Source organism: Bufo gargarizans, chromosome 8 (genome assembly GCF_014858855.1).
Source record: "Bufo gargarizans isolate SCDJY-AF-19 chromosome 8, ASM1485885v1, whole genome shotgun sequence".
NCBI classification, from domain to species: domain Eukaryota; kingdom Metazoa; phylum Chordata; class Amphibia; order Anura; family Bufonidae; genus Bufo; species Bufo gargarizans.
The window spans coordinates 78,593,714-78,737,892 of NC_058087.1; the positions used below are offsets into that span (position 1 = coordinate 78,593,714).

At 44.8% G+C, this 144,179-nt stretch overlaps 1 protein-coding gene across 2 annotated transcripts; it reads left to right on the forward strand.

Moving 5' to 3' along the window:
- The first annotated feature begins 107,131 nt into the window (after window positions 1-107,131).
- On the forward strand, window positions 107,132-111,287 carry CTLA4 (cytotoxic T-lymphocyte associated protein 4). 2 transcript variants are annotated; one of them, XM_044304419.1, is made up of 5 exons: window positions 107,132-107,367; window positions 107,844-108,194; window positions 108,973-109,100; window positions 109,484-109,585; window positions 111,248-111,287. In XM_044304419.1, exons 1-4 carry the CDS (start codon window positions 107,295-107,297, stop codon window positions 109,571-109,573), a joined length of 642 nt encoding a protein of 213 aa, XP_044160354.1. In that variant the 5' UTR covers window positions 107,132-107,294; the 3' UTR covers window positions 109,574-109,585; window positions 111,248-111,287. The 2 variants fall into 2 exon arrangements, with proteins under 2 accessions (XP_044160354.1, XP_044160353.1); XM_044304418.1 differs by lacking the exon at window positions 111,248-111,287 and having other exon boundaries at window positions 109,484-110,508.
- Window positions 111,288-144,179: the final 32,892 nt, after the last annotated feature.

Below are 144,179 nucleotides of genomic sequence, written 5' to 3' on the forward strand. Positions count from 1 at the left end.
TAATTAAAAACACAAAAAAAACTATTTGTGCATTAAAAAGGTCAAGGAGATCAACACCACTTAGACCTACAGAGGAATTAGTCAGCACAAGAAACACATAAGGGTATAATTGAGAGACTACCCCAAAAATGGCAAAAAACTTAGAGTCTCATTCAAGCCAAATGGTATCACCGTATTTAGCTCAAAAATTCATTTCACTTCTTTCTGAGCGAGAATCTTTTTCCAGTTACCTCCCCTCCCACCTATCAGGATCCTGTCAATCCCTCTTACCTTGAGGAGAGAGGCGTCACAATTGTGATGGATCTTGAAGTGTCGTTGGATTGTTTTTAGATTCTGGGGGTCCCCCTCATCCTTCGCCCCATAATCCTAAGGATGTGCTCTCTTGTTCGTCGTCTCAGTTGTCTCGAGGTCATCCCTACATACGATAAATTGCAGGGACAGGTGGCAACATAAATCACCCCTACTGTTGTACACGAGATTGTATGCGTAATCTCATAGTTCTTCCGCCCGGAGTGATGAGCAGTCTGAGGTGTTGAGCCTGGGTCTTAATTTTATCCCTAAAACCGGATTCAATCTCTTTACAGCGGTAAAGGATTTACAGATGTTTGCACAAAGCCTAATTTTTAAGAGGTTGTATCATAGGGGTGGCACGGAGGACACTATGTTCACAGTGGTGGAATTGGAAGCAATCCACACTTTAGAGGAATTGCAGAATGAACAAACGAATGATGCACCGGTGAGTAGACTACCAGCAGCATTGATACCAAAGTCTAAGAAATTTCCTCCCACATCGCTGTTTTCAAATATAGACATTTTTGTTAAGGTTGTGACAGACCTTCAACCACTTGATTGCTGTCCAGGGTGACCTGGGTGGGATTTTACAGAAAGCAGCCGATATGGGAATAATCAATCCTAAAGAACAGAAATGTCTCTTTATCATCGATCCAACCATATCGACATTTTATATGTTGCCGAAGATCCACAAGAATGCGAAAATTCCGCAAGGACGTCCGATAGTCTCAGGTAACAACAATATGTGTGAAGCCGTCAGCAAGTTGATTGACCATGTTCTTAGACCATTGGTTGAAAGTCTACCGTCCTACCTTAAGGACACAGGCGACCTGTTACAAAAAGTCGATGGATTGCAATTAGATGAAGACATGCTCTTGGTGACGTGTGACGTGGAAGCACTCTATACGTCTATTCGATGACGGCATCCTGGCTGCAGCACACTACCTGATGACCTCGAATATACGAAGTGAGTATGCTATGTTCATCCTCGTTTTGCTTAATTTCACGTTGCGACACAACTTTTTTACCTTTAAGGGGTCTTTCTACCTACAGCTCCAGGGAACCGCAATTGTGCGCCTCTCTCATGCGAATCTTTTCCTGGGGCTGTGGGAGAGAAATATCTTCTTAACAGACCCAATCAAACATGTTGAGAAGGTCCATATGTGGTGCCGCTATATCGACGAGGTGCTTAAGATCTGGCAGTAAAGCACTGAGGATTTGATAGATTTCATGGCACTCCTCAACGAGAATAACGTGAATATTCATCTCACGTACAAGATGGGGAGAACTAAGATGGACTTCTTGGATGTGGCTTTACATGTGGATAACGATGGTTTTATACACACAGACCTATTTCGAAAGCCCACCGCTGTGAACAGTTTCCTCCGTGCCGACTCCTATCACCCAAAAAAACTATTGGATGGCATACTGTCACCGCCACTTCTGTGAGAAGGTATGTTAGATGTTCTTCTCTACCTGCATGAAGTTCTTTGTTTTGGTTTCACTTTGTCATCTCCTTTCCTTCTCCCAGCTGTCACCTATTTACACTAATTGGCTCCCTTTATATTCCCTCCCCTACTGCCTCACTTTGCGGCTTATACTTCTTCTTGGATTGTGTTCACTACTGGATGCTGCTTCTGCTGATTACTCAGATAAGTCTGTTTCCTTTATTTGTGTTTCCTTGCTGGCTTGATTCTAGGTGACCCTGACTCCGTCCGTATTTAAGTGCAGGGAGCCGGTGGCCGTGTCCCCTCACTATTATATGGTTTTCAGGTGTCACATAGTATGAGGTACGTGGACATGCAATCGTCTACCATAAAGACCTTTGCATGGGCATAGCAGTCAGGGAGAGCTCTAGGGGTTTTATAGGGCTCACCCATATGCTCCTTAGTTTGGGATCAAGCCAGTCGGATGTTTATTTATAAGTACCAGCTTTCTGCAACACCATCCGTGACACATACTTATTGGACAGTTTTTGAGACTGAGAAGAATTTGTTCCCGGGACGATGATTTTGAGAAACGGGCGGATTATTTAACCAAGAGATTTAAAGATCGCGGATACAGTGATCGCTCAATAAGAAAAGCAATCGAGGCAAACAAAAGGATGGCGGTAAAACAGTGAGATTTATTACATCATCTAATTCTAGCCATGAGGAGTTTGTCTCTATACTTGAAAAACACTGGAATATACAACGGATGGATCATACCCTGCGGAGTTATTTATCACATCATCCCTCTCTCACTGTTAGACGTGAAAGGAACTTAACCGCCTCCCGACCGCCTAACACAGGGATGCGTCCTGCGGGAGGCCGGGTTATTCCTCCTTGACGCGTCGGCGCGTCATCTTGCAAGACGCGAGATTTCCTGTGAACGCACGCTTACAGGACCGCTCTTTTACAGGATCGCAAAGTAAACAAGTTGATCTACAGCCTACCAGCGGCGATCATTCACTGGCAGGCTGTAGATGCGATTTTTTTAACCCTAAAAAAGTATATTAGACGCTGCTTTGTTAACAGCGTCTAATATACCTGCTACCTGGTCCTCTGGTGGTCCCTTTTGCTTGGATCGACCACCAGAGGACACAGGCAGCTCTGTAAGTAGCACCAATCACCACACTACACTACACCCCCCGTCACTTATTAACCCCTTATTAACCCCTGATCACCCCATATAGACTCCCTGATCACACCCGATTTTTTTTTCTGATCACTGCAAGAACACCGTAAAATCGCTGCGGCGCTACTTTTGAGGGGCATGGCGAGTTCATAAAACATTTGTTTTTCTGGCACAAGTTAGTGGAAATTGTTTTTTTAGTTTTTTCTTGTCTCATAGTCTCATATTCCACTAACTTGTGACAAAAAATAAAATCTTGTATGAACTCACCATACCCCTCACGGAATCCAAATGCGTAAAAATGCCCTGTGAATTCCTAAAGGTACTCATTGGAATTTAGGCCCCTTTGCGCATCTTGGCTGCAAAAAAGTGTCACACATGTGGTATCGCCGTACCCAGAAGTAGGGCAATGTGGTTTAAAGTGTATTTTTACATATACCCATGCTGGGTGAGAGATATATATCAGTAAATTGACAACTTTGTATAAAAAAATGTAAAAAGTTGGAATTTACAGAGATATTTCTCACACACAGTATGGGTATATGTAAAAATACACCCCAAAACACATTGCCCTACTTCTCCTGAGTACGGCGATACCACATGTGTGACACTTTTTTGCAGCCTAGGTGCGCAAAGGGGCCCAAATTCCAATGAGTACTTTTAGGAGGGCATTTTTAGACATTTGGATTCCAGACTTCTTCTCACGCTTTAGGGCCCCTAAAATACCAGGGAAGTATAAATACCCCACACGTGACCCCATTTTGGAAACAAGACACCCCAAAGTATTCCGTGAGGGGCATGGCGAGTTCATGAAAATTTTTATTTTTTGTCACAAGTTAGTGGAATATGAGACTTTGCAAGAAAAAAAATATATAAACAAATAATTTTCCGCTAACTTGTGCCAAAAAAATATATATTCTAGGAACTTGCCATGCCCCTCACGGAATACCTTGGGGTGTCTTCTTTCCAAAATGGGGTCACTTGTGGGGTATTTATACTGCCCTGGCATTTTATAGGCCCTAAAGCGTGAGAAGAAGTCTGGAATCCAAATGTCTAAAAATGCCCTCCTAAAAGGTACTCATTGGAATTTGTCTTGGATATTTATCTCACACAGCATGGGTATATATAAAAATACACCCCAAAACACATTTCCCTACTTCTTCTGAGTACGGCGATACCACATGAGTGACACTTTTTTTGCAGAGTAGGTGCGCAAAGGGGCTCAAATTCCAATGAGTACTTTTAGGATTTCACATGGCATTCTTTACGCATTCGGATTCCAAACTACTTCTCACGCTTTAGGGCCCCTAAAATGAAAGGGCAGTATAAATACCCCACACGTGACCCCATTTTGGAAAGAAGACACCCCAAGGTATTCCGTGAGGGGTATGGTGAGTTCATGTCAAATTTTATTTTTTGTCACAAGTTAGTGGAATATGAGACTTTGTAAGAAAAAAATAAAAAATGAAAATTTTTTCGTTAACTTGTGCCAAAACATAAAAACTTCCATTAACTCACTATGCCCACCAGCGAATACCTTAGGGTGTCTACTTTCCGAAATGGGGTCATTTGTGAGGTGTTTCTACTGTCTGGGTCTGGGCATTGTAGAACCTCAGGAGACAGGTGCTCAGAAAGTCAACGTGCGTAAATTATTTTTTTTGCACCATAGTTTGTAAACGCTATAACTTTTACCCAAACTAATAAATATACACTTATTGCATTTTTTTTTTAAATCAAAGACATGTAGAACAATACATTTAGAGAAAAATGTATATAGAAATGTAGTTTTATTTGAAAAATGTTACAACAGAAGGTGAAAAATGTCATTTTTGGGCGAAAATTTCAGTCAATTTCAATTCATATCCAAAAAAGTTAAAATGTCAGCAGCAATAAAATACCACCAAATGAAAGCTCTATTAGTGAGAAGAAAAGGAGGTAAAATTATTTTGGGTGGTAAGTTGTATGACCGAGCAATTTACCGTGAAAGTAGTGCAGTGCAGAATTGTAAAAAGGACGCATCCCTGCGTTAGGCGGTCGGGAGAAGGTTAAAGGGGTTTAAGCTAGGGGGGCTGAAGTGGTTAAAAGATATGTTAGTTCACAGTCACTATGAAGGCAAGATCACTGAGAATTTATTTCGGTTTAAGAGCCCAAAATGGGGCTGTCGTCTTTGGGGAAAATGCGTTGCATGTCCCAATATTATGCCAACAAATACCTTCACAGACTGTACCTAGAACTATGAGATTACGCATACAATCTCGTGTACAACAGTAGGGGTGATTTATGTTGCCTCCTGTCCCTGCAATTTATCTTATGTAGGGATGACCTCGAGACAACTGAGGCGACGAACAATAGAACAGATCCTTGGGATTATGGCGGCGAAGGATGGGGAGGACCCCCAGAATCTAAAAACAATCCAACGACACTTCAAGATCCATCACAATTGTGACGCCTCTCTCCTCAAGGTAAGAGGGATTGACAGGATCCTGATAGGTGGGAGGGGAGGTAACTGGAAAAAGATTCTCGCTCAGAAAGAAGTGAAATGGATTTTTGAGCTAAATACGGTGATACCATTTGGCTTGAACCTGGCTCTAAGTTTTTCGCCATTTTTGGGGTAGTCTCTCAGTTATACCCTTATGTGTTTCTTGTGCTGACTAATTCCTCTGTAGGTCTAAGTGGTGTTGATCTCCTTGACCTTTTTAATGCACAAATTGTTTTTTTGTGTTTTTAATTAATGTATACCTTTCTGTGTTATTAGGTTATCTTGGGTTGCAATGTCTTCGATGGCTGCATCCGATAGTATATTAGTATACACGAAGTGATAAAATCCGGTGATGAATGAGATGAATTGTATATGATGGAGAGTAGGGATGAGCGAACTCGAACTGTATAGTTCGGGTTCGTACCGAATTTTGGGGTGTCCGTGACACGGACCCGAACCCGGACATTTTCGTAAAAGTCCGGGTTCGGGTTCGGTGTTCGTCGCTTTATTCGCGCTTTTGTGACGCTTTCTTGGCGCTTTTTGAAAGGCTGCAAAGCAGCCAATCAACAAGCGTCATACTACTTGCCCCAAGAGGCCATCACAGCCATGCCTACTATTGGCATGGCTGTGATTGGCCAGAGCACCATGTGACCCAGCCTCTATTTAAGCTGGAGTCACATAGCGCCGCCCGTCACTCTGCTCTGATTAGCGTAGGGAGAGGTTGCGGCTGCGACAGTAGGGCGAGATTAGGCAGATTAACTCCTCCAAAGGACTTGATTAACTGATCGATCTGCAGCTGTGGATCATTGAGCTGCTGATCCTCAATTGCTCACTGTTTTTAGGCTGCCCAGACCGTTTGTCAGTCACATTTTTCTGGGGTGATCGGCGGCCATTTTGTGTCTTGTGGTGCGCCAGCACAAGCTGCGACCAAGTGCATTTAACCCTCAATGGTGTGGTTGTTTTTTGGCTAAAGCCTACATCAGGGTGAAGCTGTCACACCAAGTGCATTTAACCAGCAATAGTCTGTTCATTTTTTGGCCATATACAAAATCAGGGGCAAGCTGCGCCTGTCACCAAGTGCATTTAACCCTCAATGGTGTGGTTGTTTTTTGGCTAAAGCCTACATCAGGGTGAAGCTGTCACACCAAGTGCATTTAACCAGCAATAGTCTGTTCATTTTTTGGCCATATACTAAATCAGGGGCAAGCTGCGCCTGTCACCAAGTGCATTTAACCCTCAATGGTGTGGTTGTTTTTTGGCTAAAGCCTACATCAGGGTGAAGCTGTCACACCAAGTGCATTTAACCAGCAATAGTCTGTTTATTTTTTGGCCATATCCCAGTCTAATTCTGTCACTAAATCCATACCGGTCACCCAGCGCCTAAATACTAGGCCTCAAATTTATATCCCGCTAAATCTGTCCTTAGTGCTGTAGCTGGGCGAGTTATTTAGTGTCCGTTCAAGCACATTTCTTGTTCTGGGTTGAAATACAATTTCCAATTTAGCAATTTCATAATTTAGTGGTTTCTGCTATATCAGAGCTATTTGAAATCTATCCCTAAAAGGGTATATAATATTCAAGGTGCACATTGGGTCATTCAGAATAACTTCACACACACCCGCTACTGTGTATTTCCAAGTCTAATTCTGGCACTAAACCCATATCTGTCACCCAGCGCCTAAATACTAGGCCTCAAATTTATATCCAGCTAAATCTGTCCCTAGTGCTGTAGCTGGGCGAGTTATTTAGTGTCCGTTCAAGCACATTTCTTGTTCTGGGTTGAAATACAATTCCCAATTTAGCAATTTCATAATTTAGTGGTTTCTGCTATATCAGAGCTATTTGAAATCTATCCCTAAAAGGGTATATAATATTCAAGGTGCACATTGGGTCATTCAGAATAACTTCACACACACCCGCTACTGTGTATTTCCAAGTCTAATTCTGGCACTAAACCCATACCTGTCACCCAGCGCCTAAATACTAGGCCTCAAATTTATATCCCGCTAAATCTGTCCTTAGTGCTGTAGCTGGGCGAGTTATTTAGTGTCCGTTCAAGCACATTTCTTGTTCTGGGTTGAAATACAATTCCCAATTTAGCAATTTCATAATTTAGTGGTTTCTGCTATATCAGAGCTATTTGAAATCTATCCCTAAAAGGGTATATAATATTCAAGGTGCACATTGGGTCATTCAGAATAACTTCACACACACCCGCTACTGTGTATTTCCAAGTCTAATTCTGGCACTAAACCCATACCTGTCACCCAGCGCCTAAATACTAGGCCTCAAATTTATATCCCGCTAAATCTGTCCTTAGTGCTGTAGCTGGGCGAGTTATTTAGTGTCCGTTCAAGCACATTTCTTGTTCTGGGTTGAAATACAATTCCCAATTTAGCAATTTCATAATTTAGTGGTTTCTGCTATATCAGAGCTATTTGAAATCTATCCCTAAAAGGGTATATAATATTCAAGGTGCACATAGGGTCATTCAGAATAACTTCACACACCCGCTACTGTGCATTTCCAAATCTAATTCTGTCACTAAACCCATACCTGTCACCCAGCGCCTAAATACTAGGCCTCAAATTTATATCCCGCTAAATCTCTCGTTACCGCTGTCCTGTTGTGGCTGGGAAAGTTATTTAGTGTCCGTCAAAGCACATTTTTTGTTCTGGGTTGAAATACAATTCCCAATTTAGCAATTTCATAATTTAGTCGTTTCTGCTATATCAGAGCTATTTGAAATCTATCCCTAAAAGGGTAGATCATATTGAAGGTGCACATAGGGTCATTCAGAATAACTTCACACACACGCTTCTGTGCATTTCCAAGTCTAATTCTGTCACTAAATCCATACCGGTCACCCAGCGCCTAAATACTAGGCCTCAAATTTATATCCCGCTGAATTTGAATACAATACATTGGGCCAAATAATATATTTGTTGTTGTGGTGAACCATAACAATGAGAAAAACATCTAGTAAGGGACGCGGACGTGGACATGGTCGTGGTGGTGTTAGTGGACCCTCTGGTGCTGGGAGAGGACGTGGCCGTTCTGCCACATCCACACGTCCTAGTGTACCAACTACCTCAGGTCCCAGTAGCCGCCAGAATTTACAGCGATATATGGTGGGGCCCAATGCCGTTCTAAGGATGGTAAGGCCTGAGCAGGTACAGGCATTAGTCAATTGGGTGGCCGACAGTGGATCCAGCACGTTCACATTATCTCCCACCCAGTCTTCTGCAGAAAGCGCACAGATGGCGCCTGAAAACCAACCCCATCAGTCTGTCACATCACCCCCATGCATACCAGGGAAACTGTCTCAGCCTCAAGTTATGCAGCAGTCTCTTATGCTGTTTGAAGACTCCGCTGGCAGGGTTTCCCAAGGGCATCCACCTAGCCCTTCCCCAGCGGTGAAAGACATAGAATGCACTGACGCACAACCACTTATGTTTCCTGATGATGAGGACATGGGAATACCACCTCAGCATGTCTCTGATGATGACGAAACACAGGTGCCAACTGCTGCGTCTTTCTGCAGTGTGCAGACTGAACAGGAGGTCAGGGATCAAGACTGGGTGGAAGACGATGCAGGGGACGATGAGGTCCTAGACCCCACATGGAATGAAGGTCGTGCCACTGACTTTCACAGTTCGGAGGAAGAGGCAGTGGTGAGACCGAGCCAACAGCGTAGCAAAAGAGGGAGCAGTGGGCAAAAGCAGAACACCCGCCGCCAAGAGACTCCGCCTGCTACTGACCGCCGCCATCTGGGACCGAGCACCCCAAAGGCAGCTTCAAGGAGTTCCCTGGCATGGCACTTCTTCAAACAATGTGCTGACGACAAGACCCGAGTGGTTTGCACGCTGTGCCATCAGAGCCTGAAGCGAGGCATTAACGTTCTGAACCTGAGCACAACCTGCATGACCAGGCACCTGCATGCAAAGCATGAACTGCAGTGGAGTAAACACCTTAAAACCAAGGAAGTCACTCAGGCTCCCCCTGCTACCTCTTCTGCTGCTGCCGCCTCGGCCTATTCTGCTGCTGCCGCCTCGGCCTCTTCCTCCGCCTCTGGAGGAACGTTGGCACCTGCCGCCCAGCAAACAGGGGATGTACCACCAACACCACCACCACCACCTCCGTCACCAAGCGTCTCAACCATGTCACACGCCAGCGTTCAGCTCTCCATCTCACAAACATTTGATAGAAAGCGTAAATTCCCACCTAGCCACCCTCGATCCCTGGCCCTGAATGCCAGCATTTCTAAACTACTGGCCTATGAAATGCTGTCATTTAGGCTGGTGGACACAGACAGCTTCAAACAGCTCATGTCGCTTGCTGTCCCACAGTATGTTGTTCCCAGCCGGCACTACTTCTCCAAGAGAGCCGTGCCTTCCCTGCACAACCAAGTATCCGATAAAATCAAGTGTGCACTGCGCAACGCCATCTGTGGCAAGGTCCACCTAACCACAGATACGTGGACCAGTAAGCACGGCCAGGGACGCTATATCTCCCTAACTGCACACTGGGTAAATGTAGTGGCAGCTGGGCCCCAGGCGGAGAGCTGTTTGGCGCACGTCCTTCCGCCGCCAAGGATCGCAGGGCAACATTCTTTGCCTCCTGTTGCCACCTCCTCCTTCTCGGCTTCCTCCTCCTCTTCTTCCACCTGCTCATCCAGTCAGCCACACACCTTCACCACCAACTTCAGCACAGCCCGGGGTAAACGTCAGCAGGCCATTCTGAAACTCATATGTTTGGGGGACAGGCCCCACACCGCACAGGAGTTGTGGCGGGGTATAGAACAACAGACCGACGAGTGGTTGCTGCCGGTGAGCCTCAAGCCCGGCCTGCTGGTGTGTGATAATGGGCGAAATCTCGTTGCAGCTCTGGGACTAGCCAATTTGACGCACATCCCTTGCTTGGCGCATGTGCTGAATTTGGTGGTGCAGAAGTTCATTCACAACTACCCCGACATGTCAGAGCTGCTGCATAAAGTGCGGGCCGTCTGTTCGCGCTTCCGGCGTTCACATCCTGCTGCTGCTCGCCTGTCTGCGCTACAGCGTAACTTCGGCCTTCCCGCTCACCGCCTCATATGCGACGTGCCCACCAGGTGGAACTCCACCTTGCACATGCTGGACAGACTGTGCGAGCAGCAGCAGGCCATAGTGGAGTTTCAGCTGCAGCACGCACGGGTCAGTCGCACTACAGAACAGCACCACTTCACCACCAATGACTGGGCCTCCATGCGAGACCTGTGTGCCCTGTTGCGCTGTTTCGAGTACTCCACCAACATGGCCAGTGGCGATGACACCGTTATCAGCGTTACAATACCACTTCTATGTCTCCTTGAGAAAACACTTAGGGCGATGATGGAAGAGGAGGTGGCCCAGGAGGAGGAGGAGGAGGAGGAAGAGGGGTCATTTTTAGCACTTTCAGGCCAGTCTCTTCGAAGTGACTCAGAGGGAGGTTTTTGGCAACAGCAGAGGCCAGGTACAAATGTGGCCAGCCAGGGCCCACTACTGGAGGACGAGGAGGACGAGGATGAGGAGGAGGTGGAGGAGGATGAGGATGAAGCATGGTCACAGCGGGGTGGCACCCAACGCAGCTCGGGTCCATCACTGGTGCGTGGCTGGGGGGAAAGGCAGGACGATGACGATACGCCTCCCACAGAGGACAGCTTGTCCTTACCCCTGGGCAGCCTGGCACACATGAGCGACTACATGCTGCAGTGCCTGCGCAACGACAGCAGAGTTGCCCACATTTTAACCTGTGCGGACTACTGGGTTGCCACCCTGCTGGATCCACGCTACAAAGACAATGTGCCCACCTTACTTCCTGCACTGGAGCGTGATAGGAAGATGCGCGAGTACAAGCGCACGTTGGTAGACGCGCTACTGAGAGCATTCCCAAATGTCACAGGGGAACAAGTGGAAGCCCAAGGCCAAGGCAGAGGAGGAGCAAGAGGTCGCCAAGGCAGCTGTGTCACGGCCAGCTCCTCTGAGGGCAGGGTTAGCATGGCAGAGATGTGGAAAACTTTTGTCAACACGCCACAGCTAACTGCACCACCACCTGATACGCAACGTGTTAGCAGGAGGCAACATTTCACTAACATGGTGGAACAGTACGTGTGCACACCCCTCCACGTACTGACTGATGGTTCGGCCCCATTCAACTTCTGGGTCTCTAAATTGTCCACGTGGCCAGAGCTAGCCTTTTATGCCTTGGAGGTGCTGGCCTGCCCGGCAGCCAGCGTTTTGTCTGAACGTGTATTCAGCACGGCAGGGGGCGTCATTACAGACAAACGCAGCCGCCTGTCTACAGCCAATGTGGACAAGCTGACGTTCATAAAAATGAACCAGGCATGGATCCCACAGGACCTGTCCGTCCCTTGTCCAGATTAGACATTAACTACCTCCCCATAACCATATATTATTGGACTCCAGGGCACTTCCTCATTCAATCCTATTTTTATTTTCATTTTACCATTATATTGCGAGGCTACCCAAAGTTGAATGAACCTCTCCTCTGCCTGTGTGCTAGGCCTAAATATATGCCAATGGACTGTTGCAGTGGTGGGTGACGTGAAGCCTCATTCTCTGCTATGACATGCAGACTAATTCTCTGCTGACCTGAAGACAGATTCTCTGTTACGGGACCTCCCTCCTCTGCCTGGGTGCTGGGCCTAAATATATGCCAATGGACTGTTGCAGTGGTGGCTGACGTGAAGCCTCATTCTCTGCTATGACATGCAGACTAATTCTCTGCTGACATGAAGACAGATTCTCTGTTACGGGACCTCTCTCCTCTGCCTGTGTGTGTGCTGGGCCTAAATATATGCCAATGGACTGTTGCAGTGGTGGCTGACGTGAAGCCTCATTCTCTGCTATGACATGCAGACTAATTCTCTGCTGACATGAAGCCAGATTGTCTGTTACGGGACCTCTCTCCTCTGCCTGTGTGTGTGCTGGGCCTAAATATATGCCAATGGACTGTTGCAGTGGTGGCTGACGTGAAGCCTCATTCTCTGCTATGACATGCAGACTAATTCTCTGCTGACATGAAGACAGATTCTCTGTTACGGGACCTCTCTCCTCTGCCTGTGTGTGTGCTGGGCCTAAATATATGCCAATGGACTGTTGCAGTGGTGGCTGACGTGAAGCCTCATTCTCTGCTATGACATGCAGACTAATTCTCTGCTGACATGAAGCCAGATTGTCTGTTACGGGACCTCTCTCCTCTGCCTGTGTGTGTGCTGGGCCTAAATATATGCCAATGGACTGTTGCAGTGGTGGCTGACGTGAAGCCTCATTCTCTGCTATGACATGCAGACTAATTCTCTGCTGACATGAAGACAGATTCTCTGTTACGGGACCTCCCTCCTCTGCCTGGGTGCTGGGCCTAAATATATGCCAATGGACTGTTGCAGTGGTGGCTGACGTGAAGCCTCATTCTCTGCTATGACATGCAGACTAATTCTCTGCTGACATGAAGACAGATTCTCTGTTACGGGACCTCCCTCCTCTGCCTGGGTGCTGGGCCTAAATATATGCCAATGGACTGTTGCAGTGGTGGGTGACGTGAAGCCTCATTCTCTGCTATGACATGCAGACTGATTCTCTGCTGACATGAAGCCAGATTGTCTGTTACGGGACCTCCCTCCTCTGCCTGGGTGCTGGGCCTAAATATATGCCAATGGACTGTTGCAGTGGTGGCTGACGTGAAGCCTCATTCTCTGCTATGACATGCAGACTGATTCTCTGCTGACATGAAGCCAGATTGTCTGTTACGGGACCTCTCTCCTCTGCCTGTGTGCTAGGCCTAAATATATGCCAATGGACTGTTGCAGTGGTGGCTGACGTGAAGCCTCATTCTCTGCTATGACATGCAGACTGATTCTCTGCTGACATGAAGCCAGATCGTCTGTTACGGGACCTCTCTGCTCTGCCTGTGTGCTAGGCCTAAATATATGCCAATGGACTGTTGCAGTGGTGGGTGACGTGAAGCCTCATTCTCTGCTATGACATGCAGACTGATTCTCTGCTGTCATGAAGCCAGATTGTCTGTTACGGGACCTCTCTGCTCTGCCTGTGTGCTAGGCCTAAATATATGCCAATGGACTGTTGCAGTGGTGGGTGACGTGAAGCCTCATTCTCTGCTATGACATGCAGACTGATTCTCTGCTGACATGAAGACAGATTCTCTGTTACGGGACCTCTCTCCTCTGCCTGTGTGTGTGCTGGGCCTAAATATATGCCAATGGACTGTTGCAGTGGTGGCTGACGTGAAGCCTCATTCTCTGCTATGACATGCAGACTAATTCTCTGCTGACATGAAGCCAGATTGTCTGTTACGGGACCTCTCTCCTCTGCCTGTGTGTGTGCTGGGCCTAAATATATGCCAATGGACTGTTGCAGTGGTGGCTGACGTGAAGCCTCATTCTCTGCTATGACATGCAGACTAATTCTCTGCTGACATGAAGACAGATTCTCTGTTACGGGACCTCTCTCCTCTGCCTGTGTGTGTGCTGGGCCTAAATATATGCCAATGGACTGTTGCAGTGGTGGCTGACGTGAAGCCTCATTCTCTGCTATGACATGCAGACTAATTCTCTGCTGACATGAAGACAGATTCTCTGTTACGGGACCTCCCTCCTCTGCCTGGGTGCTGGGCCTAAATATATGCCAATGGACTGTTGCAGTGGTGGCTGACGTGAAGCCTCATTCTCTGCTATGACATGCAGACTAATTCTCTGCTGACATGAAGACAGATTCTCTGTTACGGGACCTCTCTCCTCTGCCTGGGTGCCGGGGCCTAAATATCTGAGAATGGACTGTTCCAGTGGTGGGTGACGGGAAGCCAGATTCTCTGCTATGGAACCTCTCTCCAATTGATTTTGGTTAATTTTTATTTATTTAATTTTTATTTTAATTCATTTCCCTATCCACATTTGTTTGCAGGGGATTTACCTACATGTTGCTGCCTTTTGCAGCCCTCTAGCTCTTTCCTGGGCTGTTTTACAGCCTTTTTAGTGCCGAAAAGTTCGGGTCCCCATTGACTTCAATGGGGTTCGGGTTCGGGACGAAGTTCGGATCGGGTTCGGATCCCGAACCCGAACATTTCCGGGATGTTCGGCCGAACTTCTCGAACCCGAACATCCAGGTGTTCGCTCAACTCTAATGGAGAGTATCAACAAGGATATTGCTATTCACATCACTTTTCACCTCACTTTTTGATTCATTTATTTTTTCACTCTCACTTTTTAACTTTTTTATTTGTTGCATGACTGTCACTTTTTCATACACTTTTTTCATTTTTTATTTTCATTTTCACGTGACTAGAATGTATATATGCGTATTAATTTTTCAAATCCGTATTGTATAATTATATATGGTCTTATTACTTATTTCCCTATATTAGGGTTTTTTGCGTACATAGAATCTTGTTATTGATGTATCCATTATGGGCATGAATATTTATATAGTGTTTTATAATGATATATATACCACTTAAACCATTTGTGAGGAAAATATATATAGGTAGGGGTTTCTTTTAGTGTTTATATATATGATGAATGGGGAACCTTTGCTTAATCCTGTCAGTAGAGTGCCGCTTGCGTTCCGGTGTGGAACGGATCATGTGTTCACCCCGCTGGTCTCGCGGGATTTGCGGCCGGTATATGTCCCGACGTGGGAGGAGACTACGCTGTCTGGTTCTGTGCCAATGCGTTCCACGGTGGACCACATGCCGGATAGCCGGTTGGCCGGTGCGGTCCTCCGTGGAATAACCCGCTTCGGCCAGTCAGCACAGGATTAATATACAGTGACCTCCTTCTGCATTTGATATGTGTCTTCTACCCTTCACCTCTATGATATGTGTGATTAGTATGAATGGATGAGTGTCCGGACACTGACTGGACCGGAAGGGATTCGATGCGTTCCAGCGTGGAATGCATCGCACTTCCAGTTCCTGTTCCTGGATGTTTTGTTTGTAGCCCAGGTTCTCCCAATTTACCCAATTGGCAGACTATATAAGATCAGTGTAGACACACCATCATTATCCCTTGAGAAAGCGACCGCGAAACACGTTTTGGGATCCAGGACTGTCTTGGTCTGTATTTATCTTGACTGCATTTATGTTCCCTATGTCATTCTGTGAGCTGAGGCACTATGCACTTTATGTATATTACCTGTGAGCTGTGACCTAATATTCACAGCTTGGGAATTTCTATTGCAAGCTATACGTACTATAATGTGACAGACCTGTGGATATCTATCCTGTGTGATTTAATGCTGCTTATGTATATGGAATTCTATGTTCTATACAAGTGTATGTCTAATAAAAAAAATTGTATTTCTATTCTAGTTCGAGTCTAGTTTTGGGGTAATACTTGTAGTTAGTTTGGACAGCAATATACCGGGCTTTTATTCGCTTCGCAATTTGGGTGTATAGTGTAACTATGGCAGCAGTATGAGGAGACCACAGAGTGGTAAGGTGACATAGCTGGCAGATGGCAGTAGCAGCAGCAGCATTATCAGAAGGCCACAGAGTGGCAAGGTGACATAGAGTGGAGATGGCATCAGCAGCTGCATCAGGAGACCACAAAGTGACCCGGTAACAGAGTTGGGCGGTGGGTGGCAATACCAGTACCCGCTGACGAAGGTGGGTGAAATAAGGAGCACTTGGCATCAGATGTGTGGCATCTGGCGGTTTGTAGCATCAGAGTAGTAGCTGAGGCAGGTAGCCAGAAGAAACCGGTCTCTTTTATCAAAGTATTGGTGTGGCACCATGAATGATCTAGTCTGATGCATCAGGAATTGGAGGTTGGAAATCCTGGCTGATCCACTCCTGATTCATCTTGGCAAAGGTCAGTCTCTCCACATTTTGGGTGGATAGGAGAGTTCTACTTGGGGTAACTATGACCCTTGTCGCACTAAAAACCTGCTCTGATGCCACACTACTGGCAGGGCAGGACAACTTTTTCAGGGCAAACTCTGCTAGTTGCGGCCAAGAAATCCAGTTTGGCTACCTAGTAGTCCAGCGGATCTTCAATTTTGGGTGGCAGGGTGCTGTCCAAGTATGTCACCACCTGCTGGTTCAGGTCCTGCTCCAGGTCTACCTGCTGCTGCTGGTGAGTAGTTTCTTCACTATGAGGGTGAAGAAAGCTACTCAGCGAATGTAGACTCAGGCTGCTGCTCATGGAGCTGGTACTGCTCCTTCCACCCCACCCCTCCCCAGCAGCCATTGCAGTGGAACGTGAGCACAGAGGGCCCCCCGGTCAGACATGCGAGAGGATGGACGATGGCGCAGATAGGCAGTGGCCAACTGACTACATAGGATATCTCTATAGTAGTTAAGTTTATCCTTCCTCTCGGTGGGTGTAAAAATTCCCCATTCTGGAACGGTACCAAGGGTCCAACAAGGTGGAGAGACAGAAGTCATCCCTCTCCCAAATGGTGGCAATTCAACTGTCACTACGCAAGCAAGTGAGCATGCATCGTGCCATTTGTGCAAGTGACTTGTAGGGACTCCCTGCCTCCATCTCCACTGCATGCTGCCACAGTGTGTCCGGGTCCTTTGTCTCGCCTTCCTCATCACCCTATAGCTCCTCTGTCTGCTCCTGCTGCTCCTCTCCTGTCATTTGAGTAGACAGAACACAGATTTGGCTATACATTGCCTGTGCTCCAATGGCCTCCTCCCCATCCTCCTCCCCTTCCAGTTCAGCCCCCACGGGGCTCATGTGGCCAGAGATCTAGGCACCACGTCTCCTGTCTCCTGACCAGCCATAGTTACCAGCATTTGTTCCAGGACATAAAGCAGTGGAATGACATTGTTCATTCCGTAGTCCTGGTGACTGACAAATAACTTGGCCTCCTCAAAGGGCATGAACTGCCACTGGCTGACATCGAAGTTACACAGTGGATTACCCCTATTCGCTTGCATCATCAAGAAATCGTTGATGGCATTTCTCTGTTTGCATAGTCAGTCCAATATATGGAGGGTGGAATTCGAATGGGTGGAAACCTTGCATATCAGCCTATGTTGTGGGATGCCATTCTGCCGCTGCAGCTCAAGGAGGTTGTGCTTTGCAGTGTATGAGTGGCTGAAGAGCATGCAAAGTTTCCTGCCCATTTTTAGGATGTCTTGCAGATGGGTGGAAGACTTCAGGAACCGCTTGACAACCAGATTGAACATGTGTGCCATGCAGGGCGCATGGCTCAGCCTTCCTTGACGCAGTACCGACACCGCGTTCTTCCCGTTGTCGGTCAGCATGGTTCCGATTTTCAGTTGACGCGGAAAAAGCCACGATTCGATTTCTTGATGCATCACACGAAGCAGTTCCTCCCGTGTGTGACTCCGTTCGCCAAGTCAAACCAGGTGTAGAACACCATGACACCACCGAGCTGTGCACATGTGGTATGTTGGAGAGGCACTGTGACCTGTCCCTACAGTGGAGGCTGAGGACATGGTGGAGGATGAGCAGGCAGAGGCAGAGACATTTTCGCAGGACCAACGGCGTGACAAAGTGGAGGCGGAATCGGCGTGACCTGGCCAAGTTGCTTGTGTGGCTGTGCAGGAACCACATGCACCCAGTGGGCCGTAAAGGACATGTATTGTCCCTGACCTTAGTTACAGCTCCACACGTCGGCGCTGCCGTGCACTTTGGCAGACACCGACAGGCTCAAGGACTGGCCCATCTTCTGTTCTACATACATGTGCAGGGCTGGAACTACCATTTTGGCAAAGAAATGACGGCTTGGGACTCTTCACTTCGGCTGGGCACAAACAATCAGTTCTCTGAAAGGTGCAGAGTCCACCACTTGGAAAGGGGAAGACTGAAGCACCAGCAACTTGGACAGGATCACGTTCAGTTTTTGCGCCATTGGATGTATGTACGCATACTGCTGTCTCTTGGCAATCGCTTTGGTGATCGATTGCTGACAGAATGAATGACGAGGAGTAGAAGCAGGAGCATCTGGACCAGCAGAAGATGGGAATGACAGACAGCTTGCTTCGGCTGAGGTGGAGCCTTGACTGGCTGAAACCGGGTGCATGCCACCAAATGATGCAGCGGTAGCTGCGGCAGGCTAGACCACACATCGGAGCCACGTTTCTCCCATTCCAATGCATGGCGGCGCTGCATATGTTGACGCAGGGCTGTAGTGCCAACATTTGCACCCTGGCCACACTTCACCTTCTGCCCACATATTCTACATGTGGTCACGTTAACCTCCTGGCAGCTTAATAAATAACTGCCAAAACCAAGTATTGATTTTCTCCTAACAGTCCGCAATGACTGACTGCTACCGCCGCTGCCTCCGTGAGCCCCTGCGCCACTACTTCCCAGGCTGGTAAGCTGCTGTGAAGCAGGTGGTCTACCTTGGGTACGTTTGGCTCCCGACCTGCAATTGATGCCACCCTGCTGATTCCCAGCCATGCTACCACACATCTGGATCAGCCGCCGCCTCACAGGCATGCTGCCACCCTCTTCTCATGATAATGATGAATCCTCATCTGCACCCGGCTCCCAAGTGCTATCGGCTTCATCATCATCAAGTAGTGTCTGAACGTCACTGATGTCCTCCTTAATAGTCTCTGGGTCAGGAGCCTGGCCGCTCACAACACAAGCTCCTATGCCACTATCCTCATCACTACTTGCCTGCCTAGTGGAGGAAGCGGCGGATGTCTACTCCAGATCCTGGATGGGCGGTAGCTGCTGCCTGTCCTCTAGCAGCTTGTCCTCGCTGTATAGTGGAGCTGAGCCCACAGCATACAGTACTTCTGTGGCTGAGGGAACAGCAAAGGAGAGAGGAAGGTTGAGGACAGCTGAGGGGCATAGTGCCTACTCCCTGGTCATGCTAACTAAGGGTTGTGTCTGACGAACCCACCGAGTGTTGGCTGGGGGTGTCTAATGTCACTTGGGATGATGTGGATGACTGAGTTAACCAATCAAGAACCGCTGGGTTACTGGTCAAGACACTACTGCTAGATAACACCGGGAGCTCAGGCCTCTCGCTGCGACTCCTGCTGCCACGCCCCCTTACTCTGCTGTGACCTCTGCTTGAGCCCAAACCATTCAGGCCTCTGCCACTCCTCTGTGCATGACCTGGCACTTCTTTGCCTGACATACTTGTAGCTGAACTGCACAAATTAAATATATTTTTCTTTTTGTACTAAAATAGTCCACTAAACGCTTTCACCACAATTAATTGTAGAAATGCACTGAGAATATATTTTTTTAGTAGTACTGAAATACGCCCCTATACACTTTGACCATAAAAAAATTAAAGAGTGAAGTGCGTATATATATTTATGTAAGTACTGAAATGAATCCCTATTCGCTTTTACCTGAAATTACTGCAGAAGTGAAATGCGTAGATATTTTTAATGTTAGACTGAAATACGCCCCTATACACTTTCACCAGAAATAACTGCAACAGCGCAGAGCGGATATAATTTTCTTTTTTTACAGTAATACACCCCTATACGCATAACCTGTAGACTCTGTCATTGTGACACTTGGTGGTCACCTCTTGCTGCTTCCATCTCACCACTATGTCATAGGGCCAATCTGTGGACTTCTCATGCTGTTACCACCCTCCCCACTCTATGACGGGGTCGCCATTGTCCTTGTTTGGCCTTCTTGAAACTACTTTTTATTTGACCTTTCTTTTGATCGGTCAGAAGGAAGGAAAAATGAGACACACAATGGATCATGTCTGTGTATCAGCTGTAAGCCTGTATGGTCCCATCAGAATTGGCTTATGATTTGGTAGCCAAAAGCAGGAGAGGGTGCAAAACACAGAAGACATGCAAATATTACCTTCACATGTCATCTCTGTTTTAGATCCACTCCAGTTTTTTTGGGGGCTTTACCAATACTAATGGATTACTAAGCAAATGCTGACCGAGTAAAGGCGTATGCTCCCCAGACAGGATCGATTTTTTGTGGGTTATTGTTCTGACGGATCGAACAGATAATAATCAGTGACTTCAACAGAAACTTACTGCTGACACCCTCTCCACTCTTTCGGGTGGGCTCTACTTGCATAAGTGCTTAATAGAACAGGTTCTGTAGACATCTTTGTAGAATCAGCTGACAAGGGTGTAAAAGGAGTGCGCTTATTCTTGACGCTCACATGGACCTGAAATTCTTAATTAATACCTGAGTTATTTGGTCAGTTTCTACACCCATATAAAGGTTCTATGCAGCCCATAAATATAATTTTTTTATCGCGATTCATTGCAAATATATCCGGATCAAAGCAAAAATTTTGGGAAAACTGGCCGATCAGAATTTTTGAGAAATTCACTCAGCTCTAATCCTATGTAGTCAGTTGACCGCTGCCCATCTTCACGAAGGTCTGAAAGGGAGGGGGGGCCTCTGTGCGCACGCTCCACTACCATGACTGCTGGAGGGGGTGGGGGAGGCAGGAGCAGCACCAGCTCCTTCAGCAGCAACTTAAGTCTGGAGTCTCTTTTCTTCACCCGCCTACTGATGAAACCATCCACCAGCACCAGCAGCAAGACATGAAGCAGAACCTGAACCAGCAGGTGGTGGCATACTGGGATTGCACCCTGCCACCCCAGATCCATTATCCCCTGGACCACTGGGCAGCCAAACTTGATTTGTGGCCGCAACTGGCCAAGTTTGCCATGGACAAGCTTTCCATCCAGGCCAGTAGTGTGGCATTAGAGCAGGTGTTTAGTGCAGCGGGGGGTATAGTTACCCCAAAAAGAACTCACCTTTCCACCCAAAATGTTGAGAGAATAACCTTTGTAAAGATGAATTTGGCGTAGATCAGCCGGAATTTCCACACACCAGTGCCTAATGCATCAGACTAGATCATTCTTGGTACCACACCAAAACATTGTAAAAAAAGACCAGTTTCTTCTTCCCACCTGCTTTAGACACTATTCTGATGCTGCCACCCACCTGACGCCACACACCTGCTGCCTCTACTGCCATCTTCTCCTACTGCCAATATCTTGTGCTGTTACTGCCACTGCTGTTGCCCTCCACCTCCCCACTCTGTGGCTGGGCCACTATGTTTACTCCTCATGCGGTCGCCACCTTCTGCCGCCTTTCCCACTCTGTGACTGGGCCACTATGTTTACTCCTTGTGTGGTTGTCACCTTCCCCACTCTGTGACTTGGCCACTATGCTGACTCCTCATGCAGTTGCCACCCTCCCCAATCAGTGACTGGGCCACTATGTTGACTCCTGATGCGGTTGCTACCCTCCTCACTCTGTGACTAGGCCACTTTATTGACTCCACATGTGGTTGCCAATCTCCGCACTCTGTGACTAGGCCACTATGTTGACTCCTCATGCTGCCAGGCACCCTCTGTGATGGGGCCATTTGTGTCCCTGTTTGGACTTGTGGAAATCACAATTTATTTTACCCTTCTTCTGATCTGTCAGAAGGATGACAAAAATGAAAAACACAGCAGATCCTGTCTTTGGAGCATCCATAAGGCTTCTATCACACAGTCCTTATTTTGCATCTTGATTTGCTCATGATTTGGAAGCCAAAAGCAGGAGTAGGTATAAAACAAAGACAATATGTAAATATTCCAATTATGTGACATCTTTGTTTTGGATCCACTCCTTTTTTTTTGGCCTTAACGATACTGATCGATTAGTAACAAAATGCTGACCGCGTGAAGGCAGATGCTCAAAAGACAGGATCCATTTTTTGGCGGTTGTTAATAAACAGTGATGTCAACACAAACTTACTCTCATGGGTAAGGAAGGTAGAGAGGAAGTGCACCCCCTAAACTGCCACCCTCAACCCTGTCCCTGCCTACTTGCACCACCCACCCTAGGTGACAGGGCGCAACTGGGCGACGGTCCCTGACCTACGTAAGTGTAGAGCAGAGCGAACAGAGAAAGAGAGGAACAGACAGCCAAGGCAGAAGGCGGTACACAAGACTAAGGCAAACGGATAGACAGGGAGGTAGATAAGACAACAGTACCCAGTGATGGGAAAGGCAATGGCGGGTCAACTAGCCGAGGTCATCCCAGGAGGTCACATCAATACAAGGGATGAGGCAGGAGACGAAATCCGAGAACGAGCCAAGGTCAAATCTGAGAGATAGCGTAGGTACCAAGGAAGCGGGCAAAGCGAGGTCAGGAAACAAACAAGGTCAATACCAGAGGTCAAGTAGGAAGCAATAATAATAGTACACACAGCCCTAGAGACAAAAATCACAGGCAACCTGTAGCCAGCAGGCCGCCTGTATTTATAGTGGGGAGTGAGGGTCATGTGGTGCGGCCAGCGTCACATGACCGACAGACAGACAAGTCGAGCACCGAGTGATCAGCTCGGCACTCAAGGCAGACCTAGAGCATGGAGCCGCCCAGCTAGCAAACCCGCCCTGGGAACGAGGCCAAACACAGATCCTCGCTCCCGAAGCTAAGCAGCAGGTCTGCGGCACCCCGTTACACTTACTGCTAACGCCTTCTCCACTCTGTCATGGGGCACTACTTGTTTTGGCATGTAACAATATAGATTCTGTGGAAATCTATGCAGAATCAGCAGATGGTGTAAAAGGAGTGCACTCTTTCACTCTATATATAGTACAATCTTGGGCCACTAGACATAGAAACACAGAATATGTCTAGTGGCCCAATATACTGAATACTATGAATAGCCCCTGGCCCTATCTTATATGAAGGATGACCTTATGCCTATCCCATGCATGCTTAAACTCCTTCACTGTATTTGCAGCTACCACTTCTGCAGGAAGGCTATTCCATGCATCCACTACTCTCTCAGTAAAGTAATACTTCCTTATATTACTTTTAAACCTTTGCCCCTCTAATTTAAAACTATGTCCTCTTGTAGCAGTTTTTATTCTTTTAAATATTTTCTCCTTGTTGATTCCCTTTATGTATTAAAAAGTTTCTATCATATCCCCGCTGTCTCGTCTTTCTTCCAAGCTATACATGTTAAGGTCCTTTAATCCTTCCTGGTAAGTTTTATCCTGCAATCCATGTACTAGTTTAGTAGTAGTTTAAGTTTCAATTTCCTTCTGGAGATATGGTCTCCAGTACTGCGCACAATACTCCAAATGAGGTCTCACTAGTGCTCTGTAGAGCGGCATGAGCACCTCCCTCTTTCTACTGGTAATGCCTCTCCCTATACACCCAAGCATTCTGCTAGCATTTCCTGCTGCTCTATGACATTGTCTGCATACCTTTAAGTCTTCTGAAAAATTAGACGGTTAAATCCCTTATACCTGATACTAACATTGACCTGTAAGGCTGAGTTTATACTTCAGTTATTTGGTCAATTTTAGGCCCATAACTGACCAATAAGTGTGAACTGATTCTAAGAGTAACGCCTGTCAACTGCTTGTCACACTGATGCACAGTAACTGTTTCACTATCACAGCAGACTAGCTATGCATGTTTCTGCAATGCACAATGATGTACAGGCTCGCTGCAGCCAGCAAATAGATGATTTTGAACCAGCTTTGTCACAAATTAATTTGGATTGAATCAAAACATTTTTTTTTTATTCTGCAAAGTGTCCGAATCAAATTTTTGAAAATTGCCTTCTGGACAACTGTCAAGTCAGCAGTTTTCCCCATGATTTTGTAGCCTTCTGAACCAGACTGAGAGACCATTTAAGGAAACATTTGCAGGTGATTTGCAGTTCAACACCATGAGTCTACAATATTTAACTTTTTTACAATATTGTAATTTTTTGAGATACTGAGTTTTGGGTTTTCATTATCTGTAAGTCTTAACTATCAACATTAAAATAAATAAACACTTTAAATAGATCACTATATATGTAATGTGTAATGTAATGTGTAATGTATGAGTTTCACTTTTTGATTTGAATTACTGAAATAAATGACCTTTATGATGATATTCTAATTTATTGAGATGCATTTGATGTGCACTTCACTTCAATAATTCCATTTCTAATTTTCTCAAGTTTTTTTAGCACATGGTTTAAAAGAGAAAAAAAATTACAAAGAATCATTAACATACATTTAAATGAACCCAGTAGCAACCTTACCAGAATTTACTATTTAGAATTAATATTCTTTCTAAATATCAATAAAAGCAGGATATTTTTACTCCATTATGGTTACTATCACTTAAACTTGTTGTTATACCTTGACACTATATGCTAGAACATCATAACTAAAAACTGTAATTTCACAAAATCAATGTTTATTTTGAGAAGTTATTATTGAGAATATGATAGTCATACAGAAGAAGAGGGAGAGGAAGGGTGGAAAAGGAAGTGAAATGCTATATGTCGTCAGTACACTTTGATGCTTGTACCCAAACATCAATCCTAACCGCATCATTTCAATTATTGTTAAGCAGAAGGGGGATGTCCCAAATCCTAATCTATGTAAATGTATGATATGTGAAATTTTCCCATTACGTTCTGTTCTTAAAAATGAAAGAAAAAAATAATCTTTGCACACCCTGATATACCTAGTTATCTATAAACCAAGGCTTTCTACGGGAGTTTGTAATCTGATACGTGTAGGCTGAAGGGAAGAACAAAAGTCAGGTAGAAAACTAGACTACTATCCTTAGAAAGTAGAATGGCATAAAAAAAAATCTATGCAAAAATTCTATCTTCAATGTGAAATTGTAATGATTTTTATCTTCATTGGTCTTGATATATTTTATATCTAATCGAGGTGTGCTTAACCCCTTGCCTACCACCACTGTAATAGTATGGAACAGGTAAGAGTCTTCAGAGTCTTCTCCATACTATTATGTCGGACTACTTACGGAAGCGATGCCAGTCTGTCCATATGATCACATGACCACAAGTAGGACAATAGATGTTATATACAACTGCTGTGACATTCCACCAATGAAAATATGATCTGTGTTTTTAACCCCTTTTAAGTCATGGTCAAAGCTGATTATGGAATACAAAGGAAAACCCTGTAAAGCATCCCTCTTTGGTTATATTAAAGGTATGCCTGGTGATGTGGTCTACACCCAGGACAAGTTATGGGAAGGTTACCTTCCCCAGCAAAATGAAGTTCTTAAGAAAGTGTCATATTCATTGGCATCATCATTATATTTATAGGTTATTATTACCAGTTCATGATTCCTATTGATCCACTAATCTCTACAACCTCTGAATTGTGCTCTGTATTCTTTTTATTCATTTTTGAACCATCCATAGTTAGTATCATTTCCATGATGTCAGGATAAAAATATTAATAAATGTAGCATAGATCCATTATGGCACAATATCTTTCCACTATAGTACTTATGATCGCTTAGTCTATCGTGCTAGCATATGAGCTGTCCATCCTAGTAGTGCTCAAAAATGACCTCAATGGCCAACCTATATTCACGTGACAGTGAAAAAACGGCAGTTAAATACAGCAAAATGGTCCCCTTCAATTGTATGGGGCTGTCAGTCAGTGAAAACAGGCCAAATAGGACATGCCCTATTTTTGATGATCGCTATTCGAGGGCCATAAAAAAAAACTGTCATGTGAATAACTCTATAGACTACCATTGTTCTTAAAACTGTCAATTTTTTATGTCATGTGAATGTAGCCTAACATTATTTCTGTGTATTCACCTCTGTGGCCCCCGATTTTGGTGTTATAATTATGGTAACATATGCATAAGCACCTGGCTTCAATATAGATCCTTAGCGTTTTTCACAATTGGCAATATCTCCATGCTAACTGAGTAAATGCATTAATTTCAAATTCCCATCTAAGGTTTGTTCCTTTCCTTTTTCTATAGGTATGCACTATCATGGGGAGAAAAGAGTGCTTAATTCATTTTTGTGATATCAATTATCAATACATTGTCATGTCTAAGATTTATTTCTTAGCAGTAAAGTTTTTTTTTTATAAACCACAAAGTTTGACCTCTTGATTCATGGACCACTTACCCTTTTAAAATGGTTGCAAAATATTGTTAACATGTCAGTCCATGCCTGATGCTGCCCCGCTCTCTAAGGCAGGCATGCATGCTGTATTACTCATACTGCCCATCCTGGCTTGTGGCCTGGACCCACTGTACCTTCTCGTCCTCTTCAACAGCGTGGCCAGCCAACAGAGCCTCATTCACGTTTGGCAAGCTGCATCCTGCATGTTGCCCAGTCTGTTTCCTCCTTTAGAAGAGAACACAATTCCTGACTCTTATATAGCGTGTGCATCCAAAATTTTCTCCAACCTATCACTGGCTGTCCAAGAGTACTTAAGGCTGCTTCTCAAATGGGAGAGTGCCTTAGCTCTAGGTCCCTAGTTGTTTAGTTAGCCATTGAAGGTGTACCATTCTGTCTGTCTGCTGTGTACCAAACTTTTGTCTGTTTACCGACTCTGATACTCTGCTGCCTGCCATGATTGATTTTTAGAATATGCACAAACTCTGCCTGCTCAGACCTCAGATTAGTTTTTCAGAATCCGCATGATCTCTGGCTGCAGTGAGCTCGGCCTGTTTCCTGACTTTGAGTGTTTCCTGATCCTTTGGTGGTTTGCACCAGTGTCTCTGACCTCCCGTAGGTCAGCTGCCACCTACATCGGGACTATTCCAAGAGTTAGCGACCTAGTGAATCCCCTGCAGCAAAGACTAAATCCCTGTACAAGTGTTAAAGGGTGACAATGCTCTTAGGGATATCTCAAATACAAACTGGTTAGTTGGCACAGTGAGTCCACACTTATTGCCGATAAAAATTACTATGATTGTATGGAGGTTAAGAAATTTGTACACTTTCAATACAATTGTGTAAGTCTTAAATAAGTTGTGGTGTACATCTCTAGCTACGCTTTTGGAGCACTTCTGTAAGAATGATCTTCTTTGTAGGATGATTGCATCTTCACTTACAAACAGAAACTTTGAAGGATCCAGTGCCTTTAGACAAAATGTAACTTTTAGTACATAAAGGATAACATCTTCCATTCTCCAGGCCTGGAGGATGCCATAATAAAGTTTTTCACCTTCATGTATCAAAAGTTGCGTTTTATCTAAAGGCACTGAATCCTGCAAAGTTTCTGTTTTGAAAGTATTTCCCACCCTTGATTCAGGGAGTAATCCATGCTGCAACAATTACCACTAGTGATGGGCGAACATCGGCTGGGAGGGCTGGCGAACACGATCAAATGTTCACGAACCGCAAGTACGTGGCAGGCCCCATTAACTTTAATGGCAGGCGAACCTGAAAAACCTTTAGCTCATATTTGCAGCCACCAAATACTTAGAAGAAGTGTACAAATAGTTCCACAACATGGACAGTGACATACTAGAGTGGGATCAATTACAAAAATTCCACTTAAAAATATGTATCCTAACCCCTTAAGGACTCAGCCCTATTTCACCTTAAGGACTTGGCAATTTTTTGCAAATCTGACCAGTGTCACTTTAAGTGCTCATAACTTTAAAACACTTTGACTTATCCAGGCCATTCTGAGATTGTTTTTTCATCACATATTGTACTGCATGACAATGGTAAAATGAAGTAAAAAATAAAAAAGTTTTTTGCATAAAAAATACCTAATTTACCCAAAATTTGGAAAAATTTGCAAATTTCAAAGTTTCAGTTTCTCTACTTCTGTAATACATAGTAATACCCCAAAACTTGTGATGACTTTACATTCCCCATATGTCTACTTCCTGTTTGAATTATTTTGGGAATTATATTTTATTTTTTGGGGATGTTACAAGGCTTAGAAGTTTAGAAGCAAATCTTCTAAAACCACCCAAAAATGACCCCATTCTATAAACTACACCCCTCAAGGTATTCAAAACTGATTTTACAAACTTTGTTAACCCTTTAGGTGTTGCACAAGAGTTATTGGCAAATGGGGATGAAATTTGAGAATTTCATTTTTGTGCCTAATTTTCCATTTTAACCCATTTTTTCCCACTAACAAAGCAAACACAGCCAAACAAGACTGTATCTTTATTGCCCTGACTCTGCCGTTTACAGAAACACCCCATATGTGGCCGTAAACTACTGTACGGCCACACAGCGGGGAGTAGAGTGAAAGGTGCGCCGTATGGTTTTTGGAAGCCAGATTTAGCTGGACTGTTTTTTTGACACCATGTCCCATTTGAAGCCCCCTGATGCACCCCTAGAGTAGAAACTCCATAAAAGTGACCCCATTTAAGAAACTACACCCCTTAAGGTATTCAAAACAGATTTTACAAACTTTTTTTTATCCCTTTAGGTGTTGCACAAGATTTAATGGAAAATAGAGATACAATTTCAATTTTTTGGCAGATTTTCCATTTTAATATTTTTTTTCCAGTTACAAAGCAAGGGTTAACAGCCAAACAAAACTCATTATTTATGGCCCTCATTCTGTCGTTTACAGAAACACCCCATATGTGGTCGTAAACCACTGTACGGGCACATGGCAGGGCGCAGAAGGAAAGGAATGCCATACGGTTTTTGGAAGGCAGATTTTGCTGGACTGATTTTTTTGACACCATGTCCCATTTGAAGCCCCCCTGATGCACCCCTAGAGTAGAAACTCCAAAAAAGTGACCCATTTTAGAAACTACGGGATAGGGTGGCAGTTTTTTTGGTACTAGTTTAGGGTACATATGATTTTCGGTTGTTCTATATTACACTTTTAGTGCGGCAAGGTAACAAGAAATAGCTTTTTTGGCACGATTTTTTTGTTATTTACAACATTCATCTGACAGGTTAGATCATGTGGTAATTTTATAGAGCAGGTTGTCACGGACGCGGTGATACCTAATATGTATACCATTTTTTTTATTTGTGTAAGTTTTATACAATGACTTCATTTTTAAAACCAAAAAAATGTTTTAGTGTCTCCATAGTCTAAGAGCCATAGTTTTTTCAGTTTTTGGGGCGATTATCTTAATTAGGGTCTCATTTTTTGCGGGATGAGATGACGGTTTGATTGGCACTATTTTGGGGTGCATATGACTTTTTGATCGCTTGCTATTACACTTTTTGTGACGTAAGATGACAAAAAATGGCTTTTTTCACACCGTTTTTATTTTTATTTTTTTACGGTGGTCACCTGAGGGGTTAGGTCATGTGATATTTTTATAGAGCCAGTCGATACGGACGCGGCAATACCTAATATGCATACTTTATTTTTATTTATGTAAGTTTTACACAATGATTTCATTTTTGAAACAAAAAAAAGTTTTAGTGTTTCCATAGTCTAAGAGCCATAGTTTTTTCAGTTTTTTGGCGATTATCTTTGGACGGTTTGATTGGTACTGTTTTTGCATACATGCGACTTTTTTTTATCACTTTTATTACCTTTTTGGGGAAGTAAGGTGGGCAAAATTTCAATTTTCTCCTAGTTTTTATTTTTTTATTTTTATGGCGTTCACCGTGCGGAGAAAGTAACATGACTGTTTTATAGATCAGGTCGTTACGGACGCGTCGATACCTAATATGTGTAGTGTATTTTATTTTTGTAATTTTTATTCAGTGATAAATCTTTTTTTCTTAACTTTATTCACTTTTTTTTTACATTTTTTTGACCCAGACCCACTTGGTTCTTGAAGATCCAGTGGGTCTGATGTCTGTATAATACAGTACAGAACACTATATAGGGTGTATTTTACTTACACTGAACAGATCTATGCTTTTAGCATAGATCTGTTCAGCACCATGGACAGCAGGACGCCTGAGAAGGTGTCCTGTTGCCATGGGAACCTTCCCCGTCTGCCACAACTTCGCAGACGGGGAAGGGTGAGCAGGGGGCTGCAGGGAGCTGTCGGGGGGCTCTCTCCCTCTCCATCAGGGGGCTGCAAAGGCACAGCAGCCCCCCGATGGGAGAGGGATGGAGCGCCCTGACCAAAGACAGTTAACCTTTTCCATACCACGGTCCGTACGGACCGCGGTATGGAAAGGATTAAACGGCTGACATCTGCACAGATGTCAGCCGTTTATACCAGGGTGTCAGCAATGTGCTGACACCCTGGTATAACGACTAGAAGCCAACGCATTTTCAAGGTGAGGTGGGCGGGGGATCGTGATCCCGCCTGCCGCACCGCCCGCCTCCCACACCGCCCGCACTGCCTGCGTCACCCCCCAGCACCTCCCACTCACATAAATCATGCAGGGGTGCAGAGGGGTGTTCAAATTATAATTTTGGGCATTTTAAAGTTTCTGATCCCCGCGGCGATCGCCGATACGGGGGGTCACATGACCCCCCTGGCGTTGTGACAGGATGCCGGCTGAATGATTTCAGCCGGCATCCCGTTGCGATTAACCCCCACGGCGCCAGAATGCCTATTTAAAGTTAGGGCGTACCGGTACGCCCTGCGTCCTTAAGGGGTTAATCAGGGGACATTTTTATGCGTCTTAAATATAAATTCTCTGAAATGTGCCCTGTTGGAGAAAATTTTATTTTAGGCCACGGGAGTATGGGCCTTAAAAATTAGGCATTCATCTGACAAAAAAGAAATTCTGATTATGTGGCCGGAGGTAGATTACACGGTCAATGGATATCAATTTTACTGTAGGCCAAATAAAAAACTACAAATATAAAATTGGATTAAAAACATGGCGAATTACAACAACGAATGACCCCCTCTTGAAAAAAAAAACTAATGATAATAGTTAAAATTCGATAACACGTGGTCGTCACTGGTGTTGAATTAATCCGAGGCCGCAACACTTATTTATTCGGTGTACATAAAAGAACAAGTAAGTATGTGGCCCCAAAAATGATCCATTCATCGTACATAAAAGAACTAGTAAGTAAGTGGCTAAAGGTAGATTTCACGGTCATTGGCTATCAATTTTCCAGCAGGTCAGTGTACTACAGGCCCCAAAAATCATGCATTCAGCGTACATAAAACAGCAAGTAAGTATGTGGCTGGAGGTAGATTACACGGTCATTGGATATTAATTTTCCAGCAGACCAGTGTACTACAGGCCCCCAAAATTATGCATTCCGCTTACATATAAGATCAATTAAGTGGCTGAAGTTAGATTACACGGTCATTGGATATCAATTTTCCAGCAGGCCAGTGTACTACAGGCCCCAAAAATTATGCATTCAGCGTACATAAAAGAACAAGTAAGTAAGTGGCTGAAGATAGATTACACGGTCATTGGATATAAATTTTCCAGCAGGCCAGTGTAATACAGGCCCCAAAAACTATGCATTCAGCGTACATAAAAGATCAAGTAAGTGGCTAAAAGTAGATTACACGATCATTGGATGTCAATTTTCAAGCAGGCCAGTGTACTACAGGCCCCAACAATTATGCATTCAGCTTAGATAAAAGAACAAGTATGTGGCTGGATGTCTATTAGATGGTCAATGGACATCAATTTTACTGAAGGCCAGAACAAATATAGGTCAAATACATATCTTTAAAAGAACTAAAAATATAAAATTAGATTAAAAACATGGCTAACAAAATCCCCCCTCTTGAAAAATCCCCTAATGATAATAGTTGAAACACGTGGTCATCACAAGTGTTGAATTCCTCCGAGATCCATGCCTCATTCATTTTTAGAAATGTGAGGTAGTCCACACTGTCGTGAGCTAGGTGAGCGAGCTACCCGCGATCCCCCCTGCAGCGCTGAACGTCCTTTCGGACACTGGACTAGGGGCAAGCCAACAGTATCATGGCAAATTGTGCCAGCTCTGGCCACAGTTGAAGCCTGACCACCCAGTAGTTCAGGGGTTCCTCGCTTCTCAGATCGTCCACATCGGCCGTTAACCCGATGTAGTCGGACACCTGTCGGTCTAGGCGTTCCGCGAGGCTGGATCCAGAGGGCGGCTGTCGATTAGTTAGCTGCAAGAATGATCTCATATCAAAAGTGACCAACACATCTTCAAACCGCCCTCTTCTTGCATGCGCTGTTGGATTGGTACCCGCAACTGTTTCTCTGTGAGTGGAAATTCCTCTGCCGGAAAGCAGAATGCAGCATTTCTCAAAGCAAGGGCTGGAAGTGCTGCATTCTGACAGCCCTTTGTGATGGTGGTAACATGTCTGCCATTTTGTGTTTGTACCGGGGTCTAAGTACATTGCCACCCAGTACTAGTCCTTGCCCTTTATGATTTTTATATGGGGGGTCCCTCTTCAAACACTGAAGCATGAAGGCCCCCATTTGCACTAAACTGTAATGTAACGGGGTGCCGAAAGCGCACTCGGTCTCCCATCAGCCACAGACCCGCTGCTTAGATTTAGGAGCGAGGATCTGTGTTTGACCTCGTTCCCAGGGCGGCTTTGCTAGCTGGGAGGCTCCCTGCTCCTAGGTCTGCCTTGAGCGCCAAGCTGATCACTCGGTGCTCGACTGGTCGGTCATGTGACACTGGCCACTTCACATGATCCTCACTCCCCACTATAAATACAGGCAGCCTGCTGGCCTCAGGTTGCCTGTTAATTTAGGTTCCTGGCAGTAGTTGGATACCCGTGTACTTGCCTGATCCTGTTTCCGGACGATCCTTTGCCTGCTCCTCCTGTACTGCGCATCCTTCCTGGTATATTGACCTTGGCTTCCACCTGACTATTCTTTGCGGATTCCTTTGGTACTTCTCGACTCTCCCGGTACTTATGACCCCGGCTTCTCCTGACCATTCTTTGCTTATCCCTCTGTACTGCGTTGTCCTCTTGGTTTTGACCCGGTCCGTTCACTATCCGTTATTTGTCTTGTCTGTCCTTCCCGCACATATCCTAAGTTAGGGACTGCCATCCAATTGTCCCCTGTCATCAGGACTCATGAGGCAAGTAGGCAGGGCCAGGGGTGAGGGTGGAGCGCAGTGATCACTATCCTCCCCCCTGTGTGTGTGTGTACATGACTGTTACATGTAAGCGGTGAAGTGGCCTGGCTCCTGCTCATCATCCAGGATAATGTCGTCCTCGGTCTCCTCCCCCAGCCACAGACAACACCAGGGATCCCCGAAAAGTTTAAAGCATGCTCTTCTTGCTTCTTCTCCGCCCCTGCACATAATCCTCTTCAGACTCCTGCACATAATCCTTTTCTTCAGACTCATGTTGACTTGTCTCAAATGGAGTAGCCCCCCCTGTGAATTCATCCAGCATTGCGACTTCATCTTCCTGCTCCTTCTCCTCGACACCTTGATCAATGACACAACGCAAAGCACGCTTCAGAAAGAAGCATAAGGTCCGATGTCACTGATGGTGCCCTGGCTGCGACTGACCAGTTTGGTGATCTCATCAAATGGCCACAGAAGTCTGCATGCCGCAAATTTTCTAAAGGCCGACAAGTCCACCAATTTATATGGCAGTAGTTGGGGGGCTAGCAGTTCTGACAAGCCAGTGGTCAGCCATTGCGAAATAAGTTATCCGGCGTCATCATTTTTTTTCCCTCGAACATTTGGCCATGGAAGCCCCTTCTTAGTGCCCCCATAGTGTGCCTATATAATATGCCCCCATAGTGTTCTTCCTCCCCTCCAACACCATAGTGTCCCCATAATCTGCCAGTATAAGATGTCCCCATAGTGTTCCCTATGTGCTAGCAATGCCCCCAGTAGATGACCCCCATGTGCCAGCAATGCCCCCAGTAGATGCCCCCCACAGTGTTCACATGTGCCCGCAATGTCCCCAGTAGATGCCCCCATAATGTCCACATCTGCCAGCAATTTCCACAGTAGATGCCCCCATAGTGTCCCCAATGATGTGCCAGTAGATGCCCCCATAGTGTCCCCTTTGTGCCAGCCATGCCCCCAGTAGATTCCCCCATAGTGTCCCCCATGTGCCAGCAATGCCCCCAGTAGATGTCCCCATAGTGTCCACATGTACCAGCAATGTCCCCAGTAGATGCCCCCATAGTGTCCACATGTGCCATTAATGTCCCCAGTAGATACCCCCAGAGTGTTGCATGTGTGCAAACAATGCCCCCAGTTTCGCCACAGAAAAGCAAAAAAAAAACAAAAAAAACTCTTACCTCCACCCTGTCAGTGATGCGATGCAGACCTCTTCCAGCCTGTGTCCCGTGCTGTACGGCTCAGGCGGCACGATTATGTCATTGCGCCGCCTGGACCGGCCTCTGATAGGCTGCCTATCATAGGAACATAGCAGAATATCATAGGAACAGGGAAGGGAGACGCCTCTCCCTTGCCCTGCTGAAGTGTTCATCTGCATTGCCGTCCTGAGGATAGTGATACAGATGAATGTAGGGAGATGAGCGCTTCCACAATGCAAGCGCTCATCTCCCGCCGCACCGACACTGGATTCAGTGGGTTCTCCATTCCGGCTGTAATTTTAACAACCGGATCTGTAGAACCGGAGCGAACCGTCTAAATCCCATGCCTGGATCTTACCCTTTGCATTACAAAGGGTGAGATCTACACATAAAATCCATACAAACAAGTGACATGCATCCACACCACAGGTCAATTTATGCATGTAAAAAACGCATTGTGCATTTGAGATTTGAAATCTCATTCATTTTGCTTTCTAGCTGTCTTACATTTAAACCATTTTGTACATCTAAAACAGGAGTAGAAAATGGTGAATGAGATGGGCCTATCAGCACTTCTCCTTCCCCACAGATGTCATTCCCCCTTTTTTAGACCTTGCATGAGCGGGGCCTAAAGGGCCTTTGCTCCACAATCAGCGCCAGAAATACGGCTAATTTAGGCATATTTTTGTTTGATAAATGACCCCCATAATCTGTAAACACTGACTGGGATGGCAAAGTTTGTGAATCACAATATCTCTTCAATAATGTAGTTTTGTTAAAGGACATCTGTCAGGAGATTTGTACCTATCAAACTGGCTGACCTGTTGCATGTGCGCTTGGCAGCTGAAGGCATCTGTGTTGGTCCCATGTTCATATATGTCTGCATTATGAATGATGTTTTAACATATGCAAATGAACCTCTAGGAGCAACGTGGGTGTTGCCGTTACTCCTAGAGGATCTTCTCTCTCTGTAACTGCTACGCACTCTGTACTTTATTGACAAGGGCAGTGTGATCACACTGGCTGTCCCTGTCAATCAAAGTGCATAGGGCATGGAAGTTTCAGAGGTAGCGGAGCATCTAGGGGTAATGGCAACAACCCCATTGTTCCTTATTTGCATATATATTAAAACATTATTTTTTTCAGCAATGTGGGCACATATGAACATGGGACCAACACAGGTGCCTTTGGCTGCCAAGCACACATGCAGTGGGTCAGACATTTTCACAGATGCAAATCTGCTGACAGATGCCCTTTCAATGACAATTTAAAAAATAATTATATGGCCATTGTTCATAAGTAGTAGTGTTGATCGAGCACCGTAGTGCTCGGGGCTCGGACCAAATACATTGTGATATTCGGGTGCTCCACCGAGCACCCGAGTATAATGGAAGTCAATGGGAGAACACGAGCATTAAACCAGGTACCCCCTACTCTGAAGAGGGGAGGGTGCCTGGTTCATAAGAAAATGTCAGAAATTGTTGGTAACACCACCGAAATGGTTCTGGGGTGGATGTATGGATGCATCTTGGACTCGCTGGTCGCTGCTGGAAATTACGTTGTTCGAATAGTACGCCACTATTACATAATGATAATGATATGCACAAAACCAAAGGGAAAAAAATGATTTTAGAGGAACAATTGATAGAAAACATTCTTTCCTGAATATTTATTTGTATATAAAGTCCTGCCAGAAATTACAAGGAAGAGGCACTCTGATTCACCCTTAGTTACACATAAAGGAGGGCATCATACACACCCTTTAAAAATTAGGATTGATGGCCTGCTGGCGACCCTCAAAAACATTAGGAGCAAGGGCCTTCTGATCTGACCATCTAAAACATTATGGGCGGTGGCCCGATGCTGCTTTGGTGACCCTAGTTAACCTGGGGCCGATGGCACGTCCCCGTGACGGCGACGATGCATTCGGATGTCTGGCCTATCAACTTTCAATGTAATTGTCAGCTCAAAACCATTGTAAACTACGGGTAATGGGGAATCAGTGTTTGATTCCGGAGAGGGAGCCAAAGAAACGGATACTTCATCCAAGGAAAGCAAGCTGGTGGCGTGCAAATCACACACTCCTGACTAGTTTAGGTAGTGACGATAAATAACAATACAGGACTCTTAAGATGCCCTGTTATTGGAATGAGTAATAAAAAATGACAGGGAATGTCACTGCTGTATTTTGGATGAGGAAACGTTATACAGGAGAGGCCCTACTGCCGCTTTGTTGACTCTAGATTACTTCTGCCTGATCACACATCCCGGTGACATCCACAATCCATTTGGATATCTTCCCTATCAAATTTGATGTTCTTTATGCGCCTAACATGGTGACCACCAGTAACAGCGAATCATTGTTCGATTTCGGAGAGGGAGCTTGATAAATGGCTACGGCTACTACTTTAAAGCAAGGCAGCATGAGTTGCGGGCCTGCAGGTGAGCTGACCCAGTAAAAGATTTGAGTTGCGGGTCTGCAGGTGAGCTGACCCAGTAAAATATTTTAGGTGCGGGCCTGCTGGTGAGCTAAGGTGGAACCAACAAACCCAACTTTATTTTGATGGCTGCATTAATCTGCAGGTGACCGTCATACAGCACTACAGATTTGTTTCTATCTGCATATTTCTCAACAATCTGTGGCCTGTCTTTTATCCAGACTCTGTCATTGTGCCACTATGTGGCCTCCTCATGCTGCCATCTCCACACCATGTCACCTTGCCATTCATTTTTATCACCATGCTGCTGCTGATGCTGCTTAAAATGTCTTAAACTGATCACCAGGCCCACAATTTAATTAAGGTTTTGGAATCAATAAACCCAACTTGCTTTTGTGGGCTGCATCAGTGGTATAGCTAGAAATTACTGGGGCCCACAGCAAATTTTTGAATGGGGCTCCATCCCACGGTAATTTGTTAGCGATCCCTTCCTTTCATGCCGCCCCATTCCTGTGGCTAGTAAAGATCGCTCTCTCAGACCAGGGACGGCAGCTGTTCCATCCGTTTATACACTGTCTATACTGTCACTGTATATAATTTAATTGTGTAATACTGTTGATGGCGCCCTGACCAAATCCTTTAGTCCTCCTCCTCCTGGATGGGCCCCTTCTGGGTCAGGGCCCCAAATCTGCAGCTTCCCCTACTTCCCCATAACTACCCCCTGGTCTGCATTAATATGCAGGTGGCCGTCATACAGCTCCACAGATTTGTTTCCATCTGCATCTTTATAAACAATCTGTTGCCTTAGTCTTTTATCCAGACTCAGTCATTGTGCCACTATGTGGCCTCCTCATGCTACCATCTCCACAGTAGGTCACCTTGCCACAAATTTTTATCACCATGCTGCTACTGATGCTGCTTTCACCGATTATGACAATGTGAACTAACTATACAGACATGGAGAGCCGGGGATCTCACTGCACTTACTATTATCCCTGGGCGCCGCTCCGTTCTCCTGCTATGCCCTCCGGTATCTTCGGTCACAAAGTTATGGTAGGCGGAGTCTGCCCTTGTTCTGCTGTAGCCCTGGCCAATTGCAGCGCAGAGCTCACAGCCTGGGAGGTTATTTTCTCCCAGGCTGTGAGCTCTGCAATGCGATTGGCCAGCGCTACAGCAGAACAAGTGCAGACTCCGCCTACCATAACTTAGTGACTGAAATCTCCACCTACTATAACTTAGTGAGCAAAAATATTGGCGGGCATAGCAGGAGAACGGAGCGGCGCCCAGGGATAATAGTAAGTGCAGTGAGATCCCCGGGCGCCGCTCTTAATGTCTGTATAGTTAGTTCACATTGTCATAATCGGTGAAAGGTCCTCTTTAAAAGGCCTTAAACTGATCAAGTTCCAGCACTTACGATTTCTTGGTAGCTAAAATCTTCACCTTTATTCAGGCAGTAGAAAAAAGTGTACAGGACATCCACCCACTAGTGCAGCAACATTGACGTGTTTCGAACAGAGTTCTTAATCTTAACTGTGAACAGTGTCTTATTCTAATGATTAAATACTGATTTGGGAGCACCTGGTTCCACCCTCACATAGAGGGCGGGGGAATGGGAAAAAAGAGCTTAACTCTTTGCTCCCTAGGTAAATCAACTTAGAATAACCATTGGCACTGGTCACATTGTTCTATAATGCGGATGCACTTGGCATCCATATGAAGTCACTGATGTTAAATATATATAACGTGAAAATTTCTATAAACAAAACAGTGAACATACATATAAATATAAAAATAAAATATAATATGGTGAAATAAAATAAAATATACAATATACTTATACATATTAATATAAATTGTCATGTATGAGTATGTTTAATCGCATATGCTCATTTCAACATACATCCTATATCTCCATTGCCATTTAGAAATTAGCATATGCGATTAAAAAATACCCATACATGACAATTTATATTAATATGTATATGTATATTGTGTATTTTATTTCAGCATATGCTATTTTATTTTTATATTTATATGTATGTTCACTGTTTTGTTTATGGAAATGTTCACATTATATATATTTAACATCAGTGACTTCATATGGATGCCAAGTGCATCCGCATTGTAGAACAATGTGAACAGTGCCAGTGGTTATTCTAAGTTGATTTACCTAGGGAGCAAAGAGTTAAACTCTTTTTTCCCCATTCCCCTGCCCTCTATGTGAGGGTGGAACCAGGTGCTCCCAAACCAGTATTTAATCATTAGAATAAGACAATGTTCACAGTTAAGATTAAGAGCTCTGTTCGAAACGCGTCAATGTTGCTGCACTAGTGGGTGGATGTCCTGTACACTTTTTTCTACTGCCTGAAGATTTTAGCTACTAATAAATCGTGAGTGCTGGAACTTTATTTGATTTCATATCAAGGATATATAGGATCACCAGCCTGTTCCGTGCACGCGGGTGTTTTGGATGATTGGGTGAGCTGGACTTTCTTTGTGCATATTCACTTAAACTGATCACCAGGCCAACAATCTAATTAAGGTTTTACGCACAAAACCAAAGAAAAAAATAGATTTTATAGGAAAAATTGATTGAAAACATTCTTTCCTGTAAATTTATTTAGATGCCTTTGACTGCCAAGCGCACATTACATTTTCATAGGTACAAATCTGCTGACAGATGCCCTTTAAATGACAATTTCAAAAATAATTATGTGGCCATTCTTCATAAGTAGTAGTGTTGATCAAGCACCGTGGTGCTCAGGGGCTCAGGCCAAACACATCGTGATATTCGGGTGCTCGACTGAGCACCCAAATATAATGGAAGTCAATGGGAGAACCCGAGCATTAAACCAGGTACCCCCTTGCTCTGAAGAGGGAAGGGTGCCAGGTTCATAAGAAAATGTCAGAAATTGTTGGTAACACCACTGAAATGGTTCTGTAACAGCATGGGGAGGATGTATGGCTGCATCTTGGACTCGCTGGTCGCTGACAGGAACTATGTTGTCAAAATATTTGAGTTGCGGGCCTGCAGGTGAGCTGACCCTGTAAAATATTTAAATTGCGGGTCTGCAGGTGAGCTGACCCTGTAAAAGATTTGAGTTGCGGGCCTGCAGGTGAGCTGACCATGTAAAATATTTTAGGTTTGGGTCTACAGGTGAGCTTAGATTTGAGTTGTGGGCCTGCAGGTGAGCGGACCCTTTAAAAAATTATATGTGAGGGCCTGCTGGTGAACAGACTCTGTAAAAAATTTGATGTGAGGGCCTGCTGGTGAGCCGACCCTCAAAAAAATTAAATGTGAGGGCCTGCTGGTGAGCACCCCTCAATCGGTATTTTGTTAAAATAGGTATATAGAACCCCTTAATCGCTATTTTGTGGAAGCAGGTATATTAACCCCTTAACACCTTAAGAACTTATAACGTACCGATACGCCATGTTTGCCGAGTCCTTAACCCCTTAAGGACCGAGGACGTACCGGTACGCCCTATTTCCCGAGTCCTTAAGGACCGAGGACGTACCGGTACGTCCTGACTTAAAATCTGCATTCCGGCGCCGCGGGGGTTAATCGGAACGGGACGCCGGCTGAAATCATTCAGCCGGCATCCCGTAACAATGCAGGGGGGGGTCATTTGACCCCCCCGTGTCGGCGATCGCAGCAAACCGCAGGTCAATTCAGACCTGCGGTTTGCTGCGCTTTTTGCAGTTTCTGATCCCCGCGGTCCCTGACCGCGGGGATCAGAAACTTCAGAGTGCCTAAAATCAATATTGCGCCCCCCCCCCTGCACCCCAGCATGATTTGATGGCGGCGGGTGGTGCAGGGGGGGTGTCGCAGGCAGTGGGGGCGTTGCGGGAGGCGGGCGGTGCGGCAGGCGGGATCGCGATCCCCCGCCCGCCTCCCATTGCATAATCGTTGGCGTCTAGTGGGTTATACCAGGGTGCCAGCACATTGCTGGCACCCTGGTATAAACGGCTGACATCGGTGATGCGATGCCAGCCGTTTAACCCTTTCCATGCAGCGGTCCGTACGGACCGCTGTATGGAAAAGGTTAACAGCGCAAGGAGCTCCCTCCCTCTCCGATCGGGGGGCTGCTGTGCCTTTGCAGCCCCCGATGGGAGAGGGAGAGAGCCCCCAGAGAGCCCCCCGAAGCCCCGTCCTCACCCTTCCCCGTCTGCGAAGTTGTGACAGACGGGGAAGGTTCCCATGGCAACAGGATGCCTGCTCAGGCGTCCTGCTGTCCATGGTGCTGAACAGATCTGTGCTGAAAGCATAGATCTGTTCAGTGTAAGTAAAATACAGTGCAGAAAACTATATAGGTTCTGTACTGTATTTTACAGACATCAGACCCACTGGATCTTCAAGAACCAAGTGGGTCTGGGTCCAATTTTTTTTAAAAAAAGTGAAAAAAGTTAAGATAAAATAAAAAAACATTTATCACTGAATAAAAATAAAAATAAAAAAATACACTACACATATTAGGTATCGCCGCGTCCGTAACGACCTGATCTATAAAACGGTCATGTTACTTTCCCCGCACGGTGAACGCCATAAAAATAAAAAAATAAAAACTATGAGAAAATTGAAATTTTGCCCACCTTACTTCCCAAAAAAGGTAATAAAAGTGATCAAAAAAGTCGCATGTACGCCAAAATAGTACCAATAAAACCGTCATCTCATCCCGCAAAAAATGAGACCCTACTCGCCCAAAAACTGAAAAAACTATGGCTCTTAGACTATGGAAACACTAAAACATGATTTTTTTTGTTTCAAAAATAAAATAATTGTGTAAAACTTTTATAAATAAAAATAAAGTATACATATTAGGTATCGCCGCGTCCGTATCGACCGGCTCTATAAAATTAGCACATGACCTAACCCCTCAGGTGAGCACCGTAAAAAAAAAAGAAAAAAAAAGTGTAAAAAAAGCAATTTTTTGCCATCTTACGTCACAAAAAGTGTAATAGCAAGCGATCAAAAAGTCATATGCACCCCAAAATAGTGCCAATCAAACCGTCATCTCATCCCGCAAAAAATTAGACCCTACTCAAGATAATCGCCCAAAAACTGTACAAACTATGGCTCTTAGACTATGGAGACACTAAACAATTTTTTGGTTTTAAAAATGAAGTTATTGTATAAAACTTACATAAATAAAAAAAATTGTATACATATTATGTATCGCCGCGTCCGTGACAACCTGCTCTATAAAATTACCACATGATCTAACCTGTCAGATGAATGTTGTAAATAACAAAAAAAAAAAACGTGCCAAAAAAGCTATTTCTTGTTACCTTGCCGCACAAAAAGTGTAATATAGAGCAACCAAAAATCATATGTACCCTAAACTAGTACCAACAATACTGCCACCCTATTCCGTACTTTCTAAAATGGGGTCACTTTTTTGGAGTTTCTACTCTAGGGGTGCATCAGGGGGGCTTCAAATGGGACATGGTGTCAAAAAAACTGTCCAGCAAAATCTGCCTTCCAAAAACCGTATGGCATTCCTTTCCTTCTGTGCCCTGCCGTTTGCCCGTACAGCAGTTTACGACCACATATGGGGTGTTTCTGTAAACTACAGAATCAGGGCCATAAATAATGAGTTTTGTTTGGCTGTTAGCCCTTGCTTTGTAACTGGAAAAAAAATATTAAAATGGAAAATCTGCCAAAAAAGTGAAATTTTGAAATTGTATCTCTATTTTCCATTAAATCTTGTGCAACACCTAAAGGGTTGACAAAGTTTGTAAAATCAGTTTTGAATACCTTGAGGGGTGTAGTTTCTTAGATGGGGTCACTTTTTTGGAGTTTCTACTCTAGGGGTGCATCAGGGGGGCTTCAAATGGGACATGGTGTCAAAAAAACTGTCCAGCAAAATCTGCCTTCCAAAAACCGTATGGCATTCCTTTCCTTCTGCGCCCTACTGTGTGCCCGTACAGCAATTTACGACCACATATGGGGTGTTTCTGTAAACTACAGAATCAGGGCCATAGATAATGAGTTTTGTTTGGCTGTTAACCCTTGCTTTGTAACTGGAAAAAAAATATTAAAATGGAAAATCTGCCAAAAAAGTGAAATTTTGAAATTGTATCTCTATTTTCCATTAAATCTTGTGCAACACCTAAAGGGTTGACAAAGTTTGTAAAATCAGTTTTGAATACCTTGAGGGGTGTAGTTTCTTAGATGGGGTCACTTTTTTGGAGTTTCTACTCTAGGGGTGCATCAGGGGGGCTTCAAATGGGACATGGTGTCAAAAAAACTGTCCAGCAAAATCTGCCTTCCAAAAACCGTATGGCATTCCTTTCCTTCTGCGCCCTACTGTGTGCCCGTACAGCAATTTACGACCACATATGGGGTGTTTCTGTAAACTACAGAATCAGGGCCATAGATAATGAGTTTTGTTTGGCTGTTAACCCTTGCTTTGTAACTGGAAAAAAAATATTAAAATGGAAAATCTGCCAAAAAAGTGAAATTTTGAAATTGTATCTCTATTTTCCATTAAATCTTGTGCAACACCTAAAGGGTTGACAAAGTTTGTAAAATCAGTTTTGAATACCTTGAGGGGTGTAGTTTCTTAGATGGGGTCACTTTTTTGGAGTTTCTACTCTAGGGGTGCATCAGGGGGGCTTCAAATGGGACATGGTGTCAAAAAAACTGTCCAGCAAAATCTGGCTTCCAAAAACCATACGGCGCACCTTTCACTCTACGCCCCGCTGTGTGGCCGTACAGTAGTTTACGGCCACATTTGGGGTGTTTCTGTAAACAGCAGAGTCAGGGCAATAAAGATACAGTCTTGTTTGGCTGTTAACCCTTGCTTTGTTAGTGGAAAAAATGGGTTAAAATGGAAAATTAGGCAAAAAAATGAAATTCTCAAATTTCATCCCAATTTGCCAATAACTCTTGTGCAACACCTAAAGGGTTAACGGAGTTTGTAAAATCAGTTTTGAATACCTTGAGGGGTGTAGTTTATAGAATGGGGTCATTTTTGGGCGGTTTCTATTATGTAAGCCTCGCAAAGTGACTTCAGAGCTGTAGTGGTCCCTAAAAATTGGGTTTTTGTAAATTTCTGAAAAATTTCAAGATTTGCTTCTAAACTTCTAAGCCTTGTAACATCCCCAAAAAATAAAATATCATTCCCAAAATAATTCAAACATGAAGTAGACATATGGGGAATGTTAAGTCATCACAATTTTTGGGGGTATTACTATGTATTACAGAAGTAGAGAAACTGAAACTTTGAAATTTGCTAATTTTTCAAAATTTTTGGTAAATTAGGTATTTTATTATGCAAAAAAATTAATTTTTTTGACTTTATTTTACCAGTGTCATGAAGTACAATATGTGACGAAAAAACAATCTCAGAATGGCCTGGATAAGTCAAAGCGTTTTAAAGTTATCAGCACTTAAAGTGACACTGGTCAGATTTGCAAAAAATGGCCTGGTCCTTAAGGTGAAAATGAGCCCGGTCCTTAAGGGGTTAAGGACTCAGGACGTACAATTACGTCCTAAGTTTAAAAGTACATTGTGGCGGGGCGGGGGTTAATAGGAACAGGATGCCCGCTGAAATCATTTAGCGGGTGTTAGCGGTTTTTCTCGGCAGGTTTATGATGGTTATATTATGAGGCTTCAGACCTCCAACCCGTGAATATTTTCCCTGTGCAACGAATATCCCCTTTGCTTCTGATCAGAGAGATAAGACAGCCCAGACTCAACATAGGTTGTCAATATCTGAAATCTTTATTTTCCAGCACATAATTATAGTGTTTCTTGGGGGTGGGAACATTGTGTCCTTCCAGATTCAATTGCACCAATCCTCCTAGAATTCAGCAGGCGTTTGGGAATCATGTGTTTGTCAATATACAGTTGAAACTTTGCTAAACAATGCTGACATCTGCTCTATACAATACATGAAAGGGTTATTTTACATTGAACAGGTTTTTTCTCTCCATGCTAACAAGTTAAATAGGAAATCACAGGTTCCTGTAAATGTATGTGAGGTGAGGTGTTAAATAGCCTTTTGGTCAGGAAGGCTGCTATTGTGTCCCGGACTGGCAGAGGAAGTGAGATATGTTAATGCTAGGTACTGTATTTCCATAAGAGATGAGGCTTGTATAATATATGTCTCTAATCTGTAATGTATCAAAAGTAAGATTATGAAAATCCCTTTCAGCGGGCATCCTGTCAAAACGCCGGGGGTCACGTGGCCCACCTGTATCGGCGATCGCCGCAAACCGCAGGTCAATTCAGACCTGCGGTTTGCGGCTTTTACCTGCTGTTGCGGCGGCGGGCGGTGCCATCGGGTCCCCATGCTGCTGTGGGGGGGACCCAATGGCATGGAAGGCAGCGCAATGTCTAAGGAAGGCATTGCGCTGCCTTCCGGTGACGAGCCTGTGAGATCCAGCCCCCTGGATCTCACAGGCCGGAAGCTGTATGAGTAATACACACAGTATTACTCATACAGCTAATGCATTCCAATGCAGAAGTATCGGAATGCATTGTAAAGGATCAGACCCCCGAAAGTTTTCCAACCCAAAAATTAAAGGTTTCAAGTAAAAATAAACAAACACGTCATTTTCCCCAAATAAAGTAAAAAAAAAATTGGTAATAAATAATGGGGAAGATGAAGTATACATATTAGGTATCGCCGCATCCGTATCGACCGGCTCTATAAACATATCACATGACCTAACCCCTCAGATGAACACCGTAAAAAATAAAAAATAAAAACAGCTGAATAAACCTTTTTTTTGTCACCTTACATCACAAAAAGTACAACAGCAAGCAATCAAAAAGGCATTTGCCCACCAACATAGTACCAATCTAACCGTCACCTCATCCCGTAAAAAATTAGCCCCTACCTGAGACAATCGTCCAAAAAATAAAAAATAACTATGGCTCAGAATATGGAGACACTAAAACATCATTTTTTTTGTTTTAAAAAAGCTGTTATTGTGTAAAACTTACGTAAATAAAAAAAAGTATACATAATAGGTATCGCCGCATTCATATCGACCAGCTCTATAAAAATATCACATGACCTAACCCCTCAGATGAACACCGTAAAAAATGTAAAATAAAAGCTGTGCTAAATAAACCATTTTCTGTCACCTTACATCACAAAAAGTGTAATAGCAAGCGATCAAAAAAATCATATACACCCCAAAATAGTGCCAATGAAACCGTCATCTCATCCTGCAAAAAATGAGACCCTACCTAAGATAATCGCCCAACAACTGAAAAAATAATGGTTCTCAGACTATGGAAACACTAAAACATGATTTTTTTTGCTTCAAAAAAGAAATCATTATGTAAAACTTACATAAATTAAAAAAAGTATACATATTAGGTATCGCCGCATCCGTGACAACCTGGTCTATAAAAATATCACATGCTCTAACCTGTCAGAAGAATGTTATAAATAACAAAAAATAAAAACTGTGCCAAAACAGCTATTTCTTGTTAATATAGAGCAACCAAAATTCATATGTACCCTAAAGTAGTACCAACAATATTGCCACCCTATCACGTAGTTTCTAAAATGGGGCCACTTTTTTGGAGTTTCTACTCTAGGGGTGCATCAGGGGGGCTTCAAATGGGACATGGTGTAAAAAAAAAACAGTCCAGCAAAATCTGCCTTCCAAAAACCGTATGGCATTCCTATCCTTCTGTGCCCTGCCGTGTGCCCGTACAGTAGTTTACGACCACATATGCAGTGTTTCTGTAAACTATAGAATCAGGGCCATAAATTTTGAGTTTGGTTTGGCTGTTAAGTTAACCCTTGCTTTGTAACTGGAAAAAAATTATTAAAATGGAAAATCTGCCCAAAAAGTGAAATTTTGAAATTGTATCTCTATTTTCCATTAATTCTTGTGGAACACCTAAAGGGTTAACAAAGCTTGTAAAATCAGTTTTAAATATCTTGAGGGGGATAGTTTATAGAATGGGGTCATTTTTGGGTGGTTTCTATTACGTAAGCCTCGCAAAGTGACTTCAGACCTGAATTTGTCCCTAAAAATTGGGTTTTTGAAAATTTCGGAAAAATTTCAAGATTTGCTTCTAAACTTCTAAGCCTTGTAACATCCTCAAAAAATAAAATATCATTCCCAGAATGATCCAAACATCTATTAGACATATGGAGAATGTAAAGTAATAACTATTTTTGGAGGTATTACTATGTATTATAGAAGTAGAGAAATTGAAACTTTAAAATTAGCAATTTTTTCCAAATTTGTGGTAAATTTGGTATTTTTTTACAAATAAAAAAGATTTTTTTTTTTACTTCATTTTACCAGTGTCATCAAGTACAATATGTGACAAAAAAATTATCTTAGAATGGCCTGGATAAGTCAAAGTGTTTAAAAGTTATCAGCACTTAAAGTGACACTTGTCAGATTTGCAAAAAATGGCCAAGTCGGTAAGGTGAAATAGGGCCGAGTCCTTAAGGGGTTAATCAGTATTTTGTAGAAGCAGGTATTTCGTACCCCTTAATCAGTATTTTGAGGAAATAGGTATATAGGAACCCTGAATCAATATTTTGTGGAATCGGGTATATCGCACCCCTCAATCAGTATTTTGTGGAAGCAAGTATTTCTCACCCCATAATTTGTTTTTTTGGGGGAAACAGGTATATCATACCCGTTGAAAAAATTTGTTCCAATAACACTTGTCCATCTATATACCTGCGGTATCGCAGCAGAACCGCACACAACTTCTGCAGAATACAAATGCACTATAATGTACTTTCTATTTTAGAAAGTATAATATAGGTATATCACACCTCTCAATCTGTTTTTGGGGGCAACAGGCATTTCATACCAGTTGCAATTAGTTATTCGAACAGCGTTTGTTTCCTCTATTTAGCTGCGGTATTGCAGCAGAACCGCACACAACTGCTACACAATACAAATCCACTATAATATACTTTTTATGTCAGAAAGCATATTATAAGTATATCACACCCCTCAGTATATCACACCTATTGATAGCACACCTATAGCAGTCCTTAAAAGGACTTTTGTTGTCCTATTAGCTAGCGTTTTTTGACGTCCCTAACAGTCTGTCCCTGCTCCACAAAGCAACCTCTCCCTACACTGGCAAAACACAGAATGTAAAATGGCTGCCAGACCGGGTTCTGTTATAGGGTGGGGTTGTGTCCATGTCCTGAAACATCTTAATTGGCTGTCCTGTCCCACCTAAAGGATATGTTATGGGTCAAAGTTCTGCGCAATGCAAAAGAATATGGTGCATGCGAACGTCGCAATATGTTTGCTTGTTCGATGAATCACGAACAAGAATAGTATGCTGCGAAACGACCGCCGGGCGAACCGCAAGGCCATCTCTATAGGTGAATGCCTAATTTTTGGGGCCTGTACTGGCCTACAGTAAAATTGTTATCCACTGACCGTCTAATAGACCTCCAGCCACATAATTACTTGTTCGTTTCTGTCATGTGAATGCCTAATTTTGGGGGCCTGTACTCCTCTGGCCTACAATAAAATTGTTATTCAGTGACCGCCTAATGTAAATCCAGCCACATAATCACTTGTTCTTTTCTGTTAGGTGAGTGCCTAATTTTTGGGGCCTGTACTGGCCTACAGTAAAATTGTTATCCAGTGACAATCTAATATACCTCCAGCCACATAATCACTTGTTCTTTTTTGTCAGGTGAATGCCTAATTTTGGGGGCCTATACTCCACGGCCTACAGTAAAACTGTTATCCACTGACCGTCTAATATACCTCCAGCCACATAATTACTTGTTCTTTTCTGTCAGGTGAATGCATAATTTTTTCAGCCTGTACTGGCCTACAGTAAAATAGTTATCCAGTAACTGCCTAATGTACATCCAGCCACATAATCACTTGTTCTTTTCTGTTAGGTGAATGCCTAATTTTTGGGGCCTGTACTCCACTGGCCTACAGTAAAATTGTAATTCAGTGACTGCCTAATGTACCTCCAGCCACAAGGCCTGTACTCCCGTGGCCTAAAACAAAAGTTTTCTAGGCTCCAGCAGGGCACATTTTTGAGAGTTTCCCTTTAAGATGCATAAAAATGGCCCCTGATTAAAATACATATTTTTTGTGGGAATTTTTGTCATTGACCACCTCTGGCATGTCACTGTCCACGTTGTGGGACTATTTGCGCACTTCTTGTAAATATTTAGTGGCTGCAAATATGACCTGAAGGTTTTTCAGGTTCGCCTGTTATTAGAGTGAATGGGGCCCACCGCGAACGCACGGCTCGCAAACATTTGTTCGCGATTGCACGTTCGTGAAATGTCCCGGCCGACGTTTGTCCATTTCTACCTGTGTCAACATATGCAGCGTCACCATAAAGTGGCCTGGGAGAACCGTGAATCCGAAGTGGAGGTCCAGCCTGCTGCAACAACCGCTGCATCACCCAGTGGCACACACCTGATTTCTTGCAGTCAAGGCTTCACCACCTCAGCCGAAGGGAGCTGTCTGTCCTTCCTATCATCTACCGGTCCTGATGCTGCTGCTCCTCGCCTTCCTACTCCTCATCAGCCATTCCATCAGCAATCCATCACCGAAGCGAATCCCAAGAGACAACAATATGCGTGCACTCATCCAACGGCGCAGAAGCTGAACGTGCCTCTGGCCAAGTTGCTGGTGCTGCAGTCCCTCCTTTTCCAAGTGGTGGACTCTGCACCTTTCAGAGAACTGATGGCTTGTGTCGAGCCAAGGTGGAAAGCCCCAAGCTGTCATTTCTTTGATAAAAAGGCAGTACCTGCCCTGCTCAAATATGTAGAACAGAAGCTCTGCCAGTCCTTGATGTGTGGAGCTTTAACTACGGTCAAGGTAAATATATATCCTTTACGGTCCACTGGGTAAATATGGTTCCAGCCCAGCCAAACCAGCAACTTGGCCAGATGACTCCGCTTCTGCCTCCTAGTTGCCACGCCGTTGGTCCTGCGACAATGTCCACCTCTGCCTCCTCATCCATCACTATGTCCTCAGCTTCCTCTTCAGGGACAATTCACAGTGCTCCTACAGCATACCACATGTGTAGGGCATGGCGGTGTCATACTGTTTTACACCTCATTTGGCTGGGCGAACACAGGGGAGGAACTGCTCCGTGTCCTTCATCAAGAAATCGAATCCTGGCTTTCTCTGCGACAACTCAAAACTGGAACCACAGTGACAGACAACAGGAAGAACATGGTGTCAGCAATGCTTCATAGAGGGATTAGCCATGCGCCCTGCATGCTGTATGTGTTAAATTGGTAGTCAAGCAGTTCCTGAAGTCTTCCATCCATCTGCAAGACATCCTAAAAATAACCAGGAAACTTTGCATGCACCTCAGCCACTCGTACACCCAAGCACACAATCCTTGAGCTGCAGCAGCAGAACGGCATCCCCAACATAGGCTGATATCCAAAGTTTCCACCCGTTGGAATTCCATACTCCATATTTTGGACCAACTATACAAACAGAGAAAGGCCATAAACGATTTCTTGATGATCCCAGTGGACAGTAGTTCTCCTTTGTGTAACTTCGATGTCAGCCAGTGGCATCTCATGCATGACACCTGCCGTTTGCTCAGGCCCATTAAGGATGCCACGTTATTTGTCAGTCGCCAGGACTATGGGGTGAACAACGTCATTCCACTGCTTCATATCCTGGAACAGATGCCGGTAAATCTGGCTGGTAAGGGGACTGGAGACGTGGCGCCTACATCTCATGAGCCCTGTGGGGGCTAAACTGGAGGAGGAGGAAATTGGAGCACAAGCAATGTGTAGCAAGATGGGTGTTTTTTCTACACAGGTGACAAGAGAGGAGGAGCAGGAGCAGCTGGAAGAGCAAGAGGGAGATGAGGAAGATGAGAAAGATGAGGCAGATGACTCAGACACACCGTGGGTAGTGACAGCAGAATTGTCACCATTCGGCAGAGGAGTGACTTCTGGCTTTCCACCTTGTTGGACCCTCGCTGCCTGTAATGGGGGCCTTTTTTACACCCGCTGAGAGGGAGGACAAACTGAACTACTATAGACATCCTATGTGGTCAGTTGGCCTCTGCCTATCTACGCCATTGTCCATTCTCTTGCAGTTGTGATCGGGGGGGGGGGGGGGGCCCTCTGCGCTCTTGTTCCACTGCTATGGCTGCTGTGGCACAGTGGGGGGGGGGAGCAGTACCAGCTCCATCAGCAGCAGCTTGAGTCTAGAGTCGATGATGAGCAGCTTTCTTAACCCGCCTAGTGAAGAAACTACTCACCAGCAGCAGCAGCTAGACCTGGAACAGAACCTGAACCAGCAGATGGTGGCATACTTGGACAGCACCCTGACACACCACATTGAAGATCCGCTTGACTACTGGGCAGAAAAACTGGGTTTGTGGCCACAACTGGCCGAGTTTGCCCTGGAAAAGCTGTCCTGCCCTGCCAGTAGTGTGGCATCAGAGCGGGTGTTTAGTGCGGTGGGGGCCATAGGTACCCCAAGGAGAACTCGCCTGTCCAAGACACTGATCTTTGTCAAGCTGTATCAGCCAGAATTTCCACCCACCAATGCCTGATGCATCAGATTAGATCATTCATGCTGACTCATGCAAACCTTGACAAAAGAGACCAGTTTCTTCTGGCTACCTACCTCAACTACTATTCTGATGCTGCCACCCGCCTGATGCCACACATCTGATGCCAAGTGCTCCTACTTACACACACCATCATCAGCGGGTACTGTTATTGCCACCCACCTCCCCACTCTGTCACTGGGTCACTATGTAGTCTCCTCATGCTGCTGCCACCTCAACACTCAGGTCTCTTCATGCTGCTGCTGCCACCTCCACACTCTGTCATTGTGCCACTCTGTGGCTTTCTCATGCTGCTGATAACTCTACACTATGTCACCTTACTAGTCTGTGGTCTCCTCATGCTGCTGCTGCCACCTCCATACTATGTCACCTTCCTAGTCTGTGGCCTCCTCATGCTGTTGCTAAATCAACACTATAACACTGGGTTACTCTGTGGCCTTCTCATGTTGCTGCCACTTCCACACTATGTCACCTTGCCAGTCTGTGGCCTCCTCATGCTGCTGCTGCCATCTCCACACTCTGTCATTGTGCCACTCTGTGGTCTACTCATGCTGATGCTGCTGCCACCAGCTCCAAACGATGTCACCTTGCCAGTTTATGGCCTCCTCATGCTGCTGCTAACTCAACACTATATCCCCTTGCCAGTCTGTGGCCCCCTCATTATGCTGCTGCCACCTCCACACTATGTCATTGTGCCACTCTGTGGTCTCCTCATGTTTATGCTGCTGCCACCTCCAAACTATGTCACCTTGCCACTCTGTGGCCTCCTCATGCTGCTGCTAAATCAACACTATGTCACTTGGCCACTCTGTGGCCTCCTCATGCTGCTGCTGCTGCCGCCTCCACACTATGTCACCTTGCCACTCTGAGGCCTCCTCATGCTGCTGCTGTCACCTCCACACTATGGCACCTTGCAACTCTGTAGTTTCCTCATGCTGCTGCTAAATCAACACTATGTCACTGGGCCACTCTGTGGCCCCCTCATGCTGCTGCTAACTCACCACTATGTCATTGGGCCTCCTCATGCTGCTGCTGCTGCTGCAACCTCCACGCTATGTCACCTTGCCAGTCTGTGACCTCCTCATGCTGCTACTAACTCAACACTATGTAAATGGGCCACTCTGTGGTCTTCTCATGCTGCTGCTAAATCAACTCTATCAAAACAAGGTGTCTGTGGATCACTACAGCTGGGTAATCTGGATTTAAGGTGCTTTTGGTTTATGTGACCCACCCAGTCACAGAAGAAAATTGCGAAAAAAAACTGTGAAACCAGGCACTCAAATATGGAGTAAATGAGAGGACTATTTAATAAGGGATTAACTCCCACAATAGCAGTAAATATAACAAAAATATATCGATATAACAATATTACAATAAAATCACATAAATAAACACATGAATTAAACAACTTATTGATAGCAGCAATGTCTCACAATAATACTGTGTGAATGTGAAAAAAAAATCAATTCTTGTTTGTGAAACAGCAATTCCTGTTTGAATCTGAGAGACCGCAATTCCTGTTTGAAGTGGATATTATTCTTTCAAATAATCATAAAATCGCATATAACTCCGATGGATGCCAGGCCTCCTCATGCTGTTGCTAAATCAACACTATGTCACTGGGCTACTCTGTGGCCTCCTCATGCTGCTGCTGCCACCCCCATACTATGTCACCATGCCACTGTGTGGTCTCCTCATGCTGCTGCTAAATCAACACTATGTCACTGGGCCACTCTGTGGCCTCCTCATGCTGCTGCTAACTCAACACTGTCACTAGGCCACTATGTGTCCCCCTAATGCTTCTGCTGCTGCCGCCACCTCCACACTATGTCACCTTGCCAGTCTGTGGCCTCCTCATGCTCCTTCTAACTCAACACTATGTAAATGCCCACTTTGTGGTCTTCTCATGCTGCTGCCACCTCCCCACTATGTCATTGGGCCACTCTGTGGACTTCTCAAGCTGTTCTCCTACCCTCCCCACTCCATGACTGGGCCACTATTTTGCCTTTTTGGCCTGGTTGACATCATCATTTATTTTATCCTTCTTCTGATCTGTCAGAAGGAAGGAAAAATGAGATGCACAACGGATCCTGTCTGTGTAGTAGCTGTAAGCCCTGTATGGTCAGATTAGTATTGGCTTATGATTTGATAGCCAAAAGCAGGAGTGGGTACAAAACACAGAAGGCATGCAAATATTCCATTCACATGTCATCTCTGTTTTGGATCCACTCCTGTTTTCTTTTGGCTTTAGAAATACTGATGGATTACTGATCAACTGCTGACCGAGTGAAGGCGGATGCTCCACAGGCAGGATATGTTTTAAGGGGTTTATTGTTCTGACGGATCAGAGGAAGGGCAAAATAATCAGTGACGTCAACACATACTTACTGCTGACACCCTCTCCACTTTTTTAGGGAGGCTCCACTTGTATAAGCGTTTAATAGAACAAGTTCTGTAGATATCTATGTGGAATCAGCTGATGACGTTGTAAAAGGAGTGTGCCCCTTGATGCTACAGTAGGATCTTGGCCCCCTACACGGTTCTTTATACCTGGGGCTAACATTGACCTGTAAGGCTGAGTTCACACTTGAGTAATTTGGTCAGTTTTGGCCTCGTAGCTGCCCAAATAAGGGAAGTGTGCAGTGATTCTAAGAGCAATGCCTGTAATGTGCTTGTCACACTGATTAACAGTATTGTTTCACTACCACAGAAGACTCCCTATGCATGTCACTGCAAGGCACAGTGTTTTACACCAATATACAGGCTCTCTGCAGCCAGGGAATAGCTGTTTTTCAATGTGATTTGCCACAAATAAATTTGGATCAAATCAAATCTTTTTGGCAAAATTCGTGAAACTGGCAGAATCAATTTTTTTTTAGAAATTTGCTAATCTCTAATTATCATCTTAGAGAACAAGAGAGATACATTAAACATTGTTTTTATATGCTGTTCTCTACTATTCTGCGGTATATCAGCAAGAACAGGTTCATGTTACAAATCAAAATCCATTCTATATATCTGAAAGGTGTCTCTGTGATTTGGATTTTTATAATCTCACCTTGAGACGTAGTGAGCAGCCACAAAAAATTCTGCAACCAATCTGCCACTTGTAAACATGCTGTTGATGCAAACATGACTGATCAACACTGCTATGTGGATTTTTAAAAGATGTTTCATTCTTTTATTGCTTTGAGTCTTTGTATTATTAGCATATTTGAAATTAAATGGCAAGTGAAAGACATGTGACTTTGTAGGGTTATATTATTATTTCCTATTGTCAGTTGAAAATCACGTTAATGAATTTTCTGCAATATACTTGGGCATGGCCACATGGTGCGGCAATGCCGCACCTGCGACACATCCACCTTGTGGCTGAACACGCCTGGCTGTACAAGCCTCAGTCTAAACTGATCTAATTAGGACCACATTGTTTATTTGTTTTTCACTAGTGTTGAACAAATCAAAGCATCTATAGTGGAATTCGATCTGAAGTTTAGGAAAAATTTGATTCACCATGAATCAGAATTTCCTCATGCTTCGTGGTAACGAATATTTTTTTCCCTAAAATGGCAGCTGCACGTGTTACAAAGTGAACATAAGAAGCCTGGGAAAGCGGATAGCCATCCCCTGTAATGTCACAGACCTATAAATGCCTCATCCCGCACAGTCTCTGTCATTTCACTGTGAGCTGAGTTTAGGGAAAGATGTGACAAGTGCTTATTGGCTAGGAATAGTGTTCCAGAAAGCTATTAATGGGAGCATATTGGATAGGGAGAGTGCAGGTGGTCTAATATATTGCTGCGTGCATCTTGTTGAACTTTTGCCACAATCATTGGTAATCTGTTAGTTTAAACATAGAATTACTGTACCTTAGTATTAAAAAGTGGACTATCACTGTATGTGCATCTTGGAGCGAGACATATTGTGCATACAACGAGGGGAGCCATGATGTCATGACACCTATCATTGTATAGTAATCATTCAAAATTATTATATATACTTACCTGCTTCAAAGTGATAGATGGTCAGATTCAAGGTAACTGCAATACTTGGCAGGTGGTAAATTGAAGCAGCTGGATTGGTTGAAGAAAATTAACGGATGTTCTGGACCTATAAAAGAAAAGGATAAACGGTAAATGCGCATTCACGTAAGTATATTGCACAAATTCAGTCCTGTACTTACCCTCACGATGGAAGAACTCTTGAAGCAGCTGATCATCAAAGCGGAATCACAAGGAGGTGAAGCATGGCTGCGCAAATGCTTCCAGATTGGTCAGGAAACCGTAGAAGAATTCGCGACTCGGCAAGCAACTCATCCAGTCCTCTGTGCAGTACCCAGCGCGAGCGCAGATAACATCGATGTCTGATCTATCACCGGTGTAGGCTTACGCGGTGATGTAGAAGAAAATTCGCAATCTATAAAACGAAGAAGAAAAGACAAAAGAGCTTATTCTCCTTCACAATTTCCTTAATCGCAGATGATTAAGAGAGGCAGAAGAAATCCGGCAGTTATTACCGACAAGTATACCATGTCGGAGCAACGGTCAAACAGACTCACAGCAAAAAAGGTGTCATCACAGCCTTCAACTGTCACTACCGCATCTGTGTCTTCTGATATTGGTGAGACATCTCATATATTGAAACAAAGTGACTGTTCTCAACAGTGCACTATTACAGGAAATTCGGCAATTGTTAATGATTATTCTTCATTAGACAAAGACATGTTATTTAATGAATTCTTACAATTTTTGTCCAAAAAAGAAGCTTCAGATCATACAGGTTTTGTATGGCAGGATGCATCTGATATTGATCACAGTACAAAAATCTTTAATAGTTACAATTCTGAAATTGCTAACCCCAATTTTTCTTTAGTAAATGCGACTCAGGAAAAAATCAGTAATGAGAGCAATATTATCCCAATGCTGGAACTTGGTACAGGAATAAAAGAGACTTCAGTCAAGGAAGCTCTATCTTCCCAAGTTTCACCACTCGGATTTCACTTAACACAGAATATAAAAGAAAAAATATGGAAGAAAGAATACATAGATATTTTTACTCTTTTACCTTCTGGTAGAGAAAATTTAAGATTAGAATCAGATAAAGAAAAAAAGTTGGATGAAGATAAAAAGAAACATCAAAGGTCTATATTTAATTGGATGCAAGCATTTTGCATTTATGCTGCAGTATTGGGGGAAAAACATCCCAATCTTTGTTCTGTTTTTTTTCATATAGACACAATTCTGGAAGCATATACAAATTTTGGAGGTTATGGATGGTTCCTTTATGATGAATCTTTCAGGCAAAAATTAGCAATTTACAAAAATCTTAATTGGGATAGCAAACACGTAGGTTTGTGGTTAAATTTGATGTTGCCTCAGAGGAGTCATTTGTTTCGTCAACAAACAACTAGAGTTGAGCGGACACCTGGATGTTCGGGTTCGAGAAGTTCGGCCGAACTTCCCGAAAATGTTCGGGTTCGGGATTCGAACCCGATCCGAACTTCGTCCCGAACCCGAACCCCATTGAAGTCAATGGGGACCCGAACTTTTCGGCACTAAAAAGGCTGTAAAACAGCCCAGGAAAGGGCTAGAGGGCTGCAAAAGGCAGCAACATGTAGGTAAATCCCCTGCAAACAAATTTGGATAGGGAAATGAATAAAAATAAAAATTAAATAAATAAAAATTAACCAAAATCAATTGGACAGAGGTCCCATAGCAGAGAATCTGGCTTCACGTCACCCACCACTGGAACAGTCCATTCTCAGATATTTAGGCCCCGGCACCCAGGCAGAGGAGAGAGGTCCCGTAACAGAGAATCTGTCTTCATGTCAGCAGAGAATCAGTCTGCATGTCATAGCAGAGAATCAGGCTTCACGTCAGCCACCACTGCAACAGTCCATTGTCATAAATTTAGGCCCAGCACCCAGGCAGAGGAGAGAGGTCCCGTAACAGACAATCTGGCTTCATGTCAGCAGAGAATTAGACTGCATGTCATAGCAGAGAATCAGGCTTCACGTCAGCCACCACTGCAACAGTCCATTGTCATAAATTTAGGCCCAGCACCCAGGCAGAGGAGAGAGGTCCCGTAACAGACAATCTGGCTTCATGTCAGCAGAGAATCAGTCTGCATGTCATAGCAGAAAATCAGGCTTCACGTCAGCCACCACTGCAACAGTCCATTGTCATAAATTTAGGCCCAGCACCCAGGCAGAGGAGAGAGGTCCCGTAACAGAGGATCTGGCTTCATGTCAGCAGAGAATCAGTCTGCATGTCATAGCAGAAAATCAGGCTTCACGTCAGCCACCACTGCAACAGTCCATTGTCAGATATTTAGGCCCAGCACCCAGGCAGAGGAGAGAGGTCCCGTAACAGAGGATCTGGCTTCATGTCAGCAGAGAATCAGTCTGCATGTCATAGCAGAAAATCAGGCTTCACGTCAGCCACCACTGCAACAGTCCATTGTCAGATATTTAGGCCCAGCACCCAGGCAGAGGAGAGAGGTCCCGTAACAGAGGATCTGGCTTCATGTCAGCAGAGAATTAGTCTGCATGTCATAGCAGAGAATCAGGCTTCATGTCACCCAACATTGGAACAGTCCATTGGCATATATTTAGGCCCCGGCACCCAGACAGAGGAGAGGTTCATTCAACTTTGGGTAGCCTCGCAATATAATGGTAAAATGAAAATAAAAATAGGATTGAATGAGGAAGTGCCCTGGAGTCCAATAATATATGGTTAAGGGGAGGTAGTTAATGTCTAATCTGGACAAGGGACGGACAGGTCCTGTGGGATCCATGCCTGGTTCATTTTTATGAACGTCAGCTTGTCCACATTGGCTGTAGACAGGCGGCTGCGTTTGTCTGTAATGACGCCCCCTGCCGTGCTGAATACACGTTCAGACAAAACGCTGGCCGCCGGGCAGGCCAGCACCTCCAAGGCATAAAAGGCTAGCTCTGGCCACGTGGACAATTTAGAGACCCAGAAGTTGAATGGGGCCGAACCATCAGTCAGTACGTGGAGGGGTGTGCACACGTACTGTTCCACCATGTTAGTGAAATGTTGCCTCCTGCTAACACGTTGCGTATCAGGTGGTGGTGCAGTTAGCTGTGGCGTGTTGACAAAAGTTTTCCACATCTCTGCCATGCTAACCCTGCCCTCAGAGGAGCTGGCCGTGACACAGCTGCCTTGGCGACCTCTTGCTCCTCCTCTGCCTTGGCCTTGGGCTTCCACTTGTTCCCCTGTGACATTTGGGAATGCTCTCAGTAGCGCGTCTACCAACGTGCGCTTGTACTCGCGCATCTTCCTATCACGCTCCAGTGCAGGAAGTAAGGTGGGCACATTGTCTTTGTAGCGTGGATCCAGCAGGGTGGCAACTCAGTAGTCCGCACAGGTTAAAATGTGGGCAACTCTGCTGTCGTTGCGCAGGCACTGCAGCATGTAGTCGCTCATGTGTGCCAGGCTGCCCAGGGGTAAGGACAAGCTGTCCTCTGTGGGAGGCGTATCGTCATCGTCCTGCCTTTCCCCCCAGCCACGCACCAGTGATGGACCCGAGCTGCGTTCGGTGCCACCCCGCTGTGACCATGCTTCATCCTCATCCTCCTCCACCTCCTCCTCGTCCTCCAGTAGTGGGCCCTGGCTGGCCACATTTGTACCTGGCCTCTGCTGTTGCCAAAAACCTCCCTCTGAGTCACTTCGAAGAGACTGGCCTGAAAGTGCTAAAAATGACCCCTCTTCCTCCTCCTCCTCCTCCTCCTGGGCCACCTCCTCTTCCATCATCGCCCTAAGTGTTTTCTCAAGGAGACATAGAAGTGGTATTGTAACGCTGATAACGGCATCATCGCCACTGGCCATGTTGGTGGAGTACTCGAAACAGCGCAACAGGGCACACAGGTCTCGCATGGAGGCCCAGTCATTGGTGGTGAAGTGGTGCTGTTCTGTAGTGCGACTGACCCGTGCGTGCTGCAGCTGAAACTCCACTATGGCCTGCTGCTGCTCGCACAGTCTGTCCAGCATGTGCAAGGTGGAGTTCCACCTAGTGGGCACGTCGCATATGAGGCGGTGAGCGGGAAGGCCGAAGTTACGCTGTAGCGCAGACAGGCGAGCAGCAGCAGGATGTGAACGCCGGAAGCGCAAACAGACGGCCCGCACTTTATGCAGCAGCTCTGACATGTCGGGGTAGTTGTGAATGAACTTCTGCACCACCAAATTCAGCACATGCGCCAAGCAAGGGATGTGCGTCAAATTGGCTAGTCCCAGAGCTGCAATGAGATTTCGCCCATTATCACACACCACCAGGCCGGGCTTGAGGCTCACCGGCAGCAACCACTCGTCAGTCTGTTGTTCTATACCCCGCCACAACTCCTGTGCGGTGTGGGGCCTGTCCCCCAAACATATGAGTTTCAGAATGGCCTGCTGACGTTTACCCCGGGCTGTGCTGAAGTTGGTGGTGAAGGTGTGTGGCTGACTGGATGAGCAGGTAGAAGAAGAGGAGGAGGAAGCCGAGAAGGAGGAGGTGGCAACAGGAGGCAAAGAATGTTGCCCTGCGATCCTTGGCGGCGGAAGGACGTGCGCCAAACAGCTCTCCGCCTGGGGCCCAGCTGCCACTACATTTACCCAGTGGGCAGTTAGGGAGATATAGCGTCCCTGGCCGTGCTTACTGGTCCACGTATCTGTGGTTAGGTGGACCTTGCTACAGATGGCGTTGCGCAGTGCACACTTGATTTTATCGGATACTTGGTTGTGCAGGGAAGGCACGGCTCTCTTGGAGAAGTAGTGGCGGCTGAGAACAACATACTGTGGGACAGCAAGCGACATGAGCTGTTTGAAGCTGTCTGTGTCCACCAGCCTAAATGACAGCATTTCATAGGCCAGTAGTTTAGAAATGCTGGCATTCAGGGCCAGGGATCGAGGGTGGCTAGGTGGGAATTTACGCTTTCTCTCAAATGTTTGTGAGATGGAGAGCTGAACGCTGCCGTGTGACATGGTTGAGACGCTTGGTGATGGAGGTGGTGGTGGTGTTGGTGGTACATCCCCTGTTTGCTGGGCGGCAGGTGCCAACGTTCCTCCAGAGGCGGAGGAAGAGGCCGAGGCGGCAGCAGCAGAAGAGGCCGAGGCGGCAGCAGCAGAAGAGGTAGCAGGGGGAGCCTGAGTGACTTCCTTGGTTTTAAGGTGTTTACTCCACTGCAGTTCATGCTTTGCATGCAGGTGCCTGGTCATGCAGGTTGTGCTCAGGTTCAGAACGTTAATGCCTCGCTTAAGGCTCTAATGGCACAGCGTGCAAACCACTCGGGTCTTGTCGTCAGCACATTGTTTGAAGAAGTGCCATGCCAGGGAACTCCTTGAAGCTGCCTTTGGGGTGCTCGGTCCCAGATGGCGGCGGTCAGTAGCAGGCGGAGTCTCTTGGCGGCGGGTGTTCTGCTTTTGCCCACTGCTCCCTCTTTTGCTACGCTGTTGGCTCGGTCTCACCACTGCCTCTTCCTCCGAGCTGTGAAAGTCAGTGGCACGACCTTCATTCCATGTGGGGTCTAGGACCTCATCGTCCCCTGCATCGTCTTCAACCCAGTCTTGATCCCTGACCTCCTGTTCAGTCTGCACACTGCAGAAAGACGCAGCAGTTGGCACCTGTGTTTCGTCATCATCAGAGACATGCTGAGGTGGTATTCCCATGTCCTCATCATCAGGAAACATAAGTGGTTGTGCGTCAGTGCAGTCTATGTCTTCCACCGCTGGGGAAGGGCTAGGTGGATGCCCTTGGGAAACCCTGCCAGCAGAGTCTTCAAACAGCATAAGAGACTGCTGCATAACTTGAGGCTCAGACAGTTTCCCTGATATGCATGGGGGTGATGTGACAGACTGATGGGGTTGGTTTTCAGGCGCCATCTGTGCGCTTTCTGCAGAAGACTGGGTGGGAGATAATGTGAACGTGCTGGATCCACTGTCGGCCACCCAATTGACTAATGCCTGTACCTGCTCAGGCCTTACCATCCTTAGAACGGCATTGGGCCCCACCATATATCGCTGTAAATTCTGGCGGCTACTGGGACCTGAGGTAGTTGGTACACTAGGATGTGTGGATGTGGCAGAACGGCCACGTCCTCTCCCAGCACCAGAGGGTCCACTAACACCACCACGACCATGTCCACGTCCGCGTCCCTTACTAGATGTTTTCCTCATTGTTATGGTTCACCACAACAACAAAAATATTATTTGGCCCAATGTATTGTATTCAAATTCAGCTGAATATAAATTTGAGGCCTAGTATTTAGGCGCTGGGTGACCGGTATGGATTTACTGACAGAATTAGACTTGGAAATGCACAGTAGCGTGTGTGTGAAGTTATTCTGAATGACCCTATGTGCACCTTGAATATTATATACCCTTTTAGGGATAGATTTCAAATAGCTCTGATATAGCAGAAACCACTAAATTATGAAATTGCTAAATTGGGAATTGTATTTCAACCCTGAACAAAAAATGTGCTTTGACGGACACTAAATAACTTGCCCAGCCACAACAGTACAGCGGTAACGACAGATTTAGCGGGATATAAATTTGAGGCCTAGTATTTAGGCGCTGGGTGACCGGTATGGATTTAGTGACAGAATTAGACTTGGAAATGCACAGTAGCGTGTGTGTGAAGTTATTCTGAATGACCCTATGTGCACCTTGAATATTATATACCCTTTTAGGGATAGATTTCAAATAGCTCTGATATAGCAGAAACCACTAAATTATGAAATTGCTAAATTGGGAATTGTATTTCAACCCTGAACAAAAAATGTGCTTTGACGGACACTAAATAACTTGCCCAGCCACAACAGTACAGCGGTAACGACAGATTTAGCGGGATATAAATTTGAGGCCTAGTATTTAGGCGCTGGGTGACCGGTATGGATTTACTGACAGAATTAGACTGGGATATGGCCAAAAAATAATCACACTATTGCTGGTTAAATGCACTTGGTGTGACAGCTTGACCAACCACACTACTGAGGGTTAAATGCACTTGGTGACGGGCGCAGCTTGCCCCTGATGTAGTATATGGCCAAAAAATGAACAGACTATTGCTGGTTAAATGCACTTGGTGTGACAGCTTGACCAACCACACCATTGAGGGTTAAATGCACTTGGTGACAGGCGCAGCTTGCCCCTGATGTAGTATATGGCCAAAAAATGAACAGACTATTGCTGGTTAAATGCACTTGGTGTGACAGCTTGACCAACCACACTACTGAGGGTTAAATGCACTTGGTGTGACAGCTTCACCCTGATTTAGGCTTTAGCCAAAAAAACAACCACACCATTGAGGGTTAAATGCACTTGGTGACAGGCGCAGCTTGCCCCTGATGTAGTATATGGCCAAAAAATGAACAGACTATTGCTGGTTAAATGCACTTGGTGTGACAGCTTGACCAACCACACCATTGAGGGTTAAATGCACTTGGTGACAGGCGCAGCTTGCCCCTGATGTAGTATATGGCCAAAAAATGAACAGACTATTGCTGGTTAAATGCACTTGGTGTGACAGCTTGACCAACCACACTACTGAGGGTTAAATGCACTTGGTGACGGGCGCAGCTTGCCCCTGATGTAGTATATGGCCAAAAAATTAACAGACTATTGCTGGTTAAATGCACTTGGTGTGACAGCTTGACCAACCACACTACTGAGGGTTAAATGCACTGGGTGACGGGCGCAGCTTGCCCCTGATGTAGTATATGGCCAAAAAATTAACAGACTATTGCTGGTTAAATGCACTTGGTGTGACAGCTTCACCCTGATGTAGGCTTTAGCCAAAAAACAACCACACCATTGAGGGTTAAATGCACTTGGTGACAGGCGCAGCTTGCCCCTGATGTAGTATATGGCCAAAAAATAAACAGACTATTGCTGGTTAAATGCACTTGGTGTGACAGCTTCACCCTGATGTAGGCTTTAGCCAAAAAACAACCACACCATTGAGGGTTAAATGCACTTGGTCGCAGCTTGTGTTGGCGCACCACAAGACACAAAATGGCCGCCGATCACCCCAGAAAAAAGTGACTGACAAACGGTCTGGGCAGCCTAAAAACAGTGAGCAATTGAATTTCAGCAGCTCAATGATGCACAGCTGCAGATCGATCGATTAATCAAGTCCTTTGGAGGAGTTAATCTGCCTAATCTCGCCCTACTGTCGCAGCCGCAACCTCTCCCTACGCTAATCAGAGCAGAGTGACGGGCGGCGCTATGTGACTCCAGCTTAAATAGAGGCTGGGTCACATGGTGCTCTGGCCAATCACAGCCATGCCAATAGTAGGCATGGCTGTGACGGCCTCTTGGGGCAAGTAGTATGACGCTTGTTGATTGGCTGCTTTGCAGCCTTTCAAAAAGCGCCAAGAAAGCGTCACAAAAGCGCCAAGAAAGCGACGAACACCGAACCCGAACCCGGACTTTTACGAAAATGTCCGGGTTCGGGTCCGTGTCACGGACACCCCAAAATTCGGTACGAACCCGAACTATACAGTTCGAGTTCGCTCATCCCTACAAACAACCAATTATAACACATAGAGAAAAGGAATCTGCTTTGCATTTAACGACAACTTTTGTAAATGGCAGAACAATTGCAGATACAGACATAAATGCTCATTCTGTTCTGGACCACATCCAGTATCAAAATGTTTTAGGAAACAAGGCATTCATTTCACACATTCGTTCAAGGAACAACATGCAAATAAACAAAGTGACTCCTCTGAATACAACAAAATGAATTCATTGGCTAAAAATGTACCCAAACACACAGATGTCCATTCTATTAACTGAAGGGTTTTATTATGGTTTCTTTATACCAGAATTTAAAGGTCCGGGCTGTAAAATAATAGATAATCTTCTTTCTGTAAAAAACAATTTGGACATTGTAAAAGAAAAGATTCAATCAGAAATTGTTGCAGGCCGTATTGCTGGCCCATTTAATATTCCTCCATTTAAAAATTTCAGGATTTCACCGTTAGGTTTAGTGCCGAAAAAAGAACAAAATTTGTTTAGATTAATTCACAATTTATCTTACCCAAAAAATGATTATTTAAATTACTCAATTGATAAGAAAAAAGCAAGTGTAAAGTATGCTTCTTTTGACCAAGCATTGTCATATCTTCAAAAAGGCAGGAAAACATGCATTGCTTGCAAAAGCTGACATTAAGTCAGCATTTAGACTTTTACCAATTAACCCTATTGGGTACAATTCTTTAGGTTTTTAATTTTTAGATAAATTCTTTTATGATATGGCACTCCCCATGGGTTTCACTCTTTCTTGCCACTACTTTGAGGCATTTTCAACATTCCTACATTAGATGTTAGATATTCATTCTAAGGATGGTTTTATTCTACACTACTTGGACAACTTTTTATTCATTGGTAATAAGGATTCAAATGCTTGTTCAGTTTTGCTAGATACATTTTTTTAAGATAGCACAATATTTTCATATTCCATTGGCTATGGATAAGACTTTTTTTGGGCATTCATATAAGCACTTTAAATATGTAATTCAGCATTCCAGAGGAAAAAATTAGCCAAACTATTACTTTGTTATCTGAATGTAAGATCCTCACCTGCTTTGCACTCCAGGGGAGCCAAGAGGGGTCCTCGTGGAGTTGCGGGACAGGTTATGCGTGTCTCTGATGCACCAGCGCTGACCCCTTTGCGAGCCAGTGCGGAGATGCGTTCGCGTGGACATCGGAGGGGAGGACCGTCGGAGTCCCGGGGACAGAGTGGCCAGGCGAGTGACAAGACGCCGCGGCCAGGGTTGTCTCCGGTGTCTCCTGCGACTTCCGTTTCCGCATCTGGGTCCACGCGCTCGCATACTCGCGCTGAGTCAATCATGCGTCCGTGCGTACGCACGAGGGCAGGTTTGCAAAGGGATACACGGTCGCGAGTACGCGCTTCTTATGCACTTCGTCGACCAGTGGCGCATATTATACTGACTCACAAGAGCAAAGTGGATTAGGGAGCCAGCCATGGGTTAATCAACTTTTGATTGCCTTAGGCCTTGTACTCAGGTGCAGGGCAATTTATTCACCTATGGTAGTGGACACTTGGCACCCTGGGATTGGTCAGCAGGCATTTAAAAGGAGGTCTCTCAGGGTGATCAGTGCCCACTGTTATTTTCCCTCAACCAGGTATAGGTCACAACTCCTAGTGACTGAAGACTGCCAGGAACTTTGTCCTTACAGCGGACCCAAGATCTGGAGTGACTCGACTGCCAAGTGCACAGCATCATTCAGCACTGGTTGGGACTATTCCTGGAATCTCCTTGCCTGGTTTTTTGTTATTATTCCTTGTTACCAGCAAGTGTCCTGGACGTTTATATTTCTGGTGAATAAACACCTTTTTGCTTTCATCACTGGTCTGTTTGTTGGTGCCTTGCATTACAGAACAGTGGGCCCAACTAACAGTTGCCATGGACAAGATCCAGCAGCAGCTGGGAGCCGTTAACCTGCTGTTCCAACGACGCCCAAATATACCAGCAGCCGCTGCAGCGCAAATCCAAGAGCAACTGACAACTGTGATGGAGGAGGTTCAGCAGCTTATTTAGGGAGCCTCAGCACTACCCGTCACTATCGCAAGGCATCAAACAGAACCTAAGATCCCTCTGCCTGACCCCTTCACAGGAGAGCGACAGGAGTTCTTAAACTTCAGGGACTCCTGTCTCCTTTATTTCCAGTTACGACCGATGGCTTCTGGCACTCTCAGGCAGAGAATTGGGATTGTGATGTCACTGCTACGTGGAGACCCCCAACGTTGGGCATTTAACTTGCCTCAAGACCATACAGCTTTTTCGTCAGTGGATGCCTTCTTCGAGGCTATGGCTGTGATTTACGATGACCCGGATAGTACTCGCACCGCAGAGACCAATCTTGAGCATATTCAACAAGGCCGCCGCCCAGCTGAAGAATACGCTGCAGAATTCAGGCGATGGGCAGCTTTCACCACCTGGGGCGACGCAGCCCTACGCCATCGCTTCCGTTTGGGACTTTCGGATGCGGTCCGGGATCTTCTTTTGGCCTTGCCTACCCCCTTCTCGTTGGAAATGGCTATCTCTCAGGCAATCGATGCCGACAGGCGAATCCGTGAGAGGCGAGTGGAACGGTCGTCTCGGTTTTCATCCTCTCGACCACATCCAGGGCCTCTAAAATCGGCCGAAGAGCCAATGAAGGTTGGATCCTCCCATCTCACACAGGCAGAATGAGCTCATCGCCAACAGAAAGGCCTGTGCCTATTTTGCGGGAAGTCTGGACACCTCGTTAAAACCTGTCCCCTCCTGCCGGCGGGAAACGAATGAACCTAGGGGGCATAGAGGAGAACCCTCTAGGTGCTATTATCCCTCCTCCAAGCCGGGTGATGGTATCCATATCCTTACGGTGGCAAGACAAGGTCCATGAGTTGTCAGCACTAATCGATTCTGGGGCCGCTGGGAATTTTGTGGACTCAACCTTGGTTCGTCGACTAGGCATCCCGTTGATCCAGCCGAAAACCACCATGTCAGTGACCGCGATTGATGGTTCCCCTCTTCAAGATGGTCGTGCAGTGTGGATGACTCCGGGAATACAGGTAACGGTGGGGGCTGATCATCGGGAGACCTTAAGTCTTTTTGTCCTTGACATGCCATCCACTCCCGTGATTTTGGGTCTCCCTTGGTTAAGGCTCCATAATCCAGTAGTGGACTGGCGCTCGGGTCTTATCTGTCAGTGGAGTAAGGAAAGCCTTACTAAGTGCATTCGTCCCGACCTGTCACTAGCCTCCATGGAAGTATTAAGTACTTTACCACAGCAGTATCATAATTTCCGAGATGTGTTCAGTCCTCAGGGGGCTGATGTATTACCTCCTCACAGGTCATATGATTGTCCTATAGACCTGTTGCCAGGCACCATGCCACCACGAAGGGCATCTTTATAATCTCACTGGGCCTGAGGTTCAGGCTCAGCGGGAGTATATTAAAGAGAACCTTGAGAAGAATTTCATTCATCCATCCACTTCCCCTGCTGGAGCTGGATTCTTCTTTGTGGAGAAGAAGGATAGAGGCTTGAGACCTTGCATCGATTATCGTGCCCTTAATCGGATTACGGTGAAGAATCGGTATCCACTGCCTCTGATTGATGATCTGTTTTCTCAGGTGGCAGGGGCCCGAGTCTTCACCAAACTCGATCTAAGGGGTGCTTATAATTTAGTTCGCATTAGAGAGGGTGACGAATGGAAGACCGCATTTAATACCAGAGACGGGCATTACGAGTATCTCGTGATGCCTTTCGGTCTCTGTAATGCTCCCGCGGTCTTCCAGGAGTTCATCAACGATGTTCTCAGAGATTTCTTGGATAGATGTGTTGTTGTCTATCTAGATGACATACTAATCTACTCCTCGGATCTGGTCTCTCATCGGAGACACGTGTGTCAGGTTTTCCAGAAGCTGAGGGAGAACCGCCTCTATGCCAAACTTGAGAAGTGTCTGTTTGAGGTGAAGGAGTTGCCTTTCCCGGGGGTACATTATCTCAGAAAAGGGATTGGCTATGGACCCATCCAAACTTTCTGCTGTCTTGGATTGGCCTCAACCTAAGGATCTTAAGGGGTTGCAGCGTTTCTTAGGCTTTGCCAACTTCTACCGCAAGTTTATTAAGAATTTTTCTGCGATAGTAGTACCTCTCACCAACCTCACTAAGAAGGGAGCTAATCCTTCTAAGTGGACGAGAGAGGCAGTCAGAGCCTTTGAGACGCTGAAACAGGCCTTTTGCACGGCACCAATTCTTACTCATCCAGACACCTCCAGACCTTTTGTTCTCGAGGTCGATGCCTCAGAGGTCGGTGTAGGGGCAGTTCTCTCACAGTATTCTGGGGACCCCGAGAGGTTACATCCCTGTGCCTTCTTCTCTCGGAAGCTCTCTCCAGCCGAGTGTAATTATGATATCGGCAATAGAGAGCTTCTGGGAGTAACATTGGCTTTTCAAGAGTGGAGACATTGGCTAGAGGGTGCAGAACATCCCATCACGGTTTACACTGATCACAAAAATTTGGAGTATCTAGAGAGTGCCAAAAGACTCAACTCCCGACAAGCCAGGTGGGCATTGTTTTTCACCCGCTTCAATTTCCGCCTCACTTATAAACCAGGTTCCAAAAACGTGAAGGCAGATGCCCTGTCCCGCTGCTTTCCTGAGGCTGCTTCCGTCCTGGACTCTGAGCCAGAAACCATTCTCCCAACTAAATGTTTTCTTGCTGCCCTGGGGGCCGCAGAAGTAATGGAGGACTTGTCCTCTCTTCTTGAGCCCTCACAGGCAGAGAGTCCACCTGACAAACCCGAGGGTCGATGGTTCGTACCCATTAACCTTCGATTGGAGGTCATCCGACAGCTTCATGACTCAAAGTCTGCCGGGCATTTGGGTGTTAAAAAAACACTTGCCCTTGTTAAACGTCACGTGTGGTGGCCCAACATGTCCGTGGATGTTAAGGCCTATATCCAGGCATGTACTGTTTGCGCCAGATGTAAACCGTCCCGGTCTGCCCCTTCTGGGACTTTACTCCCACTGCCTATTCCCCAGGCTCCATGGACTCACATTTCCATGGATTTCATCACAGATTTGCCAAGGTCCTCTGGAAGCACGGTAATCTGGGTAGTGGTGGACCGTTTTAGTAAAATGGCCCATTTTATCCCACTCCCTGGATTGCCCTCGGCCAGAGAATTGGCAGATCTGTTCTTGAATCATGTCTTTCGATTACACGGAGCGCCGGATGACATTGTTTCAGACAGAGGAGTGCAATTCATCTCCCGCTTCTGGCGTTCTTTCTGCTCCCGATTGGGTATTAATTTGTCTTTTTCTTCTGGTTTTCACCCAGAGACCAACGGTCAGACGGAAAGGACTAACCAGACCCTGGAGCAATATCTCCGGTGCTTCGTGTCAGACTGCCAGGAGGAATGGGCAGCGTATCTACCCTTTGCGGAGGTGGCTTATAATAACTCTGAGCATGCTTCCACTAAGATGTCTCCGTTCAGGTGCGTGGGGGGCAGGGATCCAAGACTCTCTTCTTTGGCCGGACCCTCCACTGACTCACCGGTGGTGGATCAGTGGTTCAAGGATAGGCGTCCCATTTGGTCGTCGGCCCAGCGGAATCTCCGCAGTGCGGTGGCGCAACAGAAGAAATTTGCTGATCGTCATCGCACCGTAGAGCAAAAGTTTAAGGTGGGAGATCAGGTGTGGGTCTCCACCCGGAACATTCCGCTGCGTCAGCCATCTTCCAAGTTGGGTCCTCGATTCATTGGCCCATACCCAGTGACACAAAAGATCAACCGAGTTACGTACAAGGTTGCTCTTCCACCGTCGATCCGAGGAGTGAACACCTTTCATGTTTCACTTCTCAAATCGGCAGCCGACTCCACTCCCTTCATTCAGACCCCATCCCCGCTGGAGGTCCAAGGGGTACCGGAGTTCGAAGTAAACAGAATTTTGGACTCTCGTTTTGTCCAAAGGTCTCTTCAATACTTGGTGGACTGGAAGGGTTTTGGTCCAGAGGAGAGATGTTGGATACCTGCTCGCCAGGAGCATGCGGATGAGTTGGTGGCAGAGACGTCTTCAGAGACGCCTCCTCGAGGGGGGGGTAATGTAAGATCCTCACCTGCTTTGCACTCCAGGGGAGCCAAGAGGGGTCCTCGTGGAGTTGCGGGACAGGTTATGCGTGTCTCTGATGCACCAGCGCTGACCCCTTTGCGAGCCAGTGCGGAGATGCGTTCGCGTGGACATCGGAGGGGAGAACCGTCGGAGTCCCGGGGACAGAGTGGCCAGGCGAGTGACAAGACGCCGCGGCCAGGGTTGTCTCCGGTGTCTCCTGCGACTTCCGTTTCCGCATCTGGGTCCACGCGCTCGCATACTCGCGCTGAGTCAATCATGCGTCCGTGCGTACGCACGAGGGCAGGTTCGCAAAGGGATACACGGTCGCGAGTACGCGCTTCTTATGCACTTCGACGACCAGTGGCGCATAATATACTGACTCACAAGAGCAAAGTGGATTAGGGAGCCAGCCATGGGTTAATCAACTTGTGATTGCCTTAGGCCTTGTACTCAGGTGCAGGGCAATTTGTTCACCTATGGTAGTGGACACTTGGCACCCTGGGATTGGTCAGCAGGCATTTAAAAGGAGGTCTCTCAGGGTGATCAGTGCCCACTGTTATTTTCCCTCAACCAGGTATAGGTCACAACTCCTAGTGACTGAAGACTGCCAGGAACTTTGTCCTTACAGCGGACCCAAGATCTGGAGTGACTCGACTGCCAAGTGCACAGCATCATTCAGCACTGGTTGGGACTATTCCTGGAATCTCCTTGCCTGGTTTTTTGTTATTATTCCTTGTTACCAGCAAGTGTCCTGGACGTTTATATTTCTGGTGAATAAACACCTTTTTGCTTTCATCACTGGTCTGTTTGTTGGTGCCTTGCATTACACTGAATTAATTAAAAATGAAAAACAACACTTAGGAAACTTCAATCACTTCTAAGCTCGTTAAATTTTATATCAAGAGTGATCCCTATGGGGAGAGTTTTTTCTAAAAGAATGTACGCAGCAACAGCAGGTCAAAAATTTCCAAATTCTCATATACCTTTAACAAAACAAATAAAAAATGATATCTGTATTTGGTAAATTTTTTTATTGATTTTAACGGTAATACAATATGGCAAAAAGATTTAATAGATTCAGACACTTTATCCCTATACACAGACACTGCAGGAGCGGTAGGATAAGGGGGCCTTCTTCAATTTAAATTGGTCAGCAGAAAAATGGCCTTTGGATTGGGTTTTTAATAATTATACAAAAAATCTAGTTTTTATAAAATTATTTCCAGTTTTAGTGTCACTATTAATTTGGTCGCAAGAATTTAAGAATAGAAGAATTTTTTACACACCGATAACACAGGTGTAGTATATGCTATTAATTGTCTTTCTTCAAAATCAGAAATAGTAAACTTATTATTACTAAAATTAGTGTTAATTTGTTTACAAAACAACATCTGGATTAAGGCAAAACATATTCAAGGGAAATATAATATACTTGCCGATGTTTTATCTCGACAGCGTTTCAGGGATTTCTTCGAGATGGTAACACAAGCTCCAAGATTTGGAATTCCATGCCCGATTCATCTTTGGAATCTGACAGAAGATTAACGAATGAATTATAAAAAAATTCAATAGCTACAAATACATGGGCTGCCTATGCAGCCGCATGGTTAGAGTGGAGATCTTTTTGCAATGTTCAAAATATCGACAATTCGATTATACATACTGAGAATGTCATATCTTTTATTTTATATCTCTATAAAAAAGGTATAAAAGCTGGTGCCATTTCGAAAAAATTATCTGGTATTTCATTTTTTCTAAAATTGGAAGGCTTCAATTCTTTACTTAATAATAATTTTTTTTTTTTTTAAAAGGTATCAGTAAGAATTCAGTGATTGGAGAAAGAACTAGGCCTATTTCTTTACAATTGTTACAAAAAATAATTACTCAATTGTCCATAGTTTGTAACTCTGCTTATGAAACTTACCTTTTTTCTTCAGTTTATTCGTTAGCATTCTTTGCAGCACTTAGAATTAGTGAATTAGCTGCAAAAAGCAAACAAACTAAATCTCCTTTTTTAATTTCAGATGTAATTTGTAATAGCAGTTCATTAAAAATGAATATAAAAAAGTCTAAAACAGATCAGATGGGAAAAGGAACATGCATCCTTAATGACCAGGCCACTTTTTACACTTCTGCACTACACTACTTTCACCGTTTATTGCTCGGTCATGCAACTTACCACCCAAATGAATTTTACCTCCTTTTCTTCTCACTAATAGAGCTTTCATTTGGTGGTATTTCATTGCTGCTGACATTTTAACTTTTTTTGTTATTAATCAAAATTTAACTATTTTTTGCAAAAAAATGACATTTTTCACTTTCAGTTGTAAAATTTTGCAAAAAAAACGACATCCATATATAAATTTTTCGCTAAATTTATTGTTCTACATGTCTTTGATAAAAAAAAAATGTTTGGGTAACAAAAAAAAATGGTTTGGGTAAAAGTTATAGCATTTACAAACTATGGTACAAAAATGTGAATTTCCGCTTTTTGAAGCAGCTCTGACTTTCTGAGCACCTGTCATGTTTCCTGAGGTTCTACAATGCCCAGACAGTACAAACACCCCACAAATGACCCCATTTCGGAAAGTAGACACCCTTTGTCACAAGTTAGCGGAAAATGACACTTTGTCACAAGTTAGCGGAAAATGATGATTTTTTTTTTTTCTTACAAAGTCTCATATTCCACTAACTTGTGACAAAAAATAAAAACTTCCATGAACTCACTATGCCCATCACAAAATACCTTGGGGTGTCTTCTTTCCAAAATGGGGTCACTTGTGGGGTAGTTATACTGCCCTGGCATTCTAGGGGCCCAGATGTGTGAGAAGAAGTTTGCAATCAAAATCTGTAAAAAATGACCGGTGAAATCCGAAAGGTGCACTTTGGAATGTGTGCCCCTTTGCCCACCTAGGCTGCAAAAAAGTGTCACACATGTGGTATCGCCGTACTCAGGAGAAGTTGGGGAATGTGTTTTGGGGTGTCATTTTACATATACCCATGCTGGGTGAGATAAATATCTTGGTCAAATGCCAACTTTGTATAAAAAAATGGGAAAAGTTGTCTTTTGCCGAGATATTTCTCTCACCCAGCATGGGTATATGTAAAATGACACCCCAAAACACATTCCCCAACTTCTCCTGAGTACGGCGATACCAGATGTGTGACACTTTTTTGCAGCCAAGGTGGGCAAAGGGGCACATATTCCAAAGTGCACCTTACGGATTTCGCAGGCCATTTTTTACACATTTTGATTGCAAAGTACTTCTCACGCATTTGGGCCCCTAGAATGCCAGGGCAGTATAACTACGCCACAAGTGACCCCATTTTGGAAAGTAGACACCCCAAGGTATTCCGTGAGGGGCATGGCATATACCCATGCTGGGTGAGAGAAATATCTCGGCAAAAGACAACTTTTCCCATTTTTTTATACAAAGTTGGCGTTTGACAAAGATATTTCTCTCACCCAGCATGGGTATATGTAAAATCACACCCCAAAACACATTCCCCAACTTCTCCTGAGTACCGCGATACCACATGTGTGACACTTTTTTGCAGACTAGATGCGCAAAGCGCCCCAAATTCCTTTTAGGAGGGCATTTTTAGACATTTGGATCCCAGACTTCTTCTCACGCTTTAGGGCCCCTAAAAAGCCAAGGCAGTATAAATACCCCACATGTGACCCCACTTTGGAAAGAAGACACCCCAAGGTATTCAATGAGGGGCATGGCGAGTTCATAGAATTTTTTTTTTTTTTTGCATAAGTTAGCGGAAATTGATTTTTTTTTTTCCTCACAAAGTCTCACTCTCCGCTAACTTGGGACAAAAATTTCAATCTTTCATGGACTCAATATACCCCTCACGGAATACCTTGGGGTGTCTTCTTTCCGAAATGGGGTCACATGTGGGGTATTTATACTGCCCTGGCTTTTTAGGGGCCCTAAAGCGTGAGAAGAAGTCTGGAATATAAATGTCTAAAAAATGTTACGCATTTGGATTCCATGAGGGGTATGGTGAGTTCATGTGAGATTTTATTTTTTGACACAAGTTAGTGGAATATGAGACTTTGTAAGAAAAAAATAAAAATAAAATATTTCCGCTAACTTGGGCCAAAAAAATGTCTGAATGGAGCCTTACAGGGGGGTGATCAATGACAGGGGGTTGATCAATGACAGGGGGGTGATCACCCATATAGACACCCTGATCACCCCCCTGTCATTGATCACCCCCCTGTAAGGCTCCATTCAGACGTTCATATGATTTTTACGGATCCACGGATACATGGATCGGATCTGCAAAACACATACGGACGTCTGAATGGAGCCTTACAGGGGGGTGATCAATGACAGGGAGGTGATCACCCATATAGATTCCCTGATCACCCCCCTGTCATTGATCACCCCCCTGTAAGGCTCCATTCAGACGTCCGTATGATTTTTACGGATCCATGGATACATGGATCGGATCCACAAAATACATACGGACGTCTGAATGGAGCCTTACAGGGGGGTAACAAAAATGACGGGGGTGATCAGGGAGTGTATATGAGGTGATCACCCCCCTGTCATTGATCACCCCCCTGTAAGGCTCCATTCAGACATCCGTATGTGTTTTGCGGATCCGATCCATGTATCCGTGGATCCGTAAAAAACATACGGACGTCTGAATGGAGCCTTACAGGGGGGTGATCAAGGACAGGGGGGTGATCAGGGAGTCTATATGGGGTGATCAGTGGTTCATAAAGGGTTAATAAGTGACAGGGGGGGTGTAGTGTAGTGGTGTTTGGTGCTACTTTACTGAGCTACCTGTGTCCTCTGGTGGTTGATCCAAACAAAAGGGACCACCAGAGGACCAGGTAGCAGGTATATTAGACGCTGTTATCAAAACAGCGTCTAATATACCTGTTAGGGGTTAAAAAAATCACATCTCCAGCCTGCCAGCGAGCGATCGCCGCTGGCAGGCTGGAGATCCACTCTCTTACCTTCCGTTCCTGTGAGCGCGCGCCTGTGTGCGCGCGTTCACAGGAAATCTTGGCTCTCGTGGGAGGACGCGTATATGCGTCCACCCAGAAGAGCAGGGCCGCCGGCAGGACGCAATCCTGCGTACGGCGGTCCTGTAGCGGTTAATAAGTTCCACATTAATTCAGTTTGTCCGGTTGAAAACATGAATAAATGGATAATGTCTAGAAAGAATCTTAAAATGATTCTTTATTTATTCATTTGGATGGTACACCATTGACAATCTATCAATTTAATTGTATTCTCAAATTGTGCTTATAAAATATTGGTTTAGACAAACACAAAATAACAGCTCACTCATTTAGAATTGGAGCTGCGACTTATGCTGCACAATTGGGAATCAATGATAGCGTTATAATGAAACTAGGTAGGTGGAAATCCAATTGTTTTAAGTTATACATTCGTCCTAATTTAATTGTTCATTAATTTTAGGAAAAGTGAGAACAATTTGGATCCTAGGAAATGACACTATTTCATTGGCTCAAAGACGATCTACAGTCAGAAAGTCTTCCAATAATCTAGGATTTCCGGAGAACTATTATTTATTTTGGTGGTCGTTTAAAGATTTAAAATGTAACAAAAAGTTAGAAGAATGTAAATGCCTGTTAGCTAATTGGCCGAAACCTAATCTAGTCATTTTACAGTTTGGTGCTGATGTCATAGGGAAGATAAAAACACATGAAATTCTATACGAATTAAAAGAAAATATAAGTCAAATTTGAAACATACTTGGAAACCCTAAAGTAATTTATTCGGAAATTATACCAAGTTTTACTTGGTCTTATAGGGATATGGCATTCAAGGAAAAAATAAGAAAAAGAATAAATAAGCAAATGTAAAAATTTATGGATAAGATTAGAGAAAATTCTTACAGGCACTGGGAATTGAATGGATTCACCAGAGGTCTTTATCACCCTTGGAGTGAACAGTTGTCTGATATTGGTCTCGATATATTTATTGTGGATATTCAAAATATGATCGAAAACATATTGAATTAGTATGGATTTTGGCTGCGATGTCTTTGGCCATGTCGCTTTGCGATGTGGCGGTGGGGGTTAAGTCACTCCGTTGAGTGTACTTCGAGTTTACTTGGTTGAAATACAATTGGAAGTTTATTTTAATGGAATTGGAGAATTAATAAAATTAATTAATATGAGAACATAATAAGCATTGCGGTCTACATAACCCAACTGTTTATTTGATCACATTATTCAATAATAGAAAATTTGTTTAAAATTATTGCGTTGGAATTTTATTTAGGATTAATTGTGGAGAATATGACATCATGGAGCGAGACATATTGTGTATACAACGAGGGGAGCCATGATGTCATGACACCTATCATTGTATAGTAATCATTCAAAATCATGAGGAGCTGGAGGGCGACGATGAAGATGGCGAAGATCAACCCGACAGACTGACACCAGAATATTCTGCAAAATGGGCTGTTACTGATGGCCACGTCCTGCTGCCACCTGCCAGATGCCACCCGCCTGCTGCCTCTACTGCCATTCCTACAATGGGGCTTCTTGTCCTACTGATATGTACATGTTAATTTTTTTAAAGCATATGCATTCCACTGGGCCTTGCTATCACACTGCTGTTTTTTGGGTTCTGCTACTACTGTGATCTTCCACCATCTTGAGCTGTATGTCACTGCTGCTGCCCCTCCTCCCCAGTCTGTCATTGGGCCACTATTGTCCCTGTTTGTCTGTGTTGACATCTCCGTTTATTTTTCCGTTCTTCTTATCCGTCAGAAAAATAGAAAAATAATTTTAAAAAAGGATCCTGTATTTTGAGCATCCATAAGGCCTCTTCTACACGGTCAGTATTTGATCGGTATTTGTAAGCCAAAAGCAGGGTGGGTTCATGACACAGTTGTAATGCAAATTTTGCCATACATTTTATCTCTGTTTTGGACACAATCCTTCTTTTGGCTTATACATACTGATCAAATATGAATGTGAAAGAGGCCATTAAAGTTCTACCTGCAGGTCGTTTTTTCCTTGTTAAAAAAAATGCTTTCCGATGCAAATGCAAATGGCCAAAATGAATGCAAATTGTGCATAAGACCTCTTTCACACGGTCAGTATTTTGCATCAGTATTTGTAAGACCCAAAAGCAGAAGTGGGTCAAAAACAAAAGAGATGCAAAATTTTTCTATTACATTTTATATCTGTTTTGGCCCCACTCCTGGTTTGGACCTACAATTACTGATTAAATACTGACCATCTGAAAGAGGCTTTATGGATGCTCAAAATACAAGCTTAGTGACATCTCAATGATACCATGCAATATAATCTATGTGCACAAAGACCCGTCACTGCTACAGGGTTAATACCTGATACACTGCTACAGCTTTAATGTTACAGTTCATTATTAAAGTGGTTAAAGTGTTCAATGTGATACAGAATTTGATCTATGCACTATGTGACACAAAAAGGTATACATAAATAGATGGATAGACAGACGGACAGGAAACAGTTAAACTGGCAGCCATCTATCAGCTGCTAGTTTATGGGCTGGTGGGTCCCATTTTCCCCTGGCTAGCATTAGGGAGTTCCTAGCAAACCAAGCCAGAGAAAAGACAAGTTTTAGGGCTCTTTCACACAAGCGTGACGGATTAGGTCCGAATGCGTTCAGGGTGCGTTCAGTGAAACTCACACTTTGCAAGCAAGTTCAGTCAGTTATGTCTGCGATTGCGTTTAGTTGTTCATTTTTTTTCGGCGCGGGTGCAATGCGTTTTTTATGTGAGTGATAAAAAACTTCAGGTTTATAAACAACATCTCTTGGCAACCATCAGTGAAAAACGCATCGCACCCGCACTTGCTTGCGGATGCAATGCATTTTTCACGCAGCCCCATTCACTTCTATTGGACCAGGGCAGAATATAAAACATGCTGCGATTTTCACGCAACGCAGAACTGATGCTTGAAAAACAACGCTCATGTACACAGACCCATTGAAACTAATCAGTCCGCATTCAGTGCGGGTGCTATGCGTTCACGTCACGCATTGCACCCGCGTGGAAAACTCGCTCGTGTGAAAGGGGCCTTAAGGTGCTCTGCCAAACAAGGCCTGATAAAAACTTTTAGGCCTCGTTCACACTTCAGTGTTTGGTCAGTGATTTCCATCAGTGATTTGTGAGCCAAAACTAGGTGCAACTCTAAACACAGAACAGGAGCAGATTTTCCCTTCTGCCTCATGTCTGTGGAGGCTCCACTTCTGGTTTTGGCTCACAAATCACTGATGGAAATCACTGACCAAACACTGAAGTGTGAACGAGGCCTTAGAGTAGAAAGCTGCAAGAAAAAAATAAAAAACTGAGAAATACCTCCTATGATTTTTTTGGGGTTTATTGCTTCTGGCGCACCACACACTTTTGAGATGGATTAGTCATCTGATCTACTGATCTAGGACTGCACCCCACTGACTGGGCAATGTAGATGAAATTTGGGAATTGCATGCCTGTGGTCATTTAGGAAAATTGCAGTTTTTTCTAGAGAGAGACCAAAGGAGTATTACATCATTGCCACCTTCTATTTACAGCCTTTTGGTCAAAAGCCTATTCTATGAAATACTTCAGGACCCTGCCTGCTGTATGTATTTATACTGTGACTATCATCTATTCAGTAAATGAGAGCCTTTTCTTTTGCCATAATAAAGCCGGTCTTGACTGTGGTGTCTATATGCGGTTATTATTAGTGTAGAGAAAAGTGAGCTTCAGATGCTTCATCTGAAGTCGCTTCTTCAAAACTTCAGGATAATACTATACGGAGATCCGTCTCCGAACAGTATTAGAATTTATGGACTCTGATGAGCCAAAGTAAGTTATTTGGAAAGTCGCATGTTACTTTGTTGAATAACTTTAACCACTTTAAAACTTAACTCTAAATCAGCTTCTGTTCTAACTTCGCAAATAACTTACTTTGGCTCATCAGAGCACATACATTGTAATACTGTACAGAGAGGGATCTCCGTACAGTATTATTCTGAAGTTTGAATGACTTTGGATGAAGCATCTGAAGCTTGTTTCGCTCAACACTAGTCGTTATCATCCACCTCTTTTTCTCCTGCCTTGCACCCCACTGTTTATCCCAGCATCTAGGTGGAAGATCCCACAGGTCCCGGGTGTACCCGAGAGGAAGAAGGGTTGTGCCCCTTCATTCACTTCCCACATGGCCTGAGGGAGATTTACTGTAGGATTATCCACTGTGGGGACTATGACCACCCTTATCGACCACCCTCATCAGTCACCACTCCCATTTTTTCCACTCCACACCCCACAACTCCTTCCCCTGTAGGCCAACGCACAGCACTTGTAGCTTTCCATATTGTGTTGAAGTCAAGAAAACAAACATTTCAAAAGTTAAAAAAAACATTATAGAAATGATGGGGCAGATTTACTAACCCTGTAGAAGGCATAAAGTTACTATGCACCAAATATATAAAGCTACAGTACTGGATTGCTTTTTAAGAGAATTGTAGGTCAGAATTGTGGTGTAATTTGGCACAAAAAGTAGCATCCTGGGCTACCCACACCGCTTCTCTGTTATCCCATACTGACTAGGCGAGCTAAGCGCAGTGGATTTTTAAAAAACCAGATGCACCAAATTGCACTGAAAATGCACCAATTTGTACTGATTTGCATCCGATTGAGCCAAATTTTGATGCAATTTACAACATGGTGTAGGTGTGCTCACATTAGAAAATGTGGGTCAATCTTAAAATTAAATAAAAGGTTAGGCATGTTTATTGGTGGTTTGGCTGTCTGGATATAATTATTTTTGTCTTCCATGAGATATTCATACTCTGCCTCTTTGTGTCTTGATAAATTGTTTTGATTGTCTCCTCTTGCTAACCACCAGCTTCCGACCACAGGACCACCATATACTTGATCTAATTTTAGCTGTGGCCTGTGAAACCCCATCTACAGAGGTTTAGTTCTTCTTTCAAGCTGGTGTATATGTACTATTTACAACCACAGAGTGTTAAAATGGACTTCAATTATTGGTTTTACTAATTTCTGAACTGCTTAAACACACAGTATTACATATATCATTAAATACATACATGCATACATACATTGTACATACTTTATATAAATTAATCACATATCCTTGTTGTTGGGACCCATGTTGCTAATAATGGACTGTATACTGACACTGTGGATCTCCACAGTGTGGAGTTCAAAATATGGCTGACACTAATGTACAGGAGAGAAAACCTAGCTAACTAATTGCTAGATGTATAAGTAGTTTAATGGCACACTCTCCTAGTCCTGAGGGTGCTAGAGATGCGTTCCAGACCTGTGAAACCAGTATAATAGAAACTGCACTCCAAGGGATTATATGCAATCACACATGATTTATTCAGTAATATTACAGTAGTATAATAATGTTTTCAGCGGTAAGCCACCTTCAGATACCAGGATACTGTACTGAATGGGGTATAATGAAGTATAGATCATCGCGAATATTCAAGATTTTTTTTCATTAGTACCCATGATCCCTCACTTCTTGCTTGTGGACAAATGAGAAGGCTGCTAAATCTTTGACTTTAGGAGTAGTGTTGATCGCAAATTTTCCGATTACCGATTTCGTAATCAATAAAATAATGACTGGAGATCACGAATTCTCGAATTCACAAATATATGACAAATATTCGCCCGAATATTCACAAAATATCGTAAATTCGAATATTGCCCCTGCCGCTTATCACTGCCTGACACTCGTTTATATTGCCGTTAGTTAGGACACCATGGTGACAGATCCATTGTAAAAGTTCTAGAAAAAGGCACTGATTTATCAAGTCTGGTGTGTGATATGCCAGTCTTGATATCCCCTGCTCCGTCAAATCATGAATCTTATTTATCACAAGACACACACCTCGTCATAATTTAAATGCATCCTCCAGAAGTCCATGCACGTGATTGAAATCGAAATTGAAAGATTTCAGTTATAATTTATGCCAGAAAACTGGCTTAAATGATGATAAATGGCTTCTCCCCCACCCCACCCTCTTTATGCCCCCTTTCCAGTGTCAATAGGCAGTGGAAAAACACCAACTGTAACTGGAATTGTTACAATGGCATTTAAAATGTTGCCAGCCCAGGGTTTGATACTTTTACGCCAGAAAACCTGTCACAGGATAAAGCTCGCCCAGAGAATACATATATGCAGATTAATTTCAGTGAATCACAGCAAAAACCATAAACTGTTATGTACTGTACAATAATCCCTAGGCATCAATGTATGCAGCAGCTGTAAAGGACTGGTACAAATAAGGTTACATGACCATATCTGTTCAGGCACTTGCACCAAGAGTAGGAGCTGCAAGGCTCCACAGAGCAGGTTCACAAGTTATATTGTGTGTTGTCTGTCTGCTATGTATGTAATGTGTTTATGGTGTTTGGTTTATTTTGTCTAAAACCTATGAAAATGAATACAACTTGAATGATATTGTATTAGGTTAGGGGGTCTGGGTTGTCTACTTATTCTGCAGTCTGTATTACTTCATGAATTCTGCTCTGGGGTCTGTATTAATTCTTGAATTTGGTCTGGCATCTAAATAAATTTTGGGGGCTGTATCTATGGTGGAATGGGTTCTACACTAATTTAGGTGTCTGAATTTATTTCTGGGTCTTGTGTGGGGTCTGTTTTGTTTATGATTCTGGTCTGCCATTATTCTGGGTCTGTTTTAGGGTAAGGTTTGGGGTCTGAATATATTTTTGGTGTATTTATTTATTTTGACCCCCCCCCCCAAACAAAAGGGGGAATTTGCGGTCCCCAATCCTGGGCATCATCCGTGCAGATTCTGCAAACGGATCCAGACCCATTCAACTGCAAAAAAAACATGTAGAAGTGAATGGGTCCGCATCCATGATGTGGGGTTCACACGGCCAGTTCCTGCATAATGCGGAACCGCGGTTTTCGGGACGCAATACGGGAACGTCTGGGCAACGGCCATGTGCATGAGCCCTAAGTCAGTGTTCAAATTCTTAAGAAGTATCAAAAAGTGTTCCAAGAAGAATAATGGCAGACCAGAATCATAAATAAAACAGACCCCACACAAGACCCAGAAATAAATTCAGACACCTAAAATTCTGACAAAAAAATAAAATAAAAAATAAAAATAAAAATATATATATACAGTACAGACCAAAAGTTTGGACACACCTTCTCATTCAAAGAGTTTTCTTTATTTTCATGACTATGAAAATTGTATATTCACACTGAAGGCATCAAAACTATGAATTAACACATGTGGAATTATATACATAACAAAAAGTGTGAAACAACTGAAAATATGTCATATTCTAGGTTCTTCAAAGTAGCCACCTTTTGCTTTGATTACTGCTTTGCACACTCTTGGCATTCTCTTGATGAGCTTCAAGAGGTAGTCACCTGAAATGGTCTTCCAACAGTCTTGAAGGATACCCTTTTGCCACAGGCTCAGTTTAAGTTAAGGCTTGAAGTGGCAGACCAAGAATAATCTTGGATAGACAGAAGCGACGAATGGTGAGAACAGTCAGAGTCAACCCACAGACCAGCACCAAAGACCTACAACATGGATGTCAAACTCATGGCCCTCCAGATGTTGCAAAACTACAACTCCCATCATTCCCTGATAGCTGTAGTATGCCCAGGCATGATGGGAGTTGTAGTTTTGCAACAGCTGGAGGGCCACGAGTGGGACCTGACCTACAACATCAACTTGCTGCAGATGGAGTCACTGTGCATCGTTCAACCATTTGGCACACTTTACACAAGGAGATGCTGTATGCGAGAGTGATGCAGAGGAAGCCTTTTCTCCGCCCACAGCACAAAAAGTGCCGCTTGAGGTGGGCTAAAGCACATTTGGACAAGCCAGCTTCATTTTGGAATAATGTGCTGTGGACTGATGAAACTAAAATTGAGTTATTTGGCCATAACAAGGGGGGTTATGCATGGAGGAAAAAGAACACAGCATTCCAAGAAAAACACCTGCTACCTACAGTAAAATATGGTGGTGGTTTCCATCATGCTGTGGGGCTGTGTGGCCAGTGCAGGGACTGGGAATCTTGTCAAAGTTGAGGGACGCATGGATTCCACTCAGTACCAGCAGATTCTGGAGACCAATGTCCAGGAATCAGTGACAAGCTGAAGCTGCGCCGGGGCTGGATCTTTCAACAAGACAACGACTCTAAACACTGCTCAAAATCCACTAAGGCATTTATGCAGAGGAACAAGTACAACGTTCTGGAATGGCCATCTCAGTCCCCAGACCTGAATATAATTAAAAATCTGTGGTGTGACTGTCCATGCTCGGAAAGCCATCAAACCTGAATGAACTAAAGATGTTTTGTAAAGAGGAATGGTCCAAAATACCTTCAACAAGAATTCAGACTCTCATTGTAACCTACAGGAAGCGTTTAGAGGCTGTAATTTCTGCAAAAGGAGGATCTACTAAATATTGATTTCATTTCTTTTTTGTGGTGCCCAAATTTATGCACCCTCCTAGTTTTGTTTAAACAATTATAGCACACTTTCTGCAAATCCAATAAACTTCATTTCACTTCTCAAATGTCACTGTGTGTGTCTCCTAGATGATATATTTAACTGACATTTTTTATCGTAACAACCAACGATTTATACAGGAAAATCATGACGATTAGCAAGGTTGCCCAAACTTTCGCATCCCACTGTATATAAAGTGCAATTGCTGCCAATAATTACAAGGAAGAGGCACTCCAATACAATCTCAAATGCCCAAACTTTCGCATCCCACTGTAGCTATTCCGAGCGGTTACCGCGGTACAGCCTAGCCTGCTATACCACCTAGCACTTGAACTGGAACACAAATAAATAAATTGCCTGCTGCTATAATAAAAATACAAATAATCACTTTAAATTATAGTACACAAATATCCACAAAAATATAAAATTCCATCAACATAAAATTATATAGTCACAGTCCCTGCATTCTTACTCCTGCGAAGCTCTCACATAGATAGTAAGAATGCCTAAAGTATCCCATAGCGATAATTTAATGTACTGTATAAGGCCTCATGCACACGACCGTTTTTTTTCAAGGTCCGCAAAAACGGGGTCCGTAGGTACGTGATCCGTGACCGTTTTTTCATCCGTGGGTCTTCCTTGATTTTTGGAGGATCCACGGACATGAAAAATGAAAAAAAAATCTAAGTCAAGTTTGCCATTGAAATGATAGGAAAAAACGGACACGGATCACGGACGCGGATGACAATCTTGTGTGCATCCGTGATTTTCACGGACCCATTGACTTGAATGGGTCCGTGAACCGTTGGCCGTGAAAAAAATAGGACAGGTCATATTTTTTTCACGGCCAGGAAACACGGATCACGGACGCGGCTGCCAAACGGTGCAGCTTCCGATTTTTCAACGGACCCATTGAAAGTCAATGGGTCCGCGAAAAAAAACTGAAAACGGCACAACAGCCGCGGATGCACACAACGGTCGTGTGCATGAGGCCTTAGTCTCCAGGATGAAGCTTATAAAAGTCTGTGCAAAAAAACGCTATTTTGTCAGCATGTGGTTGGGCATATAGCTCTTTCAACTCACGTCCGATACCAATGCACCAGTCACAATTAGATGCTGCTTACCAGTACAACGTCTTGGTCCGCCTTACAGATAGTTGCAATTTCACGAACCATACATACATGTTGAACTCTGGTATCTTTTCAGCTGATAGTGTCTGTGCTTGTGATTCGGACCTCGCACCAGTGACGGCACTTGTGGTGTCCTGGCATATGATATGATAGTTGAGGATCACACAATGTGTTTCAAGATGTAGAGATATAAAGCTCCAATATTCCAGGCAGATCCTGTTCACCGGACAATATACATATCGCTATAGGCATCATGCTCACCAAACGCGTTTCGAAACTTAAACAGTTACTTCCCCAGTGGTATATATTCAACAAATGAGGGACAGGATCAGTCTATATATTGCTGTGATTATAGATGGTCTTGTGGTTTGCTCGGCGGTCATTTCACGGCGAACTTTGCTCGCTCGCTGTTTGCCGAACGGGCGAACATATGGCGATATTCGCGCCCGCCATATTATTTTACATTGTGAAGAACTTTGACCCATGACACATCCTTAAGGTGGGACAGGACAGCCAATTGAGACATTTCAGCACATGGACATACCCCCTACCTTATAAATTAACCTGATCTGGTCATCATTTTACATTCAGTCTTTTGCCAGTGTAGGGAGAGGTTGCTGTGTGGAGCAAGGACAGACTCTTAGGGACACAAAACGCTAGCTAATAGGGCCACAAAAGTCCTTTTAAGGACTAGTAAAGGTGTGCTATCGATAGGTGTGATACACACAGGGGTGTGATATACTTATAATATACTTTTACAATGAGTCAAAAACACATAGATCTATAAAGTGATCACCTCGAAGTCAGGGGCTTAGAGTGTGACATACTGAGGAGTGTAATATACTTATAATATACTTTCTAACATATTATATTATAGTGCAATTGTATTGTGCAGCAGTTGTGAGCTGTTCTGCTGCGATACTGCAGCCCCACAGAGGGCAAAACGCTATTGGAACAAATAATTTATAGTGGTGTGATTTACCAGTTGCCCCCACAAAAAAAAAAAAAAGATTGAGGCAGGGGTGTTATATACCAATAATATACTTTCTATATAGTGCATTTAGGTAGTGCAGCATTTGTCTGTGGTTTTGATGCGTTACCGCATCTACACAGAGTGAAAAACACTATTTGATTAAATCATTTCTACTGGTGTGATTTACCAATTGCCCCCCCCAAAACAATTGATTGAAGCAGGGGTGTTATATACAAATTCTTTCCTTTCTATATAGTGCATTTGGGTAGTGCAGTATTTGTTTAAGGTTTAGCTGCGTTACCTCAGCTACACAGAGGTACCCGAAGATTTCAAGGGCTTTTTTCCTGAGCCATGGCGTGAGGAATCTGACCCACTGGTCCTCTGGCAGCTGGTACTGATGACAGGCCATCTCAAATGCTAACAAAAAGTTTTCCAGGTCCCCATCCTTGTCCAGTAGGGGAAAGTCCTCCATCTGCAATTTGGGAATACGGACCTCTGGAGACTCACATCGGGCTGGGGAGGGCAGCTTGTAGGAGAGCAGCCGAGCCTGCTAGGCTGGGGGGATGGGCAGGTGGAGTGAGGCCCACCGCGGACCTCACCTCCTGCAACTGGCTCCTTGGGGGGCTTTGTATGTGCTCCCCCTCGCCTTGAATAAAGTTGCCTTCTACCTCCTCTCAGCCCTCTATCTGGACTGCGTCCTCCCCACCATCATTCATAGCCTCGGCCATCTCCTTAGCCTTGTTTCGTGTGTAACTGGCCATTATTGCCACGGATGGTCATTGACACAGACTGCCACCTGATGCACACACACCTTATTGTATTTACACTCAGACTGTCTAGTGCTGATCTTAAGACTCCAGCGGCAAAAGCTACTGCTGAAAGACACCGCCTGCTGGCTTGCATGGGCTTATCCCTGTAGCCGGCCGCTCCCCTCCCGGCCTATGGGTAGGGTCCACTCCTCCTTCTCTGGTGCTGGCAGAAACTGACCCATAAAACCCTTTAGGGCCCATAGCCCCAGACCAGAATGTCGCAGGAAGATGGTTCCAGGCCCAATTGATCCCCCTGGATTACCGCTATAACTAAAGTCCAAGCATGGTACCGTTGTTTGGTTTTTGTGGAGAGATATGTATATCTCCACTCCAGGGCATCCTAGCATCAAGCCAGGACCACGGAGATGTTTGGCTTTGCCCCATGATCGCAAAAAGATAACCAAATTATGCCTGGGATGGACGGACGATTCATAATTCCTTATGAAATATAGGTGCTATCATGTCTGGGAGGTATCATTGATCCTGGGCAAAGGCTGAGACCTCATGCTTGCGGTTTTCCTGCAGGATTAGCTTGCCTCCAACCTGGCTGGTTGAGCTGTGACTTTATCCACCTGGGGCCTCCTTGAAGCATGGACCCCGGGGCTTCCTCCCTTGATAGCTAACAGAAGATGGCTGGGGGGTGAGAACATATTTTGCATGTACACCGACTGTGTACATGCCAAAAGGTGAATCAAATGACAATCAGGGCTGCCAAAAAATTATAATCCATATTCCTTACCCCTGCCCAAAAAAACAACTGATTGAGGCAGGGGTGTTATATACCAATAATATACTATCTATATAGTGCATTTAGGTAGTGCAGCATTAGTTTGTGGTTTTGCTGCGTTACCACATCTACACAGAGTGACAAACACTATTGGAACCAATAACTTTTACTGGTGTGTTTTACCAGTTGCCCCCCCAAAAAAACGAATTGAGGCATGGGTGTTATATACCAATAATATACTTTCTATATAGTGCATTTAGGTAGTGCAGCATTTGTCGCGGTTTTGCTGCGTTACCGCATCTACACAGAGTGACAAACACTATTGGAACTAATAATTTCTACTAGTGTGATTTACCCCACAAAAAACTGATTGAAGCAGGGGTGTTATATACTAATTATATCCTTTCTATATAGTGCATTTGGGTAGTGCAGCATTTGTTTGCGGTTTAGCTGCGTTACCTCAGCTACACAGAGTGACAAACGCCATTGGAACAAATAATTTCTACTAGTGTGATATACCAGTTGCCCCCTAAAACAATTGATTGAAGCAGGGGTGTTATTTACGCTAAAATCATTTGCAGTCATTTCTTGTGAAAGAGCATATGGCGGTATTTCAGTAATGCACAAAACATTTAAACGCACTGCATGGTTGTATTCATTTCTGGTGAAAGAGTATAGGGGCTTATTTCATTAAAAAAAAAATAATACATACGCACCGCTGGTGAAAGCGTATAGTGTCCTATTTTAGTCCAACAAGAAAAATACATTTTTAGGTCACTTCTGCAGTTATTTCTGTTGAAAGCAAATAGTGGCCTATTTGAGTCCAACAAGAAATATATATTCTCAGGTCACTTCTGCAGTTATTTCTGGTGAAAGCCTATAGGGGCGTATTTTAGTACTACAAGAAAAATATATTCTCAGTTCACTGTTGCAGTTATGTCTGGTAAAGCCTTTACTGGCATATAGCAGTAGAAAAATAAATATACATTTGCCATTTGCTGCTGCACTTATATCTTGAAAAACATTTATTGACATATATCAGTAGAAAAATTAAAATATATTCAGCTTTCACTGTTGCAGTTATATGAAGCAAAGCCTTTCGTGGCCTATTTCTGTACAAAAATCAAGATATATTCAGCGTTCAGCGCTTTAGTTATTTGTGGGAAAGTCCTTTTTGCGGTATGGACTGAATTACGTTGTGTTCAAATTTTGTATTTACGTTTCACACACTGCACACTTACGTTATGAAGTCCATAAGAGCGGCGCACCAATACAGGTAAATACACTATGCACTAACACTTCACAAAAATGCTAAATAATTCACACCAGCCCGCATATATCTACGGTATTGTTTACTGGACACTATGGGGACTTTTCTGCAGCACAGAAACTGCACGAGGTCCGCGTCTCGCTCTTCCAGCACGGACCTACTTCCTCCGCTACATCCCGTATACTTCAGAAAAAAACTTTTATTCAGCGTTAAGCGCTGCACTGATATGCTCTTAAATCTCTTTTGAAATATTTGGGTGGCAAAAAATCTTGTATTCAGCGTTAAGCGCTGCACTGATATGCTCTAAAATCTCTTTTGAAATATTTTGGTGGAAAAAAAACCTGTATTCAGCGTTAAGCGCTGCACTGATATGCGCTACAATCTCTTTAAATATTTGGGTGGCAAAAAATCTTGTATTCAGCGTTAAGCGCTGCACTGGTATGCGCTAAAATCTCCTTTTAAATATTTGTGTAACTGTCGCGTACACACACACACACACACACACACACAGGGGGGAGGAAAGTGTCCACTGCGCTCCACCCTCACCCCTGGCCCTGCCTACTTGCCTCGCAAGTCCTAATGACAAGGGACAACTCCTAGCTTGGAAAAAGTGCTGGGAGGACAGACCAGACAAACAACAGAACGTGAACGGACCGATTCAATACCAGGAGAGCAACGAAGTACAAATGGAGCAAGCAGAGAATAGTCAGGAGAAACCGCGGTCATAAATACCAGGAGTGTCGTGAAGTACCAAAGGAGTCAGCAGAGGATCGTCAGGAGGAAGCCGGGGTCAGAATACCAGGAGAGCAGCAAAATAAACAAGGAGCAGTCAGAGGATCATCAGGAAGCAAGCAGAAGGTAGGTACGCCAGGAAATGCAAAATCACAGAAGGAACCTAAATAACAGGCAACCTGTGGCCAGCAGGCTGCCTGTTTAAATACTGAGTAACAGGGGTCATGTGACATAGCCAGCGTTACATGACTCACCCTGCTGTAAATGGCTGAGCACTGAGTGCCCAGCTCGGTGCTCAGGCTTCATCTGGTTGCTGGGGGAACCGAGGACTCCGGCCGCGCTGTGGAGACGTGCGGGCCCGGGTCCGTACTGCCCCCCCATCACCTAGGAGACGAGGACGCTACACGCGTCCTCGCTCCTGTACAGAGTAGTAGTGCCGTTGGAGCTGCAGAGAATCAGCGCATCGCGGCGCCCCGTGACAATTTGCGTGGCAAAAAAATCTGGTATTCAGCGTTAAGTGCTGCACTGATATGCGCTAAAATCTCTTTTGAAATATTTTCGTGGAAAAAAAACTTGTATTTAGTGTTAAGTGCTGCACTGATATGCACTAAAATCTCTTTTGAAATATTTGGGTGGAAAGAAATCTTGTATTCAGCGTTAAGCGCTGCACTGATATGCGCTAAAATCTCTTTTGAAATATTTGGGTTGCAAAAAATCTTGTATTCAGTTTCAAGCGCTGCACTGATATGCGCTAAAATCTCTTTTTAAATATTTGGGTGGGGGAAAAAAATGGTATTTAGCATTCAGGGCTGCACTTATATGCGCTAAAATATTTTGTGAATTATTTTGGTGGAAATAAAAATTTCCACCTCCTCCACTAACTTCCTAATCTCTTCATTAACATCAGACACACTAATTTTATAGCCCCCCCTCCCCCAGCTATATATCTAAGTGGTTCCTGCACCACCAAGGAGCGAATAAAGGTAAATGATACTGCCTCCTTGTTAAAGGGAACTACAGCATGATACGACAATACATTTGATATGACATTTAGCAAGAGTTTAAGTGCCCACATATAGCACATAGTGGGACACTGCATCAAGATGAATCAGCCATGATTCAACACACCAATGCCTGATGCATCAGACTAGATCATCCATGGTGCCACACCAACATTTTGACAAAAGAGACAGTTTTCTTCTGGCTAGATGCTTCAGCTACTATTCTGATGCTGTTACCCTCCTGATGCCAAACATCTGATGTCAAGTGCTCCTTCTTTCACCCACCATCTTCAGCGAGTACTAGTATTGCCACCCACCTCCACACTGTCACCTTGCCACTCTGTGGCCTACTACTGATGCTGCCATGCCCACACTATGTCACCTTGCCACTCTGTGGCCTCCTGGTGCTGCCATGTCTACACTATGTAACCTGGCCACTCGCTGGCCTCCACATACTGCTGCCAACTACATACAGTACTCTGTGATTGTGCCACTCGGTGGCCTCCTCATACTGCTGCCACTTCCACACTGTCATTGTGCCACTCTGTGGCCTTCTGATGCTGCCGCCACCTCCAAGCTTTGTCATTGGGCCACTGTGTGGTCTCCTCATACTGCTTCTACCTCACCATTCTGTCATAGGGACACTCTGTGAACTTCTCATGCTGTTCACACCATCCCCACTTCATGACTGGGCCACTATTTTGGCTTTCGGCCTGGCTGACATCATCATTTATTTGACCTTTCTTCTGATCTGTCAGAAGGAAGGAAAAATGAGACGCACAACAGATCCTGTCCATGTAGCAGCTGTAAGGCCTATATGGTCACATCAGAATTGGCTTATGATTTGGTAGACAAAAGCAGGAGTGGGTACAAAACACAGAAGACATGCAAATATTCCATTCACGTGTCATCTCTGTTTTGGATCCACTCTTGTTGCTATTGGCATTAGAAATACTGAGCAAATGCTGACAGAGTGAAAGACGTATGCTCCAAAGACAGGATCCGTTTTTTGTAGGTTATTGTTCTTACAGATCAGAGGAAGGGCAATTTAATCAGTGACATCAACACAAACTTACTGCTGACATCCTCTCCACTCTGTCAGGGGGCTCTACTTGTATAAAGTAAGTGTGTAATAGAACAGGTTCTGTAGACATCTATGTGGAATCAGCTGACAAGGGTGTAAAAGGAGTGCACTTCTTCTTGACACTAACATCGACCTATAAGGCAGAGTTCATACTTGAGTTATTAGGCCAGGTTTGGCAAATTTTAGTATACTTTCTTATAATTTTAATCAGGTTTTGGTTAAATCAAAATAATGTTAAAACATTTAATAAATGTAATAATATAAATTAAATGTTGCGTAAGACAGGAGAGAATCGGCCAGTCTTCTGTTTATTCAACGACGTGGTGTTGCAATGGAGAAAGCATAAAAAAAAAAAAAAAATTACTCTCCACCTGGAGGTGAATCCTGTCAAGATTGACGCAAGTGCGGTATTGACTGCTCATCCAGCAAGATACTTCTGGGGGAACCTGCCTATATGGAAAAATTGGACAGGCTGATGTACCCCAGAAATGGAGGTAATGCTGGAGAAGGACCAGTGGCGTATAGAAAGTGACAGGGGGGTGATGAGTTGGACTAGGTATCTAGGGGGTAGAGGCTAGTGGTTGTGTAAGGGGGATTAATATATCTGTGACGTTATGACCGTATTAACACATGAACAAAAAATTTGTAGGGTACTGGCTCGGGGTTGAATACTATGTCGAGGCCATGAGGTGGCAAAAAATTATCGTTGTCTGTATAAAGCTTGTGGCATAAGAAAAATGGGGGAAGGGAAGAAGGGACCAGGAGTGCCGTGCATGAGAAAGGTGAGGGAGGTTAAGATATCTAACTGAGATGACCGGGCGGTGCAATGCTTGGGTGGCTAGAGGTTGATTTAGAAAGCCTCATTTAAGCCATGAGGATTCAGGCTGTGGCTCTTGCCACTAATACTACAACCAGGCATGGTTGTGTCTGATAATGGCTGTGACTTGGTGGTGGCTTTGGAGCTCGGCAAACTCACACACATACCATGCCTAGCCCACATGTTCAACCTAGTGGTTCAGCGGTTTCTCAAAACCTACCCCAATTTGACTGAGATACTAGTGAAGGTGCGCCACGTGTGTGCCCATTTCCGCAAGTCATTGACAGCTTCAGTCGGTCTGGCAACGCTGTAGCAGTGCTTGCAATTGCCAGCTCACTGACTGTTGTGCGATGTGAGCACGCGCTGGAACTCCACGGTCCACATGTTGGCCAGGCTTTGTGAGCAGCAGAGGGCAGTAGTGGAATACCAGCTGCAACATGGTTTTCGCCATGGTTGTAGCGGGTTGTCACCCACTACAATGAGAACTTTTCATCTCTCATTCCTGTGGTGAAGTGGACTAGAAAAATAGTGCAATATCAAAAGGTCCTTGTGGAAAAATTGCTCCAAAGATTTCCAGTTGACCACGCTGGCTTCAAAGTACATAGTTCCTTGGCTAATCAAGGAGGGGAGACGAGGGGAACACACAGCAGTTCCAACATAGGAAGGGCAACACTCTCCAAAGCCTGGTTCAGTTTTATGACACCCTGCCAGCACCCTCAACCTGATGCGTGGCCTAGTGTCACAAGGAGGGAGGTAAAGGAGTACATAGCAGACCGTGTCAGTGTCCTCAGTGATCCCTCTGTGCCTTACAACTATTGGGTGTCCAAGCTAGACACGTGGCACGAACTAGCGCTCTATGCCTTGGAGTCTTTATCACCTACTGACTCCAATTAGGATAATGGAATCAACACCTTTGACCCAATGCTGGGTATAATTACCAGATGTGGATTCAGTTACATATTTATTCCCAGAATTCTTGTACGGTCACTCAGAATTGAGAAAGCTCGTTAGAAGTGAAACGTTTTCAAGAAATTTACAGTACGTCCAGTTGCCTTGATTTATTCTTTACAGATATATGCCTTGGAGGTGCTGGCCTGCCCCACCGCCAGCGGTTTGTCAGAGCGTGTATTTAGTGCTGCTGGGGGCATAATAACTGATAAGCGCATCTGCCTGTCAACTGAAAATGCTGACCGGTTGACTCTTATAAAAATGAACAAGGCCTGGATTGCCCCTGACTTCTCTACTCCACCAGAGGAAAACGGCTGAACATAAAGGCACTCTAAATGTGGCTTTTATGGTGTATTGCATACACTGTATTTCCATGCACCCCTTCCACCACTAAAAAGGGTATATGGTTCAATCTCCCTTTTCTCGACCTCCTCGTCCTCCTCCATCATATCAACATGCTAAATAGGTTGCCCTCACTCCTAATGTTTTAGAGGGTCAGATTAGTAGCGGGCCCTTACCCATAATGTTTTTGAGGGTCACCAGCAGACCCTCACCCCTAAATTTTTATATGGTCCGCTCGGCAGCAGGCCCTCGCTCACAACGTTTTTTAGATGGTCAGCTCGGCAGCAGGCCCTCACCCCTAATGTTTTAGATGGTCAGCTCAGCAGCAGACCCTCACCTCTAATGTTTTAGATGGTCAGATCAGCAGATGGCCCTCGCCCCTAATGTTTTAGAGGGTCACCAGCAGGCCATCAATCATAATTTTTCAAGGGTGTGTATGATGCCCTCCTTTATGTGTAATAAAGGGTGTTTTGGAGTGCCGATTCCTTGCAATTTTTGGCAGCCCTTTCCCTTAGTGCATAGGCTTTATGAGTGCCAATACCTGAACAATTGTACCACAATATGAATGAGGCCCTCCTTTATGTGATATAAAGATTGTATTGGAGTGCCTCTTCCTTGTAATTATTGGCAGCAATTGCACTTTATATACAGTGGGATGCGAAAGTTTGGGCAACCTTGTTAATCGTCATGATTTTCCTGTATAAATCGTTTGTTGTTACGATAAAAAATGTCAGTTAAATATATCATATAGGAGACACACACAGTGACATTTGAGAAGTGAAATGAAGTTTATTGGATTTACATAAAGTGTGCTATAATTGTTTAAACAAAATTAGGCAGGTGCATAAATTTGGGCACCGCAAAAAAGAAATAAAATCAATATTTAGTAGATCCTCCTTTTGCAGAAATTACAGCCTCTAAACGCTTCCTGTAGCTTCCAATGAGAGTCTGGATTCTGGTTGAAGGTATTTTGGACCATTCCTCTTTACAAAACAGCTTAAGTTCATTCAGGTTTGATGGCTTCCGAGCATGGACAGCTCTCTTTAAGTCACACCACAGATTTTCAATTATATTCAGGTCTGGGGACTGAGATGGCCGTTCCAGAATGTTGTACTTGTTCCTCTGCATAAATGCCTTAGTGGATTTTGAGCAGCGTTTAGGGTCGTTGTCTTGTTGAAAGATCCAGCCTCGACGCAGCTTCAGCTTTGTCACTGATTCCTAGAAATTGGTCTCCAGAATCTGCTGGTACTGAGTGGAATCCATGCGTCCCTCAACTTTGACAAGATTCACAGTCCCTGCACTGGCCACACAGCCCCACAGCATGATGGAACCACCACCATATTTTAATGTAGGTAGCAGGTGTTTTTCTTGGAATGCTGTGTTCTTTTTCCTCCATGCATAACGCCCCTTGTTATAGCCAAATAACTCAATTTTAGTTTCATCAGTCCACAGCACTTTATTCCAAAATGAAGCTGGCTTGTCCAAATGTGCTTTAGCCCACCTCAAGCGGCACTTTTTGTGCTGTGGGCGGAGAAAAGGCTTCCTCTGCATTACTCTCGCATACAGCATCTCCTTGTGTAAAGTGTGCCGAATGATTGAACGATGCACAGTGACTCCATCTGCAGCAAGATAATGTTGTAGGTCTTTGGTGCTGGTCTGTGAGTTGACTCTGACTGTTCTCACCATTCGTCGCTTCTGTCTATCCGAGATTATTCTTGGTCTGCCACTTTGAGCCTTAACTTGAACTGAGCCTGTGGTCTTCCATTTCCTCAATATGTTCCTAACTGTGGAAACAGACAGCTGAAATCTCTGAGACAGCTTTCTGTATCCTTCCCCTAAACCATGATGGTGAACAATCTTTGTCTTCAGGTCATTTGAGAGTTGTTTTGAGACCCCCATGTTGCTACTCTTCAGAGAAAATTAAAAGAGGAGGGAAATTTACAATTGACCCCCTTAAATACTCTTTCTCATAAGTGGATTCACCTCTGTATGTAGGTCAGGGGTCACTGAGCTTACCAAGCCAATTTGAGTTCCAATAATTAGTTCTAAAGGTTTTGGAATCAATAAAATGACAACAGTGCCCAAATTTATGCACCTGCCTAATTTTGTTTAAACAATTATAGCACACTTTCTGTAAATCCAATAAACTTCATGTCACTTCTCAAATATCACTGTGTGTGTCTCCTATATGATATATTTAACTCACATTTTTTTATCGCAACAATCAACGATTTATACAGGAAAATCATGACGATTAACAAGGTTGCCCAAACTTTCGCATCCTACTTTACAAGTAAATATACAGGAAAGAATGTTTCCTACCAATTTTTCCTCTAAAATCGATTTTATCTTAGGTTTGGTGTGTATTATTGTCAGTCTGTGAAAGTGTCGTTCTACTCGGACAACATCGTTCCCAGCAGCGACCTGGGAGTCCAAGATGCATCCAGACATCCTCCCCACTCCGTTGTTCCCGAACAATTTCAGTGGTGTTTCCATCAATTTCTGACCTTTTATTATGAACCAGACACCTTTACCTCTTCAGAGAAGGGGGTGACTGGTTTAGTTTGGGTTCTTCCATTGACTTTCATTGTGCTCGGTTGCTCCGTAGAGCACCGAGCACAATGATCACCCAAGCACTTTGGTGCTCGACCAACACTTGTTGTCTCACTTCAGCAAATGGCTTTTATCATGTAGACAAAGTTAATACAAGGCACCTATTAATATATTATGGTCGTTCATATTACTTAATTTTCTGGCTATATAAATTTTTCCATCACATTATACACTGCTCATTTCTATTGTTATGACTAGAGATGTCCTGAACTATTCGCCGGCAAACAGCTCTCAGCGAACATCGCTTGTTCGCGTTCGCCGCGGCGGGCGAACATATGCGATGTTCGGTCGGCCCCCTATATGTCATCATTGAGCAAACTTTGACCCTGTACCTCGCAGTCAGCAGACACATTCCAGCCAATCAGCAGCATACCCTCCCTCCCAGACCCTCACACCTCCTAGCAAAAAGCAAGGATAGCATCCATCTTAGATTAATTCGGAAGCTGCAGTGTTCGAAATTAATTCGGAAGCTGCAGTGTTCGATAGCTAGGCCAGTGTATTCAGTGTCCACTCCAGTCCTCAAAGACTCATCTGATCTGCTGTAAGGACAGCGTCCTGACAGCACCCCAAAAAGCTCTTTTTAGGGCTAGTACAAAAGTCTGCTTTTTTTCTTCTTCTCTGTAATCTAATTGCAGTTGCCTGCCAGCGTGTGTGCCCACTACTGCCAGTGCCCAGTGCCACCACCCATATCTGGTGTCACAGTAGCTTGCATTTAAAGAAAATATATAACATTTTCACTGTAATGTAATTGCAGTTGCTTGCAAGCCTGTTTGTCAGGTCTACAGCGTGTACTGTGCCCACTACTGCCAGTGCCTAGTTGCACCACTCATATCTGGTGCCACAGTAGCTTGCACGCATAGTACAACTAATTGAAAAAAAAATTACAGGCAGAGGCAGGCCACTCCGCAGGGGCCGTCATGGTCGCGGTGATGTGATTTCCTTTGGCCCTATAATAATGCCCAGTGTTCAGAGGCCACGTACCCTGAACTCGAAAAGTTCTGAGGACATGGTTGACTGGCTAACACAGGACACCCAATCTTCTACAGCTTCCACTCTGAATTTTGACGCACCATCCTCCTCCAGCTCAGCTTCAGGCACCTCTCAAGTTACCACTCGCCCGCCTGCCGCCACCACCAACACTAGCACCACAGCTGCTTTACTTGGTTTACTTGATCTGTCAGAGGAGTTATTTACACTTCAGTTGGAAGAAATGAGTGATGCGCAACCATTATTGCCAGAGGATGTAGATAACAGGGATATGTCTCAGTCAGGCAGCATTAAACACATGGACGTACGGTGTGATGATGATGATGTTGTACCCGCTGCTGCTTCCTTTGCTGAGTTTTCAGATACAAGTGAAGCGGTTGATGATGATGATGTGTCCATGGATGTCACGTGGGTGCCCGCTCGAAGAGAAGAAGAACAGGGGGAAAGTTCAGATGGGGAGACAGACCGGAGGAGGAGGAGACGAGTTGGAAGCAGGGGGAGGTCATCGCAAGCAGCTAGTGGCACAGTCAGACAGAATGTATCGGCACCCAGGGTCAGCCGGACAGCACGCCAATCAACGCATGCTGTTGCCACCACCAGAATGCCGTCATTGCAAAGCTCAGCAGTGTGGCGTTTTTTTTGTGTGTCTGCCTCTGATAGCAGCGATGCCATTTGCAACCTGTGCCAAAAGAAACGTGGGAAGTCCAACACCCACCTAGTTACAACTGCTTTGCGAAGGCACATGATCTCACATCACAAACACCTATAGGATCAACACATGATGACGAGTACAAGCAGCACACAAACTCAAAGCCACCATCCTCCTCCTGGTCCAGCATCTTCAGCCACGTCAACCACTGCTGTCCTCCTTGCCCCCTCTCAACCACCCGCCACTCCGCCTCTCAGCTTCAGCAGTTCCTGCTCATCTGCCCACAGTCTGGTGTCTGTCAAGGAAATGTTTGAGCGTAAGAAGCCAATGTCACCCCCTTGCCCGACGTCTGACAGCTGGCTTGTCGGAATTCTTAGCCCTCCAGCTTTTACCATATAAGCTGAATTTTTTTCTCACAAAAGGCAATACCCAACCTGTACTCTATTGTGGAAAAGGAAGTCATGGTATGTCTGGCACACAGTGTTGGGGCAAGGGTCCATCTGACCACTGATACCTGGTCTGCAAAGCACGGTCAGGGCAGGTATATAACGTACACTGTGCATTGGGTAAACCTGCTGACGGCTGCCAAGCATGGAATGCGTGGCTCTGCAGAGGAGTTGGTGAAACCGCCATGACTTGCAGGCAGGCGAGGTAAGTGGATTTTTTTTAATCTGCTTTGAGGCTGGGGGCTGCATCCAATGAGGCTGGGGGGTTGATCTGAGGCATGGGGGTCTGATCTGAGGTCTGATTTAGGGTCTTATTAACATTGGGGGTATGATTGGTGCTGTCAGCTAAGGTCTGCTGTCTTATGAAAAATATTTTTTTCCTATTGTCCTCCTTTAAAACCTAGGTATGCTTTATGAGCCGAAACGTCTTATAGGGCGAAAAATACGGTAATATTTAAGTATCTAATTGTCTCAATTCATGGAGAACCACTTTAAATTTAGACTAAACGGTTTAAGGCTGGGGCTACATGTTGATCTTATGACCAAAGATCGTTGTGTAGCAGTGCAGCCATTAAATTGAAAGGGGTCGCAGTATGACTCCCAAGTTCCGTGACTGCGACCTCAGAATTGCAAAAAAATTAAATAAAACACTGCTCAATGTGTTGTGATTCTGGGTCAGGACACGCAACTTGCAAGTCGTGCTGAGACCCGATTCAGATTATGGCTGCACTGATACCTTTGATCATGTGTCTAGGCCAAGATCGCCATGTAGGCTGAGCCTAAAACTGCAACAGATTTATCAAAGTTGCTGATGCAGATGCTAGAATGCTAGTCTAAGTTTGCACCTCCAATTATGTGGAGAAGCTGAGCAGATTGATTTATAGTAGTATAAGAAAGGATTAAGCAAAACTTTTAATTCGTTTAGTAAAAGCTCTGTTCTTTCTGTGCTCAATAACCAAGTGGGTGGTCTTATCTGTGATTGACAGCCTTCCCTGTGTAAGTGTTTCTACAAGTTAGCTGACAATCACTGAGCAGAGAAAGAGCAGAGATTCAAGTTTTGATGACTCATTTCCCACACAGCTATATACTCCTCTGCTCCTCCTACTCCATCCTCTTCGCTAACCTCCTCGGCTAAGTCCTCTTCTGCTGCTGCATCTTGCTCCACATCAACTGCACCCCCCCAGCTCCCCAGGGGCTATTCCACATCCTGGATATGAAAGTGTCATGCCGTCTTGGGGTTGACTTGCCTGAAAGCAGAGAGTCACACCAGACCAGTACTCCGCTCCGCCCTGAATGCACAGGTGGATCAGTAGCTGACTCCTCACCAACTGAAGATCGGCAAAGTGGTGTGTGACAACGGAAGCAATTTGTTGGCGGCATTGAATTTGGGCAAGTTGACACATGTGCCGTGCATGGCACATGTGTTGAATCTGATCGTACAACGCTTTGTGCATAAGTACCCAGGCTTACAGGACGTCCTCAAGCAGGCCAGGAAGGTGTGTGGCCATTTCAGGCGTTCCTACACGGCCATGGCGCACTTTTCAGATATTCAGCGGCGAAACAACATGCAGGTGAGGCGCTTGATTTGCGACAGCCCGACACGTTGGAGTTCAACACTCCTAATGTTCGACCGCCTGCTCCAACAAGAGAAAGCCATCAACGAGTATTTGTATGACTGGGGTGCTAGGACAGCCTCTGCGGAGCTGGGTATTTTTTTGCAACGTTACTGGACGCTCATGTGCAATGCCTGTAGGCTCATGCGTCCTTTTGAGGAGGTGACAAACCTAGTCAGTCGCACCGAAGGCAACATCAGTGACATCATCCCATTTGTTTTCTTCCTGGAGCGTGCCCTGCGAAGAGTGCTGGATCAGGCCGTAGATGACCATGAAGAGGAAGAGTTGTGGTCACCATCACCACCAGAAACAGCCTTATCAGCGTCGCTTGCTGGACCTGCGGCAACGCAGAGAGAGGAGTCTGAAGAAGAGGAGTCAGAGGAGGAAGGTAGCTTTGAGGAGGTGAAAGACCAACCACAGCAGGCGTCCAGGGTGCTTGTTTTCAGCTTTCGGGGACCATTGGTGTTGTATGTGGCTGGGTGGAGAAAGAGACCTTCAATGACGTCACTGAGGACAAGGAACGGGACATGGTTAGCTTGTGCAAATGGGGAGTTTGCGGTTGTGCAAACAAACTGTTTGAAGTTGTTTGCGGTGCGTTAAACGGGGAGTTTGGACTGTCATAGTTTGGTCTGTCACTGTGAAGTGGGCGTAACCCTTACACTACCTGATCGATACAACATCATACCTGATGTTTTAAAGCACGTTATTCCAAACAATTTAGGAATGTTAGGTGATTTATACCCTTTATGGATTAAAACCATGGGAAGTTTGCCATGGATCCCCCTCCGGCATGCCACAACGGAAAATTTTATGCTCCCGACATCTCTAGTTATGACCACCCTGAAATCCAGAATCCACTACAGAAAAAACTGCTTCACTATGAGCACTCCCACAGTCTCATCCACTAGAGAGGCAGGCGCTTTTTCCTATAGTGCACAAACACAGCCACCACTGCTGGATTTTAAGGTGGTCATAACCATGGAAACAAGCAGTATATAATGTGATGGAAAAACTAATCTGGCCAGCAAAGGATGCAATATGGATAATCACAATACATTAGTAAGTGTCCTGTATTAATTTTCTCTACATTATAAATGCCTTTTGATGAAGTGAGACAACCCCTTTAACAACCTCCGGACCGCCTAACGCAGATTCGCGTTCCGGAGGTAGCAGCGCTGCGCAGAGTCACGCATATACGCGTCATCTCGCGAGACGTGAGATAACGCGATTTGCCGGCCCACGCATGCGCATCGCGGGCCGGCAAAAGTTAAAGGGGGGTCACGTCAGCAACCTGCCAGCCAATAATCGTTGCTGGCAGGTTGCTGATTTTTAAAAAATCCAATGAGAAGCCAGATAACACATCATATTAGTAAATATGATGTGTTATATGGCTTCCCTGCTCCTCTGCTGGTCCTTTTCGTCGGATCACCCCCTGCACCCCAATTAACCCTTTGATCACCCCTTTGATCGTGAAAAAAGTGATCAGTGCAAACTGTCACTTTTTTTTTCACTGGTATTGACTGTTAGGTTTTAGGGATAGTTTAGGCCCCTTGGTTAGGTAGCTTAGGGATCAGTTAGCGCCCAGCCCACCGCACCGCAGTGACTTATTCGCTGATTAGCGTATCGCTAATCAGCTTTTGTACTTTTATAGTATCTGGAAGTGATCAAAACTGATCACAGTCAGATCTATAATAGTATTAGTGTCATCTTAGCTCACCCTCCACCCAAAAACGCAGTGTTTGCCCGATCAGGCTTGATCGGTCGCCCACACGCGCGTTCGCCCACGCCCGCCCCGCCGCAGTGACAAAAAATATTTTTGATATTTTTTATCAACCGCAGCGGCCTCTGGTACTTCGCTAGCCTCCCATTTGTAAGACAGGCTTGCTTTTTTTCTTGGGTAGTCTCAGGGAATGCCCCTAAATTTAGTTGCCCAAATGTCAAATGGGATATTCTTCTGAAGAGGCCTACAGGCTTCTGACCCAGTCGGATGATGAATGGGAACCCTCATCTGATGAATCTAGCGGGTCAGAATATGAACCTGTAGAAAGCAGTGGCTCTCTGACCCAAAGTTCGGACGAGGAGGTTGAGGTCCCTGATAGCACCAGGCGTACCCGGCCCTGTGTCGCTAGACCACAGGTTGTGCAGGATCCGCTTCAAGGGCAGCAGAGTGGGGCTGGCGCTGTCAGATTACGTGGTGAGGCATACACCAGCAGCGCAGCCCTCCCTGGACCTAGTACCAGCACTGCTGTAGAACATGGTGAAGTGGCGAGCACCAGAAGGGCAGTTGAAGCTGGTACGGTGGCACGTGCAGTAGTTACCCCGTCGCAGCCACCGCACAGACAGGCCCGTAGAGCACCTAGAATCCCAGAGGTGCTGGCAAACCCTGATTGGCAGTCCCCAACTTCAGCCGCACCTGTAGTTCCCCCTTTCACCACCCAGTCTGGAGTTTGGGTTGAGACAGCTCAGATCGGTTCGGCCCTGGGATTTTTTGAGCTGTTCTTGACTGCGGAGCTCTTGGACTTAGTTGTGGCAGAAACAAATCGGTATGCCACTCAATTTATATCCGCCAACCCGGGAAGCTATTATGCCCAGCCTTTCCGGTGGAAACCAGTCCAAGTTTCCGAAATTAAAATTTTTCTGGGCCTTCTCCTCAACACGGGTCTAACCAAAAAGCATGAATTGCAGTCATATTGGTCCACGAACCCAATTCATCACATGCCCATGTTCTTTGCTGCTATGTCCAGGGCACGATTTGAGGCCATCCTGCGTTTCCTGCACTTTAGTGACAATAGCACCTCTTGTCCCAGAGGCCACCCAGCTTTTGACCGGCTCCACAAAATTCGGCCCCTCATAGACCACTTCAACCAGAAACTTGCAGATTTGTATACCCCTGAGCAAAACATCTGCGTAGACGAGTCCCTTATACATTTTACCAGGCGCCTTGGCTTCAAACAATACATCCCAAGCAAGCGCGCCCGGTATGGGGTCAAATTGTATAAGCTCTGTGAAAGGGCCACAGGCTATACCCACAAATTTCGTGTCTACGAGGGAAAAGATCAGACCCTGGAGCCGGTCGGTTGCCCTGACTACCTGGGGAGCAGTGGGAAGACAGTCTGGGACTTGGTGTCACCCTTATTCGGCAAGGGGTACCATCTTTATGTGGACAATTTCTACAAGTGTGGCCCTCTTTAGGCATTTGTTTCTAGAACAGATTGGCGCCTGTGGCACCGCACGAACTAGTCGCAAGGGGGGAGAGGGCTGCCTTGTGTAACGAAGAACTGCTCGCGGTGAATTGGAGAGACAAGCGTGACGTTTACATGCTCTCCTCCATTCACGCAGACACGACAATACAAATTGAGCGAGCAACCCGTGTCATTGAAAAGCCCCTTTGTGTCCACGACTATAATGCGCTCATGGGAGGGGTGGACTTCAATGACCAGATGTTGTCTCCGTATTTAGTTTCCCGACGCACCAGACGCTGGTATAAGAAGGTGTCTGTATATTTGATTCAAATGGCTCTGTATAATAGTTTTGTTCTCTACAGTAAGGCTGGGAGAACAGGAACCTTCCTCAAATTTCAGGAAGAGATCATCTGTATCCAGGAGGTTCCGTGGCCCCATCCACCAGTGTAGTTAGCCGTCTACACGAATGAATATTTCCCCAATGTCGTTCCTGGTACCTCAACCCAACTGTCACCCCGAAAAAGATGTTGTGTCTGTAGCAGGAGTGGAATAAGGTGTGACACCCGCTATTTCTGTCCTGACTGTCCTGACCACCCTGCCCTATGCTTTGGAGAGTGTTTCCGGAAGTACCACACACAGGTACACCTAGCATAGGGATCACATCTCACCAGGACAGGCACACAGGGGTATTAGGGCCCATTCACATACAGCTGCTGCAAACCTCTCCTTTCACCTGGGATAAAGTGCATAATGTACTTCGCCACATCTTTGGGCGATTTGAAGGAGAGGTTTGTCCTATAAAGGTAAAAAACAAAAAACTAAAAAAAAATCACCAGTACGCAAAAAGGTTAATGTTCAGTTCAAAAAGTTAAAGTTTATATGTTCTGTTCAAAAGTTAATAAAATTGTTGCGTTGCGGCCTGGTTTTTTCTTTTTTTTTTACCTTCCAGGTGGACCAACCGATCGACTAGCTGCAGCACTGATGTGCATTCTGACAGAAGCATTGCACTGCTGTCAGATTACACACAAGTCGGTGTATGCGGCGCTGCAAGACGAGATTTCTCCTCTGCAGTAAAAGATACGTTTGCCGAGGCATATGAGCTGAAGAGGTGGCGGTGTTCCTATGCTTTGGCAAACACTTTGTATATAAAAAAAAAAATCCCGGCAATGATTTATTCATCCACATCGATTGATGTGAATGGAGAAATCTGGTTTGCCAGGGCATACGAGCTAAGTGGGTATGGATGTTGGGCGGAGCTCCAGGAAGTCCTGGCAGACGCCTTTCCTCTCCTTTTTTTTTGGGGGGGAGAGATTTTTTCATCCACATTGATCAATGCGAATGAAGAAATCTGTGCCGTACATTTTTTTCTTTCAGCCCAGTGGCTGAACGGAAAAAATAATCTCATTACCTGTATGCTCAATATAAGGAGAATAGCAGAAACTCCTAATGCTGGCCATACATGTAATGATTGCGGAGACCCTCAAATGCCAGGGCAGTACAAACACCCCACAAATGACCCCATTTTGGAAAGAAGACACCCCAAGGTATTCGCTGAGGGGCATACTGAGTCCATGAAAGATGAAAGATTGAAATTTTTGTCCCAAGTTAGCGGAAAGTGAGACTTTGTGAGAAAAAATAAAATAAAAAATTTCCGCTAACTTATGCCAACAAAAAAAAAATTCTATAAACTCGCCAGGCCCCTCATTGAATACCTTGGGTTGTCTTCTTTCCAAAGTGGGGTCACATGTGGGGTATTTATACTGCCCTGGCTTTTTAGGGGCCCTAAAGCGTGAGAAGAAGTCTGGGATCCAAATGTCTAAAAATGCCCTCCTAAAAGGAATTTGGGCCGCTTTGTGCATCTAGGCTGCAAAAAAGTGTCACACATGTGGTATCGCCGTACTCAGGAGAAGTTCGGGAATGTGTTTTGGGGTGTCATTTTACATATACCCATTCTGGGTGAGATAAATATCTTGGTCAAATGCCAACTTTGTATAAAAAAATGGGAAAAGTTGTCTTTTGCCAAGATATTTCTCTCACCCAGCATGGGTATATGTAAAATGACACCCCAAAACACATTCCCCAACTTCTCCTGAGTATGGCGATACCAGATGTGTGACACTTTTTTGCAGCCTAGGTGGGCAAAGGGGCACACATTCCAAAGTGCACCTTTCGGATTTCACCGGTCATTTTTTACAGATTTTGATTGCAAACTTCTTCTCACAAATCTTGGCCCCTAGAATGCCAGGGCAGTATAACTACCCCACAAGTGACCCCATTTTGGAAAGAAGACACCCGAAGGTATTTTGTGATGGGCATAGTGAGTTCATGGAAGTTTTTATTTATTGTCACAAGTTAGTGGAATATGAGACTTTGTAAGAAAAAAAATAAAACTCATCATTTTCCGCTAACTTGTGACAAAAAATAAAAAATTCTAGGAACTCGCCATGCCCCTCACGGAATACCTTGGGGTGTCTTCTTTCCAAAATGGGGTCACTTGTGGCGTAGTTATACTGCCCTGGCATTCTAGGGACCCTAATGTGTGGTAAGTAGTTTGCAATCAAAATGTGTAAAAAATGGCCTGTGAAATCCAAAAGGTGCTCTCTGGAATGTGTGCTCCTTTGCCCACCTTGGCTGCAAAAAAGTGTCACACATCTGGTATCGCCGTACTCAGGAGAAGTTGGGGAATGTGTTTTGGGGTGTCATTTTACATATACCCATGCTGGGTAAGAGAAATATCTTGGCAAAAGACAACTTTTCCAATTTTTTTATACAAAGTTGGCATTTGACCAAGATATTTATCTCACCCAGCATGGGTATATGTAAAATGACACCCCAAAACACATTCCCCAACTTCTCCTGAGTACGGCGATACCAGATGTGTGACACTTTTTTGCAGCCTAGGTGGGCAAAGGGGCACACATTCCAAAGTGCACCTTTCGAATTTCACCGGTCATTTTTTACAGATTTTGATTGCAAACTTCTTCTCACACATCTGGGCCCCTAGAATGCCAGGGCAGTATAACTACCCCACAAGTGACCCCAATTTGGAAAGAAGACACCCCAAGGTATTTTGTGATGGGCATATTGAGTTCATGGAAGTTTTTTTTTTTTTCACAAGTTAGTGGAATATGAGACTTTGTAAGAAAAAAAAAATCATAATTTTCCGCTAACTTGTGACAAAAAATAAAAAGTTCTATGAACTCACTATGCCCATCAGAAAATACCTTAGGGTGTCTACTTTCTGAAATGGGGTCATTTGTGGGGGGTTTCTACTGTCTGGGCATTGTAGAACCTCAGGAAACATGACAGGTGCTCAGAAAGTCAGAGCTGCTTCAAAAAGCGGAAATTCAAATTTTTGTACCATAGTTTGTAAATGCTATAACTTTTACCCAAACCTTTTTTTTTTACCCAAACATGTTTATTTTTTTTATCAAAGACATGTAGAACAATAAATTTAGCGAAAAAATTATATATGGATGTAGTTTTTTTTGCAAAATTTTACAACTGAAAGTGAAAAATGTCATTTTTTTGCAAAAAAATTGTTAAATTTCGATTAATAACAAAAAAGTAAAAATGTCAGCAGCAATGAAATACCACCAAATGAAAGCTCTATTAGTGAGAAGAAAAGGAGGTAAAATTCATTTGGGTGGTAAGTTGAATGACCGAGCAATAAACGGTGAAAGTAGTGTAGTGCAGAAGTGTAAAAAGTGGCCTGGTCATTAAGGGGGTTTCAGCTAGCGTGGTTGAAGTGGTAATATCCTTTTTCTCAGCAATGTGGGCACATAGGAAGTGGAACATGGGACCAACACATATGCTTTCATCTGCCAAGTGCACATATAACTGGTCAGCTGATCTGACAGGTCTGCTGACAGATATCCTCAGGCTAGCTCATTAAAGGCTAGGTCATCAGTATTAAAATCTCAGAAAACCCTTTAAAAGCAGCATACGTGGCATAAAATATACAGCACATTGCGTGGCATTGGAAATCATGGAGCTCCCCATAGCAAATGGAGAGTTACAAAGATTAAACTGTACAGGACTGGATCTGAGAAAATATTTAATTATAACTGCTTACAGATAACAACTAACATTGTTCTAATCCCTGATAATTCCTCTCGGTATTTAACATAACAGGTAAGAGGCAATTGTTGCCACAAAGAATGTGAACTTTAGAGATGGCATACTTTTATATATTAAAATAAGTTCCTAGAATAAAATAAGCAAAAGACAATTTATCTGAAATTATCTTTATTTTCCATTCTGATGGCATGTTTTTGGTCACACAGAATTTTACGGCTGTGGTTCTCATTATACGTAACAGTTCCAACCTACAACTTCCTTTCTTGTAAACCCAAAACATTACACAATGAGCAGGTTTCTGATTTTGAGGTTATATATGCAGATGTGTGTAACCTTACCCTTCATTTCAAATTCACAATACTCTCACAGATTTCCTGACCTTATTTAAGTCATTTATCCGGACATCTTTGAAAGATTCATGAAATAAATAGGCTCCACTCAATATACAGTGATAATATATAAAACTTTTGTTTTATTTAGAAGCAAATATATCTGCAATGTACAACTGGACCATAATGCTTTTGGAAGCATGCATTGCCTTCATCTGTTTCTGCACCAGGATGTCAGAAGGTAGGTGGAATTAGGAAGTGAAGTTTTTTATGGCATGGGAGTATTTGCTATCCTAAGTGATATTTGCTGCAATCATCTATAATCTACTGCCTTTTTAATGAGACATCAACACTTTTATATTGTTAAAGATATGCTTATTAAAAGCAAAGATGTACATTTTAATTACATGACAATATTTTTCCCAATCAGCCAAAAAAATATCATTCTTTGCATAATGTCAATAATTTACTTTTTTGTTTTCTATTCTTGCTTGCAGCATTTAAAAATTATAGTTTTTGTTGTCATCACTTCTTAAAAAATTTGAATTTTTTGAATTTTAGAACAAGCCTAATCCAACATTATTGATTCCTCTAGCAGTCATTTTCAATTTGGAACTTTAAACATGATATATTCTACTGTCTACATATATATATATATTAGAGAGCACATATTTCAGCCCATATGTGATTGGATTGTTCTATTTCTTGCCGTGACAGGAACCTATGTAACTCAGCCAGCTGTGATAGTTGCTAGCAGGCATGGAGAGGCCACACTGACATGTAACTATAGCGGTTTTGGAGAAATGGAAGAGATACGTTTCAGCCTCCTAAAGAAAACAGACAAACATGCATTGGAGATTTGCGTTTTTTCTTTTAACACTATGTATGAACCAGCTGCTATTGGAGACAGCATCACATGTCTAGGCATACCCAGTACACACAATGTAACCTTTAACATCTCAGGCCTACAAGAAAAGGATACAGGGCTGTACATTTGTAAGATGGAAGTCATGTATCCCCCTCCTTATCGGGCTACTGAAGGGAATGCCACCTTTGTTTACATCAGTGGTAAGTGCTTTTTCTTCTGCTTTCCCTAAAGTGGTTAACCAAGATGTGCTATGATCCTGTGCAGCTGCCACTTCCGGGATCACGTACGGTATATTGGGCACATGATCCCACCTTGGGATTACAATCTGCATGGCAAGCGTGAGTTTGATTCAAGTGAGAGAGAGCACTAGTGAGAGATTCAAACATGCTCTGCAGGTTCTTCTAACCCCAGGCTTGAATCATGTGTCCAATGTACACATAGCATATATTGCATGTGATCCTGGAAGTGGCAGCCACATGGGATCGCAGCGCATCTTGGATTACCCCCTTTAAGGCCCATTTACATGGGCATATGATGGGGTCAATTGTTGGGAAAGAATATTTATTCTTGTAGTTTGTCCTTCTAAATGTGTCGGAGATAAAAAAAAAAAACGCTCATTTGTTCGGTGATCTAATTATCTATTAGGCATAAAAATCAGGCACATGCCAGTAAAAAACAAAACAAAAGAACTGTATGAAAGCTAGCAATCGAAGTAAAATGGTTCATTCCCATACAACAGGGATAATTGCTGCGTGTAAAGGAAGCTAAAAAGCTGGAAATGATCAGGAATGAACTTTCATATGAATTCTCGTTCCTTCATTGCCCAGTGATATCGGCCCGTGTACAACAGGCCCTTAGGCCTTAAATGCTAGATGCAAAAGAAAATGTTATCAATAATTATCTCCTTTAAACATAGTCCATCAAATGTCATCTTTATTTGGTCAATGGATGTTACATAATTGCAGTTTTATTTGATAGATTTGACATACCAATGTGCACAATCCATGGAGCCAGGAGAATCCGACATGTACAACTGGGTGTTACTCACAGTCTTTGTGGTTTTGTTGTTGTATAGTTTCATTGTCACAAGCATCCTTCTCTGTAAGGTAAGTAGGACCCTTCACATAAGAAATAGTTCAGCACAAGAAGTAAATCATTTAGTTGACTACAAAATGTATTTGAAGCATTGATAGTTTTTAAGTTGTAAACTGCTTACCAACTATGTATGGTTACCGTCGAAGAACATGATAGTAACCCTCAGCACCATCAATAAAAATACCTATATACATAGTTCTGGGCTTCTCCACCACCCAGAATAAATGACGAGTCATAGGACTCAGAATAAACCTGCCTATAAAATACCCTCTCCACTCCATATGAAGAACATGTGCTTTGAAGATAATGTTTTAGTCATATACAATGACCTTTCTCAAGCCTATATATTGATGCCCTTTTAGCAAACATGTTTATTTTCCTTTCTATTTTACAGAAAAGAAAAAGAAGATGGGATAGTGGACATTTTGAGCAAATGCTTCAATCTCATTACAAGAGTTATCATCCTTATTATGTTCAATTCTGAATTTTAAAGCAGGTTGGAAACCTTGGTTTTACTGTGTGAAACAACATCAATTTTAGCAGTATCTAGATATATTATGTTCTTATGTGGAACAATTGCTATATTATAGATCATTTTGGGCATCTTGTTGTAAGGTAGATTTTTGCCTAAATCCACCTAAAAACCATGTTGGATATTTTTGGGTGTTGATCATCAGAAAAAAAAGCACTTATAGCACAGACAGACACATGGGTGTCTGTGTAAATATGTCACAGGGATCATAATTAATATGGCCACTTAAATAGCAAGATACTTGAAAAGTACTTACCAGTTACAGCAGTTTGAATTCATCACAGCTACTCACTTTTATACCTGGGACTTTTCAGTAAAAATCTAATATAAACTTTTCTAATTATCTTAATGAAAAACATAACAATGCTTTGCTTAACATAACATGAATATCCTATAGATAGGCAGAAATTTCTGTATTTGTGTTTGATTATATGGATTTTTTTATAGTGGTCGGATGGCAGCTTTGTATTTCAGGGATAGTCTCTGATTTTAATGGATGACAATAGCCACAGCTTTTCTGGCAATATCAGCTGTTTGCAGTCTGTGAGGCATTCAGCTGAAAATTCCAGTTCCTACTCCCAGCATCCCAGCATTCTCATTAAAGGAGGACCTCTTTAAAGGGAACCTGTCACACTGAACATGCAGTGCAATCTACAGGCAGCATGTTTAAGAGCAGGAGAGGCTGAGCAAATTGATATATAGTTTTGTGGGGAAATTCAGATTCAGAATAACTTGTAATTTTTTTCCAATATCTTGGGCTTAAAGGGTATCTGTAGCCAGTAAAATTCATGACCTATCTTCAGGATAAGTCATCAATATCTTTGTACGGTACTTATAGTAGGAGACAGCACACCAGTGGATTTATTTGATTACTTCTTTTAATTTTAATTTTAATTAATTTCAGTTATTTTCAACAACCGTGGTAACAAATATGTATTAGTACAGAATATATATCAGTGCAACGTTTCGGGCCCTTTTAGTTGGTGTCCCTTTTTAAGCTGATCCGATGCTCAGCCATGTGCACATCAGGCTAACACATGGCCGAGCATCGGATCAGATTGAAAAAGGGCACCAACTAAAAGGGCCTGAAACCTTGCACTGATGTATATTCTGTACTAATACATATTTGTTACCACTGATGTTGAAAATAACTGAAATGAATTAAATAAAAGAAGCCATCAAATAAATCCACAGGCGTTCTGTCTCCTACTACAAACCGGATTTCAAAAAAGTTGGGACACTATACAAATCGTGAATAAAAACTGAATGCAATGATGTGGAGGTGCCAACTTCTAATATTTTATTCAGAATAGAACATAAATCACGGAACAATAGTTTAAACTGAGAAAATTTACCATTTTAAGGGAAAAATATGTTGTATCAGAATTTCATGGTGTCAACAAATCCCCAAAAAGTTGGGACAAGGCCATTTTCACCACTGTGCGGCATCTCCCCTTCTTCTTACAACACTCAACAGACGTCTGGGGACCAAGGAGACCAGTTTCTCAAATTTAGAAATAGGAATGCTCTCCCATTCTTGTCTAATACACGCCTCTAACTGTTCAATCGTCTTGGGCCTTCTTTGTTGCACCTTCCTCTTTATGATGCGCCAAATGTTCTCTATAGGTGAAAGATCTGGACTGCAGACTGGCCATTTCAGTACCTGGATCCTTCTCCTACGCAGCCATGATGTTGTGATTGATGCAGAATGTGGTCTGGCATTATCTTGTTGAAAAACTGCAGGGTCTTTCCTGAAAGAGATGACTTCTGGATGGGAGCATATGTTGTTCTAGAACCTGAATATATTTTTCTGCATTGATGGTGCTTTTCCAGACATGCAAGCTGCCCATGCCACACGCACTCATGCAACCCCATACCATCAGAGATGCAGGCTTCTGAACTGAGCGTTGATAACAACTTGGGTTGTCCTTGTCCTCTTTGGTCCGGATGACATGGTGTTCCAGATTTCCAAAAAGAACTTTGAATCGTGACTCGTCTGACCACAGAACAGTCTTCCATTTTGCCACTCTCCATTTTAAATGATCCCTGGCCCAGTGAAAACGCCTGAGCTTGTGGATCTTGCTTAGAAATGGCTTCTTCTTTGCACTGTAGAGTTTCAGCTGGCAACGGCGGATGGCATGGTGGATTGTGTTCACTGACAATGGTTTCTGGAAGTATTCCTGAGCCCATTCTGTGATTTCCTTTACAGTAGCATTCCTGATTGTGGTGCAGTGTCGTTTAAGGGCCCGGAGATCACGGGCATCCAGTATGGTTTTACGGCCTTGACCCTTACGCACTGAGATTGTTCTAGATTCTCTGAATCTTCGGATGATGTTATGCACAGTTGCTGAAAGTCTTTGCAATTTTTTGCTAGGTAACACCTTTCTGATATTGCTCCACTATCTTTCTGCGCAACATTGTGGGAATTGGTGATCCTCTACCCATCTTGGCTTCTGAGAGACACTGCCACTCTGAGAAGCTCTTTTTATACCCAATCATGTTGCCAATTGACCAAATTAGTGTTAATTGGTCTTCCAGCTCTTCGTTATGCTCAAATGTACTTTTTCCAGCCTCTTATTGCTACTTGTCCCAACTTTTTGGGGATTTGTTGACACCGTGAAAATTTGAATCAACGTATTTTTCCTTTAAAATGATACATTTACTCGGATTAAACGTTTGATCTGTCATCTACGCTGTATTACAAATAAAATATTGACATTTGCCATCTCCACATCATTGCATTCAGTTTTTATTCACAATTTGTTTAGTGTCCCAACTTTTTTGGAATCCGGTTTGTATAAGTAAAAAGGTATATACAGTGCTCCAGGTGGAGGGAGACCAAACCTAGGACGTGCACCCACAAAAGCCAATCGGACGAGTGCTGTGGTCAATTCTGTGTCTCACAGGTCATCAATATCTGATCGGTTGGGTCCGACTGCTGGCACCCCTGCCAATGAGCTGTTTGAAGAGGATCATCATACTTCCCCTTCAAGATTACACTGTGCGTCTCAGAAGTCTTGGTAAAGCAGTGAAATTACAAGTGCTAGTTCTATTCACTTGAATGGGATAAGCCCTTGTAATTGCACTGAACCGCTGCTACAACTAAGATGACCTGCAGTGTAATCTTGAAAAGGAAGCAGTGTTAGTACCAGCGACTCCTCCTCTTCAAACAGCTGATTGGTGGGGGTGCTGGGAGTCTGATCCCCACCAAAAAGATAATGATGACCTATCCTGGCGATAGGTCATCAATATGTACTGGCTGCACAACTATTTTTAAGGGGAACATTTTGCGTTGAACATGGTATCTGAGCAGAAGGTATCATGTTATAGAGCAGGTGGAGCTGAGCAGATTGATATATAACTTTTGGGTAAAGATTCAGTAAAACTTGTAATTTTTCCATTTATGCTGTATTTATGCTCACTGTGGGTTTTGAAGTAAAGGATGCGGTCCTATCAGTGATTGATAGCTATCTGTCTTAAAAGGAAGGATGTCAGTCACTCAAAGCCCAGAATGAGCAAGAATTTACATGAATAAAATACAAGTTATACTAAATCCGTTTCTTCAAAAGTATGCATAAATCTGCTCAGCTCCTCCTGTTCTTTAACCTACTGCCTGCAGATTAATTTGCATTTTCATGGTGACAAGTTTAGTTTGAGGGTCCAATAGACGGTCCTACTCAGCGAGTGACAGATACCTCTGTATGCACACTGAAAGAAGGCTCTCAGTTACTGACTAGGCCCACCCACTGGACTCAAGTCCAGAATAAGATGGAATTAAAATGATATATCCATTCACTTAATTCCTCCTGCACTATGAAATTTGGCCTGTAGATAGATCAGACACCATGTTTGATGTGAAAGGTTCCTTTTAAAAGATAACATTTTCTGCATGTCACTACCTCAAAATTAGAGGAAGCTTAGGGAGCTTAATGCAAAACCCATTAAGCATTAAGTTTCTATGCTCCTATTAGAATGTTACCATTTAACTGTGTTATGTATGGCATTTAGAGCTCTGCATCAGAAAAATGGAGCCCTGACTACTATAAAAATATATATCAGAGGGGTTTTCTGGGACTTAGATATTGATGACCTATCTTCAGGATAGATCATCAATATCAGATTGGTGGGGGACTGGCACCCAGAACACCCATAGTTAGCTGTTTGAGGCAGCTGCGGGCACCAAAAAACTATACAGTGGTTAGAGCCAAAAGTGACTCCCATTCACTTGAAGCAGAGCTGCAGAACCCTGACATGGCCACTACGCCATGGACAGAACCTTCTGTTTCAAGCTCCATCCACTGTATAGTTTATGGCCCTTGAAGCTGCCAGAAACATTTGATGAAAGGGTGTGGTGGGTGCCAGTCCCCCACTAATAGGAGGATAGATCATCAATATATTAAGCCCCTGAAAACCAATTCAAGAAATTAATCAGTTCAGAATGTTAAACCCAAAAATGACCTGATGCTAAGTGGTGGACATTCATATTAACCTTACATTCACGCTTCATAATATATAATTAATATTTATTCATACGAAGTTTAAATAGATTACTCAGTAAAATGTAACCTTGCAAGCATGCCTCTTAAAGGTATAAAAGGGTTCATCAGTTAGTTCCTTTATATACCATCACTTACAACATATTCATCAGATGCAATGTGTAGAATGTGTCTTAATATTATTATATTACCATAATCATTCAACTTGTAGCCAGGGGTATATATTTTTTTAACTTATAAAGGATTTTTTTGTAAGTGATAGTTTTGAAAATGCATTTCTGTAGCAACTTCAAATAGATTTCTTATTCACTAATACTCCTGGGACAGCCAGCCTCTCCTGTGAAACATGCACTTTCCATACCAATTTTATTGCTCTAATTAAAAAAAAGGTGGTAACTTTGCAAATAGTCTTGATTACAAATATTCTACAGTTTTGTGTCTATAGCTTCTATACAGCCCCACATGTCTTCATGGCTATATACGGTACTGTATGAATGAGAGAATGGAGAACAACACACCTCTTGCGCTTGACTTTTCTCCCAGAGAACAATAGGACTGGGCAGTTGAAGTCTAACAAGCTCTACTCTCCTCTCCCCCAACATCTGCCATTGTTGGAGAGTGGGGAGGAACCCAACACACTAGATTGGCCCCTAGTCCCGCCAACATTTGGCTGGTTTGGTTGACACACATCTAATGTGTATGGCTAGCTAAACTGCGGAATTAAACTATACATAGAATTTGCTTGTAGTTCCTAACATGTAGACACATAAATTAAGCTGTACCTTGCGCACCTGTTATCTGAGCGGTTGCAGTATGCAAGTATATGCAGTATTCAAGAGTAGTCCAACCTATGGATCTTTTTTAACAACTTGGCCTAGAAACTATTCTTCAACCTACTATTATAGAAACCAGAACATTTAAACATTAAAAAATTTGGTTTCCAGTGCTGCATTTTTCACTATTAAATAAAATGGTGAAAAACCACAACAAATCAATAAAAAAAACTGTAATGGATAGGATATACTGCAGTGTCTGCACTATAAACAAAATATATACATATATATATATTTAATTGGATAGTAAAATGTATTCCTTTTATTTTCCAATGGTTGATTTTTTCATTGATTATATGGGAAGCAATCTTATCTGAGTTGTTGTTAATAGCATTTAGAGACATACATTACGGCAGCTACATAGGCCATAAATCACAACGGACATGAGTTTTCAGTTGACTTGAGAGAGTTTACTAGTCTTGGGAGAGTCTTCTAATCTTGGGAGAGTTTTCATGCTCTGTGACCTATACAGAGGTCATTGTGCAGGGAATGGGCGCATACAAGCTACGATCATTACCTATCGTGAATGGCAGATCTTGTGCTATGTATACAGAGGTGTTATCTGCCATTGTACTCCTTTCTGTTGATAATGAGGTGACTGTTGAAAAGTGATCATACAAATCAGGAATTGTTAGGGTATTACTAGGCTTACTGAACATTGTGGACATGTTTTCACTATTTTTTAATTAGATATAGTGAAATGAGAAATTAAAAATAATACCACCAAAAATTCTTCATTTTTATGATGAAATATTCCCTTTAATCTGCATTTCCCCAGCTATGAATTTAGCCTAAGTTTTGTTTCTTTGCTGGTCTGCACAAAAAGTATCTGATCGGCACATTGTAAAAAGAAGACACTTAAAAGTGACATAGATTAAATGAACTGCAGTAAATATTTGTGTAGCAAATTATCCCAAATGCATTTAGACAGAGCAAAGTTCAGTCAGTTATCAACATACTGCATGTGTTAATCTTTCAAACGAAAGCATTATTTCTTTATTATAAACTATATACAGTGTATACATAGATTTTCTAAAACCATTCTATAGTGAATTTACAATATATACCACAGATATCAATACTATGTAATTGATATCACTGATACATAGAAACTGGGTTGCATTTATGTAAATACCTGATCAATGAAATATATTGTTTTCTATTGCATTGTGTCAATGTTATGATCACATACCTCCCAACATTCCTAGTTGGAATAGTATAACAAATGAGACTAGGATACCTTTGCTGTGATCAGTATATGTGACGTTTAACCCCTTTTCTGACAGGCCACAGCTCTTACACATAAAAAATTGGGACTGCTGAGATGTATATGTGCAAGCCTTACATTGTATGTTATGAAAATATTTTTGTACGCTAATTGTCTCTGTTGTGTAGCATCACAAATATAATATGGACATATTTCTGCACACATAATAGGGTTGAAAATCTCAACTGCAGGTCAGATCACTTAAACTAACAACATGACTAGTGTTTTTGCCAGAAAAGTTTGGGTTTGAATTCGGTGTTCAGGCATTTAATAAAGCTTTTGAAAGGCTGCAGGGCAGCCAATCAACAAGCTTTTAAGCTGTGGGCACTTAGAAGCCATCACAGCCATGCCTAGTAAGGCATGGCTGTGATTGGCTGGTGCATCATGTGACCTAGCCTCTATACAAGCTGGATCATGTGTAGCACTGCACATCAGCTCTAAGTAGTGCAGAGACAGGAAGCAGGCAGCTGAAGTGAGGAAGAGTGTTAGGAATCTGGCTATTTGTTTTGTGGGTGACCTATAACGATTTTTTTGTGGGTGCAATGCACCATTTTTGTACCCCTGACACAAAAATATAATAATCTGTCTGTTAGTTCGATGGGTGATTTATCTGGGGCGGATCACTTGCATATGTTTTGGTCATATATAGAGTTGAAACAATATTGGGGGCAATTTTTATTTTATTACCCGGGAATTGATAAGAGATATGAAAATATTCTATATCAGCAGAGAAATAATGAGGAAAAATTGACTAAAATCTGGGGAGAATGGAAGTTTTAAGGTTTTCCTACCTCCATTCCCTCATTACCCCCTTTGTCATTTATCGATGGAGGGGGTGGGAGAAGCATAGGAAGGGAGAGGGCTGGTTGGGTATGAATGGGGGCGTAAGGTTTATTAGGGGAAAAAATATATAATAATTTTGTTGCTTTTACTAAATTGTATTGTTTGAATTTCTAATAAAAAAATAAAAAATAAAAAGCACTAAATATCTCAGGCTCCTCTTGCTCCCTCTTCTACTGCGGTCTTGGCCTCTTCCTCCCCTCTGGAGTGACAGTGGCACCTGCCACCCCGATGTGGCAGCAACACCACCACCTCCACCACCGTCACACAGCATATCCACACTGTTCCCTGGAAGCGTTCAGCTGTCCATCCCCCAAACACTGGAAAGAAAGAGGAATTACTTTCATACCCACCCACAATCCCTGGCCCTGAATACCAGCATTTCAAAATTCCTGGCCTTTCAAATGCTGTCATTCCAAGACTTTTAAAAACCTTATGGCGGTGGCTGTCCCACAGTTAGTGGCTCTAAGCCGCCGCTACTTTTCCAGGCGGGTCCTGCCCTGCACAACCAAGTGGCGGACAAAATCAGGTGTGCACTGCGCAACGCCATCTGTGGCAAAGTCCACATAACTACCGATACATTGACCAGTAAGCACGGGCAGGGACATTATATCTCCCTAACTGCACACTGGGTAAATGCAGTGGCGGCTGGGCCTGAGGCTGATAGCAGTTTGGCGCATGTCCTACTGCCACCGAGGATTGCAGGACATTTCTCGTTGCCTCCTCCTCCTACTCTGCTTCTTTCTCTACCGCCGCCTCATCCGGTCAGCATAACACCTTCACCCCCAACTTCAGCACAGCCAGAGGGAAACGACAGCAAGCTGTTTTGAAACTCATCTGTTTGGGGTAAAAAACCCACCCTGCGCAGGAGCTGTGGACGGGCATGGAACAACAGACTGATGATTGGTTGGTGCCGCTGAGCCTCAAGCGTGGCCTGGTGGTGTGTGATAATGGGCAAAAACTCATAGCAGCTCTGACGCTAGCCGGTTTGATGCACATCCCTTGCCTGGCACATGTGCTGAATTTGGTGGTGCAGAGGTTCTTGGAAAATTACCCCAATATGTCAGACCTGCTGCATAAAGTGCGGGCTGTCTGTGCTCGCTTTCGGCGTTCTCACCCTGCTGCTGCTCACCTGTCTGCGCTGCAGTGTAACTTTGTCCTTCCCACTCACCGCCTCATATGCGACGTACCTACAAGGTGGAACTCCACCTTGCACATGCTGGAGAGACTGTGCGAGCAGCAGCAGCAGGCGATAGTGGAGTTTCAACTGCAGCACGCATGGGTGACTCGCTCTGTGGAACAGCACCACTTCACGACCAACGAGTGGGCCTCCATGCGAGACATGTGGGCCGTGTTACACTGTTTCTAGTACTTCACCAACATGGCCAGTGCCGATAACTAGAGTTGAGCGAACACCTGGATGTTCGGGTTCGAGAAGTTCGGCCGAACATCCCGGAAATGTTCGGGTTCGGGATCCGAACCCGATCCGAACTTCGTCCCGAACCCGAACCCCATTGAAGTCAATGGGGACCCGAACTTTTCGGCACTAAAACGGCTGTAAAACAGCCCAGGAAAGGGCTAGAGGGCTGCAAAAGGCAGCAACATGTAGGTAAATCCCCTGCAAACAAATGTGGATAGGGAAATGAATTAAAATAAAAATTAAATAAATAAAAATTAACCAAAATCAATTGGAGAGAGGTTCCATAGCAGAGAATCTGGCTTCCCGTCACCCACCACTGGAACAGTCCATTCTCAGATATTTAGGCCCCGGCACCCAGGCAGAGGAGAGAGGTCCCGTAACAGACAATCTGGCTTCATGTCAGCAGAGAATCAGTCTTCATGTCATAGCAGAGAATCAGGCTTCACGTCACCCACCACTGTAATAGTCCATTTTCATAAATTTAGGCCCAGCACCCAGGCAGAGGAGAGAGGTCCCGTAACAGACAATCTGGCTTCATGTCAGCAGAGAATCAGTCTTCATATCATAGCAGAGAATCTGGCTTCCCGTTACCCACCACTGGAACAGTCCATTCTCAGATATTTAGGCCCCGGCACCCAGGCAGAGGAGAGAGGTCCCGTAACAGACAATCTGGCTTCATGTCAGCAGAGAATCAGTCTTCATATCATAGCAGAGAATCAGGCTTCACGTCAGCCACCACTGCAACAGTCCATTGTCATAAATTCAGGCCCAGCACCCAGGCAGAGGAGAGAGGTCCCGTAACAGACAATCTGGCTTCATGTCAGCAGAGAATCAGTCTGCATGTCATAGCAGAGAATGAGGCTTCACGTCACCCACCACTGCAACAGTCCATTTTCATAAATTTAGGCCCAGCACCCAGGCAGAGGAGAGAGGTCCCGTAACAGAGGATCTGGCTTCATGTCACCAGAGAATCAGTCTGCATGTCATAGCAGAGAATCAGGCTTCACGTCACCCACCACTGCAACAGTCCATTTTCATAAATTTAGGCCCAGCACCCAGGCAGAGGAGAGAGGTCCCGTAACAGAGGATCTGGCTTCATGTCACCAGAGAATCAGTCTGCATGTCATAGCAGAGAATGAGGCTTCACGTCAGCCACCACTGCAACAATCCATTGGCATATATTTAGGCCTAGCACACAGGCAGAGGAGAGGTTCATTCAACTTTGGGTAGCCTTGCAATATAATGGTAAAATGAAAATAAAAATAGGATTGAATGAGGAAGTGCCCTGGAGTCCAATAATATATGGTTATGGGGAGGTAGTTAATGTCTAATCTGGACAAGGGACGGACAGGTCCTGTGGGATCCATGCCTGGTTCATTTTTATGAACGTCAGCTTGTCCACATTGGCTGTAGACAGGCGGCTGCGTTTGTCTGTAATGACGCCCCCTGCCGTGCTGAATACACGTTCAGACAAAACGCTGGCTGCCGGGCAGGCCAGCACCTCCAAGGCATAAAAGGCTAGCTCTGGCCACGTGGACAATTTAGAGACCCAGAAGTTGAATGGGGCCGAACCATCAGTCAGTACGTGGAGGGGTGTGCACACGTACTGTTCCACCATGTTAGTGAAATGTTGCCTCCTGCTAACACGTTGCGTATCAGGTGGTGGTGCAGTTAGCTGTGGCGTGTTGACAAAAGTTTTCCACATCTCTGCCATGCTAACCCTGCCCTCAGAGGAGCTGGCCGTGACACAGCTGCCTTGGCGACCTCTTGCTCCTCCTCTGCCTTGGCCTTGGGCTTCCACTTGTTCCCCTGTGACATTTGGGAATGCTCTCAGTAGCGCGTCTACCAACGTGCGCTTGTACTCGCGCATCTTCCTATCACGCTCCAGTGCAGGAAGTAAGGTGGGCACATTGTCTTTGTAGCGTGGATCCAGCAGGGTGGCAACCCAGTAGTCCGCACAGGTTAAAATGTGGGCAACTCTGCTGTCGTTGCGCAGGCACTGCAGCATGTAGTCGCTCATGTGTGCCAGGCTGCCCAGGGGTAAGGACAAGCTGTCCTCTGTGGGAGGCGTATCGTCATCGTCCTGCCTTTCCCCCCAGCCACGCACCAGTGATGGACCCGAGCTGCGTTGGGTGCCACCCCGCTGTGACCATGCTTCATCCTCATCCTCCTCCACCTCCTCCTCATCCTCGTCCTCCTCGTCCTCCAGTAGTGGGCCCTGGCTGGCCACATTTGTACCTGGCCTCTGCTGTTGCCAAAAACCTCCCTCTGAGTCACTTCGAAGAGACTGGCCTGAAAGTGCTAAAAATGACCCCTCTTCCTCCTCCTCCTCCTCCTCCTCCTGGGCCACCTCCTCTTCCATCATCGCCCTAAGTGTTTTCTCAAGGAGACATAGAAGTGGTATTGTAACGCTGATAACGGTGTCATCGCCACTGGCCATGTTGGTGGAGTACTCGAAACAGCGCAACAGGGCACACAGGTCTCGCATGGAGGCCCAGTCATTGGTGGTGAAGTGGTGCTGTTCTGTAGTGCGACTGACCCGTGCGTGCTGCAGCTGAAACTCCACTATGGCCTGCTGCTGCTCGCACAGTCTGTCCAGCATGTGCAAGGTGGAGTTCCACCTGGTGGGCACGTCGCATATGAGGCGGTGAGCGGGAAGGCCGAAGTTACGCTGTAGCGCAGACAGGCGAGCAGCGGCAGGATGTGAACGCCGGAAGCGCGAACAGACGGCCCGCACTTTATGCAGCAGCTCTGACATGTCGGGGTAGTTGTGAATGAACTTCTGCACCACCAAATTCAGCACATGCGCCAAGCAAGGGATGTGCGTCAAATTGGCTAGTCCCAGAGCTGCAACGAGATTTCGCCCATTATCACACACCACCAGGCCGGGCTTGAGGCTCACCGGCAGCAACCACTCGTCGGTCTGTTGTTCAATACCCCGCCACAACTCCTGTGCGGTGTGGGGCCTGTCCCCCAAACATATGAGTTTCAGAATGGCCTGCTGACGTTTACCCCGGGCTGTGCTGAAGTTGGTGGTGAAGGTGTGTGGCTGACTGGATGAGCAGGTGGAAGAAGAGGAGGAGGAAGCCGAGAAGGAGGAGGTGGCAACAGGAGGCAAAGAATGTTGCCCTGCGATCCTTGGCGGCGGCAGGACGTGCGCCAAACAGCTCTCCGCCTGGGGCCCAGCTGCCACTACATTTACCCAGTGTGCAGTTAGGGAGATATAGCGTCCCTGGCCGTGCTTACTGGTCCACGTATCTGTGGTTAGGTGGACCTTGCTACAGATGGCGTTGCGCAGTGCACACTTGATTTTATCGGATACTTGGTTGTGCAGGGAAGGCACGGCTCTCTTGGAGAAGTAGTGCCGGCTGGGAACAACATACTGTGGGACAGCAAGCGACATGAGCTGTTTGAAGCTGTCTGTGTCCACCAGCCTAAATGACAGCATTTCATAGGCCAGTAGTTTAGAAATGCTGGCATTCAGGGCCAGGGATCGAGGGTGGCTAGGTGGGAATTTACGCTTTCTATCAAATGTTTGTGAGATGGAGAGCTGAACGCTGGCGTGTGACATGGTTGAGACGCTTGGTGACGGAGGTGGTGGTGGTGGTGTTGGTGGTACATCCCCTGTTTGCTGGGCGGCAGGTGCCAACGTTCCTCCAGAGGCGGAGGAAGAGGCCGAGGCGGCAGCAGCAGAATAGGCCGAGGCGGCAGCAGCAGAAGAGGTAGCAGGGGGAGCCTGAGTGACTTCCTTGGTTTTAAGGTGTTTACTCCACTGCAGTTCATGCTTTGCATGCAGGTGCCTGGTCATGCAGGTTGTGCTCAGGTTCAGAACGTTAATGCCTCGCTTCAGGCTCTGATGGCACAGCGTGCAAACCACTCGGGTCTTGTCGTCAGCACATTGTTTGAAGAAGTGCCATGCCAGGGAACTCCTTGAAGCTGCCTTTGGGGTGCTCGGTCCCAGATGGCGGCGGTCAGTAGCAGGCGGAGTCTCTTGGCGGCGGGTGTTCTGCTTTTGCCCACTGCTCCCTCTTTTGCTACGCTGTTGGCTCGGTCTCACCACTGCCTCTTCCTCCGAACTGTGAAAGTCAGTGGCACGACCTTCATTCCATGTGGGGTCTAGGACCTCATCGTCCCCTGCATCGTCTTCCACCCAGTCTTGATCCCTGACCTCCTGTTCAGTCTGCACACTGCAGAAAGACGCAGCAGTTGGCACCTGTGTTTCGTCATCATCAGAGACATGCTGAGGTGGTATTCCCATGTCCTCATCATCAGGAAACATAAGTGGTTGTGCGTCAGTGCATTCTATGTCTTTCACCGCTGGGGAAGGGCTAGGTGGATGCCCTTGGGAAACCCTGCCAGCGGAGTCTTCAAACAGCATAAGAGACTGCTGCATAACTTGAGGCTGAGACAGTTTCCCTGGTATGCATGGGGGTGATGTGACAGACTGATGGGGTTGGTTTTCAGGCGCCATCTGTGCGCTTTCTGCAGAAGACTGGGTGGGAGATAATGTGAACGTGCTGGATCCACTGTCGGCCACCCAATTGACTAATGCCTGTACCTGCTCAGGCCTTACCATCCTTAGAACGGCATTGGGCCCCACCATATATCGCTGTAAATTCTGGCGGCTACTGGGACCTGAGGTAGTTGGTACACTAGGACGTGTGGATGTGGCAGAACGGCCACGTCCTCTCCCAGCACCAGAGGGTCCACTAACACCACCACGACCATGTCCACATCCGCGTCCCTTACTAGATGTTTTTCTCATTGTTATGGTTCACCACAACAACAAATATATTATTTGGCCCAATGTATTGTATTCAAATTCAGCGGGATATAAATTTGAGGCCTAGTATTTAGGCGCTGGGTGACCGGTATGGATTTAGTGACAGAATTAGACTTGGAAATGCACAGAAGCGTGTGTGTGAAGTTATTCTGAATGACCCAATGTGCACCTTGAATATTATATACCCTTTTTGGGATAGATTTCAAATAGCTCTGATATAGCAGGAACCACTAAATTATGAAATTGCTAAATTGGGAATTGTACTTCAACCCAGAACAAAAAATGTGCTTTGACGGGCACTAAATAACTTTCCCAGCTACAACAGGACAGCGGTAACGAGAGATTTAGAGGGATTTAAATTTGAGGCCTAGTATTTAGGCGCTGGGTCACCGGTATGGATTTAGTGACAGAATTAGACTTGGAAATGCACAGAAGCGTGTGTGTGAAGTTATTCTGAATGACCCAATGTGCACCTTCAATATTATATACCCTTTTAGGGATAGATTTCAAATAGCTCTGATATAGCAGAAACCACTAAATTATGAAATTGCTAAATTGGGAATTGTACTTCAACCCAGAACAAAAAATGTGCTTTGACGGACACTAAATATCTTGCCCAGCAACAACAGTACAGCGGTAACGAGAGATTTAGAGGGATTTAAATTTGAGGCCTAGTATTTAGGCGCTGGGTGACAGGTATGGGTTTAGTGACAGAATTAGACTTGGAAATGCACAGAAGCGTGTGTGTGAAGTTATTCTGAATGACCCAATGTGCACCTTCAATATTATATACCCTTTTAGGGATAGATTTCAAATAGCTCTGATATAGCAGAAACCACTAAATTATGAAATTGCTAAATTGGGAATTGTACTTCAACCCAGAACAAAAAATGTGCTTTGACGGACACTAAATATCTTGCCCAGCAACAACAGTACAGCGGGTAACGAGAGATTTAGAGGGATTTAAATTTGAGGCCTAGTATTTAGGCGCTGGGTGACAGGTATGGGTTTAGTGACAGAATTAGACTTGGAAATACACAGTAGCGGGTGTGTGTGAAGTTATTCTGAATGACCCAATGTGCACCTTCAATATTATATACCCTTTTTGGGATAGATTTCAAATAGCTCTGATATAGCAGGAACCACTAAATTATGAAATTGCTAAATTGGGAATTGTACTTCAACCCAGAACAAAAAATGTGCTTTGACGGACACTAAATATCTTGCCCAGCAACAACAGTACAGCGGGTAACGAGAGATTTAGCGGGATATAAATTTGAGGCCTAGTATTTAGGCGCTGGGTCACCGGTATGGATTTAGTGACAGAATTAGACTTGGAAATGCACAGAAGCGTGTGTGTGAAGTTATTCTGAATGACCCTATGTGCACCTTCAATATTATATACCCTTTTAGGGATAGATTTCAAATAGCTCTGATATAGCAGAAACCACTAAATTATGAAATTGCTAAATTGGGAATTGTACTTCAACCCAGAACAAAAAATGTGCTTTGACGGACACTAAATATCTTGCCCAGCAACAACAGTACAGCGGTGGGTAACGAGAGATTTAGAGGGATTTAAATTTGAGGCCTAGTATTTAGGCGCTGGGTCACCGGTATGGATTTAGTGACAGAATTAGACTTGGAAATGCACAGAAGCGTGTGTGTGAAGTTATTCTGAATGACCCAATGTGCACCTTCAATATTATATACCCTTTTAGGGATAGATTTCAAATAGCTCTGATATAGCAGAAACCACTAAATTATGAAATTGCTAAATTGGGAATTGTACTTCAACCCAGAACAAAAAATGTGCTTTGACGGACACTAAATATCTTGCCCAGCAACAACAGTACAGCGGTGGGTAACGAGAGATTTAGAGGGATTTAAATTTGAGGCCTAGTATTTAGGCGCTGGGTCACCGGTATGGATTTAGTGACAGAATTAGACTTGGAAATGCACAGAAGCGTGTGTGTGAAGTTATTCTGAATGACCCAATGTGCACCTTCAATATTATATACCCTTTTAGGGATAGATTTCAAATAGCTCTGATATAGCAGAAACCACTAAATTATGAAATTGCTAAATTGGGAATTGTACTTCAACCCAGAACAAAAAATGTGCTTTGACGGACACTAAATATCTTGCCCAGCAACAACAGTACAGCGGGTAACGAGAGATTTAGAGGGATTTAAATTTGAGGCCTAGTATTTAGGCGCTGGGTGACAGGTATGGGTTTAGTGACAGAATTAGACTTGGAAATACACAGTAGCGGGTGTGTGTGAAGTTATTCTGAATGACCCAATGTGCACCTTCAATATTATATACCCTTTTTGGGATAGATTTCAAATAGCTCTGATATAGCAGGAACCACTAAATTATGAAATTGCTAAATTGGGAATTGTACTTCAACCCAGAACAAAAAATGTGCTTTGACGGACACTAAATATCTTGCCCAGCAACAACAGTACAGCGGTAACGAGAGATTTAGCGGGATATAAATTTGAGGCCTAGTATTTAGGCGCTGGGTCACCGGTATGGATTTAGTGACAGAATTAGACTTGGAAATGCACAGAAGCGTGTGTGTGAAGTTATTCTGAATGACCCTATGTGCACCTTCAATATTATATACCCTTTTAGGGATAGATTTCAAATAGCTCTGATATAGCAGAAACCACTAAATTATGAAATTGCTAAATTGGGAATTGTACTTCAACCCAGAACAAAAAATGTGCTTTGACGGACACTAAATATCTTGCCCAGCAACAACAGTACAGCGGTGGGTAACGAGAGATTTAGAGGGATTTAAATTTGAGGCCTAGTATTTAGGCGCTGGGTCACCGGTATGGATTTAGTGACAGAATTAGACTTGGAAATGCACAGAAGCGTGTGTGTGAAGTTATTCTGAATGACCCTATGTGCACCTTCAATATTATATACCCTTTTAGGGATAGATTTCAAATAGCTCTGATATAGCAGAAACCACTAAATTATGAAATTGCTAAATTGGGAATTGTACTTCAACCCAGAACAAAAAATGTGCTTTGACGGACACTAAATATCTTGCCCAGCAACAACAGTACAGCGGTGGGTAACGAGAGATTTAGAGGGATTTAAATTTGAGGCCTAGTATTTAGGCGCTGGGTCACCGGTATGGATTTAGTGACAGAATTAGACTTGGAAATGCACAGAAGCGTGTGTGTGAAGTTATTCTGAATGACCCAATGTGCACCTTCAATATTATATACCCTTTTAGGGATAGATTTCAAATAGCTCTGATATAGCAGAAACCACTAAATTATGAAATTGCTAAATTGGGAATTGTACTTCAACCCAGAACAAAAAATGTGCTTTGACGGACACTAAATATCTTGCCCAGCAACAACAGTACAGCGGTAACGAGAGATTTAGAGGGATTTAAATTTGAGGCCTAGTATTTAGGCGCTGGGTGACAGGTATGGGTTTAGTGACAGAATTAGACTTGGAAATACACAGTAGCGGGTGTGTGTGAAGTTATTCTGAATGACCCAATGTGCACCTTCAATATTATATACCCTTTTAGGGATAGATTCCAAATAGCTCTGATATAGCAGGAACCACTAAATTATGAAATTGCTAAATTGGGAATTGTACTTCAACCCAGAACAAAAAATGTGCTTTGACGGACACTAAATATCTTGCCCAGCAACAACAGTACAGCGGTAACGAGAGATTTAGAGGGATTTAAATTTGAGGCCTAGTATTTAGGCGCTGGGTGACAGGTATGGGTTTAGTGACAGAATTAGACTTGGAAATACACAGTAGCGGGTGTGTGTGAAGTTATTCTGAATGACCCAATGTGCACCTTCAATATTATATACCCTTTTTGGGATAGATTTCAAATAGCTCTGATATAGCAGGAACCACTAAATTATGAAATTGCTAAATTGGGAATTGTATTTCAACCCAGAACAAGAAATGTGCTTGAACGGACACTAAATAACTCGCCCAGCTACAGCACTAGGGACAGATTTAGCTGGATATAAATTTGAGGCCTAGTATTTAGGCGCTGGGTGACCGGTATGGATTTAGTGACAGAATTAGACTGGGATATGGCCAAAAAATAAACAGACTATTGCTGGTTAAATGCACTTGGTGTGACAGCTTCACCCTGATGTAGGCTTTAGCCAAAAAACAACCACACCATTGAGGGTTAAATGCACTTGGTGACAGGCGCAGCTTGCCCCTGATTTTGTATATGGCCAAAAAATGAACAGACTATTGCTGGTTAAATGCACTTGGTGTGACAGCTTCACCCTGATGTAGGCTTTAGCCAAAAAACAACCACACCATTGAGGGTTAAATGCACTTGGTGACAGGCGCAGCTTGCCCCTGATTTTGTATATGGCCAAAAAATGAACAGACTATTGCTGGTTAAATGCACTTGGTGTCACAGCTTCACCCTGATGTAGGCTTTAGCCAAAAAACAACCACACCATTGAGGGTTAAATGCACTTGGTGACAGGCGCAGCTTGCCCCTGATTTTGTATTTGGCCAAAAAATGAACAGACTATTGCTGGTTAAATGCACTTGGTGTGACAGCTTCACCCTGATGTAGGCTTTAGCCAAAAAACAACCACACCATTGAGGGTTAAATGCACTTGGTCGCAGCTTGTGCTGGCGCACCACAAGACACAAAATGGCCGCCGATCACCCCAGAAAAATGAGACTGACAAACGGTCTGTGCAGCCTAAAAACAGTGAGCAATTGAGGATCAGCAGCTCAATGATCCACAGCTGCAGATCGATCAGTTAATCAAGTCCTTTGGAGGAGTTAATCTGCCTAATCTCGCCCTACTGTCGCAGCCGCAACCTCTCCCTACGCTAATCAGAGCAGAGTGACGGGCGGCGCTATGTGACTCCAGCTTAAATAGAGGCTGGGTCACATGGTGCTCTGGCCAATCACAGCCATGCCAATAGTAGGCATGGCTGTGATGGCCTCTTGGGGCAAGTAGTATGACGCTTGTTGATTGGCTGCTTTGCAGCCTTTCAAAAAGCGCCAAGAAAGCGTCACAAAAGCGCCAAGAAAGCGACGAACACCGAACCCGAACCCGGACTTTTACGAAAATGTCCGGGTTCGGGTCCGTGTCACGGACACCCCAAAATTCGGTACGAACCCGAACTATACAGTTCGAGTTCGCTCATCCCTACCGATAACGCAATCCTCAGCATTACTATCCCACTTCTATGTCTCCTTGAAAAAACACTTTGGGTGATGTGGCACAGGAGGAAGAGGGATCATTTCCATCGTTATCAGGCCAGTCATTTGCAAGTGGCTCAGAGGGTGGGTTCCTGCACCAACAGAGGCCAGGTACACAACTGTCCAGCCAGGGCACAGTTCTGCAGGATGAGGTAGAGGAGGATGATGATGATGATGAGGAACCGTGTTCACAGCAGGGTGGCACTCAAAGCAGGTTATGGGCATGAATAGAGCGTGGCTGGGGGGGGATACAGTGGACACAGATGATACACCTCCCACAGAGGACAGCTTGCCATTGTCTCTGGGCAGCCTGACACAATTGAGCGACTACAAGCTGCAGTGCCTTCGCAACGACCGCCGAGTTGCCCATATTCTAATCAGTGCTGATTACTGGGTGGCCACCCTGCTGTAACCCCTCTATAAGGACAACGTGCAGTCCTTAATTCCATCACTGGAGCGTGATCAGAAGATGGGTGAGTACAAGCTGTAGCTGGCCAGTTAAGACCTGTCCTAGGTTGCTAATATAGCTTATATATTTAGACAGCTAAACCTGCCAATAACCTTAATACAGTTCCTATGTTTGTGTGTTAAAGACAAAAGCAGGGTTATTTACAGTGCCTTCATGTTCTGATGTCATATAACTGTTATATATATTGTGTTCACAGAAGCAGAAAAGATAATATGCCTTTAAGATTCATTATATAATTTAAGGTAAGCTCAATAACACAGCAGAAAGAACAGAAAGCAAATAGTTAACCTGTTGTGGCTGGGCAGGAGTCTTGACCAATCACAGCCAGCCTCACGCACAGCAAGAGTTAAGACCAATTGCAGCCAGCCTCACACACAGCTTGGTTGGGAAATTCCCCTAGCAGTAGCTGCTAGAATCATTACACCAGAGGAGAGAAGCAGAACAAACATTCACTCCAGTTAGAGCTGTGTTTTATGGAAGCAGAGAGTCCAAAATAGGTATTTAAAACAGTTATATAATGTTCCTACTGTTAATAAAGTAATTAGAACTGTATACTGAACTAGTTATATACATATTGTGAACTGTTACGCCTTCCTGCGGCGTTGTTTTGGGCCGAAACAGGTACACTGACACCTTTGTAGCTTGTGCGTCACACTGTTGCTAGTTTATTTTGCAAGTTGCTCAAATTAACAAACAAAACCAAAAACAACAATAGCCGTCTGGCTCCTGCCTATCTCACTCGGCAGCCCTAGCTAAACTCATAACACAAAACACAAAGAGCATTTTCAAGGGGAAAACAGAGCAACTTACAGTTCAGTAGTTAGGTGGAGAAGCCAACCGCTCTCAGAGCTCCTGGGCTGGCAGCTTCTCAAACAGACTGCCAGAGAGAGAGCCCCTGGGTCAGGGCTGCTGACTTAATTAGTACATCTGTGTGAGCAGTCCCCCAGGGAGGTAAAACCCGGACTGGCTCCGGGTGGTCAGGGAACCCACCCAACTCTTCCCTGACTGGCTCCAGGACCCTAAAGTGGTTTTCTTTTTCCCAGAAAGCTTCTGGATACAAGGAAAACCAAACCTTCCTGGAGCCTTTTAACACATGAAGTGCTGGAAACTTGGTGCAATGTACACACCATCCAGCACTTTCTCTGCAAAACATTGTGACACCCTGTCACATACCCCCTCCCTCTGTTCGAACCCGTGGGTACGGACACTTTCCGAGAACATACAATGAGTTCGGGAGAGAGCGTCAGCATTGGCCTGCAGCTTTCCTGCTCTGTGCTCCACTGAGAAATTATAGTCCTGTAGTGACAGGAACCAGCGGGTCACCCTTGCATTATGGTCTTTGGCCCGTGACATCCAGGTAAGAGGGGAGTGATCTGTCACTAACTGAAATTGACGGCCGAGCAGATAGTATTGCAGAGTCTCTAAAGCCCACTTGATGGCCAAACACTCGCGCTCCACAATACTATAGTTTTTCTCAGCTGGGGTTAGCTTCCTACTCAAATATATCACTGGGTGTTCTTCTCCATGCACCAACTGTGACAACACGGCCCCTAGGCCCACATTGGAAGCATCTGTTTGAACAACAAACTTTTTTTTGAAATCAGGAGCGATCAAAACTGGCCTACTGCATAACACCTCCTTGAGTTTACAGAACGCAACCTCAGCATCTTTGTTCCAAGAAATTCCCCCTGAGCTTTTGCCCTTGATTAGGTCCGTAAGCGGAGCAGCTATGGTGGCAAAATCTGGAATAAACCTTTGGTAATACCCTACCATGCCCAGAAACGTCCTCACCTGTTTTTTTTGTGCAAGGTTGAGGCCACTCCTTAATTGCCTGTACCTTTTGAGCCTGAGGCTTGATGAGGCCTTTACCAATAATGTACCCTAGGTATCGTGCCTCTTCAAGGCCCAGGGCACATTTCTTGGGATTGGCCGTCAGACCAGCCTGCCGAATTGAGTTTACCACCGCTTGGACCTTGGGAAGATGACTTTCCCAATCCGAGCTGAATATCACCACGTCGTCAAGGTAGGCCGACGCGAAGTGCCGGTGTGGCCTAAGGACTTCATCCATCAACCTCTGAAAGGTGGCAGGGGCCCCATGAAGCCCAAACGGCATTCTCACATACTGGAATAGGCCCTGAGGAGTAGAAAATGCTGTCTTTTCCCTAGCCGTTGAAGTAAGTGGAATCTGCCAATAACCTCTGGTTAGATCCAGGGTGGTAATGTACCTGGCTGGACCTAACCTTTCTATCAACTCATCCACCCGTGGCATGGGATAAGCGTCAAACTTTGAGATATCGTTTAATTTGCGAAAGTCGTTGCAAAACCGCCAGGACCCATCCGGTTTTGGTACCAACACCACAGGGCTAGACCAATCACTATGGGACGGCTTAATAACACCTAGCTCCAACATTCTCTGGATCTCACCGGCTACTGTCTGTCTGCGAGCTTCAGGAATGCGATATGGCTTCAAGCGAACCCGAGCTTGTGGATCTGTAACAATATCATGCTTAATTACATGAGTGCAACCTGGCCACTCTGAAAACACATCAGCATTCCTAAGGAGGAATTCCTTTACCTCTTGGGCTTGTGCCCTTGACAAAGTCTCCGAGACCTTCACCTCAGTAACTTCCCTCTGAAGTGTAGGGCTGAGAGGCTCAGCCGCCATAGAAACTAACGGTTCCTTCCAGGCCTTTATTAAATTGACATGATAAATTTGCATTTTTTTCCGTTTGTCAGGTTGGTGGACTTTATAATTCACCTCCCCTATCTTCTCTACAACCTCATAGGGCCCTTGCCATTTTGCTAGGAATTTGCTTTCAACGGTGGGAACCAGAACCAGGACCCGGTCACCCGGCTGAAAAACCCTGAGTCTGGCTCCCCGATTGTATATGCGACTTTGGGCCTCTTGAGCCTGCCTCATATGTTCTTGTACTATGGGCATTACAGCTGTGATGCGATCCTGCATCTGTAGAACATGTTCCACCACGGAGCGGTGGGGAGAGGGCTCCTCTTCCCACGACTCCTTTGCAATATCCAAAAGCCCCCGGGGTTGTCGCCCATACAAAAGCTCAAACGGGGAAAACCCAGTAGACGACTGAGGCACCTCACGAACAGCAAACATCAAGTAGGGGAGCAGGCAATCCCAATCTCTCCCGTCTGCCTCAACGACCCTTTTTAACATTCTCTTGAGGGTTTTGTTGAAGCGCTCAACCAACCCATCAGTTTGAGGGTGATAGACAGATGTCCTTAACTGTTTTATACCCAGCAGCTTACACAAACCTTTCATTACGTTTGACATAAAAGGCGTTCCTTGATCCGTCAGGATCTCTTTTGGAATGCCTGTTCTAGCAAACATATGAAACAGCTCCCGGGCAATTGTTTTAGCTGACGTGTTCCGCAGAGGAACCGCCTCGGGATACCTAGTGGCATAGTCTAACACCACAAGAATGTATTGATGTCCCTTTGCAGATTTCACCAGGGGCCCCACCAAATCCATTGCAATCCGGTGAAAAGGTACCTCAATGATGGGTAACGGTACCAAGGGTCCCCGGTAATGAGGCGCAGGGGACGTCAACTGACATTCTGGGCAAGACGAACAGAATCATTTGATTTCTGCAAATATGCCAGGCCAAAAAAACCTCTGGAGTACCCGTTGCTGCGTTTTCTCGGCTGCCAGGTGTCCTCCCATGGGGTTTTTATGAGCCAGGTCAAGTACCACTTTCCTATGCGATTTGGGAACAACTAGTTGCTCTACGACTTCACCCCTTATATTATCAACACGATAGAGAAGATCATGGTTGACAGCAAAGTGAGGGTACACCTTCTCCAAGCCTGTACTGTGGGCAACCTCATTAACCACAGCCACATTTTCCCAAGCATGAGCTAACGTTGGGTCCCTCAGTTGGGATGTGCCAAAGTTATCTTGAGAGCAGTTTATTTCTGGCATAGGTAACTCTTCCACAGACTCTTGTGGTCTCTCGGATTCCCCCACTAGCACAGAGAAGGGAAACTGGTCAGGCTCAACTGGGGTCAGTCCACCGGCCGGTGCTTCAGAACCGGAATCCCCAAAGTTAGGCAGGCTAGCCAGAGTTTCATCTCTCACACTTAGGGAAACTTGAGGTGGAAAGTCGACCGCCCACAGGTCCCAGAACAAAGGAAAGTCCCGCCCTAGTATGACACTATGCATCAGGGATTTAGACACTCCAACCTCATGGGATGTCACACCAAACTGAGTCTCAATGGGGACCACCGCTGTACCATAACTTTTTGCATCACCATGTATGCACACAACACCCATGCACTGGTTTTTCAGCTGGTCTGGAGCTACCAGGTCTGAGTGTACAAGCGTAACAAGGTTCCCAGAATCCAGCAAGGCCTGGACACTCCTTCCATCCACTTTGACTTGTGCCATGTGAGCAAGCGCAGATGTCAGACACGCTGGATGAGCAAAGAAGGAAAGGCGCCGAGCGGCTCCACACTCCATAGGTACTGGGACGTCAGGACATTTAGCAGCCACATGCCCTCGGGCTTTGCACCTCCAGCACTGGACACCGGAGCCTGGTAGGGTCTCTTTCAGCAGCCTAGTATCCATGTTGGTCTTCACCCACGTTTTCAAACCAGGATCAGCATTTAAGGTTGAGGTGCCTCTCCCCGCCACTGCGGGCAGACGCCGCTTTACAGGCAAGTTCTCGGGGTCAGACCCCCCTGCCAAAAACCCCTCTGCTGCGAGGTAGCGTTCAACCATCTCAACTAACTCATTGGCAGACTTTGGATCAGCGTGACTGACCCATTTTCTTAATTCATACGGCAGCGCTGTCAGGAAGCGATCCATTGTGACCCTTTCGACAATCTGGGGTGCCGTGAGTATCTCAGGTTGCAACCACTTTCGTACCAGATAAATTAGGTCATGCATCTGTGACCTGGGAGACTTATTAGGTTGGTAATTCCAGCGGTGCACGCGTTGGGCCCGCACAGCAGGAGTGACACCCAAACGGCGGAGAATTTCAAGCTTTAGCTTCTTGTAGTCCTGGGCATCCTCGGCAGACAAATCAAAATACGCTTTCTGAGAGTCACCAGTTAGAAATGGAGCAACCAACCCCGCCCACTGAGGCTTAGGCCACGCCTCCCGATCTGCGGTACGTTCAAAAGTATTCAGAAACGCTTCCACGTCATCGTGTGGGGTCATTTTCTGAAGAAAATGGCTTGCTTTGATCAACCCACTATTGCTAGGTCGATCCGGATGCGTATTCGCCAGCTGCTGCAGAACCTCTGTAAGAGTTTCTCTGTCTTTCCGAGCCTCAGCTAGTGCAGTCACCTGAGAACTCAACAGACGTACAATTTCCTGCTGCGCCTCCTGCTGGGCAACCAAAGCCTTTTCATGTCTGGCATTAGTCTCTCGCTGGACTGCATTTGCGTCTTGCTGGGTTGCACAGGCTTGTGCCAACCTCAACACCAGGTCTTCCATCGTACTGGATGATAAGATGAAATGCAATTCAAGTTGCTAGATGGGTGGTATCTGGCAGGGATCCGTGTGCCCACATCCTCCACCAATTTGTGAACTGTTACGCCTTCCTGCGGGGTTGTTTTGGGCCGAAACAGGTACACTGACACCTTTGTAGCTTGTGCGTCACACTGTTGCTAGTTTATTTTGCAAGTTGCTCAAATTAACAAACAAAACCAAAAACAACAATAGCCGTCTGGCTCCTGCCTATCTCACTCGGCAGCCCTAGCTAAACTCATAACACAAAACACAAAGAGCATTTTCAAGGGGAAAACAGAGCAACTTACAGTTCAGTAGTTAGGTGGAGAAGCCAACCGCTCTCAGAGCTCCTGGGCTGGCAGCTTCTCAAACAGACTGCCAGAGAGAGAGCCCCTGGGTCAGGGCTGCTGACTTAATTAGTACATCTGTGTGAGCAGTCCCCCAGGGAGGTAAAACCCGGACTGGCTCCGGGTGGTCAGGGAACCCACCCAACTCTTCCCTGACTGGCTCCAGGACCCTAAAGTGGTTTTCTTTTTCCCAGAAAGCTTCTGGATAGAAGGAAAACCAAACCTTCCTGGAGCCTTTTAACACATGAAGTGCTGGAAACTTGGTGCAATGTACACACCATCCAGCACTTTCTCTGCAAAACATTGTGACACCCTGTCACAATATTTACTTACAGTTACACCAACTGCAAACTACAAATTCAATTGCAAACTACAAAGTTCACAATCCAAATTCAAATTCCATATTGCAATTCAAATTGCATGCAACCATACCAGATCATACTCAACCAATCTGCAAATAGTTACTGCATACTGAAAATTGCGACCAAATTTTGCAAGTGAACTATTAGTTTGACCTCAGATATACCTCTCAGAGAGATCATAAAATGCTTAAATAACTTAAAGTGAGAGTACAGATACTCAAGAGAGATATATATCCACCATTTTATGTTGAATGGCAAGATTGAACAGTTGAACCATCATCTTATGCATAACGCCATTTTGTGATCTCTTGCGTTTTGTACATGAACTATCTGCTGCGGAGGCAGCAGTGTTATATGAAGAAAAGTTGAAGTTAATAAAGAAGTTATTTCAAGCATTTGGTGTGCTCTTTAAACCTACTGTTTCCAAAGAACGACGCTTGAAGCATTACAGAGTAACAAACAGTCTGGTTGGACTAAAAAGTTAGAGATATTACATTTCTTCTAATAGAAAAAAGATCTGTGGATCACTTCGGCTAGGCAATGTGGATCAGGTGCTCTTGGTCTAAGTGGCCCACCCAGCCACAGATAAATGGATACAAATGGAGAGAAGTAGACCAGGCACTCTATATATGTTGTCAAAACTGAGATTTTTATTTGATACGTATATAAAATTAATTAATAAAATCAACATAAACTGTGAACAATAATATTAGAAGTAAATCACAATAAATAGCAGCAATAATACGTGTCCAATATCGCAATAGTATGAATAAAACCGCAACAATGGTAGTTCAAGTGATGATCCAGCGGTACCGCTATTAGAGTCCAACAGAAAACCGCAAACTTGTATGCGTTTATATGGCCCTTTGGGTCATATAGTAATAGTGCAAAGTCACGGGTGGTTCTGAATCCAAAATGTCGGATATATATCTACCACTTCTGGCTTTTTCTGCCAGCACAAAATGGCAATTTGCAGCACAAAGTCACAAGTTAATCCTAATCCAAAGTTGTTAGGTGTATGTGGTTTCGCTTATGGCTAAATGTGCCAATATAAACAGACAAAATCCCAGTTCTTTTCAATAAAACAGGAAGACCAGTCGGTTGGTGTAGTGAGCATTCAGGGTGGCGTCCCACCTATTTGTAATTGCTATTAAACTAATACCTTAGTCTGGTCGTTCCACTCCTCTAGACGCTGATGTGATGGTCTGGTGGGAATCAGACAGGACTCATGTGTTATAACTCCGATGACGCATGGTCCTACGGAACGCTATACCCGCTGATGATACATAGGCATAGTCAGCTGATTCCCACCAGACCATCACATCAGCGTCTAGAGGAGTGGAACGACCAGACTAAGGTATAATAAGGAACTTGAGTGATATGGTAGAGACGGTAGAATAATCTGAATCAGAGCTTATGGCAGCATATGTCAACCCGCAGTCATTTACAACACCTTCCCAGGATATTGTAAGGAACATGGACACATGTACTGCGGTCATTAAAGATTTGGTAAAGATCATGAGATAATTATTATCTACTGAAAACTATGGTGAAGTTAAAGCAAGAAGTAGAATGAATGATCTTTTTATGAGAGACTATGCTAGGTCCTTAGGTGGTACCACAATCTCAAGTGTGACTTTCTTCACTAGCAGAAGGAATTAGCTAACTTGCTATCAAGACAGCAGAGATTGAGATGGAGGCTGCCATCGACACACACAGTCAACTGATGGCTGAAAAGGAAGCTGAAAAGGATGCACAACCCCATCAGATAGAAGCTGAATTGGAGGCACAACGCCATCAGATGGAAGCTGAAATGGAGGCACAGCGCCATCAAATGGAACCTGAATTGAAAAGTCTGGAAAGGCAAAAAGAAGTTAAGATCATAGAAGCCAGACTCAGAGTACATGAGGAGGATATGAATCAGAGTAGTCATTGGTTCAAATCTGTACTAAGTGAAGAGGCAGACTCCTACTTTCCTATATACTCCCATGAGAATGGAAAGAAATCTCCAGCACTTAGTGAGGAAATAAGTCATTATCCTTCCATCCCTGCTCATAAAGACAAAGAGAGGCCTAGTACAGTGTGTCATGGTCTTACCTTCTTGCTGTTCTCCTTCGTTTGACATGTGCTGGCGGCCATCTTGGTTTCTGGGTTTCTTGTAGCCTCCCACCCTGCGGCTTATCCTTCCCACTGGGAGGAGCTGGATGCCTAGCTCATATATATAGGAGGTCTGTGGCTTCAGTTCCTTGCTTGGTCCTCCTGTGTTCACATGCTTCTAAGACTGCTGCTGCTTCTGGTTCCTGATCCTGGCTTCGTCTGACTACCCTGCTGGTTCCTGATCCAGGCTTCGTCTGACTACCCTGCTGGTTCCTGATCCAGGCTTCGTCTGACTACCCTGCTGGTTCCTGATCCAGGCTTCGTCTGACTACCCTTCTGGTTCCTGACCTCTGGCTTCGCAAGACCCTGCTTCGGTTTAGCCATCCGTTTGGACTTTTGCCTTACAGCTTGATTTTCAATAAAGCCTTCTTATTTCCACTTATCTCTTGTTGTACGTCTGGTTCATGGTTCCATGACATTAGGACCAAGCCATGAATTCTGACGGTACAGGGCCATCCTCGCTACCTACGCTGGTTGCCAGACTTGATCAGCAGGATCACCTGTTGGGTCGGTTCGCTGTGGCGTTGCAAACCCTGCTTGAACGCACGGCTCATTTAGCTTCCGTTGCCGATGGGTCGGTTGTCGCTCCTGGGCCCGCTCCTACTGCCGCTCCGGTTGTTGCGCCAGAGTCTACCCCGACACCTGTTGCTGCGCCTGCGGTGTTTCGGGGTATGACCGGTTCTGCCCCCCTTCCACAGCGCTTTGGGGGAGAGCCAACTCAGTGCCGAGGTTTCCTTAACCAGGTGGGCATTTATTTCGAGTTGCTGCCACATGCCTTTCCTACTGAGAGATCAAAGGTGGGCTTCTTGATCTCGCTGCTCTCGGACAAGGCCTTGGCCTGGGCCAGCCCTTTATGGGAGAACAACAATCCGGTGGTTGCCGAGTTTTCCGGTTTTGTTGCTTCTCTTCGGAAGGTATTCGATGTGCCGGCTCGTGCTGCCTCTGCTGTGAAGCTCCTTATGTCCATCAGACAGGGTTCACGATCCGTAGCTGAATACGCCATTGAGTTTCGTACCCTGGCAGCAGAGGTGGGCTGGAATAATGAGGCTCTGGTCGCTGCTTTCTCTCATGGTCTCTCGGATGCCTTGAAGGATGAGGTTGCAGCTAAGGACCTACCAGTGGAGCTCGAGTCTCTTATTTCTTTCCTGATTTTGATTGACACCAGACTCAGGGAGAGACCTTCCTTTAAGGAGAGCCTGCGGAGGTCTTCTAACAGATTGGCGCCTACGTTTGCTGTCCCACCCGTGCCTCCCTCTCCTCCCACGCCTCCTGGGGATGACTTGTCTGGGGGTGAACCCATGCAGCTGGGGTTTGCTCGCCTGTCCGAGGGGGAGAGGGTACTCCGGAGACGCGAGGGCCGATGCATGTACTGTGGTCTCGGTGGGCATTTTCGGTTGGCATGCCCGAACCGTCCGGGAAACGCTCGCACCTGAGATCCTGTCGGGGGCAGATCTTGGGTGGAGTCTCCTCGTCCCCGGTTTCCCGTGTTGACAAACCACTGATTACTGTTGTCCTCTCCTGGGTCGGGGGCTCGGTGACGACCCAGGCGTTGGTGGACTCTGGTGCTGGTGGTTTGTTCATTGATAGTGTGTTCGCTGCCGCCAATTCCATTCCTCTGCAGCCTCGAGGTTCCCCACTGGCTCTTGAGGCGATAGACGGCAGACCCCTTCTGCCGCCACACGTGACTCAGGAGACCCTTCCAGTGGGGATGGCCATTGGTGCCGTTCACAGAGAGTCGGTCTGTCTCCAGGTTATTTCGTCTCCACACTACTCGGTGGTCTTGGGGTACCCCTGGCTCCAGAAGCATAATCCGACTTTCGATTGGAAATCGGCCGAGATCTTCTCGTGGTCACCGCAGTGTGGGGCTAGTTGCATCCATGGGCCTGTCAAGTTGCTGTGTACTTCCTCGGACTCTCTGTTGCCTCCTGAATACGAGGAGTACCGGGATGTATTCGATAAGGTGCGTGCGGTTGCCCTACCTCCGCACCGCCCATACGATTGTGCCATAGAGTTACAATCTGGTGCCGTTCCTCCTCGTGGCAAAGTCTATCCACTGTCGGTAGCGGAGAATGAGGCCATGGAGGAGTACGTGAGGGAGGCGCTTTCACGCGGACACATTCGCAAATCCTCGTCCCCGGCAGGGGCTGGATTTTTCTTTGTGAAAAAGAAGGGCGGTGAGTTGAGGCCTTGCATCGATTACAGGGGTCTCAATCGCATCACGATCAAGAATGCTTACCCGATACCCTTGATTTCCGAGCTGTTCGATCGCCTCAAAGGGGCCACGGTCTTTACCAAACTCGACCTGAGGGCGGCATATAACCTGGTAAGGATCAAGGCAGGCGATGAGTGGAAGACCGCGTTTAACACCAGGACCGGTCATTATGAATCCTTGGTTATGCCCTTTGGGTCTTGCAATGCGCCCGCAGTCTTCCAGGAATTCATCAACGATGTTTTCCGTGACCTGTTGCAGCAGTGTGTGGTGGTCTATTTGGATGACATCTTGGTATATTCTGAATCCATGGAGGCCCACATTCTGGATGTCAGACGAGTGTTGCAACGGTTACGAGAGAACAAGCTGTTCGGTAAGCTTGAGAAATGCGAATTTCACCAATCCCAGGTAACCTTCTTAGGTTACATCATTTCCGCTGAGGGGTTCTCCATGGATCCTGAGAAGGTTTCGGCTGTCTTACAGTGGCCCCAGCCCAGTGGTCTTCGTGCCCTGCAGCGCTTTTTGGGCTTCGCCAATTATTATCGGAAGTTCATCAGGGACTTTTCCATGCTAGCCAAGCCTCTCACGGATCTGACCAGGAAGGGCAGTAATCCCCAGGTCTGGCCGCTCGAGGCCATCCGAGCTTTTGAGGCTCTAAAGTCCGCCTTTGTGTCGGCTCCGATTCTGTTGCATCCCAACCCTGGGTTGCCTTTTGTCCTCGAGGTGGACGCGTCTGAGACGGGAGTAGGCGCCCTTCTGTCTCAGCGTAGAACACCAGAGGGTCCTCTGCTTCCTTGTGGGTTTTACTCCCGGAAACTGTCTTCCGCGGAGTGCAACTATCAGATTGGTGACAGGGAGTTATTGGCCATCGTGCAGGCTCTTAAAGAATGGAGGCACTTGCTCGAGGGCTCGGTGGTTCCGGTTCTCATCCTGACGGACCACAAGAATCTGACCTACCTCTCTGAGGCCAAGAGATTGACACCACGTCAGGCCAGATGGGCTCTGTTCTTGTCACGTTTTAATTACGTAGTCTCCTACCTACCCGGTTCCAAGAACATCAGAGCGGATGCCTTATCACGGCAGTACTCCGAGCTGTCCGGGGAGGAGTCGATTCCGACTTCGGTCATACCTCCGAATCAGATCCTGGCCGCCATTCGCACCAGCCTGACCTCTCCCCTGGGTGAGCAGATTTTGGCGGCTCAATCTGGTGCTCCCTCTGGGAGACCCAACGGCAGGTGTTTTGTGCCTGAGGAGTTGCGCACTCGGTTGTTGCGAACCTACCATAACTCCAAGGCCGCGGGGCATCCTGGAAAGAATCAGCTGTCCTGGGCTGTTTCACGTCTGTTCTGGTGGCCTTCTCTACGTTCCGACATCGCCGCATATGTAGCGGCATGCTCCGTTTGTGCCCAGAGTAAGTCCCCTCGGCACCTTCCGTTGGGCCTTTTGCAACCCATAGCCACCGGGGAGCGTCCATGGTCACACCTGGGGATGGATTTCATTGTGGACCTCCCTGCATCCCGAGGCCATACGGTCATTCTCATGATTGTGGATCGGTTTTCCAAAATGTGCCACTGTGTTCCTCTCAAGAAGTTACCCTCTGCACAAGAGTTGGCCTCGATTTTTGCCAGGGAGGTCTTCCGGTTGCACGGTTTGCCCAAGGAGATTGTGTCGGATCGGGGGAGTCAGTTTGTGTCCAGGTTCTGGCGCGCCTTTTGCTCCCAGTTGGGGATTCATCTCTCTTTCTCCTCGGCCTACCACCCTCAGTCCAATGGGGCCGCAGAACGATCCAATCAGGCCTTGGAGCAATTCCTTCGTTGCTATGTCTCCGATCACCAAGACAATTGGGTTGACCTCCTGCCTTGGGCTGAGTTTGCCAGGAACACGGCGGTGAACTCTTCCTCTGGGACGTCTCCCTTCATGGCCAATTATGGGTTCCAACCTGCCGTGTTACCGGAGGTATTCTCTCCCCAGGATATTCCGGCTGTGGAGGATCACCTTTCCGTCCTACGTGCTTCTTGGGTACAGATCCAGAGGTCCCTTGAGGTCTCTGCGCAGCGCCAGAGACTCCAGGCTGATCGCAGACGAGCGCCCGCTCCTTCCTACCAGGTCGGAGACCGCGTATGGTTGTCCACCCGCAACCTCAACCTTCGAGTGCCCACTCCCAAGCTGGCGCCTCGCTTTGTTGGTCCCTTCCGAGTGCTTCGCAGGGTAAACCCGGTAGCCTATGCCCTTGCGCTTCCTCCTGGCATGCGGATCTCCAACGTGTTTCATGTCTCCCTGTTGAAGCCACTGGTGTGTAATCGTTTCACTTCCTCGGTTCCTCGGCCTCGTCCGGTCCAAGTGGGCAATCGTGAGGAGTATGAGGTGAGCAATATCCTGGACTCACGCCTGGTCCGCGGTCGGGTGCAGTTTTTGGTCCATTGGCGTGGTTATGGTCCAGAGGAGCGTTCCTGGGTTCCCTCCGCAGATGTCCATGCTCCTGCCTTGCTCCGAGCCTTCCACGCACGCTTCCCTCAGAAACCGTTCTTTACTCCGCGGAGGAGGGGCCCTTGAGGGGGAGGTACTGTCATGGTCTTACCTTCTTGCTGTTCTCCTTCGTTTGACATGTGCTGGCGGCCATCTTGGTTTCTGGATTTCTTGTAGCCTCCCACCCTGCGGCTTCTCCTTCCCACTGGGAGGAGCTGGATGCCTAGCTCATATATATAGGAGGTCTGTGGCTTCAGTTCCTTGCTTGGTCCTCCTGTGTTCACATGCTTCTAAGACTGCTGCTGCTTTTGGTTCCTGATCCTGGCTTCGTCTGACTACCCTGCTGGTTCCTGATCCAGGCTTCGTCTGACTACCTTGCTGGTTCCTGATCCAGGCTTCGTCTGACTACCCTGCTGGTTCCTGATCCAGGCTTCGTCTGACTACCCTTCTGGTTCCTGACCTCTGGCTTCGCAAGACCCTGCTTCGGTTTAGCCATCCGTTTGGACTTTTGCCTTACAGCTTGATTTTCAATAAAGCCTTCTTATTTCCACTTATCTCTTGTTGTACGTCTGGTTCATGGTTCCATGACACAGTGTTAAGAAAAAGGTGTGTGGATTTACCCTCTATCTCTACCGAAAAAAATGAAGAAAGTGACTCACCTAATTAAGAACTAATTGAGAAAACAGAACCGGATGATTCTATTCCCAGATGCTACGGCAATGCTCAGGAGAATGTTACAACCATTGTTGCAGCAAGACCCAGAGAACAGTTCTAGCTAGACTTCCCGTTCTGGAACCTACTGTATTTTCAGGAGACGTAATGAAGTTCATAGAGTGGAAGGCAAGTTTTGAAATGATCACTGAGCATCACTGCCTCAGTCCAGTCGACAAGTTATTCTACCTTCAGAGATATGTTGGTGGAGAAGCCAAGGAAGTTCTTGAAGGTTACTCCTATAGATAAGACGAAAAAGCCTACAAGCAAGCTTGGTAAAAATTGAATGCAACACATGGTAATCCTTTCTTAGTACAATGAGATTTTAAATAGAAATTGAATAACTGGCCTAAAATAAGTCCTAAAGAACACCAGACTCCAAGAGTATGGTGACTTCCTACAAGCATGGAGCAATGCCATCCCACATGTTCAAGGTCTAGAAGTACTGAATGACTATCTAGAAAACCACAGGATGCTAACCAAGCTAGCTGAAGAAGTGGCTTCTAGATGGAATCGCTATGTGACTGAACAGTTAGATCTTTGTAAGGACTTCCAAAGTTTTAAAGAGTTCTCTGAATTCATCAATAAGGAAGCACAGATAGCATGTAATCCAGTAACAGAATCTTACGTCTTAAAATCCTTAGAAGAAAGGCCTGTGAGAAATATAAGATGTGCAAGAGCAACTAGCTTTGCAATCAACACAGCAGATAAAGGTCCAGATACCTACGAGAGCAAGTCCAAAGTCACTACTGGGATAAGTAGAGAGACAGAACCTAAAAATCTTCAGACTACCTTCAAATGTATGCTCTGTGGAGAAAACCACTCCATACACAAGTTCCAACAATTAAAGGAGAAGACCCCAGATGAAAAGAAAAGGTTTGTACTGGATATCCAACTGTGTTTCGGATGCCTAAGAAAAGACCATGTTACTAAGGAGTGTAAGAAAAATGCCACATGCAGCGTTTGCAAAGGACGCCACCCTACACCACTACAAGAAGAACGTTCAAAGAAAGATTTATCCTCAATACCTATTCTCTTGCAAAGTGAGTGAAGGAGAAAGCGACGGCACATCAATGTTTGTACCAGTGTGCAGTTCAAATCCTGAAAAAAAGAATAAGAAGGTATATGCCTATGCGCTACTGGATGCGCAGAGTGATGTCACCTTCATTTATAAAGAAATCAGCAAGAAATTGCAAGTGGATACAGAACCAGTGAAGCTCAAACTCACCACAATGATGGGGAGCGACACATCAGTGAATAGTCAAAGGGTCAAAGGACTGAGAGTTAGAGGGCTTCAATAAAACTGCATATTAAATCTACCTCCAGTTTATGCAAAAGACAATATACCTCTAGATCGAGATCGCATACCTACCTGTGAAACAGCCAATAAATGGGAGCACCTATCTGTCATATCTCATGAGATTTCCCTGCTGAAGAAGTTTGGTGTTGGACTGTTGATAGGTTACGATTGTCCCGAAGCC

What these genes read in the sequence shown, in the direction of transcription:
- CTLA4 (XM_044304419.1), top strand. Translation starts at nt 107,295, where the DNA reads ATGTACAACTGGACCATAATGCTTTTGGAAGCATGCATTGCCTTCATC. An exon ending in CTGCACCAGGATGTCAGAAG is followed by an intron (nt 107,368 to 107,843) that starts GTAGGTGGAATT and finishes TTGCCGTGACAG; the next exon opens with GAACCTATGTAACTCAGCCA. An exon ending in CACCTTTGTTTACATCAGTG is followed by an intron (nt 108,195 to 108,972) that starts GTAAGTGCTTTT and finishes TTTATTTGATAG; the next exon opens with ATTTGACATACCAATGTGCA.